The following is a 144,179-nucleotide window of genomic DNA, read 5'->3' as shown; positions in this document are numbered from 1 at the left end:
AATTTGATGTAAAAGGTGATGAAGGCATATTTCTAGGATACTCCTATAGAAGTAAAGCATATAGATGTTTGAATTTGTCTACTCAAAAAATTATAGAAAGTGCACATGTTAGAATTGATGAATTTGTAGAAAAGAGTGAAGAAGAAAGCAACGAGGAACCTGAAGATTACAAAAGATTTATTTACTATGAACTTGATACCATGCAAAATATATTTGAGAGAAAATAAGCTTCCTCTCTTGAGTGCCCTAAATATATACTTGAGCTAGAAGGACTTAAGTCACAATCAGAGGTTGCCAAGCTAGTTCATATTGAGCCTGATGGACCTAAGTCACAAACAAAAGGACTTGAGCTTGGGACTTAAATTTAAGAAGATGGTGGAACTCATTCAAAGACCAAAGAGCCTATGTTAGTAAGTTATGTCAAAAGACATCATGAACATGATTAGATCATTGGAGAAAAATTTGATGGAAAAATATCAAGAAGCAAATTAAAAGGTACATGTTTACTTGTTGAATTCAAACCTAGAAGTGTTACAAATTCTTTGGAAAAGGAAAGTTGGATTGAAGCAATGAATGAAGTAATAGAACAAATAGAAAAGAACAACACTTGGAATCTTGTTCCTAGACCTAAGGATAAAACTGTAATTGGTACAAAGTGGGTATTTAGAAATAAGCTAAATGAAGATGGAAAAGTATCAAGAAATAAAGCAAGATTAGTGTGCAAAGGTTATTCTCAAGATGAAGGTATTTACTATGGTGAGATTTTTGCTCTTGTGGCAAGACTAGAAGGTGTTAGAATTTTACTAGCATATGCAACACATAGAGGATTTAAAGTATATCAAATGGATGCTAAATTTGCATTCTTGAATTGAATTCTTCAGGAAGAAGTCTACATTGAGTAACTAGAAGGTTTTATAGATCCTAGCAAAAGAGACATTGTTTGCAAACTACAAAAAGCATTATATGGTCTTAAAAAAACTCCTAGAGCTTGGTATGAATGACTACATAATTACTTGGTATAGATTGGTTTTTAGAGATGACAACAATAGTCTATATATCAAAGATGGACTAGATAAGAAGATTTTATTGGCAGAAATATTTGTTGATGATACTCTATTTATAGGAAATGATGACTTATGTAAAGCATTTTCAGAAGAAATGACTAAAGAATTTGAAATTTCTATGTTTGGTTAGATAAATTTCTTTGTTGTGTTGTAGATACAATAGAACAAAGATTGTGTCTACATCACTCAATCCAAGTATATCAAGGAGATACTAAAGAAATTTAGAATGGAAGATTCAAAACTTGTTGGAACCCCTATGTCTACTAGACATAAGCTTTCCAAAAATGATGATTCCAAGGTAGTATATTAGACCACATATAGATTAATGATTGGAAAACTATAGTATGTAGTGCATACAAGGCCTAATATTGCATTAGCAATTGGTATGGTGGAAATATTCTCAACAAATCTTAGAGAAAATCACATGATGGCAATCAAGAGAATCAAGAGATATCTAAAAGGTACCAAGGAATATGGGTTATTGTACAAACTTGGAGGCAATTTGGACTTGAAAATGTTTATTGATGGTGTTGGATAGGAAGTATTGATGACAGAAAGAACACTAGTAGTGGAGCATTCTTTCTTGGTAAGAGACTAGTATCTTGGACAAGGAAGAAGAAAAATTGTACATCTCAATCCATAGCAGAGGCAGAATATGTAGCAGTAATAGTCAATTTTTCTAACATTGTTTGGTTCAAACAACTATTGGAAGGAATGAAGGTAGAGATCAAAGATATAGTAGTCATATATTGTGATAACACCAGTGCAATCAACATATCAAAGAATCCAGTAATACATTCCAAAACAAAGCATATTGCTATAAAATATCTTTTCTTAAGAGAATTAGTGCAAAATAAAGAAGTCAAATTAGAATATGTGAATAAAAAAGAATAGATTGTAGACATATTTATCAAGCTATTACCTAAGGATGCATTTCTATATCTAAGAGGTAAGCTAGGGGTCATTGCCCTATCAGAAATTCACTAAATAGTTTAGTGAATGCATCAACCAGAACCTTTTGAAGATCAATAAGTTGGTGCAAAATTGGCAAGGGCATGTTGTAGATGAATTAGTACTTAAGGTACATTGGTATTTATAGAATCATTTTCTTTGGCATATGTTGTCAAAGAGGGAGAAGTTTACTATCATATCTCTCATAAATTTTTGAATCAGAATAAAGTAGAGAACCAAAGACGAAGAAGTTTTTCAAAGTAGAAGTTTTTTCAAAGAGGGAGAAAGTTCTAAATGAACTTGGAAGTAGTTTTTGCATATAGAATCTAGTGAAAGGAAAAGCTTAGAGGGAGTTCTCAAGTCCAAAATTTAAAATTTCATTGTGTTATGACATGTCGTGTTGCCATCAATGCCAAAGAGGGATATTGTTGGATACAATTGATTAATTGTGTGTTTTCTTTGATGTTACACAAATGTCGTATCATTATTAGTTAGTAGATGTTGTTCTCACTCAAGTAATGAATATAGTTCTCAGTATCTATAGAGTGTTCTTTTGTTTGCCTAGTTTAGAAGGCAGTGTCTATCGAGTTCACTCGGGCATCAAACAGAAAGTTGTAGTAAGTGAGTGTTAACTGAGCTCACTCAGTTAATAAAGGAAAGTTGGATGGAACCAATGCTAACCAAGCTCACTCAATTTCCAAAGAATTTTTGTGAGTTTGTAGTGTTAATCAAGCTTCTATTAGTTAACAAAGGAAATCATTTCTAAGTTAGTTTCTACCAAGTTGGGTTGGTTAATGAAGGATTTTATTATTTTGGCATATTAAGCTTAATTGATTTATCTATTGGTTCTAGCCAACTAAGGTGATGTATATTGATTAGTCAAAGTTCTATTTGAGCCAAATTGACAGAATGAAAGATATAAGTATAAGCTCAAGTTTTGATTTCAAAGTGTGGAAGTAATGATGATGTAATTGAAGAACTAGTAATGAGAAGAGGAAGAAAATTTGAAGGATAAGTAGAATATCCTTATGGTGTAGCAAATCTATATTTAGTTAGGAAGGATCAAGTACAAGCTAGAAAAAATATCTGTAATTAGTAATTTAGTTGCATTTAAATTAGGTCATCTCATTTTTATTCTCTAACTATTGTACCCGTGATCTAAATCTCCTCATAAAGTTAGCTTAACAACTATTTGAAAATCCTCTAACAAGGTGGCAGTTCCATTGAATTTTTCTCAAGACCTCTAACAAGGCCACTCCTAATAGTGTGATTAAATCCTTTAATAAGGTCACACCAAAAAATGTATTTTGTAAACTTTAATAGGGTTGGCTCCTAACAAGGCTCACTTCAGAAGAGTGAAAAATTGTAACTAGTTGCAATTGATGATTTTTCCCAAATTGGGTTTCTACATTAAATCCTGGTGTCAAATATGTTCATGCTATTTTCTTTTATGTGTTTTCAACTAAGTTAAAGTAATGGTAATCATAGATAACATATAAAGGTTTATATGTTAATCATTTATCGAGCTAATCTAGTTATTACTGAGTTACAACATTTTCTATGTGTTTACCAAGCTTCAATAGTATTCAGTTATCTATTTACCTTTTGTACTGACATTTAAGGGATCTAGGATTTATTTTAGAAGTAACTAATTCACTCCTCCCCTCTTAGATACTCCTCTTATATTTCCAACACAACTAATGTGCACTTGCCTTCAAATCAATATCTATCTTAGACAACTTGTCTTTTATTTCCTTTGTGAAACATGTAGTGTCACTTAATTTTACAAATAAAGAAACAACACTATTTAAAAACTTTCAAAAGAAACAAGAATAGTGGATAATTCTACTTGATCTGTGGCAATATTTTGTGTCATCTTCTCCAAAACTTTTTTGTCAAATTTTTGTTCTGCCCTCTGTGGTAGTTTTTCTTGCCTACTCAATTCTTCATTAAACTTGTGAACTATGTCAACAAGTTCATCCAAAATAGGTTTCTTTTCATCAACTTCTATACTAAGTGCATCAACATATATACTTTTTATGTCTTCTAGCACTTGATTCTTCTTCTTCCTTTCTTCTCTCAACTTCTACTATTTTTTCTTTTCTTACATAGCTCTCCAAGAGCGTCCATCTAATTAGGAGTAAGATTGCAAAGATCTCAATCTAGAATAACTATATCTTCCTCTAGATTAATCTCATCATTGGATGCTTCTATGTCTTTACCATTTTCTTTTTGAATAGTAGAACGAATAATTTATTTTCCTTTATTGAAATCCTCTATGCTCAATTGAGGTTTAGCCTCAACTATCATTGAACTTATTGTTAAAAAACAAGAAACATAAATAATATTACTAATTGGAGAAACAAAAATAATAAAAGGAGTACTTGTAATAACTTTCTAAGACTCAGTCTAGCCTATTGCTATGAAGAGTGGATCCCATTACTTGGTAGATGAAGTGGTAGTAACAATAGTCATCATTGCACTAAATAGAATAGCTCCAACAATCAATTGAGTGTTTAGTGGAACAATGTTTACCTTAATTATCTATGATCTATTTGCAACCTTCTCTAAGTTAGATGACACTAAGGATTTTCTTGGAGAGTTGGGGAGGGAGGCCATTAGCTCTACCGCAATCTTCTCCAAATTTGAGTCTTGAATATTTTGAATCCCAAGAAGATCCTCACTTGCTATTTCATCCTCCTAGTCCTCTTCGTCATCTTTCTCATCATCAACATCATCTAGTTGTACAACCTCTTCAATTGTCTTTACAATATGCAATCCATAGATATCCTTCCATGTAGTTGCATTAGATTGTATAATAGATTCAATATCTTTTGACAGAATTAGGAGATCATTGAACTTAGGAGTTAGCTTTCATTCAGGTTTGGTCAATGGTTCCTTCACTTCCTTATCATAAAGATTTGGCACAACCTTCTTGAAGGTTTTTTCCCTGATATCCTTGGCACTAATACAACATTATCCCATTGATGTACCACTATCTTGAGTGTGATATCTGGAAATTCACTCTTCAATTCACTCAGAGAGTACTTCCATTTAGCAATTTTTTTCACTAAGGCTTCTTCAATCTATATTGGTCTTCCTTGTTCCTAGTTTCATACTTAAGGGATTTGAAGTATGACACACTTCCACCTTCTATTAGTCTTCTTAACATTTCTTCAAATGTAGGAGAAAACTTCTAGAAAGTTACTTGTTGCTCTTCTTCATCATTTTGATCTTGAAGTCTAAATTTTTTCCTTCACTTAGCAGACCTTTTGGTGAAGAATGTAGGAGAGGACCTTGTAAATTTCTTTTTTATAATTACTTTCCCATTATTCTTTGGAGGTTCCTCATCTTCTTCCTCTTCCTCTCCTTGTTCTCCCCACTCCTCTACATCTTCTTCTTCTTCTTCTTCTTCAATGTCATCTCCCTTTCCTACTATGAGTAGAAGAGGGGAACCATATTTCTTTTCCTTCTAAATCTTTTCAACTTTCTTCATTCTTCTCTTTAGGGCTTGAGGAATCTTTATTTCCAAATAAATCTTGGTATTTGCCTCTTCATATGTACCAAAATATGATTCCTAAGGATCCACAGGCTCATTAACAAGAGCCTCAATGATATCTCTCATGTTATCAATGTTTTCCTCATAACCAAGAGGTTTTACCCATGCCACTCTTGGCGGAATTGCCTGAATGTGTACTTTTTCACAATCCACAAGAAAAACATAGGTCTTGTTCATAGTCGTCAACTAGCTATTTGGGTATTCTTAACCTTCTCTACATTCTCTCATTGAATGTTTCAAAATATGCATCCATGATGCCCTCAAAATTATATGCATCCATGATGCCCCCAAAATTATCTCCCATTTTAGCTATAAATTCATCTATTTGATATACAATAGGTATATCCTTCTTCCATACTATAGTGCCTTTGGAAGGGAAGAAATTATGAGTGTAAAATAATATACATGTCAAAAGTGATCTAGATTGACATAGATTTTTCTTGGGCACTAAGATGATCTCCATATTCTTGCATAGTTGGTTTAGCTATAGGATTGAAAGATAGATTGTTTTTTACCACCTTGAATCATAGGTCAGTAGCTTCACATGAAACACTATTAAGTTGGCTAGAGCTATAGATTTTGTGAACAATCATATGAATCCTAAGCTTAATTTCTATGTTTGTAACTCCATTCAACTTCATTCCTCTATCATCCCACTCAAAAAGACTCTTCTTCATCAGTTCAACCCAACCTAGGGTTTTGGTTGTCTTTTCCTTGCTGGTCATAGGTAACCTTGTAATCCTATGAATCATCCTCTTTGTTATCTAAATAGGCTGATTAAGCCATAATTGTATGTCATAGACTCAACTCAAGATAAATCTAATCCATTTTCCTTGGAAGTCCCTTGGCATGTGCAAAATGTGGGTTAAACTTTTTGCCTCCAAATTCTTGTGCTTAGGTTTCAATTTACCATCCATAGATCACAATGCCTCATATGCTTGATTTAACTCAAAAGTACCAAATTCCTAAATCAAATAGTGAAAAAATTACCTAATGTCATGAATCAAGAGTACCATTGGAGGAATTTGCAAGTGTGCTCTGACTAGGTCTAGTTCCTCTATGATTGCTAGAGAAAGTTTGAACCCCCAAGTTTCACATTCAACACCTTTGATCAACATTTTAGAATATTTATTGATTTTATTGATAGATCAAGATGCCATTTTTATCGATGATGCAAAGATAATTTGTGATAAAATCACTCTAAAGTACTCATGGGCTCAAGATTTCTCTGCTTTATTTTCTTTGAATTTCATGGTGAAAAAAAAACCTCCATTTTCTTCCTTTTAACCAAAATTTGTCTTTAAGTTGCCATTAATGTGTTATATTTTAGATAGCTTGGTGATAGCCTATTCAAATCAAAAGATACCATATGCTCGGTTAGGTCTTTGAACTCGGTACATTCTATCAAAACTTAGTTGGAACTCTAAACTTGCCATCTACACCCAAGATTTGTTAGGTCTAACCTTTCTTGGTAAATTCTTGCAGCCCTACCTTGCTTGGTAAGGCCTTGAAACCCAACCTTTCTCAGTTAAGATCTAAGACATTTCTTCAACTATCATCTTAAATTGGTGATCCCACTACATCTAAAATGCTGATTTGGATCCTCTTGCTTGTTGACTAAAACTAGTATAAGATGTATTTTTTTGAATCATAGTTCCAGTAATCCACATGGATAGCTAGTTTGAAATGGTTGATTCTCCCAACTTATTGACTTGTGTGTCAAATGTTGAAATTTTAGCTTTAGTGGAATAATATTGAGGATATGAATATGTTATCTTTGTCTTGTGTGTGTATGTGTGTGTGTACGTATACATATGATAATATGCATATGTATATATGTACAAATATGTATACATATAGTTTAGATGGATATGATTTAGATCAAGCATATTACTACTATTATTGATTCACATTGGGTTCTATCATTTTGACTCCATTGAAATACTTCTAAAATTGTCCATTATCTCTGATTAGGGATTGGGTCTTACTTGTTTTTCCTTCAATAAGTATTAAGATCATTATCAAACATATCTTCAAGTATTATTAAATCATTTTATATTTATGGTTAACAAAACATTAGTTTATGACCACATAGGGTCATGACCCTATGTGGCCTTTGGCCATGTAGAGTCATGCCCCTACGGGGTCACAAATCTTCACAATTATATATATAATTTTTCTCATCAGTGGACAAGGCAATATGAAAGACATAACAATCTTGTAGTCCCAAAATCACCAAAGCAACATTAAATATTACAAACTTCATTTGTATCATCATTTGACATTCTAGTCACTGCATATCAGAAGTATTCTGAAGGCATCTACCCATTGCATTAAAGTAACCCTAGAGTAAGTAATGTTTGATATAAATCTATTATCATTTCTATTACTGATCCTATAAAATTAATATGGTATCATAGACATGTTGATAAGAAATTTTATTTAGAACACATATATTTAAATTTTAGACTTCACCATTTTTTTTCTTTTCAAAAGAAGAAGAAGAAGAAAAACCATCAATGGGGAGAGCAGAATAACAAGATGTTGATCAAACATATCAAAGAAACAACTAGGTAAAGAAGGTTGGAATACCCATTTTGACTTGTATATGGAGCATCTATGCTGTAGGGAATCATTGCATAGATGACAACACTATAACCTCTAAAGTGGATGTAACCAGAGTAGGAAAACAAAAAAAATGCATACCAATGGATGAGAATAATAATCAGTTTTGAAAATCACTACTACCAAAGAAAACAACACATCCAAACTCAAAGGTGACAAAATTTGACTTGATAGAAATACAAACCAAGGATTAATCATCAAACCATAGAAGAGATAGATGTTATGCAAGAGTGGATAATCAAACAAAAGTGATACATTTATCAATCAGATTATATAGATAGTAGGTGATACAAATGCATAACAAATGAAAGCTAGTCCAAATATGCATATAATAAATTATCATCATAGCTTGACTGAGAGAAGCAATATTATCATTGCTCATGTTCCATAATTCAAGCAAAGAGATAATCAATAAAACATCGCTGAAGTAATAGGATGTTATATGTATTAACAAGTAATAATAAATAAGAATGACCATAATTTAGTGGGATGTGAGCATTGTGAAACAACCTTGTATTGACCATTAGAAATCAAGGTAAATAACTAATGTGGAGATCCATATTATCATGGTGAATGATTTGGAGAGAAAGTTGCACACATTATAAAAAAGGTGGACCTACTACTCCAAAATATAGAAAGAAGAAAAACAAAGTTTAGATGAAAGAGACACTCGAATCATAAAACATTAGCTTCAAAAATCACATTGGGTAGTGAAAAAAGAAATGCTCATCCAATCATCATTCTGTGGTGACGTGCATTATCAAATGAAGGAGGTATAATCGATACTCACCATAAAAAATTGACAAGCATAATGAGAAAGTATTAGAAAACATTGATGAAAGTATTAGAGGCATCAAGGACTAATGTTAAAAAGTGGGTAGTGAGGTGTACATTCATGCTAATACTCATTCCATAGGACATAATAAGTCAAATATATAAGGTATGATATGCTATGAATTAATTTTTTTTTATACTATATATATGATATATTTTATATTATATAAATTCTATTGTCATTACGGTGACTATTATAGTATTTAGTTATGTAAATAACTATGTTTGTAATACTTCCTTATTCAAAGATATAAGAATGTCATACTCATTGTTTAAAATATAGATTAAAATATATATTGGTGTTAGATTGTGGTGACTGATCGGGAAGTATTGTACATACTTCATAAATTCTTTGGGACAAATTTTTTTTGGGGCCCTATTTTATCGAGATTTTGAGCCAACATGTAATTATTAATTATTACCCTAAAGTGATAAAAATACTTGTATAAAAGAGCTTAGGGTTAGGGATTTTTTCATAGTTGTGATGAAAAATTGGTTCTTGCAGTGGTATTGTGTTGTAAGGGATTACAGATTGTAATTAGGTTATAATCATTAGATCATAATAATATCGAACTTGTTGTTTGGTGGATGTAGCCCAGGGATTGGGTGAGCCATGTTAAATCTTAGTGTCTTGTGATCTTTTTTGTGTGATCTATTATTTTTTTTTAGTAGTTATATTTGCATGTAATTGTTATTTCTATCCATGGTTTAATCCTAACAATTGAGGATTGAGTATGTATGTTGAAAAAATGTAAGATATCTTATATAATTAGACAAATCTATTTATTGTCCTTGAGTATTATCCTAGTCTCTCTTTTTTATTTGCATGTATACAACCAAAAGCTATATGCCTTGATCTTTTCCTTTGAGATTGTTACTATAGGAAGAGGGAGATTGAGATTTAAAGGGAGACTGACATTTCAAGAAACCTTGAAAGAGAGGGAGAAAATAGAGGATATGATTCAGCCAATCTTTGGTGATCTCGATCATATTGATTTAGAGTGATGCAGGAGCATCCAGAGTTATATGGACAATCATGTGTCACCCAAAAAAAAAAAGTACTTAGACTTAGTTTCTGTTTCATGTCCTTACATTTTTGGATACCCATTTGGATCAAATAAAGGTTCCAACTCTCACAGTTCAACTATCAGTGTGCTAGAAAATCTCAAAAAAATAGGAGCATGTAATTTGGCCATCGTTTTGGTGACCTAGAAGGTGTAAACTGGCCAGATGAATGTAATTGTGATTTAGAGAATTCCAAAAAAAGAATCAGGTCAAAAGGCCCCATGGTTTGAAAGTTATTGCAGTTTTTTGGGTTTTGGAGACCTCCTAAGAATGCTTTGAAGTTAGGTTAGGGGCATTAAATGACCTTGAAAAGGGTTGAAAAATGGAGGATGAGTGAAGCTTGTCCATAGGGCTATAGAGAAATTCAAGAGCTTTTAAAAAATATAAACGGTTCGTCAATCGGAGCTATGGTTCAAAAGTTATGCCTCCTGGAAGTTCGATTACCATTTTTGGATTCTTCTAGATTTGCACCGACTTCTAATGTAGCTTTTGAAACCTTCTATTTGGTTGGTGGATGCCTACTAGCACTTTCTAGAATGTACCCCTAGTCCTTAACCCTCTGGGGTCTATTTAAGGAGATTTATGTCATTGTAAAAGGCAGTTCGAAGTGGAGTTTGAGAGGAGGTACTAAAAGGAGAAATTTTCTCTAGATTTATGCTATTGTAAGCCCTTAGGGCATGTTTTGAAGTTTATTTTCTCTATACTATTTGTACTAGCTTATTTTCTTAGTTAATACAATTTCTCTTTTCTGTTGTGTCCATTCTGTTCTTGGGTTGTGTCCCCATCAAATGGTATCAGAGCTAGTTTTCTTGAGTGTGTAGACAGAGCGCCGACTGTGAGGTAGTTTGCACCAGGATTGTGTGGTTGTGGGATTGAGTTAGAAGATGCCTCCATGAAGAGAGCATGGCAGAAGGGATAGAGCTATTAATCTTGAGGAGGTTAGAGTCCTCCAAAGGCAGGTACAAGAATTGTAAGAGGAGCTCCGTAGAGGAGCAAATGTTGCCGTAGGTGACAATAGTGAGGATGACAATGAAGAAGAAGTAATGGGACCAAAAGAGGAATTTGACAAGGAAGTTGTAAATCATGCAGAGGAAAAGCTCTTTAGGCCCATTACTAAGTTTGGGAAAAGACCTACAATTGAAGTGGGTGTATTTTCAAGAAATCTGAAACCAGATGAGTTGATCGATTGGATCAATGAACTGGAAGAATACTTTGAGTATGAGGATATCAGGGACCCAGATAGGGTTAAGTTTGCAAAGGACAAAATGAAAGGCCATGCCAAAATCTGGTGGCAAGAGGTCCAATTGGAAAGAAATAGAAGAGGAAAGGAGAAGATCACAAGATGGGATCGCATGGTGGACAAATTCAAGAAGCAGTTCATTCCTGTGGACTACGAGCTTGATTTGTTTAAGAAGATGCATGGGTTAAAGCAAGTAGGAAGATCAGTCCAAGAATATACAGAGGAACTTTCTCGACTCTTGATTAGAGTGGGGCATGCAGAAGAAAATAAGGAGAAGGTTGCTCATTATATCAGTGGGTTGTGACCTAGCATCCAAGAGGAATTAAGTCTGGTAAGAATGACCAGCATTGAAGAGGCATACTAGTTTGCCCTATGAGTTGAAGAGAAGCTAAATAAAAGGTTTGAAGGAAGACAAAGAGGGCATGGTCAAGGAGGAAGGGGAAGCGGTAGGTCATTTGGAGGCCACAATGAAACGCAAAAGAAAAATGAAGATGTGGGTACTAGCAGGAACCAGAGGAATGAGGGTTTCAACCGCTCCCATGATCAAGACTTTGGAAATCAGAGAGGAAGAGGTAGAGGATGTGGACAAGGAAGAGGAGGCTTTCATGGTACCTATTTCCATTGCAATGAAGAAGGTCATCGTGCCTTTGAATGCCCTCAATGAAAAGGAAGGAAAGATAGGAGAGCTGAGGGCCAAGCTAGGGTTTCTCATGTGGATGAGGATGCACAATCATCACATTTAGAGGATGTAGAAAGCAGAGAGACCTTGGTAAATGAAAGATTCCTACTAAGTGGTGAGATTGAACCAGGACAATGGAGGAGTTTTTTTCGTACCAGATGCAAGTGTGAGGATAAATGTTGTGACGTGATCATTAATGGTGGTAGCACTGATAACTTGGTATCAGAAGAGATGGTCTCTAAGCTAAAGCTCAAGAGGGAGAAACATCCCCAGCCCTATCGAATTGCTTGGGTAAAAGATGATCATAAGGTCTTGGTAAGTGAACAATGTTTAGTAAAATTCAAAATTGGGAGTTACCATGATGAGGTTCTCTGTGATGTTATTTCGATGGATGTTTGCCATCTATTGTTGGGTAGACCATGGCAGTTTGATAGACATGCAGTACATGATGGACATGCAAACACATACTCTCTGACAAAGGATGGAGTTCGCCACAAATTGAAGCCCATGAAAAAGGAAGGGGAAAAGGTATGTAGTAGTGCTAGGATTTGTCTTGTTGATGAAAGGAAGTTTTTAGATGGCATTAAACATTAGCATATGTGATATGCTTTGATTCCTAGGAAAGATAAAGAAGGTAGTAGTGAAATACCAATTGAAGTTTCAAATTTACTAGGGGAGTTTGGAGATATTATCTTCGATAATGTTCCAGGTAGATTGCCACCAGTAAGGCAAATTAGTCATCAGATAGATCTGATTCTAGGAGCTAGTTTTCCTAACAAGGCTACTCACAGGATGACTCCTACTGAAACAGAGGAGCTAAATAGATAGGTTCAGGAGTTGTTGAGGAAGAGCTTGATTCGAGAGAGCCTGAGTCCATGTGCAGTACCTGTAGTACTTGCACCAAAGAAGGATGGAGGGTGGAGGATGTGTACAAATTCTCGAGCTATAAATAGGATAACCATCAAGTACCAGTTTCCTTTGCCAAGGATGGACGATCTTATGGACTACTTGAGTGGAGCTCAGTACTTCACAAAGATAGATCTGAAGAGTGGCTATCATCAAATATGGATTCAAGAAGGAGATGAGTGGAAAATAGCCTTCAAGACCAAGGAGGGTCTTTATGAGTGGTTAGTCATGCCCTTTGGATTGACAAACGCCCCAAGCACCTTCATGTAGCTCATGAATGAGGTACTTAAGAAGTTCTTGGGAAAATTTGTTATTGTTTATTTGGATGATATTTTAATTTTCAGCAAGACTTCGGAAGAACATTTATTGCATATTCATAGTGTCCTTGAAAGGCTAAGGGAAGAGAAATTGTTAATTAATCTGAAGAAGTGTAACTTTGCAAAAAGGGAGTTAGTCTATTTGGGGTTTGTTATATCACCTAAAGGTCTCAAAATGGATCCAGAGAAGGTAAAAGCCATCTTGGAATGGCCTACTCCATGGTCTGCCACTGAGGTAAGTTCATTTCATGGTCTAGTTAGTTTTTACAGGAAGTTTATTAGGAATTTCAGTGGCATATGTGCACCCCTAACTGATACAATAAGAGGGGATAGAAAAGAGTTCAAATGGGCAGCAACAGCTGTGAGAAGTTTTGAATTACTAAAGAAGAAGGTAACAGAACAACCTGTGTTGGCACTTCTAGATTTTAGAAAAGTGTTCCAGGTGGATTGTGATGCTAGTGTCAGTGCTATTGGGGTTGTATTAGGACAAGAAGGTAAGCCTATTGCATATTTTAGTAAAAAATTGAATGATACAAAGAAGAAGTATTCTATTTATGATCAAGAGTTCTATGCAATAGTTCAGGCCTTAAAGAAATGGAGGCATTATTTATTGCCAAAGGAATTTGTTTTGTATACTAATCATCAGGCATTACAGTACCTAAATAGCCAAGGTAAATTGAATCAGAGGCATATGAAGTGGGTAGAGTTCTTGCATAGTTATATGTTTGTTGAAGCATAGAAGTGGAAAATCTAACAAGGTTGCAGATGCACTAAGTAGGAGACAGTTGTTGCTTACAGTAATGCAAGTTTAAGTAGTTGGGTTTGATGAACTCAAGAATTTGTACCATGAGGATCCTAATTTTGCTGAAGCATGGAAAGCTTGTAAAGAACCTGTTGTTGTAGATAGAACCAAGTGGTTAGACTATTTGATTCAGGATGGCATGTTGTTCAAAGATAGTCAATTGTGCATTCCAAGGATTTCCATGAGGGAAAATCTGATTAAGGAGAAACACAGTGGGGGGATGGCAGGGCATTTTGGTCGAGATAAGACCATTGCCATTCTTAGAGAACATTATTTTTGGCCTCAAATTTCACAGGATGTGAAGAAGTTTGTACAGAGTTGCCAGGTTTGTCAAGTTGCCAAGGGGTTTAGTCACAATACTGGCCTATATCATCCATTGCCTGTTCCATCAAGGCCATGGGAGGACATAAGTATGGATTTTGTTCTTGGATTGCCAAGGACACAAAGGGGTAATGACTCAGTATTCGTGGTGGTTGATAGGTTCTCCAAAATGGCACATTTTATTCCGTGCCACAAAACTCATGATGCTATCCATATTTCAAACTTGTTTTTCAAAGAGGTGGTAAGACTACATGGTCTTCCAAGGAGCATAGTTTCTAATAGAGACACTAAATTTGTGGGGTATTTCTAGAGGACATTGTGGAAAAAGTTAAGAACCAACTTGAAATTCAGTTCCACGCATCACCCACAAACTGATGGCCAAACAGAAGTCTAGGCAATTTGCTAAGATGTTTAGTTGGGGATAAGCCCAAGGGATGGGATTTGATTCTACCACAGGCAGAGTTTTCTTATAATAACTCTGTAAATAGGAGTACTGGAAAATCACTATTCCAAATTGTATATGGGAATAGCCCAAGGACTGCACCAAAGCTAAAGAAGATAGAACAAGGGGAGAGGACAAGTGCTAAAGCTGAGGAATTTGCTGAACATATCAGGTGTCTACATGAGGAGGTTCAAGCACACATTACCAAGATGAATCAAGAGTATAAAGCTAGGGCTAATCAAAGGAGAAGACATAAGGAATTCCAAGTAGGAGATTTAGTCATGGTGCACTTACAAAAAGAAAGATTTCCAGTTGGTACTTACAACAAGCTGAAAATGAAAAAATTTGGCCCCTGCAAAATTTTGAAGAAACATGACTCAGGAAATGCATATGAAGTGGAGCTACCAGATGGTATTCACATTTCTCCCATTTTCAACATTGCAGATTTAACAGAGTATCATGATGATGGTGTAGATGAGGAGCTGGTGTTAGAGCCATGTCCAATTCCTGCTTCTAAGAAGGAGGAGATAGAAGACATTCTAGATCATCGTGTGGGTAGGAGTACCAGAAACAGGTAGTATGAAGAGTATTTGGTCAAATGGAAAGGATGATCGATCGAGGACTCAACTTGGATTTCAGCAGCTGAGGTTTCCCATTTGGGATTTCCTCTACCATTCATAAAGTGACAGGGTCACTTTTCAATCTACCCTGGGTGTCTGATGTAGGAGCATCCAAAGGTATAAGGACAATCCTGTGTCACCCAAAAAAAAAAAAGTACTTAGACTTAGTTTCTATTTCATGTCTTTACATTTTTTGATACCCATTTGGGTCAAATGAAGGTTCCAACTCTCACAATTCAACTATCAGTGTGCTAGAAAATCCCAAAAAAATAGGAGCATACAATTTGGCCATCATTTTGGTGACCTAGAAGGTATAAACTAGACAAATGAATGTAATTGTGATTTAGAGCATTCCAAAAAAAGAATCAGGTCAAAAGGCCCCACGGTTTGAAAGTTATTACAATTTTTTGAGTTTTGGAGACCTCCTAAGAATGCTTTGAAGTCAGGTTAGGGGCATTAAATGACCTCAAAAAGGGCCAAAAAATGGGGGATGAGTGAAGCTTGTCCATAGGGCTATAGAGCGCTTTGAGAGCTTTCCAAAAATGTAAACAGTTAGTCAATCGGAGCTACGGTTCAAAAGTTATGCCTCTCGACAGTTCGGTTACCATTTTTGGATTCTTCTAGATTTGCACCGACTTCTAACGCAGCTTCTGGAACCTTCTATTTGGTCGGTGGATGCCTACTAGCACTTTCTAGAATGTACTCCTAGTCCTTAACCCTCTGGGGTCTATTTAAGGAGATTTCTGGCATTGTAAAAGGCAGTTCGGAGTGGAGTTTGAGAGGAGGTACTAAAAGGAGAAATTTTCCCTAGATTTATGCTATTGTAAGCCCTTAGGGCATGTTTTGAAGTTTATTTTCTCTGTACTATTTGTACTAGCTTATTTTCTCAGTTAATACAATTTTTCTTTTCTGTCGTGTCCATTCTGTTCTTGGGTTGTGTCCCCATCATAGAGGGAGTAAACTAATGTTGTGATGGAATCATCATTGATTGATAAATTGTAACAGTCAAGAGGGCTAAAATTCATGCAACTATGTGAATGGGCCTACCCCTTGTGTACATCATATGAAAGTGGTGACTTCAATTAAACCATCAATGATTTTATGATAAATGATACTTGATGTATGAGTTGTAGAATCATTCAAGTAGCACAATTATACTCAATCAAAATTTTGGTGTATTGTAAACAAGTTTGTTTTTGCTTCTATTATTAAGCTAAATGAATGTTTTGATTTTCAATGGATAAAAAGGGAAAGTTAGAACTTAGAAAGGAGTTATTATATTTGATATAAAAATAACATAAGAATGAGTGGGAATTTTACATTGTAGTGTAAATTATAGTAAATGTTCCATTCCTACTTGAACTTTCTAGAAGGGTGATGTTAGATTCTCAAATAATCTAAGAAGACAATTTTTGAATCTTCATGTGCAGATAAGTATTCTCATCTTTTACATTTATCTACTCATTTTAGTCTCTCTCTTATTTGTAATTCTATACATATTATAAGGGTTATTTGCCTTGATATTTTCATTTTTCTTAAGGATGTTCTTACAGGAAAATAAGGTTAGTACTTTAGATTTGATATCAAATACTTTTCAGAATCTAGTGATAGTAGTTTCAAAGACCCTGATGATCAAGATGGATAAAGTGAGGCTCTTGAAGAAAACATCTTTTGATGATTGTGATTATGAGATTCCTCTACATTAAGAGGGAGTATGAAACTTCTCCTAAGGAAATGTAGGAGCTTAGATACTAAGAGGGAGTCTAAAAATACATATGCGTGATTGGTTGATGTAATGGGCTTACTTCTATGTATATCATGAGGAAGTGGTGAATTATCACCAAAAAATTAGACAATTGTTTCAAAGTGAGTTCAACGGACTTCCTTGGGTGAAGAGAATTTATGAGGAAGTAACTAGAGGACCCCACTTCCTAGGATAGATGTTCAGAAGGATATTTTGAGATGCAATCCTTTGTGAATGATATCTTCTCTATTAAAAGAAGTTCTAAGTGAAATTCCTTCAAATGCATTCTTCCCTATGTGAGAGAATTAAGGTGAAAGCCTTTTCACCACCCTTTGATTAGGCTCGTGGTGGTTCCTATTTCTCATATGATATGTAATGAAAGGTGACAATTTTTCATTGACATGTTTAAACAAAAGGTAACCATTATAAGATAACAATCTTATAAATGGTAGACTTATTATCATGGTTCTTTGGGCCATATTTTACTAGACACCATGATAATGAATAGAAAAACGGTAATTTTTTAAGGTGAAGATAATACAAATGATAGGCATGTTATTATGATTATCGTCTCAGATATTCTAGAAGTCATGAATAAAAAAATCATTATGATTACTCTAGATATTGTTTTAGAGAATTAGAGATCATGATTTATGTTATGATGGTGTTCATAGCATTGCGATTTATGTTATTTGACAAGTCTCTATTTCTTAGATTGGTTGTGTCAAATAATGTATTATTTATGGATATTCTAATATCTAGATTCTATATTACTTCTCCCTTGCTAAAGAGGGAGTGTTGAAAGTTTAGCTTTAGTTGAATAATATTGAGCATTTGAATATGTTATCTTTGTCTTATATATATATCTATTAATATATATACACATATACATATGATAATATGCATATTTATATATGTACAAATATGCATACATATAAATTTGAAGGATATGGTTCAAATCAAGCATATTAATGCTGTTACCAATTCACATTTAGTTCTATCATTTTGATTGCATTGGATTACTTCCAAAATTATCCATCATCTTTGATCAAGGATTAGGTCTTGTATTTCCTTCAATAAGTATTAAGATCATTATGAAACATATCTTTGGGCATGATTAAATCATTGTATGTTTATGGTTAACAAATAGTAGTTTATGACCACGTAGAGTCATGCCCCTATGGGGTCACAAATATTTACAATTATATATATAATTATTCTGATTGGTAGACAAGGCAATATGATATACATAACATACTTGCAGTCCTAAAATCAACAAAGAAACATTGTAGATTACAAACTACATTCCTCTCAACATTTGACATTCCAGTCACTACATATCAGAAGCATTCCAAAGACATCTACCTATTGCATTCAAGTCATCTAGAGTAAGTAATGTATGATATAAATCTATTATAATTTCTATCAAAGATCTTATAAAATTAATATCAACATTTTAAAGACTTTTATTTGCATTCTTTAGAGATTTATATATCAATTGCTGCTTCATTTGACTTCTGATATTGTCAGCCTTTGCTTTCTTTTCATCTTTGACTTTACCTCAATTCATACAATTTCTAGCTAGATGTCCAAGTTCTATGCATACAAAACATATCTTTGTAGGGTCTCTCTTCCTCTTATGAGTTTTTATGCAATTTTCTCTAATATGTCCATACTCACCACAAAAGTGACATCTGCACCATGTTCTATAATCCCAAGTAAAGATAACTATGACAATTTGTTCTGCTAGACTCTATTTCTTTAGCTTGCATTTTGAGGATTTTTTCCCTTCTTTGTTTCAATTAAAACACTTTCCTTCAAACTTGGTTTTCTCTATGCATTCACTAACTCTATATCCATGTTTGTTCCAACTGTAACATTTTCTACTAAATCTTGATTTACCATTGCTCCAACACTTGTTTGATGTATGTCCTATTTTTCCATAATGATTACATGTAGGCCTTTCATTCTTTTGATCTCTTTGTTGAGATGATTCACCTTTATTTTCTTATCCTAATCCTTCTTTTCCTTTGTGTGTGAATTGAGTTTTCTCATTCAATTGATTCATGCTTTCTTGAGATTTCATCATCCTTTCATTGGTTTTCCTTTCTATGCTAAGATCATTTTGCAATCTTTAATAATCTATCCTCAAGTTGAGAAGTTTTAAATTTGCACAATTAAGTTGACATATCAAATCTTCTTGTTGAAGAGATAGGTGTTGAATTTCATTATCCTTTTCTTCTATCCTATTAGTTAGCAATCTTTTCTCTTCTATTGCTATGCATTTTTTCTCTATGTTTTTATACATTTTGACAGACTGAATTTCTTTCTCTCTTTTTAGTTTTTTGACTTCTTCATGTAGAGTGATATTCTTCTCAAGTAGGTCTTTGATAGTTGCATCAACTTCATCTAAACTCCTATCTTAGAAAATGTCTTCAAATCTTTCTTCATTGTAGAGATTGTCATTCATTTGTACTACTAGTTCTTTTCTTCAATGCATGGAATGAGAGAGTTACTGGTTCATTTTCTTGAATTGATCCATGGCCAATTTTATATCCAACTTTTCATTTTCAATAGCTTTCTCTAGTCTATACACTTCCATTTCCTCTAATATTTTCTCAAGCTATTGAACTTATGATGTGGGAACCAAAGCTCTAGTACCAGTTGTTGGAAGTGTAAGGTAGGCTAGGTGACTTAGAGGGAAGGGGGTGAAATAGGAACCAATATTTAAAAAATAAATAAAAAATCACCAATTAATCCCTCATAAACTATTTTGATCTAATTTCATGCATAAAAGACTAAAAGTAATAAAACATTAATAAAACTTTATACAATAATTGATAATATAGAAACCTTCTTAATAGAAAGTAAAATTGTGTGGGGTTGATACCCAAAATTTTTAGTACTATACTATAAAGTTGGTCTGTTAAGGGTTATAATTGATTACTTCTCATGATCTTCCTTGTTAGGAGCAATAAGGATTGCTATGTCCACCTTATAAAAGGATTTATACAATACCATGAAGTATGCCCTTGGTTAGGAGATTCTGCATAAGATTTTAAAGTCCACCTTGTTAGAGGATTTGACTGATGCAAATATTAGGATGAATCAGTAGTAGATCTTTAATCTGCAATTTAGTTTGTTGAATGGTGTTCCTTTGATGTAAACTAATCACCTTGCTATGATAGATACGACTCTATTTTTCCTTATACTACTTGTAGCCCTTTTCTTCTAATTCACCCTCATACTTGTTATTCATTCTCATTTGGATCACACAAGATATATTACATATATACCAATCCAATTAATTACCTTCTAGAGTTGGCTAGAACACCAAATTCACACAATCTTTACTAATTCGACTTATAGCTGATATTCAAATTCTAAAGACCACTTGGGTCATATTCCTAACACTAAAAAATAATGTCAACTCAACAAGCTCTAGAACTTAGTTGACATAGGTTCTTGCTCCACATTGATCACGCAAGAGTAGGCATGAACTCAGTTAGTACTTGGTGACTCAACAAACACTAGAGAACTTGGTAGATATTGAAGGGCTTGGTTGACACTACAACTTAGTCAACACTACCTTCCTTCATCTTTGTTAGCAGGAATAGCTCAGTAGATACTAATAAGCTTAGTTAACACTACTTCCTACATGGTTTATACTATTAAGATTGGTAGACTCTATTTTTCTTGACTCATACTACTTTTTGCTTGTAGAGCTCAGTAGACTCTGTGAAGCTTGGCTTATACTACTTCTTTCTTGTGGGTCTATTGGAAATATTATGATAGCCTAAGTTACTTAGAGGGGAGTGGTGAATTAGTAACCAATAAAACTTTATCCTTAATTAGCAAATAATCCTTCATTTATATTCTAATCTAAGTTGCATGCATGAGAAACTAAAAACATTAAAGCATACATAACACTTTTGACACACAATTTTGGTGACCTAGAAACCTTCCAAATAGAAAGTAAAATTGGGGCAGGGATGATACTATAGTATAAAGTTTTCCTATTAAGGCTTACAATGATCACTTTTGATGATCTATCCTATTAGGAGCAATAATGTCTGCTAGGTCCACTTTGCAAAATGATTTACAAACACACAATGAAGTATGCACTTGGTAAAAAGATTTACATAAGACTATTAGGTATACCTTATTAAAGGATTTGACTACTCCAATTTTTAGGATGAAGTAGCAATTGATCTTTGATCTGCAACTTGGTTTGCTGAATGAGATTTCTCTGAGTGCACAAATCACCTTGTTGTGATAGATGAATCTTTGTTTCTCCTTATACTACTACAGCCTTTGTAATTTACTCTTCTATTCTTCTCTAATGATTACATGACTTGTCTTTGATGAGTTGGATGTGATACAATACATTACTTATGTACCAATCCAATTAAAAAATTACAAAGTCAACCACAATACAAGTTTACATAAATATTACAAAGTTGACTAAAGTGTAGAAACTCAAGTTTTGAAGACTGACTCAGTGAAGTTCTCATACTCAACATACACTATCAATGCTTGACATCATCATGCACTTGGTAGACATAGAAGCTTAGTCCATACTGATCACTTCCAAGTAGTCTTGAACTTGATTTTAACTAGTGACTCAGTGAATACTGTGAAACTCGATATATAAACTAAATCACTTTATTCACACTACATATCTTAGTAAATTCTATCACTTGGAGCTTGATATAAATTGAGTCACTTGGTTAACGCTAAGTAGCTTAGTTAGCACTAGATTTGCATCACATCAATTGTGAACTTGGTAAGCATTATACAACTCGGTTTGCACTAGAAAAATTGACATACACTAAGATGCTTAGTTTACACTATTGATCATCAACTTTCTAGTAACTGCTCAGTGCAAACTAAAATTTGTCCAAAGGACTCATTAGAAACTATAGAAATTGGTAGCAATTGAAATTCTTGGTTAACACTATTAACTATACAATATGCTTTTTATGAATTTACAATCTGAATAAGTGTATGTCACTGATAAAAAAGATGACTGGAATGTAAATAGGATCTAGGTAGACTCTATGAAGCTTGACTTACATTTAATAGCTTGGTTTACACTATGTAACTCAATTGCAATATAATTAATTAAATGATTAAGTGTTTAGTCAGCAATAGATAAATGATTTGACCATAATGTCAACAAATATCACATTTAATGATCTCATTAATGATTACAACCAAGGAAGAAAACTTTCCATTATACCAAGTACTAAAATAACTTATTGAGTAGGCCTTGAGGCATTCCCAATTTACTATAATAGTAAAGGACCAAGGTAAGATATTACATTACACATTACATTACAATATTACATCTTTTCACAATTTCAAACAATCTATCCACTCACAGCCTTCATAACTTTCCACTCACTAATCATTTTGTTGTGTCTCTTTAACCAAAACATATTAAACATGTATTCAAACTCTATCCAAGTTTTCTTAACCAAATTCTATCATTTTTAGGTGATACAATTAAAATATTAGTACCCACTTTCTAGAAACTCTATCTCAAAGATGCCTTCATCAAATCCATCATAACTCTGTCTAGTCTTCATATTTTATACGTACTTTTAAGTGTATCATCTAGACATCTCTAGAACATTATCTTAAGTGTTCATGATATTATTTCAATAATTGAACTACACCAAGACAAATTCTATGTGTTTTTATATTAATCTTCACTGAATAATCACTATGTTGACATCAATGAGAAACTTTGTCATGAATGAAACACACAACCTGTTGGTGTTTGAAAATGCTAGAGGGTTTTCAATTATCCCCATGAGAATATGGCATATCTAGGGGCAGCTAACTCCCATTCTCAGCATATCATTTCAGACACAAGGCCAACTATAAGGATCGACCCTTCTTCTACTTTAGGCTCTGCTAAACCTAGGCCGGTAGACCTTAGATTTGAATGATACCATACCAATGCAAAAAATATATCCTTGAATCAATTATGCAGATTTTATCCTTATTTCTCCTAATGACTCATGAAATGACATAGATCTACAGTAGCTAAATGTAAAGCTATGAATCTCATAAGCTAAGTGAGGGTTAAACATTTAGGTCCTTCAACATGAAAGGGAAAGAACGTTTGATTAATAATGTTGAATTCAACAAACCTTAGATATGCAACAGTTAGACCTAATGATCCTATAAACTAATCAGTGCCTTAACCATTGGGAAAATCCATGAATCACAAACATACATATGGATATCTAAGACATATGTGTATCTTCAGATATCTGATCTATCTATTTACCTTGTAAATAAACATCTATGCTCAATCCAAACCTCATTCTTACTCAATAAACCTTCAACCCTATTGATTCACTGATGAATTTACATAACCCCTTGAGTTACAAGCAACAATAAGACAACATACAGCCTTAAGGGACTGCAACTACGATCTAGGCTCTTTGTTCAAAGATTGTAAAACATTGAAGCTCACTAAGATAGGAGACATGATTCAAGATGAAACTCAACTTTCTGTTCTTTGTATTAATTTCTTTGAAACAATACAACCATATGCATGAAATGAAAACAAGAAAACACCTAATAGATCTAAACTATCTGTATTAACCTTCCTAATGCTATTCATACAAGAGAGAATATGCTAAAAGAATGGTTTCACAGTAAAACACTCGAACCCTACTCGTATTACCTAGAGAAAACTACCAACCCTTACAATAGAGAAAGAAAAAAAAAATATAGGAGAAGAGTTGATTCTCAAATCTAATCAAAACATGACATGTGTCCACTTGAAATTCAATCTTCTACAACTGAAGAACCTCTCTCCTCTTTCCACACATTGATCTGATTTTGTTTTCATCATTGCTTGTAACCGATTTGAAAATATCTATTTTTGAATGATGAAAACCTCTTGCTTACCAAAATATCTAATTTGCCTTATGAAAAGTTGGTGAAATCCCCATTTAACTGACTTAAACGTGACCCCAACTACCTTTTCACTATATGTTACTAATATTCAAGTCATTTTCATGTTATAAAACAGTTCTGAACTTCATTACTTGAATACAATTGCACAATAGGAATATGGAAGAAAACCTCTTGTAGCATGAACCAATTGCTTCTTGTGCAAAAATTGACCTCAGAATTAGAAAGTTTGGTTTCTCTTAGTTTTGGCAATATATAATATCACATATCTAGCCTTCTGAAAACCCCTTGAAGCTTAGTTTGAAAAAATGTCCCTCTGGTATAGCTTCTTTTTCTGCAACCTTTAAAATTAAAATTTGAAAATTTTAAATTTATCTAAAGTTAAAACTTTAGAATAAATTCTCTTTTGGTTTTAAAGATTGATCATGCATTTTTTGAGAAATAATTAAAAATAATAAACTTTTTATGATTTGAAATTTTCTCTTTTCCTCTGACTTTGGGTCAACCCTCTATTAATCGACTGCCACGTGGCAATTTTTGATTTTCTCATCTCATTGCCACATCATCCATTATACCAGTGCCACTTGGGACCCATGCCACATATCACCATCCCGCAATCCCACATTATTTATCTTGTGAGCACTTTAGAAATGCAAGTTTATGTTGACCACTAGATCGTGACACATGTCACAATCCTGTGCATCATGTTGATCTACTTGTTTGGCACCATCTCATTGTGTGCGGGACCTGCTCTACCACATGGCAGTCACTCACATTCCCACAATTGTTAACCTTCATGCAACTCTATTTTGCGAGCTTGTGCCATGCAAATGATGTGACACATGGAAAAATCTCAATGAATTTTGCCACATCAGTGTGGGTGTACTTTCATTCAAAATTGCATTGATGTTAGGCTAACATCACTTTCGATTTAGTTATAGGTCCCACACAACACAAGATGTCCTTCACAAAAAGAGCCAATCATTGGACACAATGTATGTTGTGAAGAGTTATATTAAAATATTTATAACTCCCAACTTCCTGCCAATGCGGGATAATGGTTTTAAAACCATTCTTGCCCCTGCACTTTAACTGTGGGATGCTTCAATGCTAGCAAAATCTCCCTTCCTGCATGCACGGGCTTCTCTTGGTTTTAAACCTGTTCATACGAGACATGGCATGAGGCACTTTTTTCTAAGCCATGGCCTCCATTCTTCATGTGAGACACCCTTAATTTATGTGTGGAATGCTGCTTGAATGGAATTTTTCCTTAGTGTGAGGTTATCTGTTCATTTTGATTAACTCTGTCTCTTAAAAATGTGCTCAAATTTGATGCTATTACCGCAAGTTCTGACCCCAACCTTTGCAAGCAATGACTCCTTTATTTTACATTGACACTTGCTTTACTGGCTCTTCTAGATTCCCCTATGCTTTGAACTATCACAGCTCTCGTTCTCTTTTTAGCATGGTTCTAAAAAATAAAACTAAGAAAATTATCCATTTTTTAATGCAATTGGAGCTCTCTATTGGCAGCTTGTTGTATGGTGGCTTCATTTTGAATATTGCCCCTATTTTAAACTTCTTCTGCCCTATCAACTTCAAATGTCTTCTCCCCATCGGCGTCCTTCTTATGCCGCCTCCATCTTTGCTTTGGATTGCACTTTGAATTTCCTTTTAAAATGGCATGCGGAGCTATCAACATTCCTGTTGTTCATTCTTGGGCATGCACAGGACTTCTCATTTCTTTAAAATGATTTCCCTCTTTGTTTTAGCCACCCCTTCCATTGCTTTCAAAGCATTGAATTCTTATTTAAAGGAGTGGGATGTTTTTCTTAATTTGATATGCTCTACCTTAGACCCTTTGCGTGAGATTCTCTTGTAGATGTGGATGTTTTGCCTACTACAAGCTTCCTTCTCCATTGATTGCGATGCTCCTATTCTTTGTTTTCAATGCCTTATCTTAGCATGAACTCTTCTAACATTGGCATGGGTTGCTGTACTAAATATTTTCTATGCTGCTAGCTACCTTTTTATCGGCACTGAACTTTTGAAACATTACCTCTACTACTTGCGTTATAGCCGCTTCCTCTGTCTTATATATATGCCTTCAAGCCATGGCATGATCTCTAATGCTGATTGCCCTTACCTATGTGTATGTTGTATTGACTTTCTTTTCAATGTGTGGGCAGAGCTTTTTTAAATGCAGGGAGTTGGGGATTCTAGCCATGAGTCTCTTCCTTTTACATAGCACTGAAAACTTCCTTTTAAAATGATAGGCTCTATTTTTGCTTAGCCATGTGGGCATATTTTATATATACACTATAAATTTGGGATGCCACCTAGGACTTGATATCCTTAATGCCAATGGATTTATACAAGTTAGAACATGTCAACCATTCTCAACTAGCTTATGGCTTTGGGTGAGGTAACTGGAGTCTCCTTGCAATGACACTAAAATTACCAATGTCCCTATCATAATCTCCCTTCAAATCCTCTAGAGATATTACTCTCAAACTATTTTCTCCACAGTATTCTCCTCCCACAATCATGACTATGTATTATGACTATGAAAACTTGTAATGACAGGGTGTGTTATGGCAGACTGATACTACACTTTGTAAGAGTTTTAAAATTATGAACTCCACCATCAGGTTCCACATCTCATATAATCAGATGAAATTAGTCGAGCTCCAAAGTGAGTCTGACTAAAAATTTTTTTGTTACCAAACAACTGAGCTCTCCAATTGACCTACTGAATGTCTAATACTAATTTGGTAGAAAATAATCAATTTGCATCAACTTTTAACATTTTTAAAATTATTTCATCTTTTCATGCAAATTGTCAATTTCATGCAAGGAGGTCATTTGACTGGCCTTAAAAAATGACCCCAACCTCTAACCAGGCTTTGAAATCTAACACACTGAAACTTTGTACTGCATACTAGTATCATATTGAATCTCATCTCATGAAAAATTTAGAGTCAAAAGATATTCGCTATCAAAGTTGACCTTTCAGAATTATCTCCAAACAAACATGTCAGAAAACCATAAATTGGGTTTGGATTTGACTTGGAAAACTAGGCAAATGGACGCTTAGGAAGATGAAAACTAGGGCATTGGTTCCTTGTCATGAGGACATTATTAATCTATGATCTGGGTTCATGATGAATAATAGGACGCAAATGGCAATTAGTCAAAGTGAGCTACTTAGAATTTGTAGATTGGAAACACTATTAGAAAACATTTTTTGCGAATGGAATTGACCTGGAAAAGTGTGTGAATGGATTCGTCATGACTTGGAAATTGGCATACTTAAAGTATTTTTAGAGGAAAAAATAGTGGTGCAATCCATTTAATCTAACCAATCATGGATTAGGAGTTATGACATCACGAACAGTGGTACCAAACAATTCTACAAATGTTGACATCAGTAAAAATTTAAAATTGTGTTTGGAATTGCATTTGAAAACTGGTCAATCAGATTCGTCATAAGCTGAAACTTGAAACACAACAAGTCTTTGACATTTATAAGGCAATGCAAAAGGAAATTCAGTATTTTGGTCAATTGGGTCAAAGTTATAACATGTCAAACAGGGCTTCCAAGAATTTTGAACTAATTGCATCAGCATGAGAAAATTAAAAGACCAACTTTGAGGGATTCAAAACCTAGTCAAACAGAATTGAAATGACTTAAAATGTAAAACATAGGCTCTCAGTTATAGACACTAAATACTTGCAAAGTGGCAAGTCATGAAACATTTTTGGGTGCAAGATATTCAATCGCAAACATAGCCTCCTATCACTGTTTGACACTTAGGTGAAAATGCAGATTTGACCATCACTCAAAATGGGACTTCATGTAATGGCTCAGAATGGCAATTTAACATTGTGGAACAAATAGACACACTAAATAAAAGGTGTTAGAAGCATTGAACACCTCTTGTACCTCAAAAGTACAGCCGGGTGTGACCTCATTAAAAGCATTTATAGGGCTCAATTTCTCAATGGTGCTCAAAATTTGGGAAGGCAATTTTGAGTGCCAACAGTGGCTTTGTCTAGGGATGCATGCCCCTTGCAGGCATGGAAAGATTTTAGATCTCTAGGAGAAGTAGACCACACACCTAAACAACAAAACTTTCTCAAACAACTTTATTGAAAGTAGGGAAACAACTAAAACTACTATATACACATGATGACCCCGAGCCACCAAACTTCAAAAAAATTGTTTACCTCTGTCATATACCTGATTTTCATTCCTTTCCTCATGAGGTAAACTAAAATTACATCTCATATCAATTTCACCACTTGGATACACATCCTGAAACTCCACACTTAGTAAAACTAAATCTTCATTCTTACTTCCATAATGCATATAAAAAATTGCTTCATTCTCAACCATTTGCTCATTATGATAATACTAATTAGCATGCTCAAACATATCAGACTGAAACTGGAACTCTTCTTTATTAGACAAATCATGCATGCCATCATTCTCAAATATGAAGGTTTCATATTCAACATAGGGAAAAGGATCACACACACCTTGAAGTTGTGTTTGCTTATGCATATCTGGATGATACTTAAATGAAAATTCTGAATTGTACTCACACATGTCATTGGCGTCAGAATCTAAAGCTAATCCACAACCTTCAAATGGTTCTTCACAATTAGCAAAAAGATTAGTCTTCACATCAGAGAGTTCTTCATAAAACTCATTGCAAGGTGCATATTGATTTTCAAAAACAACTTCATCAAACACCTTGTCATTTACCTCATCAAATGTAACATAATCATCAGTTTCACTATCATACTTGGAAGAAGAACATTCTGATCTCTCACAGTAGTAGGATAAAGTATCATCATCAAACTCATTCTCAACTAAATCTGAATCCTCCATGTCTTCTTCAAACAAGGGGTTAATAACTCCATGTAGTGATCCTTTTTGAAAATTTGGACAAAAGATGGGTTGATCATCCTCAAGATTTTCATCATATAAAGCATTAGTATATACTTTAAAACCATTACCCATCTTGTCTTCATGGAGACTTTCAGTGTATGAAGAAAAGTTAGAATTATATGAAGACTCACTTGCTATTTCTTCTACGAGACATATAGTTTCAATAATAACATTCTCTTCATTATTTTGTTTAGGATAACCATTACAAAAAAAACCCTAATTCATTCCTAAACCACTTTCTACATGCTCGAATTTGACTGTCTAATGTAAAATCACTTGACAACCCTTTACTGAAGTCTTCAAAATCATTAACATCAATCAGACTCAACATTTCTTTATCTTCATACCTCGAGGACAAATCACTCCTAAATTCTTCATTAGATAACTGATTTGTATGATGTAAAACCTAAGATACACTTTCCTTTTCAGATTCAAAAAAGGAGGTCATACCTTCACCTTCGGATGAATGATCACTACCATCATTTCTTTCTTCTTCCCAAATAGCATCAAACTCATGTGAAGGTGAACATATAGTGTCATTTTCCTAACTGTGATTCGAGTAACCACTCTCATCATCTCCTTCATATGATACTTCTTCATAATACAATGGATCAACAACTTCATTATCACTTGAAAGATGACATTTAGCTTCATCATACTCACATTGATATGATTTTCTTTCAAATTCAGATTTAATAACATTCTCAACATGATGCAGTCTCTCAATAAGATAATTCATTTATTGCCTTTCCTGCTGATCAAGAAAATCCATCTTACTCACTATTGCTGAAACATTATCAACATGTGAGCTTAGGTCTTCTTACTAAGATGAGTGTAACTTACATTCTTCATCCTGTGTTATCTTTCCATGACATATCAGATCAGCAACATCAAACTCATAATCAGAGAGATAATTCTTAGCCTCCTCACTTGCACAAGAATGAGACCTTGGTGCGGCAACTTCAAAATTTGAAACATTAGTAACATCATCATACACATAACTATCATGAGAAGAACTTGCTATTGTAACTAATGGTTGATCCATAAAATCATCATAATGCTGAACCTTATCAGAGTTTTAAATATTATTCACTATTGTAGCATCATGAACATGTGTGTTCCTATTTGCAATTGGAGTAACCTTCCTTATACACATATTCTGATTTAAATTCTCAATATGATTAGAACCTATAGTAGGAGTGTTGACATTCTGATTTGAGACTGAAACATCTACACCACACTCATTCTTTCTTTCAAACACATTATACCAGCAATCATTCATAGAAAAATGACCTCTAGTCAATCCATACTTCAATTTTTTCTCAATATCTCTAGCAGTCATAAAAGCCTGATATAATGTCTATGGTTCTTTATCCCTTAATAGATAATACATTTTCTTGTCAAATGCATCAAAATACACTGCTAAATACATTTGATCATCGGGTCTATAACTCTTAGGGATTTCATTCAGAACTCTTGTGAATTTGATGTTAAATTGAGGGACAAGTTCATTAGTCTGAATATGAATCTTCAAGAACTTGTCATAAGAATTAGATATGCTTACCCACTCTCCAAATTGTAGATTTAACCATCACTCAAAATGGGACTTCATGGAATGGCTCAGAATGGCAATTTAACATCATGGAACCATAGACACACTGAATAAAAGATGTTAGAAGCATTGAACACCTCTTGGGCCTTAAAAGTACAGTCAGGTACGACCTCATCAAAAGCATTATAGGGCTCAATTTCTCAATGGTGCTCAAAATTTGGGAAGACAATTTTGAGCACCAATACAACCTTTGCATCATATCTCCATGATGAAGGATGCTCCCCTTAATACCATAAACCATAACAGAAAACAAAGAAACAACAACAAATGGGAGAATAAAATATGGGCTTCTCATTTGTGCTACAAATGTGGTATTACAAAATTCACAAGTACAATATGCTAAAACACATGGACACCTTCATTATAGTAATCTGTAAGAGAAGTTGCGAACTATCACCAGGAGTTGTCCTAGACAATGTTTGGGTCATTCTTAAATAGGTAATTTTATGCCACTCAAGAAGGTTCTAGATGCTCAAACTTAATACCTAGGGCCAAAAGACCCTAACAATACATATAAAGTCAGCTACATACATCTTCGAGCAATTATTTTAAAAAATTTGGTAAGCCAACTTTAGAAGGCCATAACTCTCAAACCATTTCTCTGATTGGCTATTATAACCACTTTGCAAAAATGCCAACTCCTGATCTATAGACTTAGAACTATGTAAGCGCCCTTTGGTCAAGCCTTTGAACCTCATCTAGGCACTCTAAGGCCTCTAATAGTGAACTTGAAGATTTTTCTACAATTGTTTCCACCAAAATTCTACAATAACTTCTTTGATACTTAAGTTGGAGCAATGAGATTTTTATGGTAGGCTTATAATCCCAAAATGAGCCTTCTTGTAGAAAATAAGAGCATTCTGAGCTTGTATGAAAAACTTACTAAAAATAGAAAACTCCTAGAAATAGTAACTTCCCCTATCAACTAGTCCTTATTAAAATAGAAAAAATTGAAAATAAAATATTTTTGGGTCATGAAAGATTTCTCTTACACCAAGCATGCTCCTACATCAGACACCCACAGTAAATTAAGAAGTGACTCCAACAGGACTAAGGTATTTAGAGGAAAACCAAGGGAGTTAACCTCCTCCCATGCTAGCCATGATAGATCCTCTATTGGCCCCCCTTTCCATTTGACTAGGTTTTCCTCATAAGTTTTGTTCATTGTACTTGTGCCAATACTATTGTCCATTATCTCCTCAATCTCCTTTATAGCTGAACTAGCTGCTAGAATACTCCACTACTCTTATGTGACTTCATCTCCATCACCTCCTTCACAATACTCTATCAAATCTAAAATGTTAAATACTAGTGAAATATTCAACTTAGTAGGCCACTTTACTTCATAAGCATTTCCAAAATAATGCCTTTTCATGATCTTGCATGGTCCAAACTTCTTCATCATCAACTTACTATATGTACCCACTTGAAAATACTCCTTTCTCAAATGAACCATGATTTCATCTCCAACCTAAAATCCCTTATACCTCCTTTTCACATCTACCTTAATCTTGTACTATGGATTCATCTTTATGATGTTTTTCCACACCTCCTCATGGATGCTCTTTAAATGCTCAACAAATTCTTCTACTTCAACACTACTTATCTCACCTTTATGCAATTGCCTCAATTCAAAAGAATTTTTAGGACTACTCTCGTATACAATCTAGAATGGTGATTTACCAATACTCCTATTGAAAAAATTATTATATAAAAATTCTACTTGTGTTAAAATTATATCCCATCCTTTTAGCTTGTTTCCAACCAAACATCCAAGAAAGTTTCCCAAACTGTGATTCACAAATTTTGTCTATCCATCAATCTGTAGATGATGTGATGAACTAAAACTCAAATCCATCTTCAAATTTTTCCACAATATACACCAAAAATACCCAACAAATTTGGTATCTTTATTTGAAACGATAGTCTTTGACAGACCATGTAGTCTCACCACTTCTCTAAAAAATAACTCTACCACATTAACATCGTCACTAGTCTTCTTGCAACAAATAAAATGTGCCATCTTTGAAAACCTGCCAACTACCAAAAAAATAGAATCATACTTGCACTGTGTCCTTGATATTCTAAGAATAAAATCTATGCTGACATCCTCCCATGGCTTCTTCAGCTTAGGTAATGGCTAATACAATCCTGTATTCTACTTCAATCATTTCACCATCTGACATACTCTGTGACTTTGTACAAAATTCTTCACATCTTGCTACAATTGTGGCTAGTAATAATTCTTAGAAACCAAAGCTATGGTTTTATCTATGCCAAAATGTCCAGCCAACCCTTGGCTATGCTTCTCTTTAATGAGATTCTTTTTCACTGAACTTTTGGGAATGCACAACTAGTTTCCTTTGAACAACATACTATCATAGATCATAAAATCCAACCACTTTGTTCATGTAAGGTCTCATCCAAGTAAGGACTAGAATGATTGTTAACTTGTCTACAATATAATTTGATTAGTTATAGATATTAATTTTTCATTAGAAGAACATTATATGACTTATGCAATAACATGATTAGGGAGAATCCTTATGTGACTTGCTATGATTGGTATTGTTTAAATAAGATTGACTTATCATTTGTAACCATCTGAATATTAGATGCAACTGTGTATGTGATACTTTGAATAGTAGAATTCTACTTATTTAATTAATGTGCAAAGTTAGACTCAACTTATGATCAATTATGGATTTTGTTCATACAATTGACAATAATTACAAATAGAAATGGTTGGACCTCTTTACATATGATATGATAGTTTAGATAGTTTATGAGACTGGTAGCATTACAACTAATTCACACTATGATGGATTGTGTAATTTATCTTAACATCTTGATTAGCTAATGTGAGTTACCTTATGGATAAATACCTTATATTATTCATCTTATCTCATCATGATAATTAGATAGTTTTAGTAATTGAAATTATGGCCAATTGAATTGAATAGATATTGTGTTGTGGTAAATACATTCTACATAAGGTGACTATGAAAATGGAAATCAAGTTTGGATTATGTGATTATTGTTTTGAATTAAGTTATGTATCATTTAATTCAAAATAAAGAAGTATGAAAATGAATAGAATATAGATAACACAATGAATACTAGTGATACTCGTTATGTTTTTCTAAGAGATGTTATGATTTGAATCCTATAATTCGTGAGAGTAAGTACTTATGCTTGATGAATTTGATTAATGTATGTGTAAGGTGTAAGGTGTTTTGATACATATGCTATGAATTATTAATGTGGTTATTATTCTTGAAAAGTTTTTAATTAGAGCAATTAAAGTAGAAAGAATGATACTTATTTGTAAATAAATTTCATATACAAATGATTCTAAAGAAATGATGCTAGAATATGATATTGATCTAATGGGTTGATCTATGGTTAATTCAGGGATATGTATTAATGTTTACAATCTTATATTTATATGTTTGAGTTACTGATATTAAATTTGAATTTGTGTAGTGGATGATTATGAAGACCTTCGAGAAAACTATGCCAAGTCTTGTACAACAATCAAAGTCGACCTTAATGCAAACTTTTTGTAAAATAATATATGAACTAAAGTTGGACTTTAGAGGGGTTAAAATGGATCCTAGAGTGCATTCTGGGTTAAAATAACCTAACCCACTTATACTACTTAAGGTTGGGGGATAGTTGAGGATAAAATCATGGTTAAAACTTACATTATGACACCACAATAGGGCCCCACTTCAAATGTGATGAAAATGAATAGTGGGAAACAAAGGGTTATGACACATTGATAAGAGAGTCATGTGCCTTCATTAAAAAGGGAGGAAGACTTTGAAGGAGGGACTTTTTGATGCAGGAGCATCCAAAGGTATAAGGGAAATCCTGTGTCACCCAAAAAAAATGTACTTATACTTAGTTTCTATTTCACATGTTTTCATTTTTGGATACCCATTTGGGTCAAATAAAGGTTCCAATTCTCACAGTTCCACTATCAGTGTTCTAGGTTAGAGTATTTGAGCACCTCAAGATACGTGTATATGCTAAAAAAATGACTATGTAATTGAGCCATACTTATGGTGGATTAGAAGGTGTAAATTAGAGGGAGGATTAAAATTTTAATTTAGAATATTCCAAAAAAGGAATCAGGTCAAAGGATTGCACAGTTTGAAAGTTATCATAGTTTTTCAATTTCTAGAGACCTAGGAATGCTTTAAAGTCAGATTTAGGGCATTAAATGGCCTCATACAAGGCCAAAAAATGGGGGACAAGAAAAGATATCCATAAGGCTATAGAGAACTTTGAGAGGTTTGCAAAAATGTGAACAGTTCATCAATCGGAGCTATGATTCAAAAGTTATGCCTCCTAGAAGTTTAGTTACCATTTCTGGATTCTTTTAATTTTGCACCGACTTCTAACACGACTTTTGGAGCCTTCTATTTGGTCGATGGATGGCAACTAGCACTTTCAAGAATGTATCCCTAAATTATTAACCCTTTGGGGTCTATTTAAGGACATTTTTGGCATTGTAAAAGGCAGTTCAGAGTGGAGTTTGAGAGAAGGCATTGGGAGAAGAAATTATCTCTAGATTTATATTATTATAAGCCCATAGGACATGTTTTGGAGTCTATTTCTCTGCACTAAGTGTACTAGCATATTTTCATAGTTAATAAAATTTTCCCTTTCCTATTGTGTCCATTCTATGCTTGGGTTATGCCCCCATCAAGTGGTATCAGAGTGGGTTTCCTGAGTGTGTAGACAAAGTGCCGACTATGAGGCAGTTTGCATTAGGACTGTGTGGTTGTGGGTTTGAATTAAGAATATTCCTCCACAAGGAGAGCATGGTGTAAGGGCCAAAGATATTAATCTTGAGGAGGTTAGAGCCCTCCAAAGGTAGGTTCAAGCATTGCAAGAGGAGCTCTGTAGAGAAACAAATGTTACTGTAGGTGATGAAAGTGAGGACGAAAATGAAGAAGAAGAAATTGGACTAGAAGGGGAAGTTGAAGGGGAATTTTTGAATCAGGTAGAAGAGAGGCATTTTAGGGCCATTACTAAGTTTGGGAAAAGACCTAAAATTAATGTGGGTGTATTTTCAAGAAATCTAAAACTAGATGAGTTGATCAATTGGATTAATGAAATAGAAGAGTAGTTTGAGTATGAGGATATCAAGGATCCAGATAGGGTTAAGTTTTCAAGGGACAAAATAAAAGGCCATGCCAAAATTTGGTGGCAAGAGGTTCAATTGAAGAGAAATAAAAGAGGAAAGGAGAAGATCACAAGGTGGGATCGCATGGTGGACAAACTAAAGAAGCAGTTCATTCCTATTGACTACGAGCTTGATTTGTTTAAGAAGATGCATGGGTCAAAGCAAGCAAGAAAATCAGTCCAGGAATATATGGAGGTATTTTATCGACTTATGATTAGAGTAGGGCATGCAGAAGAAAATAAGGAGAAGGTTGCTTGTTATATGAATGGGTTACGACCTAGCATCTAGGAGGAATTAAGTCTAGTAAGAATGACCAACACTGAAGAGGCATACCAGTTTGCCCTATGAGTTGAAGAGAAGCTAAATAAAAAGTTTGAAGGGAGACAAAGAGGGCTTGGTCAAGGAGGAAGGGGCAGTGGTAGGTCATTTGGAGGTCGAAATGAGACCCAAAGGAAAAATGAAGATGTGGGTACTAGTAGGAATCAAAGGAATGAGGATTTCAACTGCTCTCATGATCAAAACTTTGGAGATCAAAGAGGAAGAGGTAGAGGATGTGGACAAGGTTCAAGAAGAGGAGGTTTTTGTGGTACCTGTTTCCATTGCAATGAACAAGGCGATCATGCCTTTGAATGCCCTCAACGACAAGGAAGAACAAATAGGAGAGCTTAGGGCCAAGCTAGGGTTGCTCATGTGGATGAGGATGCATAATCATCACATTCAGAGGATGCAAAAAGAGGAGAGACTTTAGTAAATGAAAGGGTTCTACTAAGTGGGGAGATTTAACCAAGACAAAGGAGGAGTCTATTTCATACCAGGTGCAAATGTAAGAATAAATGTTGTGATGTGATCATTGATGGTGGTAGAACTAACAACTTGATGTCAAAAGAGATGGTCTCTAAGCTAAAGCTCAAGAGGGAGAAACACCCCCAGCCCTATCAGATCGCTTGGGTGAAGGATGATCATAAGGTCCTGGTAAGTGAACAATGTTTAGTGAAGTTCAAAATTGGGAGTTACCATGATGAAGTTCTCTGTGATATTATTTCAATGGATGTCTACCATGGTAGTTTGATAGGCATGTAGTACATGATGGTCATGCAAACACATACTCTCTAACAAAGGATGGAGTTTGCCACAAACTAAAGCCCATGGTAAAGGAAGGTGAAAAGGTATACAACAGTGCTAGGATCTATCTTGTTGATGGAAGAAAATTTTTAGATGGCATGAAAAATCAGCGTATGTGCTATGCTTTGATTCCTAGAAAAGATAAGGAAGGTAGTAGTGAAATACCACTTGAAGTTTTAGATTTATTAAGTGAGTTTGGAGATATCATTTCTGATAGTGTTCCAGAAGGACTGCCACCAGTAAGGTAAATTAGTCATTAGATAGATTTAATCCATGGAGCTAGTTTGCCTAATAAGGCAGCTCATAGGATGACTCCTACTAAAATTAAGGAGCTAAATAGACAGGTTCAGGAGCTATTGAGGAAGGGTTTGATTCAAGAGAGCCTAAGTCCATGTGCAGTACCTACAGTACTAGCACCAAAGAAGGATGGAGAGTGGAGAATGTGTATGGACTCTCAAGCTATAAATAGGATAACCATCAAGTATTAGTTTCCTTTCCCAAGAATGGATGATCTTATGGACTGCTTGAGTGGAGCTCAGTACTTCACAAAGATAGATCTCAAGAGTGGCTATCACTAGATATGAATTTGAGAAAGAGATGAGTGGAAAACTACCTTCAAGACCAAGGAGGGTCTTTATGAGTGGCTAGTCATTTCCTTTGGATTGACAAACACCCCAAGCACCTTCATGCAGCTTACGAATGAGGGACTTAAGAAGTTCTTGGGAAAATTTGTTATTTTTCTATTTGGATGATATTTTAATTTTCAGAAAGACTTTGGAAGAACATTTATTTCATATTCTTAGTGTTCTTGAAAGGTTAAGGGAAGAGAAACTGTTAATTAATTTGAAGAAGTGTAGCTTTGCTAAAAATGAGTTAGTCTACCTAGGGTTTTTTGTATCACCTGAAGGTCTCAAAATGGATCCAAAGAAGGTAAAAGCCATCTTGGAATGGCCTACTCCAAGGTTTGCTACTAAGGTGAGATTATTTCATGGTCTGGTTAGTTTTTACAAGAAGATTCATTAAGAATTTCAGTGGCATATGTGCACCCCTAACTAACACAATAAGAGGGGATAGAAAAGAGTTCAAATGGATTGTGATAGCTGCAAGAAGTTTTGAATTGCTGAAGAAGAAGGTGATAGAACAACCTATGTTGGCACTTCCTAATTTTAGGAAGGTGTTCTAGGTGGATTGTGATGCTAGTGGCAGTGCTATTAGGGCTGTATTAAGCCAAGAAGGCAAGCCTATTGCATATTTTAGTGAAAATTGAATGATGCAAAAAATAATTATTCTGTTTATGATCAAGAGTTCTATGGAATAGTTCAAGCCTTAAAGAAATGGAGTCATTATTTATTGCCAAAGGAATTTTTTTATATACTAATCACTAGACATTGCAGTATCTAAATAGCCAAGGTAAATTGAATCAAAGGCATATGAAGTGGGTAGAGTTCTTGTAGAGCTACACATTTGTGTTGAAGCATAGAAGTGGAAAATCTAATAGGGTTGTAGATGCATTAAGTAGGACACAGATGTTGCTTGCAGTTCGAAGTAGTTGGGTTTACTGAACTCAAGAATCTATACCCTAAGGACCCTGATTTTTTTGAAGCATGGAAAGCTTGTAAAGAATCTATTGCTATAGATAGAACTAAGTGGTTAGATTATCTGATTCAGGATGGTATGTTGTTCAAGGGCTGTCAATCGTGTATTCCAAGGAGTTCCATGAGGGAAAATTTGATTAAGGAGAAACACAATGGAGGGATGGCAAGACATTTTGGTCAAGATAAGACCATTTCCATTCTTAGAGAACATTATTTTTGGCCTCAGATTTCACAAGATGTGAAGAAGTTTGTACAAAGTTGTTAGATTTGTCATGTGGCCAAAGGATTTAGTCACAATACTGGACTTTATCAGCCATTTCCTGTTCCATCAAAGCCACAGGAGGACATAAGTATGGATTTTGTTCTTGGATTGCCAAGGACACAAAGGGGTAATGAATCAATATTTGTGGTGGTTGATAGGTTCTCTAAAATGGCACCTTTCATTCCATGCCATAAAACTCATGATGTTGTCCATATTGAAAACTTGTTTTTCAAAGAGGTGGTAAGACTACATGGCCTCCCAAAGAGTATAGTTTTTGATAGAGACACTAAATTTGTGGGATATTTCTGAAGAAAATTGTGGAAGAAGTTGAGAACAGACTTGAAATTTAGTTCCACACATCATCTAAAGACTGACAGCTAGACAAAAGTGGTAAATAGAAGTCTAGGCATTTTTTTGAGATGGTTGGTTGGTGACAAGCCCGAAGGATGGGATTTGATTCTACCACAAGCAGAATTTTCTTACAATAACTCTATTAATAGGAATATTGGTAAATCACCAGTCCAAATTGTATATGGAAGTCGCCCAAGGACTACACTAGAATTAAGGAAGATGGAGCAAGGGGAGAGGAAAAGTGCTAAAGCAGAAGAGTTTGTTGAACATATCAAGCGCCAACATGAGGAGGTCTAGGCACACATTATCAAGATGAGTCAATAGTATAAAGCTAGGGCTGATCAAAGGAGAAGACATAAGGAGTTCCAAGTAGGGGATCTAGTCATGGTTCACTTAAGAAAGGAGAGATTTCCAATAGGTACTTACAACAAGCTAAAGATGAAGAAATTTGGCCCATACAAAATTCTAAAGAAATGTGACTCAGGAAATGCATATGAGGTGGAGTTGCTAGATGGAATTCAAATTTCTCCTATCTTCAACATTGTAGACTTAATAGAGTATCATGATGATGGTGCAGATGAGCAGTTGATGTTAGAGCCATGTCCAATTCCCACTTCTAAGAAGGAGGAGATAGAAAACATTCTGGATCATCGTGTGTGCAGGAGTACTAGAAATAGGCAATATGAAGAGTATCTAGTTAAGTGGAAAGGCTGATTGATTGAGGACTCAACTTGGATATCATCAGCTGAGGTTTCCCATTTGGGATTTCCTCTACCATCCATAAAGTGACAGGGTCACTTTTCAATCTACCCTGGGTGTCTGATGCAGGAGCATCTAGAGGTATAAGGGAAATCCTATGTCACCCAAGAAAATGTACTTAGACTTAGTTTCTATTTCATGTGTTTTCATTTTTGGATACCTATTTAGGTCAAATAAACGTTCCAACTCTCATAGTTCCAATATTAGTGTTCTAGGTTAGAGTATTTGAGCACCTCAAGATATGTGTAAATGCCAAAAAATAGGACTATGTAACTGAGCCATAATTATGGTGGATTAGGTGGTGTAAATTGGAGGGAGGATTAAAATTCTAATTTAGAATTTTCTAGAAAAGGAATTAGGTCAAAGGGTTGCACAGTTTGAAAGTTATCGCAGTTTTTCAATTTCTAGAGATCTCCTAAGAATGCTTCAAAGTCAGGTTTAGGGCATTAAATGACCTTTTACAAGGCCAAAAATGGGAGATGAGCAAAACTCCTCAATAGGGCTATAGAGTGCTTTGAGAGCTTCCCAAAAATGTGAATGGTTTGTCAATCGGAGCTATGGTTCAAAAGTTATGACTCTCAAAATTTTGGTTACCATTTCTGGATTCTTCTAATTTTGCATCGACTTCTAACGCAACTTATGGAGCCTTCTATTTGGTCAATGGAAGCCAACTAGCACTTTATAGAATGTATTCCTAAATCCTTAACCCTTTAGGGTCTATTTAAGGACATTTTTGGAATTGTAAAAGGTAGTTCAGAGTGGAGTTTGAGAGAAGGCACTGGGAGAAGAAATTATCTCCAGATTTATGCTATTTTAAGCCCATAGGGCATGTTTTGGAGTCTTTTTCTCTGCAGCAAGTGTACTAGCATATTTTCATAGTTAATAAAATTTTCCCTTTCCTGTTGTGTCCATTCTATGCTTGGGTTGTGCCCCCATCACTTTTTCACCATTGTTGGAGATGAAAAGGGGAAGATATATGTAGAATAGGAGAGAAGAAGAGGAGGGGAGAATGAAAGAAATATGAAGAGGAAGAAGGAGATAGAGGGAGAGGAGGAATGATTCTTGGTTAAAGATGAAGATTTATCTAAAGTGAGAGCTCTTGAAAAGATAAATAACTTATATGCATTTAGAGTAGTTCTTACTTATTGAGAGAACTCTTAGAATTGCATCCATGATCTCTTGGTTGAAATGAGTTCTCTTGCCCAGGGGTATGGCTAGGGCACAAGTAGCCTCATGATTCCATTATGGTAGGGTGGAAAAGGGCACTTGTGTGAATGGTTTTGATAATTATTGTTGTAACCTTGCAAATGAATATGAATGAAAATTTAGATCTTAAGTTTTTGATAATATATTTAAACTTGTGTATGAGAGAAGAAGTTGTGATAAAGATTATAGAAATCATGCAATTGTTATTTGAGATATTGTAAATCCGTTCTAAAAGCTATTGTTATTTATGATATTGTTAGTTAAGAGAAATTATTTTGGATGTTAAATTTGTGAGTTATTTCATTAGAAACAAGTGGCTAATGCTCAAGATCATGTTATCAAAATGCCTATTGTGGGTCTAAATATTGAATCTAAATCTTGATAGTTATTTGATAAATTTAAATACGTTTTCAGTAGAAAAAAAAATGGGCATGACAGTTCTGTCAAGAATAATAGGTTCTATATAAGCCTTCCATGCTTCACCAGAATCAAGATCATCTAGATATAAAGTACTTAGTTCCTTGAACCCAATCACCTCTATTTGCATTTCTCTTAGTAAATGTTGGCTTCTACTAAGAGAATCTACAACTCTATTAGACTTCCCACTCCTATGTTTCAAAATATATGTATAACTCTGTGAGAACCCAACCCTCTTCAAATTCCTTTGGTTCAATTTTCCTTGACTATTCAAATATTGCAAAGCTTGATGATTAGTGTAAAAAAGAAACTCCTTAGGAAGAGGATAGTGTCTCCACTTTTTGAATGCTTGAACTATAGCATAAAATACCTTATCATAAATGTTGGTCTTTTTCAACTACTGAACAACAAAATCTCAATACCAAGATAATAATACTCACAAATCTAGGGATCAACTACTTTCCACTAACAATTATTTATGCATATTATTTGGATCCAACTTCAAAAAAACCAAGATTGGTTTTCTACTCTTTAGGCTTTACAGAACCAAGGTGGGTATACTTGAGGGATGGTTCAAATGAGTGTTACTATATGAGAATCTTTTTAGTTTCATTCTAATTATCTTCTCCTAGCTTTGACATATACATAGTTTGTTCATTCCTTGATATTTTAAAATGATATGCATCCCTTATAAGTAGATTTGGTTACAATTCTCCTCAGGTTTACAAATATTTCTGGCAATAGTAGCTATCTAAGTTTCAAAAATTAGATGCAAATGAGTGTTGACTAGCATTGATAATCTTTGATAGTAAAATAAAATGAATTTTGAAATTAAGTTTGATGGTTCTTCATGATCTTTCTTTCTGTAGACCAAATAATTAGATCATTGCCTAATCTATTGGGATCTAGAGTCTATTCAATTCTTAGATCTTACTGATTGCTTTACAATCAATATTATTAGCAATTTTGACTGAAACTCATTCTTACAGACATCCCTTCTATTATCATGGTAATCCTATCAATTTCTCTAAAGCATTTACTTAATTCTATTAATTAAAAGCAACAGTAAATTGACATACAATCTAAGTTAATTGTATTCAATTGAATAAGACTTGCTCATACTAAGAAATAACACAAATGGAGACAAGACTTGGCCAAAAAAATTATGATGATAGTTCAACTTTGCATTGATTTCATTTGAAATTTTTTCATACAATTGAATAAAACTTAGAATAACTCTAGACCAAACATTTTGATCTTGTCACACTAATACAAATCTCATAAATTTTTAGAGTAAAATTTCACAAAGTATATCTATTTTTAAAAATGGACTAAAAAAATCTAGTTAAGACTTAGAAAGAAAATATTTTAGACTGCTTCTCTAGCCCTGGAATCTCACTAATAAAGGGTGAGATGTGACAAGCTTTAGGCTAAGAAAAAAAAAGTTTCTCCCTCAAGAAAAAAGATATTTACATTCTCCTTTCAAAAAGATAAAATTTTGTGTAACAAAAAACTTATACATCATAGTATTCTTTTGGTAGGTCCCATTTTTGTTACACCTCCAATTGCTATTGATTCCTTGATTGGCTCCTATCTTATTCTGATTTCTTAGAATATGTAGCTATCAAAATGGCTAATGTTTTGTCCTATTGTAATATTTGCAAATCAACCTCAACTCTAGGATTTTTGTTGGCTTCATCACAAACTGATAAAACTACCTTTATTCTTTTGTCTTCCTCTACCATGTTATTATTTTGGGCCTCTAAACCTGCAACTCAAATTGGTTGCTCACTTTATCCCTCTTCTTTCCTCTAATCTTATGTGAGTGTGTCAATGATTTGTACTTTGTCTTTATGTATCTCATCATCATCACTCTTAGCTTCTTCCAACTATTCATTAGAAGCATTATCTACCATCCACTTGTCAAAAAGTGTGTCATTTGGCCAGTTAAAATGTAGAATATCATGTTGCTTCTTGATCACATATTCAACCTCCTTATCAATGCTAACAAAATTTTGTTTTAAGGAATCAAATAATAATTAGACTTTCACCATTTCTTCTATTGTGGTGGCCCCCCATGCATGCCCTTTTTTATTAATGACTTTATTCATTCTTAAACAAAACAAGTCATCTAATTCCTTGGCCCATTCATCTTTACTCTTTAGTTTATTTTTCCTATCCAAGGCTAATGAGAATAAGTAAATTTTTCACTTTTATACTTATTCAAATAACTAACAATTCTCCTCTAAAATCCAACTCTTCAATCATCAAACTTTGATAGATCATGAGCAGCATCATAAGTTTTTTCAATATGGTCATGTGAAGACCTTATGATAGAGTAACATAAGAATGTAATTTCTTTTCTCCTCTTATCCCACTTATTGACAATGGCTTTCAAAGTCTCTTAATTTTCCTTTATCTCTTCCCATATATTTATTACATTGGCTAATTTATCATATAAAAATGGCCATTCAATTTTGTCAACCAGATACATAAGAGCTTTCCTCAAATTTTCTTCATATTGCACATTTAACTCTACATGTAGTGCCCACAGCTTTCTTTTCTTTTCTGCAAAATCTTTAGCTATGTAATATTGTGGGCTTTGTGGAGTATTAGTAACTTAAATGAGAGGGGTAGATTTAAAAGGCTCCACTGGTGGGCAAGGGTATGTGATCATGGGCTTGGAAGAATTTCCCATCACTTTATTTTCAAGTTCAATCCTTTTCTAAGCTTCTTTATTGTAAGCCTCCAAAAATATCTCATATTTGGCCTACAATTCTAACCTTTCCTTCTCATCTCTCTCTACAATAGCCAAAGCTAGGTTGGATGTATCAACATTCAAATGTGCAGCCTCCACATTGGTTGTATCTGCTACCCTTTTCACAATTATGTTGCCCATCAATCTAGTATCATCTGACTACAAGGGAATAGTCTTGGATCCCTTTCTTAATGACTAAAAGACTAAAGTAGCTTGGTCTATACTAAAAGTGGATCCCTTCATTTCTTTCTTATTCAAACTCTAGATATCTAACTTATTAGAAACATAATTAAAATTAGGGCATCTGCTATATCTAGATTGGGTAGCAGTAGAACACCAAATGCTCTTACCATATGTCTTCCCTCTTTAGGAGTCAAGCCTTTAAATTATTATGTCATTTCATCTTTTATTTGGTTTTGAATGGCTGTCTCCTCCATTTCTTGATGTTCAGTTCTCAACTTATTGCACCTTTCTTCACATTTTCCAATATTTTCTCTCCATGCAAACTAGTAAAATGCTCTTGTCTTTACAAAGTTATCATCTAACAAAAATTCATGGCTAGCTTGTTCTATCACTGGGTCCAATTTCCTACCTCTATAGTCTACCACTATCAAATGAAGGCTTGGCATTGGAGGCTCTTGAAGGTTTCCTTTATTTAGCTTTGCCTGAGTAATGAATACTCCTCCTTGGGACACCTGCTATTCAACTTACTCTCTAGTAAGCTACTCCTCTCCAATTTGCAAAGGGGATTGAGTTGGTGAATATTCCTCAATGTGAGGACCCTATTCTTTCATTATTTTTTGCCTCTTAAGAGAGGACTCATCAGGTCTTTCTTCAAAGGTAGCACTAATGGATCCTATTATTTTTTTTACTTTATCCACAGTGGTCTTCTTATTTTGGATTATATTATAGCCTGGTCTTTTTTGGACAATTGATTGCCTAGCTCCAACATTGGGAGTGAATGCCAACCTTTTCATAGCCTTTTTGGCTTTATTAGGATAGGCATTAATGAAGAATTTCTTCTTCTCATTCATTGTCTCCATTATCTCAATAAAAGTTTTCATTAGTTTGCTTATTCTATTTGCCTCTATTTTTGCAATTTTGAGAGGTTGATAATCCTTATCAAAACAATCTATAAATTCCAAAACTCTTGAAAAAACTTTGCACTTCTCCTTTTTGGTCTCTTGCTCCTATAAAAAGAACTCATTCCTTATTATGTCCCTAGGGTAATAAGGCTCATGTTTTATTTTACCAAGCTTAGCTTTGAATCTAAAAGCCAACTCATAGAATCCCTCAGTATCACAAAAATGGGGATGGGATATAGCCATCTTATACTGGTCAAGTAATTTATATAAGAATAACCAACCACCTTTTGTAATTAGAAAATGGTGGGCTACAATACAAGTTGGGGAAATTGAACCTCTTTGTCTTTTTACCAAATATTTTTCTTCTAATCCTTCCACTTGCCATAATACCTTATCTATCCCTACTTTTAGAGGCACCTGGTAGGGAAATACATGAGGAGTCCCTTGGAAACCATAGAGTCTAATAACAATTGAAACATGGTATGGTATAGTATCTCCCTAATTGTGTAATACTTTCAAACCAGATGGGTTATCCATGTGTCTAATAAAATTTACTAGTTCCTTAGGGACTCTAGGATTGTCACTTAATAAGAGACACCTTAACTTTGAGGAAAAATACCTATCAAACCTAACAAAACTAGCATTTGCTACATCCCAAGTCATATCCCCTATTCTCTGTTCAAAGCCATTTCTTTTCCAAAATATGTCACACCTTTAAACAAAAACATATGCACCAATAGAGAATAATGATCAAAAGTTTTCTTCACTTTTCCCTTGGCAATTCCAATTAGACTAGTATGAATTTCTTCTATTAAATAGGAGGTGAAATCAAAAAGAATGTCAACACCATAAGAAGAAATCTGAGCCATCATATATATGAAATTTATGGGCATAACCTTCTTCTTATCCTCACCAAAAACCCCACACAAAGTCATGTATATCTCCACAACCTAAAAACTGAAATATTCCTTTTTGAAAGGCTCTTGAGTAGATGTTGTAATTACTAGCAAGTTTCCAATTGTGCCTATGTGTGCCCTTAGTACACATTGTCTTATTGTATCCTTCTTGGATAGGTATTCTCTTTCTAGATCTAGTAAGTCAATAGGTACATGATAGTTTGATAGTGGCTCTAGAGAAAAAACTTCCCAAATTTCTTTAGGGCTTATTATGATTAGACATTGACCATCCAACCTTCTTACTACTCTAATTGTTGGGTTATAACTTTTTGTAATAGCCATTAATAGATTAGAATCCATGAAGACACTAGAGACTACTAGTTTTCCCAAGTCAAAGTTCCGGATGTTCCCATGAGGGGCAAATAGTTTCCTCTCTAAGAACCACTTATTGAGGAGAAAAAGCCCTATTTTGGAACTATTGGCATCCCTAACCCAGTTCCCCTTGTCATACAATCCATCAATAATTTTAAGTCTAGGGTTTAGAGAAATTAATTTCTTAACTTCAATAGTATCGTTTGTAGACTTAGGCAACAACTTGAGGAGATCATCATGAATATTTTTTGCTAAGTAATCTTCTTGACTAGAGAAAACCTTCTTTGGAGGCATGGTGAATACAATTAACAAAAAACTAGAGTACTTAGATATATATAGTGAGAACATGGACTTACTTGATTCTTTGCTACTCTTCTCTATAATTCTGCAATACTCTTCGAACAAGTGAAAATTCTTTAACGTCCCGATCACACGCAAAAAAAAAATTTAATAGCTTTGAATTCCTTTGGAAGCCTAAAGATTTTTTCACATATGAAAAAGATAGCAAGATTTTTGGAATATATTCTGTTATTAGTTCACAGGAGGAGCCTTCATTCTTCAAAAATAAACTATAAGGCAAACAGGGTGGCACCATATTTAGATTTTAAAAATACACCATTGATCTAATAAATCTAATTTTGATCTAGGAATAAAACTATGGATGACTCATTTTCCACTTGCCAAGTTGGAAGTCAATCCAGTAAGCTTTCTCCACATAGGCTTTTCTTTGACTGTTGGTGGCTTGGACTAGACCCACTAGCACTTGAGGACATGTGTCACCAAGTTGCTACATCGCCATGCATAAAAAGTGAGCATTTTGTCTGTGACATAGAAACAGTTGTCAATTCTATTTCAATATAAAAATGTGTATTTGATCAGCATTTTAATATGACTATGGTGGGTTCCTTCTTTTCTTCCTTTGGTCACTATGTTGCTACCCTTAAAAAATGAGCAACTTCTCATAGCAATGCAACACCCACCATTGATGTAAACTTGATTTGATGATGAGGAATTCACATTTATTTTACTTCAATTGTAGTGGGTCCATGTGTTCTTTCCCTTAGTCACCATGTCACATTAAATAAATAGTGTGCAACTCTTGATAGTGACTTGGTGACAATTGTTGATTTAACTTTAATCCAACAATCATGATTCTTCATTTGCCCTTTGCTTTCAGTGTGGTTCTATGTTACGTGTGACTTGGAAATATTTTGACAAGCTAGCAATTTAATTAATATTTTAATCCTTTCTATAACACCATAAAATTGGGCCCTGTCGTATTTCATCTTTTTCGATAAGGTGATATGCTGCTACTGACAGAAAACAAGGACTTTCCAATCACAACATAGTGACCTCATATATTTCTTACAAACTCTGGCACTTAAAAAAACATGTGCTTAAATGATGCCAACATGTCAAGGTAATTACATGGCTTATTTATAATGAAGGAAATATGTGGGACCTACCTTTGGAATTGTTACTGCATTCCCCTTTTCCATCAAAGCACTATGTCGCTACCAGTGGGATTCCTTCATTTCTTGATTACAACATAGTGACCTCCTTAAAGCTTTTAAAATTCTAGTATTGAGAAATCTCCATGCTTTTTCTAGGATTACTACAATCAATGCTTCTGGCAAAGAATTGAAGTCATACAACCACATTAACAATAAGGAATTTTATAGTGCCCATCCATTTCATAATCTCCCACCTTTCTTAATTTTCAGCAAGGTGCTATATCACTATTGACAGGGCTCTTGTATTTTCTAGTCATGACATAACAAACTACTGGAAAATGTGAAAACCTAGTGACACAAATTATAACAAACTCTAGCTGGTCCCTTCTTTGGTACTAATAGTTTTGACATCAGTCACATTGACAAAAATTTTAGAGTGATTAAAAACTCTTGCACCCACTTTACACTTTACAACACTATCCTTTTATTTTGCAATAGTCACTATGTTGCATAGGCTAAGATCCTCACATTTTCTTTATGTGACATAATGACCACCATAGATCTTGTAAAGATCTAATGGTGTAAATAAATTTGGGAACAAGAAGCAGAAAAATGGAAATTTAAATAGATTTGAGGGAATATTCCAAATTCAAAATAACTACCCACCCAATAAACATTTAAAATACACAAGACTTAACACATTTATTTGGGACACAAAACTTACTTTAGTAGGGTTTCACATAGGGTTAAAGTTTTTGTAAAACCAAAAAACCAAACCCCAATAAGCCAGACATAGAACTTATCTAATTTTTTACACCTAATTCTTAAGAAGATTTTACCTTGTGAAAAATCAAAACAAAAATAAACATAATATTTTCTTTTTGCATCATTCAATTTCTCATTGAAATAAGCAATAGGTCTACCTTGTTGGCTCAAAATAGCTCCTATTGCAATACTACTATCATCATAGACTACATGAAACACCTTGTTAAAATCTAGAAGTGCTAAAATAGGCTACTCAATAACTTTCTATTTTCAATAGATTAAAAGTCTTATCTTCTCCTATAGTACACTTATATTCCTTTCTATCCCCTCTCATTTTTTCAGTCAGGGGTCCATAGATACTACTAAAACCTCTTAAGAACATTCTATAAAAACTATCTAGTCCATGAAAAGATCTTACCTTAATTGCACTCTTTGGAGTAGGCCATTCAAGGATAGCCTTCAATTTCTTTGGATCCATTTTTAGACCGTTTGCTAAGAATACGAATCCCAGGTACACTAACTCCTTTACAAAACTACACTTCTCCAGCTTTATCAACAACTTTTCTTCTCTCCACTTATCAAACACCTCGCAAATATGAATCAAATTCTCCTCCAATGTCTTACTAAAGATCAATATATCATCTAGGTAAATAATGAAAAACTCACCCAAAAACTCTTTCAGTACCTCATTCATGAGCTTGATGAAAGTGCTTGGTGCATTGGTTAGCCCAAAAGGCATGACTAACCACTCATATAGTCCTTCCTTTGTCTTGAAAGTTGTCTTCCACTCATCACCTTCTCTGATATGAATTTGATGGTACCCACTATTCAAATCTATCTTTATGAAATACTCAACTCCACTCAAATAGTCCATAATATCATCCATCCTCGATAAAGGAAATCTATACTTGATTGTGATCTTGTTGATAGCACAAGAATTTGTGTACGTCCTCCATTCTCCATCCTTGGTTAGGGGATAGGTATTTGCTTGCCCATCATGTTCAACATTCCTATCAAATTGCCATAGCCTATGTAACAACATATGACATATGTCCATAGGTATGATATCACATAGTACCTCATCCTGATAGCTCCCAATCTTGAACTTCATCGAGCACTACTCATTGACCATAACCTTGTGGTCATCTTGCACCCAAGCAATACAATATGGATGTGGGTGTTTCTATCTCTTTATCTTTAACTTGGAAACCATCATTTCTAACACCATTTTGTTAGTGCTGAAAGCATCAATGATCACATCAAAACACTTATCTTCACATCTGCACCTTGTGCAAAACAAACTTCTTCTTTGATCATGTTCATTCTCACCACTTAGCAAGACTCTTCTATCAACTAGGACTTCTCCTCTTTCAACATCTTTAGAATGTGAGGATCCAACATCTTTATCAACATTTGCAACTCTGGCCTAGCCTTCTATTCTTCAATCTATCCTTCCTTGGCATTGGGTACATTCAAATGCTCTATGTCCTTCTTGTCTATAGTGAAAACATTTCCCACAGAAGCCTCCTTTTCCAGATCCTTGTCTTGTAACTCTTCCTCTCTGATCTCTATTGTTTTGATCATAAAAATGATTGGATTTATTACCCCTTTGGTTCTAACTACTACTCCTAGCCTCATGCTTGTTCTTTTGATCATTATTATAGCCTCCATAAGATTGTCTAGTAGATCTTCCACCATGAACTCTTTTGCTATTCTTGTTGTCAAACTTCTTGCTCATTTTTTTCTCAACTCTTAGGGGAAACTGGTATGCCTCCTCAATACTATTCATTCAAACTAGACTCAACTTGTCTTGAATACTTGGCCTTAACCCATTAAGATAATGGGCTACTTTCTCCTTATCACTTTCTACATGGATAGTTCTAATGAGAACTCAGTAGAATTCTTTTATATACTCTTGAATAGATTTTCTCACTTGCTTTAACCTTTACATTTTCAAGTTCATTCTCACCACTCAATAGGACTCTTCTATTAACTAGGACTACTCCTCTTTCAACATCTTCATCAACATGTGCAACTCTAGCCTAGCTTTCTATTGTTTGATCTATCCTTCCTTCATGCTAGGAACATTCAAATGCTCTATTCCCTTCTTTTCCACAATGAAAACATTTCCCATGGAAGCCTCATCTTCTAGATCCATGTCCTTTGCCTCTTCCTCTCTGATCTCTATTGTTATGATCATGAAAATAGTTGGAATTGTTTCCCTTCTAGTTTTGATTGCTACTTCTAGCCTCATCCTTGTTCTTTTAATTATCATTATGACTTCCATAAGATCACCCAATAGATCTTCCACCACAACCTCTTCCTCTATTCTTGTTGTCCACCATCTTGCTCATCTTTTCCTCACATCTTATGGAAAATTGGTATTCCTCCTCAATACTATTCATTTTAACTAAACTCAACTCATTTTGGATACTTGGCCTTAACCCATTAAGATAATGGGCCACTTTCTCCTTATCAGCTTCTATATGGTTGGTTCTAATGAGAACTCAATATAATTCTTTGGTATACTCCTGAATAGATTTTCTCACTTGCTTCAACCTTTGCATTTTCTTCAATATATCAAGTTCATGATTCAGAGGAATGAATTATCACTTCAGTTTACCTATCATCTGATCCCATATGGTGATTTTTTCCTTTCCCTTTATATTTTTCTCAAATTGAACCTCCTATGACCAGATCTTTGCATGTCCCTTTAGTTTTGCCTTTGCAAACTTTACCCTATCAGGATCATCAATATCTTCATACTCAAAGTACTCCTCTAGTTCATTGATCCACTTGATCAATTCCTCTAGGTTAAGATTTCCCAAAAATGAAAGAACCTCAAACTTATGTCTTTTTCCAATCTTGGAGATGGCCCTAAAAAGCTTCTCTTCTTTTAGAATTAGAACTGCCTCTACTTCAGTATTTTCTTATATGTTGTCCTCATCCTCACTTTCATCTCTTACAATAAGATTCATTCCTCTACACATTTTTCTTCCAATGTTTGCATTTGTCTTTGGAGGGCTCAAAAATCCTTAGGTGTAACACCTATAGCTCTTCTACCATGCTCTCTTCATGGAGTCATTTTTGCATTTCCATTGAAACCCTAGTGCAATCTGCCTCACATCAATGATCTATCTACAAACTTAGCCCAAACCATGGTCTTGGTGCAAGCTACCTCACTATCAACAATTTATCTAGACATTCAAGAACTCTAGCTCTGATACCACTTGATGAAGGGTACTCTACTTAATACCATAAACCAGAACAAAAAATAAAGAAACAACAACAAATGTGAGAGAAAAATTTGAACTTCTTATTTCTACCACAAATGTAGTATTACAAAATTTACAAGTACAATATGCTAACCCACATGGTTGCCTTCATTATAGTATTTTGCAAGACAAGCTACAAACTATCACCTAGAGATGTCATAGACAATGTGTGGGCCTTTCTTAAATAGGCAATTTTGTCTTGCCTTGGAAGGTTCTACATTCTCAAACTTAATAACTAGGGCCGACAGACCCTAATAATACATAGAGTCAGCTAAATACACCTTTGATAAATTATTTTAGAAATTTCTATAGCACAACTTTGGAAGGCCATAACTCTCAAACTATTGCTCCAATTGACTATTATAACCACTTTTAAGAAATACTAGCTCCTGATCTATAGACTTAGTATTGCACAAGTGCCCTTTCGCTAAGTTTTTAGACCTCATCCAGGCACTCTAAGGCCTCCAATGGTGGGTGTGAAGATTTTTTTGCAAATGTTTCCACCAAAAATATGCAATAACTTCTTTGATACTTAAGCTAGAGCAATGAGATTTTTATGGTAGGCTTATAATTCCAAAATGAACCTTCCTATAGAAAATGTGAACATTTTAAGCTTGTATGAAAAATGTACTAAAAATAGCAAGCTCCTAGAAATAACAACCCCCTATCAACTAGTCTTTATTAAAATAGAAAAGAATGAGAAGAAAATATTTTTGGGTGATGCAAGATTTCTCTTACACCTAGGATGCTCTTGCATCACTCTAGCATTGCTAGGATACTCTCCTATAGGAATACCATTAGAATTCATGCTAACAATACCTAGAGCTAGTTTTCCTAATAAATAAAAACATAGGCTAATACTAGCCAAAAATAAATAATTGAATAGACAATTAAAATAATTGCATGATAAGGTTTTGATCAAAGAAATTTTGAGTACTTGTGTTGTACTTGTGTTGTACTTGTTGTGTTTATACCTAAAAAGAATGGAGAATGTAGGATTTACATTGACTCTAGAGCTATAAATAAGATAATGGATTATTTGATGGAGAGAGATATCTCACAAAAATTTATTTGAAAAGTGGGTATTGTAACTGGGAAATGTGGCCTCAGACTTCACACACACACTCTTCAACATGGTCCTTGTATGTGGATTCATCTTGGAATGAACATGAGATTGTTCACCCAAGAGGAGTCTTGTAAGACAACCTGTTGCCTTCTATCTAGAAGAATTTTTTCCTATTTATGCTCTTAGAGTTGAGATGCAGGCAACTAGACCATTCTAGAATGAAGGGTTTAAATGCAATTAAGTCTATATGAGTGTGCAAGTAATCTAAATGAGATATGCAATTATTCTAAGAATGTATAAAATAAAATTAACTAGATGTATGCATATTAAATCTAAATGACATTTAATCTAGGAAAGTGAAATCTTATGAAAATAATGAGCTTAGATGAGTACACAATTCAATAGAGATTCAATAGCAATTCAAATTCAACCTCTATAATGAGGAATTATGAACCCCTTAAGTAGAATCTAGAAATGAATCAACAGTTTGGATCAACCTTGATGAATGGTTAGGATTAGATAGAAGATTCATTTAAGATGGAAACTTCCTTGTGCAGATGAAGTTAACTATTCTAGATCTGAGTGTGATAAGTAGTGAACTAGACTTGTCATAAGTGTGAGAACAAGTTAACTAGATTGATTCCATTTTTGAGAAGTAGTTCACTTTGAGTTTCTATTTAGAACTGAAGAGAGAATTTTGAAGATATTATTTAATTTAATGGGTGAAATATGATGTAACAAATTCCTTTTCCATTTAATTGAATATTCTAATTCAAGTAATTAAAGTAAGCATAATTATTAAACTAAATATTTTTAATCCCTTAGTATGTTAGCCTTAGGATATGATTTAATTTAATTAAAGTGTAAACACTTCAAATTAAATCAAATATTAATTAGATAGGTTTAATGCGACTAATACAAGTAAATACTTTAGGAATTAAATAAATAGTATGATTGATGTAGATTAGGGTTTTTCTACATTTGACAATTAAGTCAAGTAGCGAATACTAGAATAAGATTTTCCTAGTGGTATAGGACTTCAACATTGATTATGTTGGTGTAAATAAGGATTTACTTATTACACTTACTTAAGTTTACTTAGGTTAATGCACTATTTAATTATTTTGTATTTATTTAGGTGAGACACTTAGGATTTTGTGTACTCTCGTTGAGTTACACAACTCTAATTATGCACATGGTGTCTACAACACATGAGTTCACATCATTCACTGAGTTTTCATGTTGACAACACAATTATTCACACTCCTTATTTAGCACATGTTTTCTACACCACTAATTTGTGTGCTACACCATTGTAGGCTTATCCTCACATCCTCACACTTAATTCTGTGCTTAATGGAGGATAACCCATATCTGGTGGACATGTGCATGGTTGTATGACTTATCATGATGTTGACTTGTATGCATCCTAGAAGCTCTCCTGATGCCTTTATATACAAGCACTCTTAGTGTACTCTCATGCTGGCATATTGAATGAATATTATCATTCTAATCATACTCTATCTATTTTTGTCTACTGTGTGCTTGTGTTGTGTTCTTTAGTTCTTGGGTGAATTTTGGCATAAGCTAAATTCTTACATGGTATCAGAGCTTGGGGAGATTCTCTACACATAGCCATTCAAGACTATACATGCTTCAGTACCTCAACCTAAATCTGGAGGATTTGTAGAAATTGAGAGCATCTAGAGCATGATCTAACCTCACCATTGCATTCAAAGTGTCGATTCGGTGAAGATGACTATAAATTTTCCTATGTTGGGTGAAAGTTGATTGTGAGGCAAATTTTTTTAGCAAATTGGAACCTAGAGGCCCCTATTTGCAGTTTGGGTATGGTCATTTATTTGATCTGATTATTAATTTTCAGATCTGAATCTCTGAAACTTTTTGTAATTTTCAAAATTATTTTTCAAAATTTAATTCCAGGCAGAGAAATATTTTTTTGTCAAACCAAACAATGACACCCCGGCTTGGCTCTGTATTTTGGTCGAGGAATATTTTGTTATTTTTGTAGGGTTTATTTAATTTAATTTTTGGGCATCAATTAAATCCATCAATAGTATAGTTCTAATTTTGTAGATAGTCCGTACTACACAATTTTTATGGGCATATCAAATTTTTGATGGCAAAGTCAACTAGGACCTTGGTGTGGCAGAGCCCCTCCAATCCCACTGACGAACAACTTTAGGCCAAGCGCTTTGACATCTAGAGTGTAAATTGGTGCTTATAAATAAATCACAAGTTTTTTCCACACCCAATGTTGGATAAAACCCACACAAATCTAGCGATGACTATTTAAATTTTGGTAGCACATTTTTCAACTCTGGTGATTGCAGTCTATTTTCCCATGATGCAAAAAGGAAATCTGGCATCATTAAAAGACTACTGACAACATGAAATAAATATCTTCATGGCAGTGTTAAATACTTCCATAGCTTGCAGTCTTCCTGGTAGTTGTAAATAAATCATGGCAACCACTATTTTTTAAACTCCAACAAACACTCAGTAGTCACCTATCCACATGTCTGGATCATGATCCTCCACATGGCATTTGTGGATAGTCTGCAATGGTGCCATGACGTACCTACTAAATCCTAGTCAGCCAACCATATGCCTATGCTAGTAGCACACTTTTTCTATATGATTCGGTATCGTTTAGTACATACAAATTATTCGCTGATATCACCATCTATATTACTGATATCACCGTAGGCCACAGGTCTACTAATGTCATCGCATTCATTGTATTAAATTTGACACCTGTATGGACATCAAAATAGGAAAAATTGCAACTAATGCAATGATCGTATGACTATCAAATTTAATCCTGTCATTTGCTAATGCAATGCCTCTCCAGATTGATTTTAAATTTTGTAATCTCACTTTGGGAGGCCATAACACAGACATTTAGACTCCAAATTAGGTGCAATTTTTTTGAAATTGGGTAGAATATTTTAAATTTTTCAATGATGTAGCTTTTTTTGGTTTTGGTGCACAGATTGTTTAGAAATTATATTTTTTGGCAATTGTACCTATAGAATCTTGCACTTTGCAATTTTAAACACTCCGTATGGGCACATCTAAAGTCAAAAATAGGTTCTATTTTTTGAAAGTATGTTTTTTTTGTCTACTATCCAGATCTGTAGTCAAATTGTAGTCTTGTGTGGACAAAAGTGTCACTTTCAGCAATAGGGTCTTTCTTTGCTTTGTAATGCTTTAGAATTGTAGCACATTGTAAAGTTCTCGATTTGTACTCCATTAAGAGGTTGTAACGAGCAAAATCAAAGGTCTACAAAGGCCAAAATTGGCAAGTGGCCCATTGGAATCACACTATTGATAAAGTGCCCAAAGCAACTATTTTGTGGGGTTTCTTGATTTAGTGAAAAGGGGGGGTGTTCTTGGTGTTGCATTCTCTCTTTTTTGCACTTTTCTTTCATTTTTTGCATTATGAAAACCTTTAAGTTTCATAAATTAACACCTCATAACTATGCTACGTGGTCAATAAAAATGTGGTATCACTTAATGCAGAATGGAGTTTCACAATATGTAGATGTTACTCTTCCTAAACTAATAAATGATAAAGTTTCAGCAAGTGAAATTTTAGATTAGGTAGCAATGGATAGGAAAGCCCTAGGTGATATATGTTTGGGGGTAGATGATAAGATTATGTATCAAATCAAGAAGTGTACTACATCCAAGGAAGCTTGGGATACTCTTGAAAACCTTTATCATAAAGTGTCTAAAGAGGATGTTTTCAAAATTTAAGATGAGCTTGTTTCCTTAGATCTTAAGTCATATGACTCCATACATGATTTCATCATCAAGGTTAATGAAATAATGACAAAGCTTACTAGTTGTTGGAGTTCTATCAAATATGATAGATTGATCTATCTTATACATAACAAGCTGCCATCAAAGTATTCCACATTTGTATCTTCTTTTAATAGCTCAAAGACTACCTTAGGGTCTGCCTACAAGAAATTCACTTTGATGAATATGCTAAACTATTGGATGATGAAGAAAAGAAGTTGAAGTCAATGGAGATTCTCAAATCACCTTAGTCTAAAGCATTGGTGGCCAACAATGAGGGTTCTCAACATTCAACTGGACAATCTTCAACTAAAGGAAAGGGTAAGAAAAAATGGAAGAACAAATTAGAGGATGTAGAAAAGACAACACCACAATCCAATCTATAAGGAAAGTCCTAAAATTCCAACAAGAAGGGGGACAAAATAAGGAGAAGAAGAAGTGTGCTCATTGCAAAAAATTGGGTCATGAAGGACATGAGTGTTATTTCAAGAAGATTAATGAGTTGACAAACATCGTGAAGAAACATAATGTTCCATTGCCTAATGCTTATAAGGACAGAGGGTCTTCTTTAGATTCAAAGGTTTAAGGTCAAGCATTCATGGAAAATTCACACTCTTCAAAGGAATGGATATTTGACTCTAGTGCCTCATATCATATGGGTTCTTCAAAGGAGGATTTTTCTTTAATGAAGCAGTCCAAGGTACCACACATCTTCATGGGAAATGATAGAAAAATGGAAGTTGAAGGGAAAGGAAATGTGGAAATGGAAAATGGAGAATTTCAAGATGTTCTTTGTTTTCCAAACCTAAGTTCAAATTGCGTATCAATCTACCAAATTACTCACTTTGGAGATGGACATAGAGTTAAGTTCCTAAAAAACTAGGTACAAGTGCATAGTCTTAAAGATGATTCTTTGGTTGTAGTGGGGAAAGTGAATCATAACAAATGGTTATACTCTTTCTCTCATTTTGTGCCCAATTCTCCTTCAAAGGCCTTGTTATCTCAATCAAATTCAAACATGCAATTATGGCATGAGTAGTATGGTCATCTTGACTTTTTCTATCTTTAGTAACTTTGCACAAATAAAATGGTCAAAGTTCTACCTCAAATCAACTTTTTTGAGGGTAAATGTTCAATAGATTTAGTGGATATGCATCCAAAGGGGAAGTTATAGAGAGGGTAGTCTTCAAGAGTGCCAAGTGTTCTATAGATGGTTCACATGGTATTAGCAGGTCCTTTTGCATTCAGCCAAGGTCACTACATACTTGCCTTTGTCAATGACTTTTCAAGGTTCACTTGGGTCTACTTTCTTGATAACAAGAATGAAGTGTTGGACAAATTTCTAGACTTCAAGACTCACGTAGAATGAAAATTGAGAAAGGCCATCAAAGTACTCCAAATGGATAATGGAAGTATGTATGTGAATTGAAGACTTATGGACTTTTGTAGACATGAGGGAATTGATCTTCAGACTCTAGTAGCATTCAGTCTGCATAAGATAGATGTTGCAGCATTGAGTATCCACACTCTTAAGTATATGGAAAGTTGAATGATACAAGCCAAGTCTCTAGATCTATCATTAGAAGTCAAAGAAATCTCATGTGCCACTCAAATTCTTAATCATTCTCCTCATCCAACCTTAGATGGAAAAACTCCTTTTGAGGCATGGTATGATAGAAAACTTATTGTGACACACTTTAGACTCTTTGGTTGTCTTGCATGGGAAAAGATATCTTCCAAGGGATGCAAGGCACAATCAAATTGGCCTTGTACTTTCATTGGTTATGAAGATAGTGTGAAGGCATACAGACTTCTAGATCTTGAGACACATCATATTTTTGTGGAGAAGGATGTATACTTTGAGGAAAGTTCTCCCAGCTTGTCCTCTCATCCTCTCTACACATCATACAGTGTGGAAACTCATAGTGACACTAGCGATAGTGCTTCAATAGAATCAGACACATGGGGTTCTATCGAAAGTTGCAGTGAGAGGTCACTACATCAGTTTAGTCCATATACATACATCACCATAGTGATAGGTCTAGAATAGTAGGGTACATCTAGTCTTCCAGATACAAGTTCAGTGATAGATTTGGGGGATAGTATTGATGATCTACCTCTTCTTCATGACTCAAAATTACCTTATTTAGTAGTTACAAGGGCTCCATCTGACTCTCTTGTTCATTCTCTACATGATCAATCCTCACAAGTTGAAGTGATTATGGATACTTAAGATTAGTAGTTGCAGAAGGGTTCTTCATTAGTTGTAGAGATAGATAGTTCTTTGGGACAGGTTCTTCAGTCATTTGAGTAGGTTTCATAGACATCATTTATCCATGGAATTCTTTCCATGCACAGTGAAAGCATCTCATTTATACCTTTGGCATTGTTTCTTCCTAAGGGAAGGAACACCATCATGCAGTCTTGGATCAGCTTCTTCATAAGAGTAGTCACTATTCAACATTATTCTTTAGGGGGGGGGAGCCTATCCTATCTCTCTTCCTCTTATCATCATTCTCTTATATATATACTAGATGTCTCTCATAATTACAGGGTCTTGATTACTCCATCCATCCATACATTGTTTCATCTCTCTTTTTGGGGGAGGGTTTTTCCCATGAGGTTTTCCTTCTTTCTCTGCTTTATGAGAGATTACATATCATTGTGTACATGGGTACCTAACATGGCCTAGTAGCTAGGACCCATTTTGCATTGCATCCTAGATTTTGTAAGCTTAACGGCATTCCCCTAAGATGCACTTAAGGGAGGGTGTTGGTGTAAATAAGTATTTACTTATTACACTTACTTAAGTTTACTTAGGTTAATGCACTTTTTAATTATTTTGCATTTATTTAGGTGAGACACTTAGGAGTTTGTGTACTCTCATTGAGTTATGCAACTTTAATTATGCACATGGTGTCTACAACACATGCGCTCACATCATTCACTAAGTTGTCATGTTGACAACACAGTTGTCTACACTCCTTATTTAGCACATTTTGTCTACACCACTGATTTGCATGCTACACCATTGTAGGCTTATCCTCACATTAATTATGTGCTTAATGGAGGATAACCCATATCTGGTGGACATGTGCCTGGTTGTATGACTTGTCATGATGTTAACTTCTATGCATTCTAGAAGCTCTCTTGAGGCCTTTATATACAAGCACTCCTATTATACTCTCAAGTTGACATATTGAATGAATATCATCATTCTAATCATACTCTATCTATTTTGGTCTACGGTGTGCTTTTGTTGAGTTCTTTAGTTCTTAGGTGAATTCTAGCCTAAGCCAAATTCCTAGATGGTATAAGAGTTTGGGAGATTCTCTACACATAGCCATTTGAGACCATTTATGCTTCAGCACCTCAACCTTAATCTTTAAGACAACATGATCAAATTATGAGTCATAGAATCATCCATAAAAGGAGGCTTGATCCTTAGGAGTCAAGGTTTAGATTGTCTTGATACCTTTCCATAGGACTCTTTATAAGATGCAATGGATGAAAAAATCAAATAAATGACAAAGATTGTAAGGAAACTTGGCAATAAACAATATAACCATTTCCACATAACCCATAATAGATCTGAAATAAACACGAAATTAAAATCCACATGCAAGAGAATAGACAACGTACCCACAAAATGTGACACAAGATATACCTTGGGAAACCCTCATTGAGGGAAAAAACCCAGCCTCCAAAAGCATCCATCACCATGTATTATTCAACAAAAATACCATTGCCATACAACCATGGAAGCCTTCATGGCCATAGCCACAACCGAGAAAACTATGTGAACAAGCATGAATCCACACATCTCATGCCATGCTTCCAACCTTCACAAATGCTCCCTTGGCTAACCTGTCAAGCCTTGTCCCGCTCGACTCTTGCCTTTTGTCTTCTCCTTGTCACTCTCTCTCTCTATATAAAAACTACCCTTGTGGTTGCTTATATAGTAGCAAGTCCCACAAAACCACCAAGTGGTATTACATAAACCATGTGCTAAAACCATGTGCTACCTAACCCACTGACCCCACATTTAATATTGGGCATTTAATTCTTTTCCCCAATATTAAATAATTACATGAAATATTTTCACAATGTTACAATACAACTCATCAAGAATATTCCATGGGAATCTTTACATGTTGCACGTTCATCTAGGTACAAAATTACATAATAAAATAAAATAATAAAATAACAATATTATGCAATGTGTGCAACACCCATTATCTCAACAATCTCCCACTTGTTGTATACATTGCATAGGGTCAATCTGTAGCTACATAAATGAACAAGGGAACAATCCCTCCCAGCACATCCACCATCATGGATCAAAATACACCAAGTGCTCTATCCTGGTACCCATGACAAAATCAAAATATCTAGCATCTCAAACATGGATGATCTCACCTCCTATTATGCCACTCCCACTGGACATACATAGAAGCCATCCAAAGAGAAAGCCACCCAACCTGTCACATTAGAAGATCATAAAATCCTGTACCAACTAAAATTCCAAGCACAAAATCTTGATCCAAAGGTAATCACATGTATCCGTAGTTGTCAAAATATCCATAGCTGAAATAGCACCCACAACAAAGTGCCAAACCCATCCAACTATCCATATCTCAAAGGTATAACAAGTGAATCTCATATCAATGACATATCCAATCTATAACCTGAAATCACAAGCCTCAAGAGCAATACCTGCCACATATATACCAAGAAGCTCCCACTGCAAAAGATAATGTCAAATCTATAACCAATCCACTCACAACATCTCAAAGAAGTGAATCCATGTAGTATCAAGGACATCCATAATACATAATCCAATATCCTACAAGAATAACTCTCATAACAAGTCTCCAATAGTCTCTCAAATTCTCCACAACCAACAAAGGAAAGAGATAAAGGAATAACCATGTCATCTCTCACATGGCATACATGAGCACAAACTAGTGATCACAATCTCCAACCAATCTCAAATCCAATGTAGGCAAAACTGAACATCCAGGAAGATAACCAAGACCAGAGAAACCATGCAAATCATAACCTGTATCATGTCCTTCTACACACACCTCTAGATGTAAACTGTGCAAGTATGATCTCCTCCATTAAACCCCAACAAGAAGTCTCAACAACACCCAAACCATACCATATAACTAATCATGGATGTAAGCCTCTCACAAGAAGATCAAACTCAATAAAACCATTCCTAAACCAAGGAATAACCATTCCTAATCCAAGGAAAATGCCCAATATAAAACCATCTCCTAAACTCAACCAGCATAACAACATATGCACATGGAGATAACCAATGCTAAACCATCTCTTAAATGAACCCTCTAGAACTAACTCATGTACCATAGCTCAAGATCCATATCCATGAAAGACAAGCATAAATATAATGCAACTGAAAGAAACAATGGGCTATACCTCTCAAGTAGAAAATTGTCGAGTAGACCAAGAGTGGGGAATGAGAATGCTCATCAAGATACCCAAGTCTCCAACCAAGACTCATCTAAGAACAATCTCCTCTCAAGTCCATATCAGGTGACAGCCCCTCGGACTTCCTGTTGAAACCATCAACCGTCCCAACAAATACTTCTCTAATCCAAGAGAAATCAGCATCACCACCATCTCTAAGTATCCATGAGCACCTGTAACCAATCAATCCATGCCAACTCCAAATGCAACATAGCAATATCATGAAGTATCCAGCTTATGATCAGTGTACTCAATACCAAGAAACTAAACCAAGATCAATGTCAAAGTTCCAACCATGGCCTCAGGAACATAAATATGACAACATGATCTTACCATCTCAACTAAAGAGATAACATGCTCCATATGAACACACCATAACATGTCACAACTCTAAACATGTATCAAGAGTATACCATGATATAATAATGAAACCATCCTCATACCAAGGATAGCATGCCAAATAAAAATATAAACCACACCTTTGCCAAGAACCCTATGAGTCCTCAAGATGCAACCATCTCCACACACCATGAAGAAAACCATCTCCACATACTAGGAAGAACCATCTCCACATACCATGAAGATAACCAAGAACTCCATGAGTCCTCAAGATCTAACCATCTTCAAACACCATGAAGATAACAAGTGCACCATGCAAATGTCAAAGACGCTTCTGCAGCAATAGGATCTAAGACAAACCTCCAACATCTACAAACACTCAATAAATATATCAATGCCAACAACTCCCACTCAATCATGGTACCAAGTCACCTATGACATCATAAAATCCATCCTCTCCAAACCAAGAAGATATAAACCAAACAAGGAACTAATCCTACACTGTCACCCCATCACTATCACAAGCTCCCACTAAACCATGTATCCAAGCTATCCACGACATAATGATGAAAAAAAAAATCCATCTTCTAACCATGAGAATCAACCAAGGCATCAAACCACCAAAGAACTCAAAGTGCACATCATGAGCTCCTCAAAAGAAACCAAATAACCATGATCCTCAACCAAGAAGATATACCACCATAACCAAATAAGAAAATCCAAGCTAATGAACATCAAGGATGTACCTGTATAACCAATCATGTCATGCCAAAATCTATGACACCATGATCACATCCATGAACTGAGCATCTGGCTCTCAATATGTCCAACCTGTCAGCATAGTCAACCACAATCCTCCACCATGACTGTACCTGGTAACAACATCTCATCCCTTCTACATGAAGATAAAATCATGTGACTTAGGGCATAGACAACCCAAATCCAAGCCACCAATTTGAATATGCATCAATAATGAAAGATCAATGGGCAAAGACAACCCATAACCAAGCTATAAATGCAACCTTTAAGTATAGACTGCTTACAACACTGCACAACTTGTAGATCCAACAAGTCATCATGCATATCCAAATCCAAACACTGATAACCATATCATCATGAGACCAATCTGAAATATGAACTGAGTATACAATGACATCAAATCTTAAATTTCCAATGCCATAAACTCACAATGTTACCATAGTCAAAATATACCTATAAACTATTCAGATCAATATATCACCAAATAAATCATGCCAAACCTACACCAAATCTGAACCAATGTGTAGAGCTCTCCAAGAGCTTTCTGTTGACTACTCAAAGTCCAAAATCTAACTCTGTATGCCCAAGTTATGCCCTAATCTGAGCTCAAAATAAATAACATCTGACTTTAGGGCTCTGAAAACCTGACAAAATTTTAAAATCATAGAACCAAACCTACACCATCTTCTAGTGCTCTGAATTAGCTTTCCAACGGCTATAAGAACTCTAAAATCTGATATTCTGATAGAAAGTTATGGCCATTTTACTAAGACAGTCTTTTTAACATTTTCAGTACGATTTTTCATATTTTTTTTTTTCAATGACGAAAAATTCGACGGGATTAAATTTGACGGCCATCATGGGCTGAAACCAAAAAACTCTTTCATTTCCTCCAAACATGGACAAACTAAGGCATATTATATATCAAAATTTGTGGAAATGTCGATCCAGATCCAATGGTGAGGTCTATTTTTACCCAGGAGGTCATTTTTGCAAGCTATCCCCCAAAACCCTCATTTAAATGAAACATCCAAAAAAATCTTTTTGTCCAAAAAATTTCACATGCCCAAATATTTTAACATCTCATCATAACAACAAACCCAAAGTCGTCAGATCTGCAATAAATCATTCATATATCTTGCCCTTTCTTTTATCCTCTCATGCATTCCCATGGATTCAATCTAGGGTTACAATAATAAAACCATAGCTCTGATACCACTTGTAAGGAAACTTGGCAATAAAGAATATAACCATTTCCACATAACCCATAATAGATCTGAAATAAACACGGAATTAAAATCCACATGCAAGAGAATAGACAACGTACCCACAAAATGTGACACAAGATATACCCTGGGAAACCCTCATTGAGGGAAAAAACCCAGCCTCCAAAAGCATCAATCACCATGTATTATTCAACAAAAATACCATTGCCATACAATCATGGAAGCCTTCATGGCCATAGCCACAACCGAGCAAACTATGTGAACAAGCATGAATCCACACATCCCATGCCATGCTTCCAACCTTCACAAATGCTCCCTTGGCTAACCTGTCAAGCCTTGTCCCACTTGACTCTTGCCTTTTGTCTTCTCCTTGTCACTCTCTCTCTCTATACAACAACTGCCCTTGTGGTTGCTTATATAGTAGCAATTCCCACAAAACCACCAAGTGGTATTACATAAACCATGTGCTAAAACCATGTGCTACCTTACCCACTGACCCCACATTTAATATTGGGCATTTAATTCTTTTCCCCAATATTAAATAATTACATGAAATATTTTCACAATGTTACAATACAACTCATCAAGAATATTCCATGGGAATCTTTACATGTTGCACGTCCATCCAGGTACAAAATTACATAATAAAATAAAATAATAAAATAACAATAGTATGCAATGTGTGCAACACCCATTATCTCAACAAAGATGTCAAACAAAAAGGAACAAGATGCCCATAGCAATAAGATGGCTCAAGTGATGAGGACATAAGATAGAAATAGGATGCCCTAAGCAATGAAGATTCAGATTGATTTGAATTTTAAGTTCAATGATGTAATCATCCTACCCCCTTAGGAGCAAAATTGAAAGATGACACACCAAAAATATGATGTAAAGAAACATGTTGAGAGACATAAAAGAAATACAAGATGTAGTAGAATGTAGAAGAGGTCAAAATGATCAATAGAAGATTCAGAGTTGATTCATCATGATTTCAAGATCTAGAAGACCAAGTTTGACCAAAAGTTGACTAGAATTACCATAGTTGACTTTTTCCAAAATAAAATTTGAAAACATGAAGAATTTTGAGTTGAAAAGATTCTAAGAATCACAAAGTATCAGAAAAATTTGGACTACACAAGCATCCGATTGCGTCAATCCCAAAATTTTAAAATGCATTTTTGAGCTACTTAAGTATGTTAGATTTCAAATTTGATCCTAAAAATGGATTCAGAATGGTCAAATTAGCCAAGGGGTGATTTTCGTACAAATTGGAGCACTTTAAAAAATTAGGTCAAACCCTATATAAGGGCCCAAGGGGTCATTTTCAAATCATTTGAACCTTTTTTCTTTAATGAATAGGAGCTCTAAGAGGAAGATGGTAGTCAATGTGAGATATCACTGTTTCAAGCACTCCTGATGACACAGTCAGCCAGTGGGCTATAGACCATCGGTGAGTGGTTGATAACGTTACTTTATATTTTCATTTTCATGTATTTCAAGCTCATTTATTGCATGTTTTAGCATGTTTTAGGAGGTCAACAATTGGCTTTTGCACAAGACTATCCTTTCTTGTGTGAAGCCAATCTCTTCTTATGTGAAGATTCACCAACTCGGTGTTTCTTTACATGTGTTAGTGGGAATTCTCACATGAGAGATACCCACTTCTTGAGTGAGAAGTGTGGGAATTTGGGTGAACTTCATCTAGGTTGTCATCACCTTTCACACAAGAGAGTCTTTCCTCATATGAGGACTTGATTTCATGCATGAAGATGCACAATCTCATGTGAAGAAATGAATTCTTGTATGAAGATGTACAATCTCACTTAAAGAAATGAATCTTCACACCAAAATTTGGTACAATGTGTAATTCAAAACTTGTATTTTCAATGTTTTAAGTTCAATTTTTTTGTTTATTTTGTCATCATTGTGACTTTTTTGAGTGAGTACTAAATTTTTTCACATTGTTTTTGTTCATGTATGTAGGAGGTATTTGGTGATGTTACATTTGGATCACATTATCCACCATATGGAGCTCTATTGTGGAGCGTCAATGTGGCAGACATGGCCCACATTGATAGATTGGGTCTCTCTTCTCTATGCTAGATCCCAATAGTGCTATTGAATCATAGCTTGTTGATATATTTGGTGGAGCATTTCCATTTAGAAACAAACACCTTCCACCTACCCTAGGGAGAGATGAACATCACCCCTAAGGAAATCTATAGGATTTTATAGATCTCCTTCCATGAGTTGAGAGTGGTCTATGACATAGTGCCCCAGGCAGGTACAGAGGCATTATGTGCCATCTTCTAGAGATAGCTAGTGATTGGATGATCCATCACCTACGATGAGCTCATCCATACATAAGACCAGTCATAGGTTGGCTTCCATTTTGGCAATATTTATTAGCTATTTCTTAGTACCAGATAGAGGATAGCATGGGTTAGAGTGTAGATGGGGGGTCATGCTATAGTGTACGCTTGATTCTCTTGAGCAGTTTGGGTGGGGCCAGTGCATGTTGGCACATATGTTCTATGAGATGGATGAGATCATGTATCATAAGTGAAAGAGCATGGCCACTAGAGTTTATGTTCTACAAATTTGGGCATGGGAGCACTTGCCTATCACATGACCCATTTTTGAGGATGCCTGCAAGCCTCTATACATATACTGATATAAAGGGTAGATTATCTAGGTAGGCCTGGGTAAGATGGATCACTAGAGGACCTATCTCGATGACCTAGTCTCCATCATATGGCAGCCTAGGCAAGAGATGGAGGATTTTGATGACACTCCCAAGGAGCTAGGTTGGATGTTCTACTCATGGCCGTTTGTGGGTAGGACCACATAGATCATTGAGTGGTTTTCTATAACACAAGTGTGGAGGCAGTATGGGAGGCTACATGATATCTCCTAGGAGTATTGCACTTATGTACAGGTAGCTTGAGACCTGATGCGAGGATGGCCAGCGAGATTGGATGCTGGGAGATCAATGATTGATGTGTGCAACCTAGTTGTGGCATAGTGGGACTACCTTCTAGAGGTAGTAGATGCAAGGTTGATGCTAGCATATTAGGTGTATCTTATTAGTCACCTCTTCCCATAGTTCATAGATCCCCTAGAGGGAGCAGTACAGGGTCCCCAACAGTCACCAGTACAGGGACCTATACAACAACAATAGCCACTAGAGTAGCTACATCCATAGGGTCCACCACCATAGGTGAGACCCCACCACGTTAAATGGGGTCAGATCCAGGTGCATGAGGTAGTGGTAAAGAGTAGGGTTGGTGCCAAAGGATGAGGGTCAAGGAGTAGGCATCCATAGAGAAGGCACCTAAAATGCTTGATGAGGAGATGTAGGAGTAGCTTGTGACAAGAGCTTAGGATGCATTGTAGTGATAGAGAAAGTAGATCTGCCAAGCCTCTCTATAGATTGGAAAGCTATAGATACATTTAGTAGTTAGGGATGTAGGGATCATAGAGAGAGATTAGGAGATTCAAAGATTATGTGATTGAGTGTAGGTTGTCGAGTAGAGGGCAGAGGTGTTGTAGGATGAGCTCTGATTACAGATGGCTCGAGCAACCTACTATTTTGTAGCATACTCAATAGTGGTACCTGATGAGGCTTAGTAGGTGCCTCAATTCTCACAATATGCCCAAGATTCTGGGGGTGCATGTCCTCCTACCAGACCAGATATGCCACCTCCTCCTCCTCCTCTTGCTAGAGGTGATGGTGCGTGCTACAACTAGCCACATGATATGCTTAGCACTAGTTTTGATCCTAGCTATGTATCGATTGGTGTGCTAGCACCATTTTTTTATTATTTTTGATTGATAGTGCTCATTTTTGTACTGATATACTTTTTTGAGATATATATATGAGATTTTGAGCCAAGTAGCATTGTGTTCACATCATTTTCATTGTCATTTTTTGTCTTTGTGTTTACTTTGATGCACATGAGATGTTTATATGATGATTATGAGATGTGAAATGCAATGTAATGGATGCATATTTGATGTGATGTGAGTTGATTATGTAATGTAAATGACATGAGTGTATGAATGTACTGAATAAGGAAATGAATTGACACCTCATGAAGTGTTGTATGTTTTTGCCTAGAAGTGATAGGTATCCCTTCAAGGAGTGCATGAATACGAACCAAAGAACCAAATGCTTGTGCAGCCATGGAGATTCTTGATGCATTTGAAGAGATCCACAATCCCTCATCACAAAGGATGGAAACAGAGTTGTAATTGAATCACGTGCTTATGTAAGTAAAGTATGCAATGCAAGACTATGTTAAATGCAACCTTAGGTCTGGTTACCAAGCCTTGACAATTTATCATCACTGAGCATAGAAAAAAATCCTATATGTCCTACAACCCCCACTAATAGTGCAATCATGGGAATATGAATAGGACATAGGTTATATTTTTGTCGGGATTAAATGTAAGCATTTGAGGCACAAAAAGATAGAATGACTAGAACATTTGTCCCTTTTATTGTAGCAAGTTAACATAAGCATCAAAACATAAATGTTAGGATGAACAGAATGTTGCTTGCATTGCAGACACACCAAACACACAAGAGGTGCATCTTATGCTATGTATTCAGTAAGTATTATGTCCATAACAAGCCTTGTGTTCGTAACCTGAGACAAAAATGTGCTAGGTATACTCATAGTGACCCATATGTTCACTTAAGAGGACAAGTATAAGTGTATACTATAGCATGAAGAGTTCACTCCAATAGACAAGGAGAAGAGCCAACATTATTGATGTATTCATATAAAAGGAGTTGAGGTACACCTGGCCATCCAATATGAGATGGAGGCTCTTACAGTGGACACCCCTTTTATAGGAATAGGTCAACTAATTGAACCAAACTATAGAAAAAAAGAAAAAGAAAGATCATGCCCCAAGTCATTACTTTTTTAGTTAGAAATGACATCATTGAGTTTCTTGAGGAGACATGATAAAGTGAAAATAAAACAAATAAAGAAAATGCTCAACATATCTAAACAAGTATGGTGTTTTGAGTTCAATGGTTGTCATGGTCAAGTGTCAATGTCTAGAACATGGATGAAAGAAAAATATCTTTAGTATGGTAACAACAGTAGGCAAACATAGTTAGAATGATTGGTGACTAAGGTCAAAGAGGAATCTTTGAGGTGAAGAACCCAAGAGAACTGGGTGATAGTAGATAGACACGGCCAGGATGATTATTGACTAATGCCAGAGAGATCTTCCATAAAAGGAATCTTGAAATGTGACCTGAGCAACATTAGGTAGACATGACTGAAAAAACTAGTGACAATTGCGAAAGAGATTCTATGAGGAGAATCTTGACAAAGAATGACATTCACAATAGTAGGAAGATGCAGCCAAAATGACTAGTGACTATCACAAAAAAATTCTATGAGGAGAATCTTGAAAAGAGGGTCACTGGCAATAGTAGGCAAATATAGTGAGGACCACTAGTGATTTTTGCAAAAGAGATTCTATGAGGAGAATCTCAAAAAGAGGGTCATTGGCAATAGTAGGGAAATGTAGTGAGGATCGCTAGTGACTATCATGAAAGAGATTTTGTGACATTAAAGGGGAATGGCCCCAAGTTGTGACAAGACTCAATCCATGGATACATGAGAAAAAAGTAGAAAATGTAGTAAAGCAACTATACAGAAAGCTAGAAGATGTGTTGTGAGATGGAGCATTAGGAACAAGAGGCTCCTATTTACCAAGTTTTCACCTTCTTGGCAAAATTTCTCTTTTTTTGCTACAATGATTCTTGTTTCCAAGTTTTCACCAATGGCACTTTTCTTATTTTTAATTTTTTTTTTTTTTTTCTCTTTTTGAATTTTTTTTGTATTTTTTGGATTTTTTTCAATTTTTTTGGTGTTACCAAGGCATCTATTTGCTAGGTTTTCACTAGGGTAACAATTTTTTTTAGGACCTTTTTTTATTTTTAGGATTTTTTTAGGACATATAGATATTTACAAAGAGCTACTGGGATTAGATCAATTATAAAATTGCTTCAGGTGGAGAGTGTTGATAGGTTCCTTGAGCACTTCTCCCTTGGTTGTGGAAAGTTGGTAAGCTCTGGATCTATACGCTATAATAATAATGTAAGGACCAAGCTAGTTTGGTTCAAACTTCCCTTTCTAGTCTCACTGGTGTTGGTTCTTAGGGTTCTCTTAGGATGAGATCACCCTACTGGAAGTCACATGGCCTAACTTTCTAATTGTAGCTTCTTGACATTCATTGTTGATAAGCTTATAGATGATCACATGCCACTTGTCAACGTTCATCTAGTAATAATAGCACTTGAAGCTAAGCTATCCTGTAATCTTCATCAATAATAAGGCCTTTCATAGAGACTCTCAAGGTAGAAATATCAACCTCTATTAGAAGCATGACATCCACTCCATAAACCAAAGCAAAGGGCATCATACCAACTGGAGTCCTATTTCTTGTCCTATACACCCACAAGGATGGATTAATCTAGAGGTGCTAGTCTCTCCCAAATTTAATAGTTGTATGATGAAGGATTTTGAGGATCGCCTTATTGGATGCCTTAGCCTGGCCATTACCTTAGGGGTAATAGATAGAAGACCAATGTTGTGTCGTTTTGAATCATTTTCATAGTTCCTTGAGGTCTTTATTTTTTAACTCTCTTCCATTATTAGTAATGATTGAGGATGGTACACCATACCTACAGATGATGTAGTTTATAATAAAAAGAGCTACCATTTTTCCATTGGTGACTATGAGAGGTACTACCTCTACTCACTTTGTGAAGTAGTCTGTAGCTATGATAATAAACTTATGTCCATTAGAAGAGGTTGGGTGAATTTGACCCACCAAGTTGAAGGCCTATGGTTGAAATGGCCATGCTGTAGTAGAGGGAATGAGGTCCCTAGCTAGAGTGTGGATCAAATTCCCATGGAGCTGACACTACTTGCAAGACCTAGCATACTTGATAGCTTCTTGCTCCATTTTAGGCCAATAGTAACTAGCTCTAATGAGTTTGTGAGCTAGCATCAAGCCATTTGAGTGAGATCCACAAATGTCCTTGTGAACATCAATTAATGTGCATTTAGACTCTTCGAGTTCTAAACACCTAAGGAGTGCTCTATCGAGACCTCTCCTATACAAATCATCGACAATAATGACATACCATGAAGCATTATGGATAAGGTAACATTTCTCATTCTGGGTCAGACCTTCTAGAATGGTTTGATTATGGAGATAAGAGTAGATGTGATGGTAGTGGGATGAGTCTTGTCCTACAATAGAATATATCATCCTCAAATCAACAGTGTCATAGGTTGGGTAGTGTAACGCTTCCACCAAGAACTCATGTTGGAGATCATTTTCAAGCATCTATAACAAGGAAGCCAAAGTAGCCATAGCATCAACCACTTTATTATCTACTTGAGAAATTTGCTGGAAAGTGATGTGTGCAAAATATTTCTTCAAGTCATCAACTGTGCATTTGTAAGGAACTAATTTCTCATCCTTTTTTTGATACACATCATTAACCTGGTTGATTACAAGTTGAGAGTCTCCAAAGATCTCTAATTGATCCAGTCTCCATTCAACTGTAATTTTCATGCCATTGATCAAAGCCTTGTATTTAGCAATGTTATTTGTACAAGAGAACAAGATCTTGTATGCTTTGGGCAATGAATATCTCTGTGGTGCTATGAAGAGTAACCCAACCCCATATCCCTATTATGTGAAGGACCCATCTAAGAACATGACCCATGTTTGGTGTGTGAATGTCAAAATTTACTCATTAGGGAATTCAATGTTCATTGGTAGGAGACTCTACATAGGTGCATGTGCTATTTGATTTGCAATTTCCTATCCTTTGATAGCTTTTTGTTTGACATATTGAATGCCAAACTTGATAAGTATCATAACCCACTTAGCCAATCTTCCTATGAGAGCTACCTTACTGAGCAAGTACTTTAGTGGGTCTATTTTAGCCATGAGCCACATAGTGTGGGAAAGTATGTAGTGTCTCAACTTCTAGGAAGCAAAGACAACTGCCAAGCAAGCCTTCTTAATGATGTTGTAGTTTCTCTCATAAGAGATCAGTGTGTGACTCAAGTAGTAAATGGCCCTCTCTTTGTTGTTGTTGTCTTCTTGAGCTAATAGGATTCCCAGAGATGTTTTCATTTTTGAAATGTACAAAATTAAAGGCTTCCCATAGATAGGAGACATCAAGATTGGTGGATTGGCAAGATATGGTTTATCTATGTTAAGCTTTGCTCACAATCTTGACTCTAGGTGAATTTCACACCCTTATGTAAAGTATTTATGAAGGGTTATGATCTATCTGCCAATTGTGAGATGAACTTGTGAATAGATTGGAGTCTTCCTTGTAAACCTCTCATTTGGTTGATGTTTTGAGGTGGAGGCATATCCATAATTGCTTGAAATTTCTCTAGATCCACCTCAATTCCTTTTGCATGCATGATGTATCCCAACAACTTTCCTAATGTGACACCAAATGCACATTTCTTAGGATCGAGTCAAAGACTAAATTTTTCCATGTGATCTAGGATGGGTCCCAAATCTTGAAGATGAGTATTGCATTTTACAATTTTGACCAAGGTACCATCCATGTAGCCCTCCATTGTCATATGCATCATGTCATGGAAAATTGTAGTTAGTACTCTTTGATAGGTCACACTAGCATTTTTCAAACCAAATGGCATTACATTCCAACAAAAGGTTCCCCATACACATGTAAAAGAAGTCTTCTCCTAATATTTTGGCACAATTTTTATTTTATTGTAACCAAAAAAGCCATCCATTAGCAAGTACATCTCATAACCTATCGTCATGTACACTATCATATCAATGTTGGAAAGTGGAAAATCACACTTTGGACATGATAAATTGAGATCATGAAAGTCAGTACAAACTCTAATAGATTTATCATGCTTGGAGACTGGGACAATATTGGATATACATTCATCATAATCAATTTTGTGGATGAAACCAACTTTTAGAAGCTTCTCTAGTTCTACTTTGATAAGTAATGCAATGTGAGGATGTATTTTCTAAAGTTTCTATTTAACTAGTTTGATGTCTAATGCAATGGACAAGTGATGCATGATAAGATTAGGATCCAGCCCTGGCATGTCAAAATAAATCCAAGCAAAATTTATCTTCTTCTCTTGAAAGAAGGAAATGAAATCTTCCTTTTCTTCAAGAGATAGTGACTATGCTAGATGTATCATATGAGGATGTTCTTTTGTACCTAGGTTGATTGGCTGTGTTGGCTCTATCAATACTGATTATCTCTCTTGAAAGTGACTTGGAAGTGCATCAAATATTTCATCTATGGGAACCTTCGAGAGGTTTTCACCCTTGGATACATCTTTTATTTTTACTTTTTTGGGTTTCGACACTACCACAATGTGGTTTTCACCATCAAACCTTTTGCATTTTTTCTATTTAATTGTATGACTGAGATATTTGATGTTAGCTTCAATCATGTTGATACTCTATTCATTGGTGGAAGATGTTATGAGTTTGAAAATGTTTAGGTAGCAAGAAAGAGCATAGTCATTCTGGAGTATGGGGATTTCACTAGATGCATTAGGCTTCCAATCTATAAGCTTAGGATGTGTGAGTGAAAGAGTAGTGACTGGTTTGATTGTATTCATGGTATAGTCATTAAGTTCTTAGACCAGCAATTCGAGACTAATGGCAACTTCATCCACAAGTGTGTTCGAATACCTTTGAGTACTGATGTCAAAAATTGATGACTCTAGGACACTAGTTGGATTATACCCATTTGACCTAACCCTAGACATTACACCCACTTCAATTTGGTTTTCATAGACATGAACTTGGTCAATGTCTTTATTAGTAGTCACTTCTAAAAGAGAGTCAAATTCATATTCCTTAGAATTAGTGCTACCTAGCGAGAGACTGTAGAACTCCCCAATAATGATAGGGAAATACTCGCCATAATCATCTTGATTCTTACATAGTTACTTAATACATAATGACTAACTAGACTCTCCCTTTTCTGAATGAGCTTTTGGTTGATCAATATTATCCTTAGAAGAATGACTAGTATCATCCACTGTACTGACACATGGTACAAAGTCATCTAGCTTAGAAAAGAATTTAGCAAGATCATGAGGGATAGGATAAGGATAGGGATCCTCATTGTCATATTATTCCTCTTGAGTATTTGACTGGGCTTGTAACTCATTTCTAGATGAATTCTCAAGTTCTGGTATAAATTTTTTAGCCCCCAAATGGAAGGGAACCTTCTTAAAGCCTAAACTAGTTGTATCATTGTTTCTTTGAGCTATTGCCTTGATAGGATCAATTAGGCCATTTTTATTATACCCAATAGGGCTAGTTCCTTTTTAGCCAAAATATTTCATAAGCCTAAGACTAGGCCCATATTTCTCAGGAGTGATCTCTTGAGATTGCTTTGTTAAGTCTACTGGAGTCTCTTCTCTGTTAACCCATGTACCAATGGTTTTGTTTTCACTTTTATCATCTAGGGGAATGATAGCCTTCACAAAAGTGTCATTATACTTGGTTTGAGGTGTTAGCTCAAATGACCTCTTTGCTTTTGAGGGTCTACCATAATGATGAGGAGACTCTAGAAGAGATGTCAATGATAACACTAGTTCAATATGGTACTCTCCCCATGCCAATTTATTTTAATTTGAATGACTACTCAATTTGTTTCAACTTGTTGTCATGATAATAAATGGATTCCATGTTAGTGGGGATGAAATTTTTAGGAGCTTTGTGCATATTGCAGGTATAACTAGTAGTGGCAGGAATAGTGACTTCAAAGCCATGAAATGAAAATTTGACACATTGGTGGTATGTGGATGGCACAACATGCATCTCATGTATCCATGGCCATCCTAGTAGAATGTTATAAGCCAAGGGAATGTCGAGAACTTGATAGGTTACATCCCTTTCTACTGGACCAACATGAATGGGTAAGACCACAAGACCTAGAGAATTTTGTTCAACTTCATCATATACTTTGATAGTGATCTTGCATCAAGGATCAATAGAGTCCTCAGAATAATTCAATTATCTAAGGAAAGTAGTAGAGACAATGTTTAAGCCAGTGCCATTATCGATGAGTACCCAATGAAAATGTGTCTGATGTATCATGACCTCAATGTGTAGAGGTTGATTGTGTGGGTGACTTAGTGAGTTATCATCCTCCTCAAAGAAGGACATAAAATAAGGTGAGGTCAGGTGACCTACCATGGATTGAAATTGCTCAAGATCAAGATCTTGAGGAACGTTTGCCTCATTGAGGGCTTTGTCTATAATTTTCCTATGAGTAGGTGAGATTTTAAGCAGCCCAAAGATGGATATTTGAGCATTAGTTTGTTTCAGTTGGTCAAGAACACTATAACTAGTTGCTATTGAGTTCATTGTGAGTTTTGCACCTTTTCCAGATGGACTAGCAAGGGCTTTGTCTTTATGCTATTCAGTATTAGGAGTAGAAGGTGTAGGGCCTTTAAGCACCAGCTTGGTGTGAGAACATGTGATAGCATTAGCATAGTGTTGCAAAGGTGTGTTGTCTATTGTATTTGAAGCAGGACCTCTCAAGACAAATATTGTCTTAGGTTTATCATTACCATGTTTTTCCTTAATGGTAATGATGTCGTAGTATTTAGAATCCATAGGTTCAACCATGTTGATCACATTGTCATCATTAGAGTATGCATAATAGACCTTGTTGTTGGGTTTTGGTTTTGAACCCTCTCCTTTTTCATAAGTTGGGAAAGGTTCTTTGAAGGCCTTGTGATCCAAGTTCTTGTTATGTCCATCTACCACAAGTTGACCAGCATCAATCATGTCCTAAACTTTATGGCACAAGTTTATGTAGTTGCTAGTTTTGTGCCCCTTATTTTGGTGATAATCATAGAATGAAGTTTCATTCCACCATGGTGGGCATGGTTGTAGATCATAGGGGTGAGGTTTGTCTAGCAGTGAAATAAGCTTGTGTTGTAACAATGTTTTGTAAACCACATCCAAAAGTTCTCCAAGGGGTGTATACTCTTGCTTAGGTCATGTGGCCCATGAGTTTTTGAATTTTTTCTCAAATGTCTTGGTGTCAAGAGGAGGCTTCTCAACATTTTTTGCCACATTAAGACCATCTATGAGATTAAATGTCACCTTAGAAAGTTTGGGAGTGACATTTTCAACAACCCCATCATGTACAATTTCTCAATTCTTGTTGACATATATGGTTTTATCCTTGCTGGAGGTGGAATTTTGTTTTGTGTCCTTCTAAAGAGTGAGTTCACCCTTCTTGACCATAAATTCCTCTATGTGGATAGCTTGTGTGATCATGTCTTCGAAAGTACATGGAACTTGAAGTTGGACTCTATACCTAAAATTAGGTAGGAGATTATTAGTGAAGATGTAAAGCTTTTCCATTTCTAGAATTTTGTGTGAATACTTAGTGTAAAGTTGTCTCCACCATTGGAGGAATGTGAGGAAGGGCTCCCAAACTTTTTTCTTAAGGTTACATAGATCTCAAATATTAATAGGGTGTTGAATTTTATGAGAATACTACTGGACAAACAAGTTGGCAATTTCATCAAACATCTTGATACCGAGAGGCAAGTGTGAGAACCACTCCAAAGCCTGACCACCTAGACTTCTGGGGAATAAATGCATCAGATACATCTAGTTATGCATAAATTCCATAGATAATGCACCAAATTCCCACAAGTGATCTTGGGGATCAGTGGTCCCAAAGTATTTTTCATACTTAGGTAGTTCTACTCCTCTTGGGAAAGGAGGCATGTCTATGCTCTTGTCAAATGGAAATGGACAAAGAGCATCTAAGGTGTATGTTTTAGCGAGTTTGTCTTTCTCTTCCATCATCTAATCTAGTTGGTCTTACATAATTTTTTGTTGTTTTTGGAGTTTGGAGGTCTTATTTTCCTCTTCAAGCATGATGATGGTTTCCACATTGAAATGAGAAGGTAACTTAGCTCCCTCTTGAGCAAGTTTGAGAAAGTACTTTTCTTTCTCTTTGTTGAGTAAGATTTCCATGAACTTTTGAAAGTTTTTGTCTCTTCAGCATTTTGCTATGTGTTTAGGAAGTATTTCCACCTCTTCTTGTTCATCATCTAGGTCATGGTCTTTCTCTTTGTCATTCCTAAGTGGTTCTTGATGTCTTCTATGACTACCATGTTCAAGTTCGCGATCAACCATTGTAGGAATGTGTTTAGTTTTAGTATGTTGTGATTCAGAAGGTCCTTTGAAAATGAAGTTAGACATTTTGTTTGGGGATATGTGACCTTTTCTAGTCTTAGGATCCTCTTGATATAAAGGTTTTTAGGTTTGCCACAAGCTTATAGAGAATGTTCGTTGGACTCGAGGTGATCTGACAAGTGAGGGAGATTGTGAAGATTCCTCACTAGATGAACTAGATGTAGACTATGTAATGAAAGGAAGGTGACCTCTGCAATGATTATGACCCATAGCATGACCTTGCCTATGTCTAAGAGGATAAAAGATGTTGCCACTCCTTGTTGTGATAGTCATAGATAAGGAAAAGAAGCAAGAACCTGGACAATGACCACACTAGAACTTAGTCTCAATAGGACAAGATAAGAGTGTTGTATACTAACACACAAATAGTTTGATATGAAGGTTAGAATAGCCAAAGATTGTGACTATCATAACATGGAGTATGAAAACTAGTAAAGAATGAGGATCAAGATAACTCGAAGATGAGACTAGTCATAATATGAATTAAAAATCTTTAGCTAAGCTAGACGTCGCTATTTGGGGGCTATTTAAAGATAGAGAAGGGACAACTTGGTGCAGAAAGAAGATAGGGTATAGAGTGTAGATAGCTCTAATAGACCAAAATGATAGTTTAGACTCAAGGTCTTGCACTAGAATCCTCTAGGGGCCACATGAGAAAGTTTATAGGACCATACAAAAACTTTGAATAGCAAGAAAATTTCACATGAGGATGTGCTCTAGGCTATGCAAGAAAGTGCATAGATTAGACAGTATAGTTTCAAGATCTCACATGGAGGCTTGCAATTGTTTGCATGAGAACCTATATAGAGCCACATGAGAAAATTAAAACACAAAATGATTTTGCATGATGAATTGCACAACTATGTGAAAAAATTAGGACCAAATTGACAACAATGTTGAATTTCGAAGAGATTTCTTGATTGTTTAGACAGTTTGGACAGACAGCAAGGTTAACTCTAAAAATTGTTTGGATAGTGTTTAAGTCTCGATCAAGGAAAATAATTTTTAAACAAGACATTGGAAAGCAATCAATAGTAAAAAAAAATCCAATTGAGGACAAAGCAACTCAAAGAGATAGGGGAGTCTTGACCTTTTGTTTGTTTTAGAGAGGTTTGGACTGTTTGTGGCTCGATAAAAAACATGCTTTATCCCTAGAAATAGAAAATGGTAAAGAAGGAAAAACCTTTGTCCCACATCTTATGTGCATGTGTGTACCTCACACACTCATGTCACCCCCTATAGGGCACCCATTTTTTTGGTATATTCAAAAGACTCAATAGTATACACTAAATAAGCATCCTTGTGGTAGGGGACAAGTACATATACCACCTTCCAACATCCAGTAGCATGCCTATGGTAAGTTCTATAGGACAGATTCTTCCCCATCCTTAGACAAAGATTATGTCTCCTTTCAAAGGTGAATTAGGTAGCTTCTAACTAAGAGGTTTTTTACTTGGCTTCCATTCAAATTAATCCTCAGTGGCTCCACAAGCGAAGTTGAGACCAGTAGCCCACAACAGCATCTAAGAGTGCACACACTTGCTTAGCAAGACTGGGGCTAGTGTTGGCTAGTGCAATAGAAAAAGCTTCCCCTTGATAAGAAATATCAAGAATAAATGGAAATAAATTAATCCAGCCTTGGAGTCTTTGGCTCTATAAAGCATCTTTATTATAGTGAGTTGGAATCTTCGGTGAAAGGAGTGTGCTCAGTTGGGTCATTCCCAAAGGTTGGATCACTTTGGTAGGCCCTCTAAAGGATTGACTCAAATTTCTGGTTTGATCATAAGGGTCAAAGTTTCTAATTTCTCTCAAGGGGAAAGAGCATTCTCCTCTACCTTACTTTCTCACCCTAGGAAGTTCACAAGTGCTAATTAGACTATCTTTAGAAAGTAGGAAAGAAGACACATTATTTTGTGGGTTTTTAGATTTGATCTTCAACAAAAATATCTTCAAAAATTATCTTGGAAACAAATAGTCAATTCATGTTTGAATGGTTTATGTAAAGGAGTCTTCGTCAACTATCCTACAAACAATCGTTAAGCTACAAAAAACTAGAAAAATAGAACAATAATGCTTTAGAGGAAAACACATTAGTAAAAGCTAACAAACAACATGCTGAAAATAACAAAATGAACCTTGCTATTTCCAAATTTCATGCAAAATCTTGCACAAGATCACGTGAGATATTTCATCGACCTGCACGATAAAATGAGGTGTCGTGCGAAGAGTTGTGTAATGGGGTATTTTTGTGCAAGAAAGTGTATAGATTTGGGTGAGACCCTTCAAATCTTCATGCAAAAATGATTTTTTTTTGTGCAAAAATTTAGAGAATTATACAAAACAATATGGATAGAGTGACAGAAAATGATAGAAATTAATGCAGATGAGGCCAAAAAACTATTTTTTGAGCCTCACGGTGGGCTCCAAAAATGTATATGCAGAATGTGGCCTTAGAATTCACACACACACACACACACACACACACACACACACACACACACACACACACTTCAACATGGTTCTTGTATGAAAATTTATCTTAGAATGAACATTAGATTGTTCACCCAAGAGAAGTCCTGCAAGACGACCTATTGCCTTCTATCTAGAAGAATTTTTGTCAATTTATGCTCTTAGAGTTGAGATGTAGGCAACCAGACTATTCTAGAATGAAGGGTTTAAATGAAATTAAGTCTATATGAATGTGCAAGTAATCTAAATGAGATATGCAATTATTCTAAGAATGTATAAAATAAAATTAACTAGATGTATGCATATTAAATCTAAATGACATTTAATCTAGGAAAGTGAAAGCTTATGAAAATAATGAGCTCAGATGAGTACAAAATTTAATAGAGATTCGATAGCAATTGAAATTCAACCTCTATAATGAGGAATTATGAGCCCCTTAAATAGAATCTAGAAATGAATCAACGGTCAGGATCAACCTTGATGAACAGTTAGGAAAAGATAGAAGATTTAGTTAAGATGGAAACTTCCTTGTGTAGATGAAGTTAACTGTTCTAGATCTGAGTGTGATAAGTAGTTAACTGAACCTATCATAAGTGTGAGAACAAGTTAACTAGATTGATTTCATTTTTGAGAAGTAGTTCACTCAGAGTTTCCATTTAGAACTGAAGAGAGAATTTTGAAGATATTATTTAATTTAATGGGTCAGATATGACCTCACAAATAACTTTTTCATTTAATTGAATATTCTAATTCAATTAATTAAAGTAGGCATAATTATTAAATTAAATATTTTTAATCCCTTAGTACATTAGCCTTAGGATATGATTTGATTTAATTAAAGTGTAAACACTTCAAACTAAATCAAATATTAATCAGATAAATTTAATGTGACTAATACAAGTCAATACTTTAGCAATTAAATAAATAGCATGATTGATGCAAATTAGGATTTTTCTGCATTTGACAATTAAGTCAAGTAGCAAATACTAGAATAAGAATTGCTTAGTGGAATAGGACTTCAACATTGATTAGAATAGACCAGAATTGGTGATCATGGCAATGAGCCAATTTTGGGTTATTACAGGTTTCGTCATATTAGAATTGGAGAAGAAGATTAATGGAAAAGTGCTTTGAAGACAAATGAAGGTTTGTATTAACATTTGGTTATGCCTTTTGGTTTGACTAATTCTCCTAGTACTTTCATGAGGCTAATGAATGATATTTTGAAGAAATATATGGGTAAGTTTATGATTGTATATGTTGATGAAACTTTTATATTTAGCAAGACTAATGAAGAAAACATTTAACTTATCATGAAAGTGTTACATGTTAGAATTCTTTAGAATAACTGAGAGGGGGGGGGGGGGTGGGGGGTGAATCAGTTATTCAAGGTCCAAATGCCTTATTAATACTTTTAATAGTGAATCCATACTCTTTTCATCTGTTCAAACTTAAATCAGTCATATAAGAAAATTACTGTAAATCAACATGCAAAGATAAAACATTCAAGATCAACACATGACAAAATGATTTACGTGGAAACCCAATTTGGGAAAAAACCACTAGTAACATGCTACTTGATTATCACTCTTCTAAAGTGATGCCCTGTTAAAAGCCTACCCTGTTAAAGGCTTACAACACACTGTTAAATGTGACCTTGTTAGAGGATTTCACCAAATTGTTAGGAATGGGCCTGGTTAAAGGTCTTTAGAACATTCACTTGGAATGCCACCCTATTAAAGGATTTATCTAATGGTTTTTAAACCAACCTAAGTCCATAGGATTTATCTTACTATTACAATTTCTAGAAAGTAATGATAATGGTCTTTTGACATGATATAACTTACAACATACTTTGCAAATTTCAGATCACTCTTTCAGTTCAATCCTCATGCTTGGCTTCAATCACTTCCGCTCTAACTGCTTGTTTCCTTCTCAAGCTTCATCTCCTTGAGTCTTCTTACTCATTCTTCCAATGCAATCATCCTTGTGGTCATCTATTTAAATAGAGTTCCTATGCTTTCTTCTCCTTAGCACATTCTTCAGCACTTCATGCTTTTATGCTTGACTACGGCTTTCTCTCACACTATCCCCTCTATTCCACTCTATTTCTTTATTAACTTATGTCTTCTTATACACAAGTCTGATTTTCCTTTGCCACTCAATTCTCCCTCTTCAATTTTAGGGTTTCAAAATGGATTAGGTAGGATACAATGTATCTACCCCATATCTTGTTCTTTTCTTGAAACTTCGCCAGTTGTATCTTAAAAATGTTCTACATGGTGTTCTGTGCCACCAATTCATCATTCTTATCTTCCTTTTAATTCACAAATTTCTAGATAACAACTTTGTCGGCTTAGATCTGACGAATCTTTAATTTCCAAAATAATGCAGCAACTCGGCATTATTGAGTTACTGGTGCTCGGCAGCTCTGTGTTATTCGGCACTTGATTCTGCTCAGCACTTGATTTTGCTCGGCACTTGAACTTACTCGGCACTTGAACTTACTCAACACTTGAACTTGCTCGGCACTTGCTAGATTGCTCGGCTCTTACTAGCTTTCTCGGCTCTTGAACTTAGTTTGAGCTTTAGAAAAGACTTAGCTAAAACCTTAGATCTTTAATATGGTTCAGTGTGCTCATTCTTTGTATCTTTTAGTATGTCATCCAATACACTATTTCATCAATGGCTTAACTGATCCTTGTACTTCATTACAACATCATAACTTCAACCTTTCTCTAGGTGTTCTAGTTACATCTTATTGATTGCCTCCACCTTGACAATCAACTAATTGCTAGTATCTGGATCACTAAAGCAATTGTCATCCCTACAAGTAGCAAGTTTGACATCAATGACAAAACAATGATTGAGGACATTCTTTACCAATTCCATATATTATTCCAACAATTGTTCTTCTAATCATTTCAATCATTTCCAACAATCTCCCTCTTTGGCATTGATGGCAAACCAAACTGATCAAGTAATCAATTCAGTTACCATCAAGATTGTATATGTTAGCTTGCTGCATTTTCACTACTGATCTCATATATCTCCCTCTTTCATATATATCTGCCTCTTTCTTTGCATTGATCAAATTTCTGCATATTTCTCCCTCTTTGACATAAATGTCAAAGATGTGGCATCTTTATCATGCAAAATATAAGCTTTGGCTTCTTGTTATCTTTCTCCCTCTATCACCATGCTTGTGACTGATTTGGAGTTTCTATTCCTGCTGTCATCTTTTGCATCAATCTGTTAATATTTCAATGATTTATTCTTGTTGATGCAAGGCATCTTCCTTGTTGCCTTAAACTGCTTGACTTAGGGGTATGACCCCCAGCTTGCCTCTATGATATTCATAGGCATCCTTGGGCAATGGTTTGGTGAAGATATCTTTAGTTTGTTCCTTTGTGTGAATGTATTCCAACTTCACTTGTTTGTCTTCTACCAATTCTCTAACATAATGATACTTGATTGTAATATGCTTAATTTTTGCATGCATCACTAGATTTTTGGATATGTTTATAGCACTTGTATTATCACAATACAATATCACCGGTTTTGTTACTTCTTCTTTCATTCCATTCAATAGATGTGTGAGCCATACAATGTTTGTACAATTGACTGCAACTGCCACATATTTTGATTCTGCAGTGGACTGGGATATACATGTTTGTTTCTTGCTAGTCCAGGTAACCAGCCTTTTGCCTAAAAATAATGCACCTCCACTTGTGCTTTTTCTGTCATCAATGTTTCCTAACCAGTCTGCATCTGTATATGTGTTGAGTTCAAATTTTCCATTCTTTTTGTAGTATAGACCAAAGTCATCAGTCCCTTTGAGATATCTCATTATTCTTTTTACTGCTATGAGATGATTTTCTTTAGGATTAGCACATAACCTAGCCACTATTCCAACTGCTAATGCTATGCCTGGTCTATTATGTACAACATATTGTAGTTTTCCAATCATGGATTTGTACATTGTTTGATTGACTTCAGCTGACTCATCATTTTTGGATAGCTTATTTCTTGTGGCCATTGATTTGCTGACTAGTTTGGATTTCTCCAATCCAAATGTTTTAAGAATTTATTTGATTTATTTTGATTGTGTAATAAATATTCCATGTTTGAGTTGATGTACTTGCAATCCAACAAAATATTTGATTTCTCCAAACATAGACATCTCAAATTCATGTTTCATTTTGTCAGCAAAGCCTTTGCAAAGTACTTCCTTACCACCAAATACTATGTCATCCACAAAAATTTTAGATACAATAATGTCTTTACCTTCTTCAGCTTTGATGTACATGTTGATGTTATCATCAGTTCTTTCAAATCCAATTTGCTCTAGATACTTGTGAAGTCTCTCATACCATGCTCTAGGTGCTTGTTTCAAACCATAGAGTGCTTTATGTAACTTACACACCATATCCCTATTGTTTTCATCAACAAATCCTTCTGGTTGTTCAATGTAGACTTCTTCTTCTAGTATACCATTTAAGAAGTCAGATTTTACATCCATCTGATAGACTTTGAAATATTTGTAGGCAGCATATGCAAGTAAAGTTCTTACTCCTTCCATTCTAGCAACAGGAGCGAATGTTTCTCCATAGTCTATTCCTTCATAAGAATATACAAAGGTTCTGTATTCTTCCATTTTCTTTGGTATTTCAGCTTGGACTTCTATGTGCTCATCAAAATTTACATTTGCACTCTCCACAATTTTGTTAGTGCTAATATTCAAACACTTATATGCCTTACTTCTAGTGGAGTAACCAAGAAATATACCTTCATCACTTTTTGCATCAAATTTCCCATTTCTAACATCTTTAAGGATAAAACATTTGCAACCAAACACTTTGAAATGTTTTACATTTGGTGAGTAACCATGCCATAATTCAAAAGGTGTTGTATTTGTACCTTTCTTGACTTGTACTCAGTTTAGTGTATGAACAGCTACACTTACAGCTTCTCTCCACTATTGTAGAGAAACATTCTTTTCCATCATTAATGTTTTGGCATAGTCAATTACAAATATGTTTCTTCTTTTAGAAATTCCATTCTGTGGGGGAGTTCTAGGAGCTGACGTTTGTCTTTTGATTCCATTGTCATTGCAGAATATCTTGAATTCATTTGATGTAAATTCACCACCTCTATCTGATCTTAGACATTTCAAGCTTTTTCTAGTTTCCTTTTCAACTCTAGCCACATACCACTTAAACATTTGAAAAGCATCAGATTTTTGTATCCTGGAATAGTCATCAACAAATAACATTATGTATTTATCTCCTCTATAGCTTTGTATTTCCATTGGAGCACATAAGTCAGTGTGAACTAATTCAAGTATCTCTTTAGATGTATAGTTTTTGCTTTTGAAACTTGACTTTCTCATCTTTTCTAGTTGACATTGTTTACACATGATATTATTAGGCTTCTTCAATTTTGGTAGACCTCTGACTTTCTTCATTTTACTGATTTTGACTAGATTGTCAAAGTTGACATGACATAATCTTCTATGCCATAACCATTCATCATCAAATTTTGCAAGTAGACAAGAAATATCATCCATATCAAGGTAAAACAAATTACTCTTTGTTTGATCTCCTTTTCCTATCAGTTTACCATCATTGTCATAGATTTTTGCAGTTTTGTTTTCAAATTCCACTTTGCAACCTATATTGCCTAATTGTGAGACACTCAGTAAATTGTAGTTTAATCCTTCAACATAGTATGCATTGTCACATGAAATTTGGTCTGTGAGCTTAATGAAACCTTTTCCTTTGATTTGACATGGAGCATCATTACCAAATCTAACATTATTTCTATCATACTGAGTAAAGTTAACAAACTTACTTTTGTCTCCTGCCATGTGATGTGAGCATCCACTATCTATGATCCATCTGTCATTCTTGTTTATACATGTCACCAATGTTGTGGCTTCTTCTTCATTAGATTGGTCCTTCATGGCTACATAAACAACTTCATCATCATTGTCATCAAAATTTTCTTCAACAATATAACACTTCTTACCTTTTTCTTTGTAATCTCTCTTGTCATCATCTCTTCTATTCTTGTATTTGTTGCCTTCCTTGGAATCCTTTTTCTGTAAACATCTTGCAGCAATATGACCTACTTCATTGCAATTGAAACAAATGATAGGCATCTTACCTTTGAATTTTCCTTTACCCCTGTGAAATCTTCTAGCAAGCAATGCTTCCAATTGTTCCACATCTTCCTCATCAGTGCTACTATCACTAGATACATACTTCATTTTTCTTCCTTTCCTTGATTTAACCTGTTCAACATCTTTTAGTGATAACTTGGCCTTAAAAGAAGATTCAACATTTTCAGGTTTGCAGTTGTCAAAGTTAGATAACTCAAATGCAATGAGTCTACCTATAATACCTTCAAAGCTTAGATTATTTCCTGGTATACATCTTAGCTCTTGTATTGCTAATACTCTAATAGCATAGATAGGGAGCAAGGTCTTTAAGAACTTACTATTAACAGTGTCTTTATCCAGTTGACCATTCAAGCATCTTATTGCACTTACCACTTCCTTTATTCTTGCACCGTACTGAGCAGAATTCTCATTTTCTTGAATTTTCATGTCATCAAATTTTCCTTTGAGACTTTATCTTTTTTCTCTTTGTACATTCTGATCTCCTCCATAGATGTCTGATAGGGCTTTCCACATTTTGAATGCAGTGTCACATCTTTTAATATCATCAAATTCAGCATAGCTGAGTGCAGAGGCAATTTCCAGCATTGTCTGGTTGTGTTCTTACTTGTTTTTCATGTCTTCGGTAGTAGGAGCACCTGTTGGATCTACATGTTTAGTGATAATTGAATTTTGGGCATAATCTCCTATGGATCCAAGATTTAGCTTCATCAAACTTTGCCATGCAACAAAGTTGTCTTTGTTGAGCTTGGGAACTTCTCTCTTTGGCATTTTGATCTTTTTTGCTAGTAGTCCCTTTAAAATGAATTAGCAGTCAGGCTCTGATACCAATTGTTAGAATTATTTACAATAACTAAGAGGGCGGGGTGGGGGTGAATTATTTATTCAAGGTCCAAATGCCCTATTAATACTTTTAATAGTGAATCCATACTCTTTTCATCTGTTCAAACTTAAATCAGTCATATAAGCAAATTATTGTAAATCAACATGCAAAGATAAAACATTCAAGATCAACACGTGACAGAATGATTTACGTGGAAACCTAATTTGGGAAAAACCACCAGTAACATGCTACTTGATTCTCACTCTTTTGAAGTGATTCCCTATTAAAAGCCTGCCCTGTTAAAGGCTTACAACACACTGTTAAATGTGACCTTGTTAGAGGATTTCACCAAACTGTTAGGAATGGGCCTGGTTAAAGGTATTTAGAACATTCACTTGGAATGCCACCCTGTTAAAGGATTTATCTAATGGTTGTTAAACCAACCTAAGTCCATAGGATTTATCTTACTGTTACAATTGCTAGAAAGTAATGATAATGGTCTTTTGATCTAATATAACTTACAACATACTTTGCAAATTTCAGATCACTCTTTCAGTTCAATCCCCATGCTTGGCTTCAATCACTTCAGCTCTGACTGCTTGTTTCCTTCTCAAGCTTCATCTCCTTGAGTCTTCTTACTCATTCTGCTAATGCAATCATCCTTGTGGTCATCTATTTAAATAGATTTCCTGTGCTTTCTTCTCCTTAGCACATTCTTCAACACTTCATGCTTTTATGCTTGACTATGGCTTTCTCTCACACTATCCCCTCTATTCCACTCTATTTCTTTATTAACTTATGTCTTCTTATATACAAGTCTAATTTACCTTTTTCGGTCAACTCTCCCTATCCAATTTTAGGGTTTCAAAATGGATTAGGTAGGATACAATTTATCTACCCCATATCTTGTTCTTTTCTTGAAACTTTGCCAGTTGTATCTTAAAAATGTTCTACATGGTGTTCTGTGCCACCAACTCATCATTCTTATGTTCCTTTTAATTCAAAAATTTCTAGATAACAACTTTGTTAGCTTAGATCTGACGAATCTTTGATTTCCAAAATAATGCAGCAACTCGGCATTATTGAGTTACTGGTGCTCGACACCTCTGTGTTACTCGACACTTGATTCTGCTTGGCACTTGATTCTACTCGACACTTGATTCTTCTTGGCACTTGAACTTACTCGACACTTGAACTTGCTCGAAACTTGAACTTACTCAGCACTTGAACTTGCTTGGCACTTGCTAGCTTGCTCAGCTCTTACTAGCTTGCTCGACTCTTGAACTTAGTTTGAGCTTTACAAAAGACTTAGCTAAAACCTTAGATCTTTGATATGTTTCAGTGTGCTCATTCTTTGTATCTTTTAGTATGTCATCCAATACACTATTTCATCAATGGCTTAACTGATCCTTGTACTTCATTACAACATCATAACTTCAACCTTTCTCTAGGTGTTCTAGTTACATCTTATTGATTGCCTCCACCTTGACAATCAACTAATTGATAGTATTTGGATCACTAAAGCAATTGTCATCCCTGCAAGTAGCAAGTTTGACATCAATGATAAAACAATGATTCAGGACATTCTTTACCAGTTCCATATATTATTCCAACAATTGTTCTTCTAATCATTTCAATCATTTCCAACATTACATAAATTAAAGGCAAAAAAATTGTTGACTAATCTAAATAAATGTTCATCATGAAGAAAGTGATGTATATATTGGTTTTGAAATTATTTTTAATGGTTCAAAGGTAGACCTTAACAAATTTAAGGTTATCATCGATTGGCCTACACCTAAGAATATTGGGGAAGTTAGATCATTTCATGGGTTAGAAAGTTTCTATAATAACTTTGTTAGAAATTTTAGTTTAGGATGTAATATAATGACACAGACTATGAGAGAGGATAAAAAGGATTTTGAATGGACAAATGGAGCACATAAGAGCTCTGAAACATTGAACAGAAGATAATAGAGTTACCTATACTTTCTTTTCCTAATTTTACTAAAGTTTTATAGGTTAATTATTATGCTAGTGGAAGTGTCATTGGAGCTCTTCTAAGACAAGAAAGAAGACCTATAGCTTTCTAGAGTGAGAATTTGAATGATTATAAGAAGAATTATTTAGTTTATGTTGAGGAATTCTATACTATTATTCAATCTTTGAAGAAATGGAGACATTATTTGATGCCTAAAGATTTTGTGCTGTACACAAACCATACATACCTACAATATTTAGTAAGCTAAAAAAAGTTGAATTAGAGATACATGAAGTGGGTAGAGTATTTGTAGAATGTTTTCTTTGTGTTGAAACATTAGAGTGGATAGCCTAACATATTTGTTGATTCTTTGAGTAGAAGAAGGAATTTTCTAATAAATATGAGAGTTGAGGTTTCTAGTTTTGATGATTTGAAACATTTGTATGAAACTGGTCTTGATTTTGTAGAACCTTGGAAGTCTTGTAAGAAGCACATAATGAGTGAACAAGATAAATGGACTCATTATTTTATTCAAGAACTTTAAAGGAAATCAATTATGCATACCTAGAGGACCTTTGAGGGATAATATCTATTAGTATAAATGTTTATGGTGTTCCTATGGGGGAGTATGCATAAATGATAGAGACATGATTAAATGGTTGTGCTTTGCATTCATGATAGTATTTTTCATTGATGTCATAATACTTGTTATGCTATGAAAACTGACATAGTTATACAAGAAGAAGTGTTTAGTGTAGTTGGAGGATTAAAGATAATATTATGTGAAGTTGAGGTTATGTTAAAGAGTATGTCTAGATACTACAACTATGAACACATACAAAAATATGAAGACTAGTTCAAGTTATGACAAATTTATTGAAGGCATTTTTCAAACATCATTTATGGAAAGTAGGTATTATTTCTTTTAACTTATCTCTTCATAGTGATATAATAGGATTAATAAGACTCAAACAAAAGTCGAAGAAATTTAAAAGATACATTGGGTAAGAATGCATAATCAAAAGATCATCACATGAAAAGTTATGAAGACTATGAGATGAGAGTTTTCTTGTAACCTTAAGAAGATATAAAATTATAATGTAACATGTATTGCAATAACTTAAGATTGCCTAGTATTATTATTAGAAATTAAGAAATCCTCAAGGCTTACTCAATACTTATTTTTTAGGATTTGGTAGACATGAATGGTTGTTGATTGATTGTAATCATTAGTGAGATAATTTTTTTGTTATGTGAACTTGAAAGTGAGATCTAGTGCAGATAGTTATTGTATAGTTGAACTTGAATATAAATAAATTTTATTGGAAAAGGAGCTTCTAGTTAGTCAGTTGATAAATCTTGGATATGCTTATCTAAAAGATTATCTAGTGAAGAATATTTTTGAGGGTGTTTGGATGGTGGGTTCAAATTTTCTCTTTTCAACCCCTAACAGGGTTGGCACATCTTCTAATGTGGCTAGAATATCCAAACAGTGATTCAAAGTATCCTAAGAGGGACTCATACATACTAATTATATTTCATTGACTCCTAATATGGTATCCTTTCACAAGAAACTTTTACATTAGTACATCATCTTATGGACATTATCCCCATCTATTTTTTCCATTGGATCAAGGGTTTCCCTAATTAACATATCTGGTCTTGTTGTACATGATTATCTTTCTATGGTTGTTGTGTATACTATTTACATATTTTAGAATTATTAAATGATATTGAGACTTGTTTTAAATACATAATTGATTCACCTCCCTCACCCCTCAATTATCTTGGCAGACTTTACTTTCTAACAATTGGTATCACAACATTAGGTCCTTGAACAAAAATCCTAATAGCTTAAGGAGATCCATGACACATTTGAGGAAAGAAAGTCCAATTTTTTATGGATTTAATTATTATAGCTGAAAATGAATAGATGAAAACTCACTTAATATGCATGGGTCCAATATACTAGCTAGTTACATAGAATGAAAAATAAGTGATAAAATAAGATAATCTTTCTATGTATGACATATTAGAATGATTTAGAATAACTAAAGTGTGGGGTGAATTTTTTATCCTCAAGTCTAGAACTACCAATTTAACTTTTAACAACTTCAAACAACTTAATCAATCTCACAAAATAATAGGGTCCATATAGCACATCATCAACAATTTAATATATTTTAACTCATTGTTCTATCTATGTGCTTGCAACTACTAATAAAATTAACAATTGTAAACATAATATGCATAAAGAAGTATCCACACATGTAAATAACACTTTGACACTAGGATTTGACATGGAAACCCAATTTGGGAAAACCCAATAATTAACATGCTACCAAATTTTCTCTCTTTTGAAATGAGCTCAATTAAGAGCCAATTTTATTAAAGTTAATACAAAATAATTTTAAATGTGACCCTATTAAAGGATTCAATCACCTTGTTAGGAGTGCCTTATTAGATGACTCTGGATCATTTTATTAGAATGTCACCTTGATTAAAAGATTTACAAAATGACTATTAGGTCAACCTTAATTATAGGATTTTGATTGTCAAAATGTTTAGAATGTAACAACAAGTTTGATCTGTGAAACATACAACTCACTTTGAACATTTAGATCTCCATTTCCTTAGCTACTTGTTCATTGACTAGCCTCCATGATCATATACATCATGAATATGCTTGGTATTCCTTCAAGCAATCATACTTCACCAAAATCCTCACACTTCATTGTTAGTATCTATAACCATTATTGTCTATTAGTGTCTATCACTTAGTCATTTACAAGGAAAATTTAGATGGTCATCATTGTTGTTGAGCTTCTCTATATAGGTCAAGTCATTGATACAGAAGCATCATTAGTGTGAGAGTAATCTTGCATCATGCAAAAATATTTTCTCTTTAGTCTTTTCTATTTTAATAAGGACTAGTAGATAGGGTGGTTACTATTTATGGGGACATAATATTTTTAGTAAGTTTGTCATATGAGCTCAAATTATTCTTATTTTTTATAGGAAAGTTCAATTTAGGGTTATAAGCCTACCATAAAAATTGCATTGCTCTAGCTTAAGTATCAAAGAAGTTGTTGCAGATTTTTACAAAAAAAAAATTGTAGAAAAATCTTTAGGCTCACTTTGGACCCCTTAGAGTGTCTAGATGATGTCTGAAAACTTGATGAAAGGGTGCTTGCACCATTTTGAGCATGTAGATCAGGAGCTGGCATTTTTGAAAAGTCGTTATAATAGCCAATCAGAGCAACAGTTTGAGAGTTATGGCCTTCCAAAGTTGGGATACCAAAAATATCTAAAATAATTGTCAAAGATGTATTTGGCTGACTCTATATGTAGTGTTATGGTCTATCAGCCCTAGGTTTTAACTTTCATTGTCTAGAACCTTCCTAGGTGGCATAAAATTACCTATTTAAAAGAAAGGCTTGAACATTGTCTAGGACAACTCTAGGTAGTAGTTCGTAGCTCAGTCAAGAAGATTATTGTAATGAAGGAACCCATGTGAATTAGCTTATTGTACTTGTGAATTTTGTAATTCTACATTTATAGTGCAAATAAGAAGTCCATATTTTGTTGTCACATTTGTGTTGTTTCTTTGTTTTTTTTATGAGTTTATGGTATTAAGGGGAGAACCCCTCATCAAGTGGTATTAGAGCTAGAGTTCTTAAGTGTGTGGAGAGATTGCCAACTATGAGGTAGTTCACACCAGAATTGTGGTTAGGGCTAAGTGTATAGACAAATTACCAATTATGAGGCAATTTGCACTAGAGTTTTAGTGAAAGCATGAAAATTCCTCCACAAAGAGAGCATGGTAGAAGAGCTATAGGTGTTACACTTGAGGGCTTTTGAGCCCTCTGAAGAAAAATGCAAGAATTGGAAGAACAAATGTGCAGAGGAATAAATCTTCCTATAAGAGATGAAAGAGAGGATGAGGATGAAGTAGATGAAAATGCCAAAGCAGAGGAAGTTCTAAACCTAGAGAAAGAAAGGTTTTTTAGGCCAATCTCTAGGATTGAAAAAGACATAAGTTTGAAGTTCCCGCATTTTTAGGAAATCTTAACCTAGAGGAGATGATCAATTAGATCAATGAACTAGAGGAGTACTTTGAATATGAAGATATTGATTATCTTGATAGAGTCAAGTTTTTTAAGGTAAAACTAAAGGGCCATGCAAAGATTTGGTGGTAGGAAGTTTAGTTGGAGTGAAATAGAAAGGGAAAGGACAAAATCACTAGATGTGATCAGATGATAGCTAAACTAAAGAGACAATTCATTCATGTAGATTATGAGCTTGATCTATTGAAGAAAATGCAAGGGTTGAAGAAATTGAGAAAATCTATTCAAGTGTTGAGGAAAAAATGAGCAAGAATTTTGACAACAAGAATAGTGGAAGAGGTCACGGTGGAAGATTTGGTGGGTGATCTTATGGAAGTTGTAATGATGATTAGAAGAACAAGGATGAGGCTAGAAGTAGCAGTTAGAACTAGAGGGGAAAAAATTCCAATTGTTTTGATGATTAGAACAATAGAGATCAGAGAGGAAGAGGTATATTTGAAGGATCTAGAAGAGGAGGCTTCCATGGGAAATGTTTTCACTGCAGAGAAGAAGGGCATAGAGCATTTGAATATTCCTAGCATGAAGGAAGGATAGATCAAAGAATAGAAGGCCAAGCTAGAGTTGTACATATTGATGAAGATGCTGAAGGAGGAGAAGTCCTAGTTAATAAAAGAGTCCTACTGAGTGGTGATAATGAACCTAATCAAATAAGGAGCTTGTTTCACACAAGGTGCAGATGTGAAGATAAGTGTTGTGATGTGATCATTGATGGTGGAAGTACTAACAATATAGTGTCATAAATGATGGTCACAAAATTAAAGCTAAAGAGACATAAAAACCTGCATCCATACCATATTTCTTGGGTGCAAGATAACAAAAAGGTCATGGTCAATGAGAAGTTCTTAGTGAAGTTCAAGATTGGAAGCTACTAGGATGATGTACGTTGTGATATCATAACAATGGACATATGTTATATGTTGCTGGGTAGGTTGTGGTAGTTTGATAGGCATGTTGTACATGATGGGTGAGCAAATACCTACACTCTTACCAAGGAAAATAGGTTTGTATTGCTCCCAGAATATGTTTTATTGACGGAAAAGAGTTTCTTCAAGGTATGGAGCATGACCATGTGTGTTTTTCTATAATTCAAAAAGGTAGTAAAGAAGAAATAGAGGAAGCACCTAAAAAAGTTGTAGATATTTTGTGAGAGTTTTTTGATATTGTATCAAATAATGTAGATGGATTTGGTTCAAAGAGCCAATTTGCCAAACAAGCACACAAAATAACACCAACAGAAAGTGAAGAGTTGAACAAAAAAGTTCATGAGTTGTTACAGAAGGGTTTAATTCAAGAGAGTCTGAGTCCATGTGCTATACTAGTAGTATTAGCACCAAAGAAGAATGGGGAATGGAATATGTACACTAATTCTCATGCTATCAACAAGATCACTATCAAGTATAGATTTCCATTGCCAAGGATGGATGATATTATGGACTGTTTGAGTGAAGTTGAATATTTCACAAAGATAGATCTAAAGAGTGGGTACCATTAGATTCATATCAAAGAAAGTGATGAGTGGAAGACTACTTTCAAGACCAAATAAGGATTGTATGATTGGTTGCTCATTCCCTTTGGGCTAATCAATGCACTGAAAACTTTCATGTGGCTCATGAATGAGGTACTGAAGGAGTTTCTAGGTAAGTTTTTTATTATTTACCTAGATGATATTTTGATCTTTAGTAAGACATTTCAGGAGCATTTGATCATATTCACAAGGTGTTTGATAAGTTAAGGCTATCCTAGAATGGCCTACTCAAAGGAGTGCAATAGAGGTAAGATCTTTTGATGGATTGGCTAGTTTTTATAGAAAGTTCATAAGAGATTTTAGCAGTATTTGTGGACCCTTGACTAAAATAATGAGAGGGGATAGGAAAGAATTTAAATGGACTATAGGAGCAGATAAGAGTTTAAATCTATTGAAACAAAAAGTTATTGAGCAACCTATTTTAGCACTTCCTGATTTTAACAAGGTGTTTCAAGTAGACTATGATGCTAGTGCTCCAACAAAAGGAGTTGTTATGAGTTTATTTTGTATACTAATCATCAAGCCTTGAAATTTTTGAATAGTCAAGGAAAATTTAACCAAAGGAATTTGAAGTGGGTTGAGTTTTTGTAGAGTTATACATTTGTTTTGAAGCACAGGAGTGAGAAGTCTAACAAAGTTGTAGATGCTCTTAGAGGAAGACAACTTTTTCTAACAGAAATGTAGATAGAGGTGGTTGAGTTCAAAGAACTAAATAATTTGTATCTAGATAATCTTGGTTTTGGTGAACTGTGGAGGGCTTATATAGAACCTATTACACTTGATAGGACAAAGTAGTTGGATTTCATGATCTAGGATGGTATGTTGTTCAAAGGAAGACAGTTGGGCATTCCAAAAAATTCAACAAGAGAGAATCTCATCAAGGAGAAGCATAATAGATGACTAGCTAGATATTTTTCTAGAGATAAGACCATTTCTTTGCTTGCTAAGAATTATTACTAGCCACAATTGCAACAAGATGTGAAGAAGTTTGTACAGAGTTGTAGAGTATGTCAGATGGAAAAAGGAGTGAAGAAGAATATAGGGTTGTATTAGCTATTATGTGTACCATAGAAGATGTGGGAGGATGTTAGCATGGATTTTATTCTTAGATTATCGAGAACTCAGTGAGGGCATGATTCTATTTTTGTGGTGGTTGATATGTTTTCAAAGATGACACATTTTATTCCTTGTGAGAAGAATAGTGATGTTCTTCATGTGATAGAGTTATTTTTTAGAGAAGTGGTGAGACTACATGGTTAGCCGAAGAGTATGGTTTTAGATCAAAATACCAAATCTATTGGGTATTTCTATTGTACATTATGGATGAAGTTGAAGATAGATTTAAAGTTTAGTTCATCACATCATCCACAGACTAATGGATAGACATGAGTTGTGAATTGTAGTTTGGGAAACTTGTTGAGATGCTTATTTGGAGATAAAACAAAATGATGGGATATGATTTTATCACAGGTGGAATTTTCATATAATAATTCTATCAACAAGAGTACTAGTAGATCACCATTCCAAATTGTATATGGAAGTAGTCCCATAAATGCTTTTGAATTGAGGTAGTTGGATAAAGGAGATATAAGTAGTGCTGAAGCATAAGAATTTGCTAAATGTTTGAAGAACATCCATGAGGAGGTGAGGAAGCAAATCATCAATATGAATACATAGTATAAGGCTAAGGAAGATGTAAAAATGAGGTATAAGAAATTTTAGATTGGAGATGAAGTCATAGTTCATTTGAGAATGGAGCATTTTCTAGTGGGTACATATAATAAGATAAAGATGATGAAGTTTGGACCATGCATGATTCTAAAAATGCTTATGAAGTGGGGTTGTCTATTGAATTGAATATTTCACCAATATTTAAAATTTCAAATTTGATAGAGTATTATGAAGGAGGTGATGGGGATGAAGTTACAGAAGTGTAGTGGAGTATTCCATTAGCTAGCTTGTCTACAAAAGAGATTGAGGAGATATTAGACATTTGTGTTGGAAAAATTATCAAGAACAAAACTTATGAGGAATATCTAGTCAAATAGAAATGGAGGCTAGTTGAGGATTCAGCATGGCTAGCAAAGGAGGAGTTTAATCATCTTGGTTTTCCTCTGAACACCTGAGACATGACGATGTCACTTCACAAATTATCTCAAGTGTCTAATGCAAGAGTATCTAGGGTGTAAGAGCAATCTTGCATCACCCAAAAATATTTTCTATTTTAATAAGGACTAGTAGACAGGGTGGGTAATATTTATGGAAACTTACTATTTTTAGTAAGTTTTTCATATGAGCTCCATATGTTCTTATTTTCTATAGGAAGGTTCATCTTATAGATATAAGCCTACCATAAAAATCTCATTTCTCCATCTTAAGGATCAAAGACGTTATTATGAATTTTTGGTGAAATTTTTTGTAGAAAAACCTTTAGGCTCACCCATTGGAGGCCTTAGAGTGCCTAGATGAGGTCCAAAAACTCTACAAAAAGGAACTTGCCCCATTCTAAGTCTGTAGATGAGGAGTTGATGTTTCCAAAAAGTGGTTATGATAGCCAATCAAAGTAGTGGTTTGAGAGTTAAGGCCTTTTAAAGTTTTGCTACCCAAAATATCTAAAATAATTGTCAAAGATGTATCTGGTTGACTCTATATGTATTTTTAAGGTCTATTAGCCATAGGTTTTATGTTTCATTGTCTAGAACCTTCTCAGGTAGCATAAAATTGCCTATTTAAGAAAGCCCCAAATATTTTCCAGGATATCTCTTGGTAGTAGTTCAAAACTTTTTCTCACAGATTACTATAATGAAGGCACCCATGTGGGTTAGCATATTGTACTTTTGAATTATGTAATTTTGCATTTGTGGCACAAATAAGAAATCCATTTTTTGTTTCCACATTTGTTGTTTTTTCTTTGTTTCTATTATGAGTTTATGTTATTAAGGAGAGCACTCCTCATTAGTCATGTACATAAGTAATTATCTACCTAGCTTTATAGGAGTTGAGTAAGTTTGTGGGTCATAGAGTATTTATGTATACAAGCTAAGCAAGTCATCACTGATTAAGCAAGTTCTTGAGAATAAAAGTGTCAAGTTACTTAGTGTGTATCAAGCACAATGAAGGGTAAGCAACAACAATATGAAATATTAGGAAAAAATGCCCATATATATAGAGTTTTAGGGAAAAAAATTATCAAGCCAACTTGGAAGGGATATTTAATTTTTGAAAAGGATGTTATAGAACATTTAATACTTTAAGAGGTTGTTACAAAATATTTATAGTTTATGGATCACATATCCCTATTTTGTGTGTTTGACAATCAAGATGAAGAGGGAAAACATGGAATCATTTAGAAAAATCTTCATGAAACTCTTTATATAATGATGATCTTAACCTAGATCATATTCCTGCAAAGAAGGAGATGAAAAGGGTTTATGTGTGAACATGAAGCTATTGACAAAAAATTATTGAGATTAGATTGGAAGTCATTAGAGGGATCTATTGTCATCTAGCAGATCAAGTAACCTAGTCATTGCAGTGAAGTGAAAGGGAAAGAAAAGCATATCATATAAGGGTAGATGATCATTTAGGAAGGAGAATACTGAAAATTAGCTTACAAAGAAAACCAAGAGTTAGGTACTAAATCAATTTTAATAGACTTGAATAAGGGTAAATCTCTTAACATAGTAGTCTTAATAGATCTTTTTAAATATCTTAATAGATTTCTTACTTCTTTGTAAGTGATAAATCCTCTAACAAGGTGAGACTTGGCAGCCTCTTAATCTTTTGATAGGGTAGAACCCTCACAAGGTAGATCATATTTTGTGATCAAGCATTGTAACCTTAACTGGCTAACTTTATTACTATAGTAATGAAGATTTGTGGGTGTCATTCCCACCCTAGTTTTACCTTCACCTTGGAGGGTTTCTAATTAAAAAATACTATATTATGTGTTTTACTTGAATGCATGTGATTGATCAAATTCAAATGTTACAGTAGATTTACAGTACTAGTTTTACATGCACAAGTTATTGATAGATGTGGATGAATTTTTGAAAAGTGAAAAGTATTTTAGATTTTGATTCACCTCCTCTCAATATCTAGTTTATCATGTTTATTCCTCCATCAATCAATAATTAGTATGAGAGTACTAGTTCTCCAAAACAAGCTTAAAGGCTTGGAGATTAGATCTTGGTGATAGAGGCTTTCAAACTAGACAATACTGTTCAAAACCAAGGGATTGACATTCAACTTATAGTGTAGAAACTTGACAAGTGAAGACAAGACCTGAAAGATTACCTAAAAAGGAGAAAGGAAACCAGTCTCCAAATAAAGCAATACTCCTATGAAGAATTTGAAACTAAAAGACTATTTGAACCAATCAATCCAAATGAAAAAGAATATTTTGATCTACTTGATAGGAATAAAATCCTAAATGAAGAAATAAGAGGGCTAAAAAGAGACCATGAAATCCAACTAGTAAGACTATGTGAGGTGACTGACAAAAAAAAAAAAAAAAAAGCTGAAGAAGACAAGACTATGGATGAAGAAGACAAAAGAGTAATAGCCAAAAGACTTGAAGAAAGGATATCAAATATAAAAAAGCTCACAAAGACTCAACTCAACATGATGAATCAACACATGCTTTCAAATTAGGAATTAAATCACAAGGATGTGAAAATTGAAAATCTAAAAGAAAAAAATGACATAATAAAGAATGAATTGAGAAATGAGAAGGATTCCATAGAGAGATTCAACAAACCAAAAGAAGCAATGAAGTACTTTGAAGAACTAATAAAATCATCAAGTTGTGATAATGGGTCAGGATGTTCTTGCACTTTGAAAGGAGAAATGAGAAATACAAAGCCAAAGGACAAGCCGACATTCTGTCACTTTGGAAAAACTGGTCATACTACAAATATCTGTAGAAGAAAACATGGTATGCAAAATTCTAGACCTAAGTTTACTAGTTACTATTTATACAGCAAGAAACTAGGGCATCATATACAAGAGTGTAGGCCAAGACTAAGGAACACACCTACTACACCTAGATTTTAAGGTTACTACTATAACTATAAAAAATATTGGCATAAAGCATTTGAATACAGATCATAAACAAAATACTATTAGCCAAATTAGAGGAAGAATAATTATGCACCTAACAATACATATTCCAAGTGTCACAAGTTTGGACATCAAATCAAGAATTGTAATACTCAAGTACATTAAAAAAATTATACAAAGGACAAAGGGAAAGGCATAGTGGACATTGAGCAAGTGATAATTGAAATGAAATAGAAATTGAAAAAGAAAGTAGATGGAAATGTTGATCTTAGATTGGTTTATCAATTAAGTGTCAACACACTTAAGATATTTACTAAGTTGATGCTAAGATAGTAATGTATGCCAAGTATAATATGTAAATATACAGATGCCAAGTTGTAGTAACTGCCAAGTCATTCAAATTTTGAGAATGTAGTTGATACCAAGAAATTTAGGTACCAAGCCAAAAACAAAACTATAGTATGTGCCAAGCATTAGTATTATTAAGTGCCAAGTAACACAGATTAGACCTAGTTATTTGTGATGGCACAAACAACTATGCAAACCATTTTCATGCCAGCTTATGGATAGATATTGAAGCTTTAAAGATAAGGATGTATCTATTTGGGTTCCCTATGAAATCAACAAACAACCAATCATAAAATTGGAAAGGTTAAGTAGAAAACGAATGAATCTCAAGTGTAGATTCATACCTAACCCTAAGCCACCAAAGTCTTTATACAAAAAGTGAAGCACCATAATTTATAATACATGTCAAGAAGAGTAGAAAGAAGAAAAGGGGTGAATTGATTAGAAAACATTCAAGGTGACTTAGAAGAGTGAAATAATTGTAGAATCAATTAGCAGGATAGAGGATCAAGGATACAACATTTACATATCAGATCATAAAGGATTAGGAAGCTTAGAATTGAGATCTAAAATCAGAAATAAAAATTTGGTGGGACTTAACATTCTCTTGTAATCCTTCAATAGGGTAGGCCTTTCACAGGGAAAATCATGTTTCATTGTCAACACTTTGTAACCTTAACAGGTGACACTTTATTGCTGTAGTAGTGAAGAATTGTGGGTATCATCCCCACCCCAATTTTACCTTCTCATTGGAAGGTTTTTGGGTAATTGTATCTGGTGTCAAGTGTGTATGCTTATATGTTTTGATGCATTTACTTTACATTTCATTTCAGTTTATTACATGCATCTAATGAATGGTAAAAATATTTTTAGGTGCTAAAGTTTGAACTTCTAATTCAGCCCCCCTCAAAAATATATGTTTCCATTTGTAATTCCAACAATTGGTATTGGAGCCTAGTTCTCATCAGAAGAAGCCTTACAACTTAGTGAATAGATTTTGAGATGGATGTCTACAAACTAGGAAAGATTATTGAGAACCAAGGAATTGAGATCTAGCTCATTCTACATTCATTAAATGAAGCTAGAGAGGAATTGAGGAAATCCTTAAAGGAAAGAGATAACCATTATAGAGAATGACACAAAATATAAAGAGATTGACACCACTAAGTTATTTGCAAATGTAGACTCAAGTGAGTTTGATGCAGCAATTGTAGATTTGATGGAAAAGAATAGAGTACAAGTTGGAGCAAGAATCACAAGCTATACTGCTATGTGAGGTGACTGAACAAAAGAAGAAATCTAAAGGAGACAAGGCCATGATTGAAGAAGACAAGAGGATCTTGAAAAGCATATTGGAAGAAAAGTCAATTGAGCTTGCTAGAATCTCCAATATGCAATTGGATACCCTGAGTTAGATGATGAATGCTCATCATGAGTTGAATGTAAAAGACATTGAAATTACCACAATGAAGATGTAGAATGAATAACTGCAAAATGATCTTAGAAGAGAAAGATAGATACTTGAAAGCATCAACAAGCCAAATGAAGCCATCAAATATTTTGAGAAATTACTAAAATCTCCTAGAACCAACAATGATACATCTGGACTAGGCTACACAAGCATTGAAAAAGGAGAGTTGTCAAAAACTATTGAAAAAAGAAATGACAAAGGTAAGAAATCCAAACCCACTTTTCATTATGGTGGTAAGAAAAGACATACAACTAATGTTTGTAGGAGCAAGAATACAAATTAGAATACTAAGCCAAAGAACATCTCTCATTATCACAAATGCAACAAGCAAGGTCTTCAGGCACATGAATGCAAAACCAAAACCATGCATGCACCAAAATTTGAAGGTTACTACTACAACTATCAGAAGTATGGGCATAGAGCCTTTGAGTGTAGATCCAAATCCATGTGGGCACCAAACAAGTTAGCAAAAGGAAGAAGTCATGGACACTCCTATAACTGGGATTACAATACAAGGCAAAGCTATCACTACTATCATGAATATGGACACATCCTTAGAAATTGCATTAGAACACACTTTAGTGGTAACTACAACAGATGGTTGAGTTAAATCACATGTTTTGGTTGTCACAAGACTAGTCACATTAGCGAGCATTGTCCAACTAGGTCCAAGGCATGAGATTGTGAATTTGATAAAAGTAAAGGAAAGGTAGATGTTGACCACATTAGGAATGAAATGAACATGACAAGGAAGAAGAAAGATATTTTCAAAGCATCAGATGAGGTAGGGGTCACTTCATCTAATAGGTCAAGTGGTCACACCTCATCAAACTAAGCAAAAGGAGGTATGTGGGATTGATATTTAAAATATTTTATCATACATCAATTCTAAGAAATATTAGTACTAAAAAGGATGGATTAGCATGAATAAAGATGCAAGATAATGATAAAAGTCCAAGGTCAAATGTTCAAGTTCTCACATTACTACCAAGTATGAAAATTCCACTTTAGATGTTGAGTAAAATACTAGTTAGTGCCAAGTTGTGAGCCAAAGTTAGTTGGATCTAAGTCAACAGTAGCTACCAAGTGAGGGAAATCTCTATAGGTGCCAAGTAAAGGTAATTCCAAAAGCTTTCGAGTGGTGGAAAAATCAACGGATGCTAAGTGAAATAGAAATCATGTTGAAGCTGAGTTTACAACTGTACATGTACCATGCAATAAATGTTATGTTTTGAAGGGTATATGGTCAATTTTCACCCATTTTTTGCCATTAAAAATTCAAAGAAAGAGTGAGTAGAAAAAGGAAGGGACTTATGAACTAGTTGAAAGCATTTTTAGGGATCATAGTAAAGATCAAGCAATAGTTCATTGATTTTAAAGGTATTCTTCATTTGTCGAGCTATGCAGTTTTATACTTGTTAAACCTTAGTTTTATTGTATGGTGTCTAGTTCAAAAAGTGTGAAGGAGAAAGAAACTTTTGAAGTTCAATTAGTTAGAAATGAGGTTAAATAACTCAATTTTAAGGCTATATTAGATATTTCCTACAGCTAAAACCTATCGGGTGCATTATCTATGATCCTTCTTAAGGTTATAATGATACAAGATGTAAGAAAGTGCTATAACTACAAAGTAGGAGGCATTGGAGACATGGAGATAAGACAAGCATATGACAGATTGTGTGATAATGATATATTAAAGGAGGAATTTAAGATCATGGAGAGGAAGGGTTTAACCCATGCGTTAGAATTCTTAACAGTATTTAAAATAGTGTGGATTAATATAGTTCTAAGCAAAATACATGATGGATATTTATGGTTAGAGGGTGGAACCATTAAAATTTCAAAGAGAATTATCCATAGGGTTACTGGTTATCCAACCCTAGATTGTCCAAGGAAATTGAGAAGTGATTCCAAAGCATTCATTGAGAAAAATATAGGTGCTAAGTGGAACAAGTGTGGAATGACCATTGACAATGTTACAGATTCACTTCTTGATTTTGCAATAAGGGTCATATCACATAAATTTTATCAATCAAGTAGATTAAATAGTGTTCCCTGCATAGCTATTGATGTAGCTCATAAAATTGTGAAGAAGGATTATACTTATGATCTAGTAGAACTCCTAATGCAACAAATAATGGAGAATCTTGGAGCTATTAGAAAGTCAAAGAGTGCTCAATTCAAGTTTGGATCAATACTTGTATATATGTTTTTCTATGTACAAAATGAGTTCCCATATTTTGGTAAAGTAGGATGGAAGACAAATAGGTCTTTTGGTATTCGGATTAATGAATATATTGAGCAAATGGGAGAGAATTTTGAATCAATAATGACAAGCTATTTTGAAGACTTTAAGAAGTCTATGAAGTAGAGGTTAAGGATTCTTATTTCCCTAGTTCAACAATACTACAATGACATTTTTTTCCTTGTAGATATTGATTATACTTACATCTAGGCTACTATACCTAGGGTTAGATGGCTAAGGCCCCTAGGCTATGAAATAAATGTAGATGAAGCCTCAGCTGCCATTATTGCACTCCTTATTGGAGAAATTGATAAAAGTGCCATGATATTTGGCAATTATGATGTTGTGAAGTCAAAGGTTGAGATGGAACTGAAGATAGCCTCTACTATGAAAAAGAAGAACAAAATGGTAATGAAACTAAACTCTGAGTTTGGGGAAGGTGTAGGTAATGACGAAGAAGAAGATGATGGAGAAGATGAAGAGGAAGAAGAGGTGCAAGGTTAAGAATCTTTAGCTTTAACCCAAGGTGTGGGTGAATACCAAGAAGAAGAAGGTATAGAGGAAGAAGAAGCCAAGGAAGCACCAAAAAGCCAAAACCTAAAAAGAGGAAGGGTAAGGCACAACTTGTAGCTAAATCAAAAGCAAAGAGGGCTACCAAGCCAAGCACAAAAGAACCAACTACTCCAACAACAAGGGATAGTACAAGAGACCACTACTCAAAAGGCCAAAGAGTAGGTGAAGGAGAAAACAAAAGCAACTGAACAAAAGGGCCTAGTGTAAAAGAAACAAAGGAGAAAGTATATTGCATAGCCTAAAATAGATGATGAAAAGATAGAGTAAAAAGATACAAGTCAATTTAGGGTGGTAAGTCATGCACCTAAATTTGATCTTGAGAATATCTATGATAATGTTAAAGATAATGTAGATATGATAGGATTAAAGAACATTGATTTTGGAAAACTTTCTAGAGAAGAGAAAAACAAGTTAGAAGAGTCAATATATGCCATGATTTCTAATTTCAAGAATACTCCACTTGAATTAGACAATACAATGCCCAAGGAGCTATACACCATTATAGAAAATAAGTAGAATTATTGCTTAAACCTACAAAATAAAATAAGCGAATCAAACCTAGCCCAAGTGATGCCTAAACTAACAAAGGGAAAAATTATCATGGAAAATAAGAAGTATGGTAATAGATTTGCACCAAAATATAGGACATTCAACATACTCCAAAATAACATTGACGATTTTGTAAAGAAATCCACTCAAATGTGGAAATTGATATATGGGTTGACAACTATCAGAGTAGGAAAAGAGGATCCCTTTAAGGGAAGAAATTATGGAGAAGAGGAGGAAGAAAAGGAAGAGGAGATACAAAAAGCAAAAGAAGTCACTACTATGGAGGAGACATAAAAGAAGATAGAGGAAATGGCCACAACTAAAAAGCAACAAGAAGAATAGAGGGTGCAAGACACACAAATGCCAACAATGAGCCCTCCACATGATACAAGCACACCTACAAAAATAATAATAGTAAAGGATGTTCCTGATAGATCACCTTAGAACATCAACCCATTAACTGTAGAGGACCTAAAAATCCTTGACCAATCCACACTAAAAGCTAGATTGTGTGAGAATCCTATATTGGTCAGTGTTGAAGAGCTTCAAAAAGTAGTAGCTAATATAACAAGGGACAAGGTGAATACACAAGAACCACCTTCTACCATCCCTTTAGCTACTAGTGCTCAATCTCTAGTGAAAACATCTGATGATACATCTGCAAAGGTTGAGACTATTATAAAAGTTGACATGGTCAAAAAAAAAACTCTGACTACTCAAGAAGAGAAGGCTACAAAAGCACAAGTAGGATAGACAAATGTATCTATACCTGTACAAAAACACAAGGAGCAAGTCTGATAATAGTAATTGATCAAGGTAGAACTAAAGACAAGGAAATACCAAAGGAGAAGGAGCAAGAAGCCATACAAACATTGATAAATCTACCAACATCTAGCTCCCTTACAAAATCCCTTCAAAGATTGAGAACTAATGCAATACCACTGAAGATTTCAGCACTAGGCTCTAGCTCATCCAAGGTTGCCAAGGTATTTCACTATGGAAATTAAATTTTAGATGAAGAAATAGTGATACCTAAATATGAGTATGCAACCATGACACTAGAGAAAATAGGCATAATGAAAGAAGCCTTAGAAAAGAAGAAACAATAAGAAATAGTCAAAAAGGAGTATAAAAAAAGGCAAGCATTACAAGATATTAAAGATATCTTTTTAGATTCTTTTATCTTGCAAACACCTGATGAATCTAATCCAATACTAGAACAATTATTAGAAATTGTGGAATAGGTGAATAATGAAGACTAGGAAGCCAATGTCAAACTTATGGAATGGTCTAAAAGAAAATTCCAAGGGAAAGTCAATGAGAAAATATTAGGTGATATAGCACTCTCACAAGTTGAATTGGCCACAAAAATTGAGAAAGTAAAGAAGGTACTTGAGAACATATTCTTATTTTACACAAAATTGTGTGATCCCACACTCTTCACATAGGAAACAAGCCATAAAATTTTGAGCTTAGAGAATAATTTGAAACTATCAAGTATGCAATTACCTAAGAACCCAACTCAAAGTGAGAAGCATTTCTATTCATTGCTTCGAATGTAAAGTCAACTAGTTGTGTTAACAATAGAAGAGGCTAATATAAGAGCCAAGTTGAGTAACATTCAGGCCTCCCTTACCCCTCACATGGAGATACTCCACAAGGAACTAGGATATGTAGAGACATTTATGAGGAAGGATCCAAATCTTTCAACATTAGATGGACTAGTTCACGTTGTAGTAGAGATAGCCATCCAAACAAAATCATTAGATGTTGCATTAGATGACTGGGATGCTGCTTTGAAGATTATAATGGATGTCCACAAGAAATTTTTGGACAAATAAACAATTAGTGTATAGACCCTTTGACATAAGTGACAAAAAGGGGGAAGATAAAGAGTAAGGGGGAGATACATATGCAAGAGGGAGATACGAGATAAAGAGTAAGTGGGATTTAACCCAAAGGCGGAGAGCACACAAAAAGGGGGAGAAAATAACAAAAAGAACATAAACAAAATATATATATCAGATAAAGAGTACTAGTTTTTTGAATCCAAAGAGTATCAACAAAAGAAAAATCCATGGAGAATAGATTTTTGATACAGAATAGGCACATTAACTCAAAGGAGTTACAAAATTTTAAGGTATATAAGTCTATTACAAAATTTTGAAATTTTTTTGAAGTTTTGTATATATGCTAAGTTGTGAATGCATTATACTCAAGGAGATTATATTTTTTATATACAATTAAGTGTTTTTGACACTAATGTCAAAGGGGCAGATTGTTGATCTTAGATTGATTTTGATAATTGAGTGTCAACACACTTAAGATATTTACTAAGTTCATGTTGAGCTAGTAATGTATGCCAAGTATAATATGTAAATATATAGATGCCAAGTTGTAGTAAGTGCCAAGTCATTCAAGTGTCAAGCATGTAGTTGATTTTGAGCAATTTAGGTGCCGAGCTAGAAATATAACTATAGTATGTGCCAAGTATCAGTATTGTCAAGTCCCAAGTAACACATATTAGACCTAATTATTTGTGATGGCACAAAAAACTATGTAAACCATTTTTATGTCATCTTATGGATAGATATTGAATCTTGAAAGATAAGGATGAATCTATTTGGGTTCCTTATGAAATCAACATGCAACCAATCATAAAATTGGAAAGGTTAAGCAGCAAAACAAATGAATCTTAGCTATTGATTCATACCTAACCCTAAGCTACCAAAGTCTTTATAAGGAAGATGAAGTACCATAATTTATAATATATGCAAGTGAAGAGTATATGGAATAAAAGGGGTGAATTGACCATAAAGCATTCAAGGTGGCTTAGAAGAGTGATAAAATTGTAGAATTAGTAAGCAAAATAGAGAATCAAGGATACAACATTTACATATCAGATTAGAAAGGATTAGGAAGGTTGGAATTGAGATCTAAAATCAGCAATACAAAGTTGGTGGGACTTAACAGTCTCTTGTAAGCCTTTAATAGGGTAGGCCTTTTATAGGGTAGATCATGTTTCATTTTCAACACTTTGTAACCTTAACAGGTGATACTTTATTGTTGCAGTAGTGAAGAATTGTGTGTGTCATCCCCACCCCAATTTTACCTTCTCATTGGAGGGTTTTTGGGTAATAATATCTAGTGTCAAGTGTGTATGCTTATATGTTTTGATGCATTTACTTTACATTTCATTTAAATTTATTACATGCATCTAATGAATGGTAAAAAGTTTTTTAGGTGCTAAAGTTTGAACTTTTGATTCACCCCCCCTCTCAAAAGTGTATGTTTCCTATTTGCAATTCCAATAGGAAATAATGGAGCTATCGAATCCAATGGAGAAGGTGATCATATCATCTCAAACTTAGCAAGAGAGGTATGTATGGAACTTTATACTCAATTGATATATCATACATTAGTTCCTTATATGATAATTTTCCAAAAGTTCATATTTACATATACAAGATGCATAAGAACAAATTTGTGAAAGGTTACTAAGTGTAAGAAATGTGTCTATGTTGACTGAGCCTTGCAACATGGACCAAACATTTCAAGAATCATAGGGACCGAGTGACATGGAAGGGACCAAGCTATAGACCTAGTTGAAAGGCATAAATATTGATCAAGACAGATGGCTTCCACTCATCTAATTACGCAACATTAATGGAGACTCTAATTGATTAGGAAGATGGTATATAATGAATTTTGAAGACATTATTTCATACCTTACATTTCAATTTTTGATAGCATAGAATAGTTGAGTAATTTAACAAATTGACAAATATTTCAAGAATAATTTGATCAAAATACTTGAATGAGTAAAGAGCATGAATGAATAAGTAAAGGGGTTAGTAAAATTCAACTGGTGAAGAGTGACACCTATCCTCCACCTAAGTTTCATGCTATTCCAGAGATGGATATGAAAGGAGACTCTATGGGTGCACTATCTTTGATACCACCTAAGGTCATTATGATCCATGATGTTAGAAGCTATTATATGTGCAAAATTGGAGAAGTAGGAGATTATAAAATTAGATAAGCCTATTAGAAGTTGTGTAATGAAGGAATATTGAAGGAAAAAATTTATATTATTGAAAGGAAAGGTTTAACCTATGTCCTAAAAATCTTGAAAGATTTCAAAGTCAAATAGATAAAAGTTTTTTTGAGCACAATTCATGACATAAAAATATTGGTTACAAAATGGACTAGTGGAAATCATGAAGAAAATGATACATAGGGTTATGGGTTATCTAACTCTAGATAAGAAGAAGACCATGTGATGTTTTAGCTATGAAGAGATTGAGGCTAACACTGTAGTTGAGTGGAATGGACATGGTGTGTCCATTGAAAAAATTTCTAATCCTTTGATTGAATTTTTTAGTGAGACTCATTGCTCACAAATTCTATCAATCAAGTAGGTTGAATAATGTACATTTTATGGGTGTGGATCAAGTGTGGAAGATTATGATGAAAGATCATGAGTATGATCTTGTTGAGCTAAAAAAGTTAAAACTCTTAGAAAATATGGCATCAATAAGAAAAAAAAAGAATTCAATGTGTAAGTTTTCATCCCTCATTATTTGTATTTTCTTTTATATCTAGAAGTATTTTCTAGGCTTGGAAATGTTGTATGGGAGAAAGACAAACTGGTGATGAGACAAATCAATGAGCATATTACTCAATTGGGAGGCAACTTTGAAAATTTAATGAATTCTTATTTTGATAAATTTAATAAAATAATGAAAAGGAGAATAATAATTCCAAAACAATTGGTCACAAAGTATTACAGTGAAATATGTTTTCTTATTGACATGAACAATACTTTTATTCAAGCAGTTAAGTAGAGGAAGGTATGGTTATAAAGCTTTGAATATGAAATAGAAAGTGATGTTGTAAGTGCAAAGATTGATACACTACTTAAAGAAGAGGTAGATGTTGAGGCTAAACCTTTTGTTAGAAATGAGGAAGCCAAAGCAAGGATAACTATGAACATCAAAATATCTTCCAAGGAAAAGAAAATTAAGAAAATGACTGAAGACCTAGAAGCTAAGTTGGGCACCCTAGGAAAGGGAAAAGAAACACTAAAATTGACAAAAAGTCTTTATGAAGATGAAGAAAAAGATAGTGGTGATGAGGAAGATGAAGTAGAGGAAGGCAACAAGGGTAAAGTCCTAGTTGTCTTCATGAAACTGAGCAAGAAAACTCAAGGAACAAAGAATAAGTTGCCATTAACACTTCCACCACTTAATAAGCCAAGGACTAGGGTAGTTGTTAAGGCTAAGCAAACTGCAAAGTAGAGAGTAATAGAGTTTACTAGGCCTAGTGCCCTAAAAACTAGAAGAAGGAGATTGGTAGAGGACTATCTTAGAGGAGACAAAAGTCTATTGATGAGGTATATTCAGGCATAAAGAGTTCCCCAAGATTATCTAGTTTTAAATTTGTGAAATATGATACATTAGATAATAATGACAAGAATAAAATTGAGGAGGCTATGATAGAAATGATTTCAAATTTCAAGGTAGTTCCTAGTGAAATAGAGAGACATATACCATATATCTATCTTGTATGAGAAACTAAAAGAAAGATGGCAATATGTAGAGCATGTATAGAAAATGATAAGGTCTAACACATTAGTTAGAATTATGCCTGATTTGTCACAAGATCAAAAAGACACATTTTTGGAGCCACATAATAACAAATTTATTCCAAACTATTTAACATTTTTTATATTAATAAATAAGGAGTAAGCTATATGATAGCAAAATGAATTGCTATGGAAGAGCATTTTTGGACTAACTACAAAGAAGATAGAGAATGTAAACATTGATGATGAGTATGATAGTGGAGAAAGCTTAGGTGTGTTGAGTCCACAATGCAAGATGTCTACTATACATGCCAACACCTCTGACACTCTAGAAGATGAGAAGTCAAGTATCACAAATGAAGATGAAGATGGTGAAGACACATAAACAAATGAAAATGATTAGATTTTTTCAACACCTCATACTAAGGAAGACAAAGAATTAAATAAATATTAATAGAGTGCAACTATTGCTATCTTGAGTACAAATGCACAAACAAGATTAAGTGGTGAAACCCCATCACTAACTCACATGGTAATGTTGAGCAACAATAGTCCCTCACCTAGCAAAAAGAGGAAAACAATAAAAGATGTTTCACTAGTTATTGAGGTTAGTCCAAATGAAATTATTGAGATGCCACAGTTGCATTTAGAAAATCTCATTGGAAAAAAATATTTTGCTGCAAGAAATTTTGGCAAAGAAGAAGAGACAAGAAGAGCTCAGGAGGGAGCACAAACAAAAACATGTATTATATGATGTAAAAATTATTTTTGTTGATGCTTTTGAGATTCAAAATTTTGAAGAAGGTACACCAATCATAAATCAACTTGTAAATATTATTGATCAAGTGAATGTTGGAAATATGGAATCAAATGTAAATTTAATGGATTGGTCAGAAAGAAGATTTGAAACAAAGGTTGTTGAAAAAGTTTCCATAACTATTGTCAAATAGAAAGTGTAATTGCAGGAGGAAGCACATATTTTGATTGAGTTAATACACAAGGTACAATATTTGTACATAATTTTGTTAGACATTCCTATATTTCCCTATACTATTCAGGCACAAATAAATAAGACTTAGGCTAAGATGAAGGCATCTAGCAGTATTATTTTGAAGATAGCAAGATCAAGCATTGATCATTATAATAATCTACTAAATAATTAAGGTACATTGTCCAAGCTTCAGGTAGCTAACAACAACATGAGATCCAAATTGATCTCTATTTAGGCACCGTTGAAACCTCATTTATAGGTCATGCAAAGAGAACTAAAATCAACATAGGATCTTATCATAGAAGATCATAATATTTCAGTGGGTAATATTTTAATTGATTTAGCTACAAGATTATAGTTGTAGAACCATGTTTTAGAGGCAAAAAGAATCACATGGGATCATTCATTGTCCATGATTACAACAATTTAAATGGAATTCATTGAAACATATGAATTATTTCAACCCATTCAACCCTAGCAAGAGGGACATATAGTGTTCAAAAACAAGGGGAAAAGAGACGTGTAGAAATAAAGAGATGTAAAGATGGGAAAAGAGAACTGAAGGGAGACAAAGTAATGCTATGTGAACAAGATGCAAGAGAAAGGTAAAAGAAGAACTAAAATGTATAGTGTATAGATTTGAATAAGGATGTAATGGTTTTTTTATTCATTTTTGTATTATTTTTTCATTGTTCATAAGTCATAAGACTTAGGGGGAGAGCTTGTTATCCAATTTTTTTATAATGATCTAAATATGACAATGAGTTTTTTCACTAATATTAAAGAGGGAGATTGTTGGTATCTCTAACCATTATTGTTAATTAGTATCAATGACTTAGTCATTTACAAGGTAGAATTAGATGGTCATCAATGTGAATGAGATACTCTATATAGGCTAAATCTTTTACATAAGTAAGCATGTACCTAGATCTATAGGATCCAAGTAAGTTTTTGGGTCACATAGTATTTTTGTGTACAAGCTAAGTAAGTCAACAATGACTGAGAAAGCTTTTGATAATATAAGTATTGAGTTAGTGTGTATTGAGTACAATGAAGGTTGAGCAATAACAATGGCAAGCATTAGGAGATAGTAAAGGTTGAGCAACACAAAGTTGACATGAAAGTTAGGAATGGAACATAGTTTTAGGAAAAAAAATTATCAGGTTGACTTGGAATGGATATTTAATTTTTGAAGAGGTTGTTATAGAATATTTAATACTTTTAGAGGTTGTTAGAGAACATTTACATGTTGTAGATAACAAAACCCTATGTTGTGTGTTTGGCAATCAGGATGAAGAGGAAAAAAATGGAATCATCTAGAAAACTCTTCTCGAAACTCTTTATATAGAGATGATCTTAACCTAGGTCATATGCTAGTAGAGAAGAATATGAAAAGAGTTTATGTGTGAACATGAAGCTATTGACAAAAAAGGATTGAGATCATATTAGAAGTTATAAGAGGACTCTGTTGTTGTTTAATAGACCAAGTGACCTAGTCATTATAGTGAAGTGAAAGGGAAAGACAAGCATATTAGATTATAGGAGAGGATTAGTTAGTAAGGAGGAGACTTGATATTGACTTATAGAGAAAATTGAGAGTTAGGTATTAAATTAGATTTAATAGAATTGAATCTGGGTATATCTCTTAGAAGAGTGATCTTAATAGATCTTTTTAAATCTCCTAATAGAATCCTTACTTTGTTGTAGGTGTTGAATCACATTAGTAGTCTTTTAAGATTTTAACAGGACATACCCCTCATAGAGTAGATTATATTTTATGATCAAGCATTGTAACGTTAACTAGTTAACTTTATTACTGTAGTAGTGAATATTTTGGGTGTCATCCCCACCCTAGTTTTACCTTCATCTTGTAGGATTTTTGGATAACAAATACTATGCTATGTGTTTTACTTGAATCCATGTGATTGATCAAATTCATATGTTATATTAGACTTACATTACTATTTTTACATGCACAAGTTATTGATATAGGTGGATGAATCTGTGACAAGTAAAAAGTGTTTTAGATTTTGATTCATCCTCCCTCTCCATTTCTAGTTCATCTTGTTTATTCCTCCATTAATCAATATTAGCCTCTATTTCTCTACTCCTCATAGCCTCTCAATTTTTCTAATCAACAATGAACCAACCTTAGAAAACATCTCCTATGACTAATTAAATAGGTAATTTGAATCTTTTTCCTCTTAAACATCATATCTTAGGGTCAGATGAGATTCATCAAATCTTTCAATCATTTTTTCTCCTTTCTTCTCTCTTGATAATTATAGAAACTTATGATCAAATCCTTTCCTTTGATCATCTAATAAACTTTCTTTTTTTGCATTAAATACTCTAGCTCATCAATCCTTTTCTTCCATGCACTTTGACTGATCAAAAACTTCAATTATGTTGGCCTCAAAATCAATTCTTTCAAAAAATATAACTTTTTATATTACCTATAAATCACTAGGATCTTCTACTCAATCATCACTATGCTCATTCACTACTAACCTTACTTCATCAACTCACTCAACAATAACTACCACTTATCTTCTATGTAAATTCCTTAATCTTATTTTCTATCTCCTTCATTAACTAACCAACACTGATACTCAATCATGCTTAGAGTCAAACTTAATTCTTATCCTTTTACTTATACATCTATCTCTATTACCTTTGTCTCTTCATCTTTTAATTAAACAACAAATTATCTTGTCAAATACTAACATATCAAGTGCCCATTGTAATTCCATGATACTTAACTACTTTCTTCTCAACAACACTTTTCAAATCCTCTGCATCAATTAAAAAAAATGGAACTCTACACTATTAGTGAATGTCTCTCCAATAGGTTTGACACTTTGTCTTACTAGTAGGTTTGATAGCAATGATAATATAACAATAATTCCAACTGCAATTTTCAATAATATTCCTCTTTAGCATTGATGACAACACCTCTAGTTACCCTGCAATCCAAAAGTATTGAATATGTATGCTTCATGTCTTTGTTAACTCTTTCTTAGTTTCATTTATATTCTCATCCACTGCAATCTCTAAATGCTCCCTCTATCATTTTAGCATATACTCTATCTTTTTCATATCTCTAGATGGTAATACCTCAACTCATGCTCTTGATTTGAATACTCTCTCCCTCTTTGACAAAAATGCTAAAGACATCAACCATTCACATGCATCTCATCTCTTTTCTTTAGCATACATAACATCTTCATGTCACTATTTTGACTAAAATAGAAGTGTCACTTGAACATTAACTCCTTGTAGCTTCATCTGCTTATAGTTCAGTGTCTTTCTTTTCACACCTTTAAGCATCTCATAGAGTCTAGCCTCTAACATAAATCTCTAAGATATTCTAATAATAACAATTTATGAAATGCAATATATCTATTCAATTTTATTTAGGTAGGGGGATGACCCCTAACTTACCTCTTAGATTCTCTATTAGTGAAAAAATATGTGCTTTAGAATGAAATGTAAATAATGACTCAATATGCCTGAAAAGAAGAATAAGACATACTAATAGTTGGACAAGTTATCGTGGATTTAAAAATCTCTTATGAGTTGAGAGGTACAACTCCCTCTTAAAAACATTTACAATGAATTAAATGACTAGTTATGTCTTTTACCTAAAGATGGGAAGGTTTTCTACCATTCACCCATCAACATGGAAAGAATGTAATCATCAGATTAATTAATAGAATACAAAGAGAAAGAGTAGATAATAGCCATATGACCTGTTGGGACGAAAAATTGCATGCTTCATTTTCTTAGTCCCATTTAAAATTTTGAGTCAAATCATGCCCATAAATGCCTATGTACTCGGTTGTACCTATGAGTCCCCTAAGGTGTTTAATGTTTCTGACACCCTCCATTTAGCTATTCCACATGTTCCATGATGATAAATCAGGATTTTGAGTCATTTGACGAAGTCCTATTTTGATCTAGTTCCAAATTTGCATTTTCACCTTAGTGTCAAACAGCGACAAGAGGCTATTTTTGCATTTGAATATCTTTAACCCAGAATTGTGTCATGACCTATCACTTTGAGATTGTCTAGTTTACATATCTAAAAACCTATGTTTTAGATTTTGAGTCATTTCGAGTCTGTTTGACTAGGTTTTGAATCCCTCAAAATTGATCTTTTAAATTTGACATGCTGATGCACATTGCATATAATTTTGGGAAGCCCTATTTGACATGTTGTAACTTTTGACCAGTGGACCTAAATGCTAAAATTCCTTTTGCATTGCATTTTGGACATCAGAGATTTATTAAGTTTCGAGTTTCAAATCATGACGAATCCATTTGATCAGTTTTCAAACGTGATTCCAAATGCAATTTATAACTTTTAACTGGTGTCATCATTTGCAGATTTGTCAGAACCCCTGTTCATGATGTCATAACTCCTAACGTATGATTGGTAAGATTGAATAGATTGTACCACTATGTTTTCCTCTAAAAATACTCCCAGTGTGTCAATTTTTAAGTCACAAGAAATCCGTTTGCACACTTTTCCAGGTCAATTCCATTCGCAAAAAATGCTTTCTATCAACATTTCCAGTCTACAAAATTCTAAGTAGCCCACTTTGATTGATCGCTATTTGTATCCTATTATTTTTCATGAGCCCAAATTGCAGATCTATAATGTCCTCATGACAAAGAACCAACGTCCCAAGTTTTGTCTCCCCAAGTGCTTGTTTGCCCAGTTTCCCAAGCCAATTCTGAACCTCATTTGTTGTTTTCTGACTTGTTTGCTTGTAGATAATTCTGGGAAGGCAGCTTTGACAGTCAATATTTTTTGACTGGGAATTTGTCATGAGACAAGATCTGGCAGGGTGCAAGAATGTGGAGTAGATATTTAGTGTCTTCAATTTCAGGGCATGATCAAGTGTTTATGTCAGTTTTTAAAGTCGGGCAACAGGCCTCCTAACAAAGATTTCACAGTGGTGCGAAAATAATTGAAATAAGTTTTTAATGGTAAATCAGTGGTCAAAATGAATTCCAGTCAATTTGAGATAATCAATGGACCAGTCTGCCATATCAGTTGTTTGAAAATGAATTTTTTTTTTTTAGTTAGGCACACCTTGGGGCCCGAGTGATTACATTATATCAATGGTGGATTGAATGTGTTCAAATTTCAAATCATTCACATACAGGGTCCTCATATTTTCATTCATAAGCTGATGCTCAAGGTAATTGAGGGGTCATATGAGATGTTATTCATTAAGATGTTCAAGAAGTGTATTGTTGGTTATATCAAATGAACTCGAGCGTCTTTAGAGCCTTGACATATGTGTTGATGAAGGTATGGGAAGATAGTAAAAAATAAAGTTAATATCAATTGAATACCTAATATCAAATTGACTACATTAACTGTTGAACAAAGATAGAAACCATATCAAGGATTGGATACATTTTACATGGACAAAAGGTGAATACACAGTGGCAGGTCTACGAATAACAAAAGAAAAAATCACCAATCACCCAATTGTCCACAACGTAGGAAGACCATAAATATCATAGAGGACTTAAGACCAATCAATAAGAAATGAAAATGAACCAGAGTTCACACACATAAAAGATAATTAAAAAGGAGCATCACGCTTGAGATAATGAAGAGGCACACCATCAAGCAAGTCCACTGTCAGCAGGAAGAAATGGTGATTGCCCCACATAGAGAATGAAAAGATCAAAAGAAAAACCAAAAGTTCCATGCTCTCTCACAGTGGGTGCAGCCGAACTTAATGATAGGGAACAAATTTAAAGGCAGCAAACCATTCATGCTGGCCATTAAAGCATGGCATCAAGAGGGAAATGTCATATGTGATAGTAGGAATAGAGCTCATGGCTTTCAAGAGAAGATGATGCAAGCCACCTACATAAAGAAGATGCCACACCAGTTGAGAGAGAACTCACAATAAAAAAGACATTGGTGTAGGAATAAAAGTAGAGCTCACGCACATCAATGAAAGGCCACCAGCAACTATGTTTGAAGATTGCTTCATGTAGAATAGAGAAATCAAAATAAAAGAGTTGGTTTCTTGTGCTAATGGAAAAGCTACCAAGGTTAATGAAAAAAGAACGCAAGCAACAATCACATGCAAGGAGATTCATGCTAGTCTGTAAGGGGTAATCTCTATTAACTAGATGGCCATCAAAATAGGGAGCACGCCAAGAACAATGACCCGCATCAAAAGAGTAGCAATGCTTCATGTAGCCAGTTAGATAGATGAAGCTGCAGGGAAAAGGGTTTAATCCCATATTGATTGTGTGGGAATATTTTGGAATCTTTAAATGCAACAAGACATGAATGTCATGGTGTCTTTGAGACAGAGCTTTTTGAAGGCAGCGCTTGGCCAAGTGGAGGGGCCTGCAGGTCCAAAGTAATATATTTTGGCACCCTATGCGTATGATCCCAATCTAAGCGTATGATCGAAAGGAGATTTGAAAAGCTTTATGATCTCACACCCAGTAAGATCAGGAAACAAAAATGAAAACTCTATGGTCTTATGCGCCTAGCATAAGATTGAAAGTGAGAAGTGCCAAGTTCTACGGTGCTCCAAAGTTGATCATTCCCGTATGAGAAGAAGAGGTAATATAAAGGATTTTTTATCATATGCTAAGCATAAATCAAATCTTGAAGAGGTCTATGGATACACTAGGGTTGTAAAGGTGTAAAGGGAGCCTCACTGTATGAATGTAAAGGCCTAGCTCGTGAGAACGTGAAAGAATTTCTCAAGGGGTCCTGAGGATATGAGAAAGGCTTCACCATGAGGGTGTAAGACATAAAATAAAGGCTTCTGATGCTATGTTGATGCCCGTATAGGCATAAAGGAATGAAGGAAACTTGCCCCCGTATGCACGTAAAGAAAATTTCAAAAGGCTCTGAGGCTACGGGAAAGAAATTAAGAGAATTAATTAATATTTAAATATTAATTAATTTAAAATATCTCAAATCTTGCTCAGTCAATCAAAGTTTGACATGTGGCAATAGCAAATTGGGGGATAAGGATATTGAAAGTAAAATGAAATTTCAAAGAGGATCAATGCATCAAATGAAAAATTTCAAATATTTTAAATTTTATTTAGTCCAAACTATATAATTTTTAAAAAAATTCATTTTAATGTTCTGATTTAGTCATGGAGGCCTGTTTTTCAAATGGCCATATCAAGGGCATTTTTTGTCCAAAATAGGCAGTGCAATATACTGTCAGAACTGGGAAGAGCCAAATTTTTTGATTCTAGAGTCAAATTTTACACAGGTAGCAATGTGTTTGAGCTATACCAAGTTTTTTCCTAGGTTCCTAGATTGTAACTTTATTCAGGTAATCAAAGATCAAAACTAATTTCTAACATGGTAATGACCTGAATATGGTTAAAAGGCAGTGAGAATTTAGTTTGGGTCAAAATTTGTTTAGATTCATTTAGTAAAAACTAAAATTTCACCAACATTTCAATAGGAAAATCAGATATTTTGGATGCAAAAGGAGTTTTCATCATTAAACAGAGGATATTTTCAAGTTTGTTACAAGAAATGATGAAAACAAAATTAGATCAAATGAAATCAAAGAGGTAGAAAGATGAAAGAAGAGATTCAGTTGCAAGAGATGGAATTCTAAGTGGACACTTGTCATCTTCATAAAAGATCTAAGAATTCCTCCCTGCTATATCTATCTTTTTCTTTCTTTTTGTAATGGTTCCAATTTTTGTTACTGAGAAACCAATAGGTTAGCAGTTTTCTCTAGGTAATACTAGTAGGGTTCCATTGATTTACTATGAAACCACATTTCTTTCAGCATATTCTCTCTTGTATGAATAGCAATAGGAAGATTAATATAGGTAGTTTAGATCTATTAGGTTGATTCATTTTTTTCATTTCATGCATATGATTGTATAGTTTCAAGGAAATAATACAAAGAGTAGTAGATGATTGAGTTTCAGTTGAATCCTATGTCCCTTATCAGCTAATTTTCAATGTTTTACAATCTTTGACATAGAGCTTAGGTTGTAATTCTAGTCCCTTAAGGTTGTATGTTATTCATTGTTGCTTATGACCCAAGAGGTTGTGTAAATGCTTCAGGGAATCAACAGGGTTGCAAGTTTACTAATGGGGATATCATGTAAGAATGGGATTTAATTTGAGCATTGATGTCTATTTACAAGTTAAATAGATAGATCAGATGTCTGAATATACAAACAAGTATCAAATATCCATATGTATGCATTTGATTCATGGAATTGCCTAATGGTTAAGGCACTGATTAACTGCAGGATCATTAAGTCTTATTGTTTCATATTTGAGGTTTTTATGAAATCAACATTATTAATCAAACGTTCTTTTCACCTTTCATGTTGAAGGACCTAAATAGAATTCCCTCACTTAGCTTGTGAATATTCTAGATTTGCATTTAGCTACTGCAAATCTGTGTCATTTCATGAGTTACTAGGAGAAATAAGGGCTTGTATCTGCTTAATAGATTTAGTGATATGTCTCTTGCACTGGTATGGTATGAATTGAATCTCAGGTTTACCTGCCTAGGTTTACCAGAGCCTGAAGTAGAAGAAGGGTCATGCCTTATAGTTGGCCCTGTGTCTAAAATGATATGTTGATAATGGGAGTTAGCTGCCCCTAGATGTGTCATATTCTCATGGGGATAAATTGAAAACCCTCCAGCATTTTCAAACACTAACATGACCAATCAATACCCTCAACATTATAGAAAAGGGAGAAAAACATTATATTGTTATGCAACTAAGAATAATCAAAGGATTGAATTCAAAATATGAAAGTAGTGACCATATGATCATCAATGGATTCAAGAATTACGTTTTCAAACCACAAGATTTGATAAACATAATCTATCTTTATTATGAATCCATACTAGGAATCATATGATTAACCCATCCACTTGCAGTTATAATGAAATAAAAAATAACAAAGTAATTTCTCTATCCCCTATTACAATCCACACACCATTCTTCTCCCAAGCAACCTCATGACTTGTGGGATTGAAAAAGAAGAACCCCTAGCACCTTAAACTTTTCCCTATTTAACTTTGGGAAATCCCATAATATTTTGGTTACATAACTAAATATTTAGAAAGATTTATAACTAATATTTCTCCATCCATCTTCTGATCAATTAATATCTCTTGAAATATTTATAATGTTATTATAAAAACAATATTATAATATAATCAATATTATGGTAATTTAATGAGTTAATGCCATAACCCATCTGCTTGAATTACTTTCTCATTTTTTATACCTTATAGAAACAGAGATATGTTTCCATAATTGCCTATAAAAAAGCTTAGTTAGATACACCATTATTATGCACTGTGAAAGCCAAGAATGTTATGGAACTTGATATTGATTTCAACACAATAACCTCACCATTGTACCTCATTATGAATAATAACATATTCTAAATGAATTGTTGTGATATAATTTTTCAAGCTTGGGTTCATGCTCTATAGCTCCTAGGGTTTTATTACTTAGGAATCAATAACAATGTTTCCTTAGCTGAGTACACCACATGTTATTTTATGAATTTTGACCATTGAGGGATGAGTCACTTCTATGTGCACCTATTTTGAAGGTCAATATTTATTTTAATATTTTTCCATGGTCTCCATGTTTCTCTCAATGTATCAATGGAGAAATATGGGTCAACATCAATGATTTGCATGGAAAATAACTTCATCATGTCTCAATCCACTCTGATGGTTATTAATATCCCATAAATAGTGTTGGAATTAACACTAGGAAAGTAAACTCTAAGAGGAGGAGGGGGGTGAATCAGCACTTCAAAAATTTAACCATAAAAACATTCACCACACATCCATCTCACAATTTATCATGTAAATCAAAATAACTAGCTATACATGTTCATCCATAACATGAAATAAATAACACATGACACAATAACTTTTTTACTCTGCCTCTAAACTTCTCTCTATAAATTAGGTACAACTTCCTTACATCTTTGACATAAGCTTTGTGCACCTAACCACATCATTAGGAAACTATGCCAGACATATTTGTAAGTACACATTACCAAACAATCAAACCATTGTTTGTACCATTAAGATATCTATCTATTACTCAACTAGTATTAATGGAAACTATGTTATGTTGACATCAATTGAAAAAAATAGTCATGAATACAACATGTCAATACCCTCCAATGCTTAGAATACTCCCCCAATGTAGTATCATTAGCATTCATGCTAACAATCTCCCCCTTTGGCATTAATGGTAACATAGATGAAAAAAAGCATCTAAGTTCCAAGAATACCAAATAGTGTTTTGTAGTTGTTTTTGACTAGCATTAGTTGTCCATACACTAATAAAAATCTCAAAACAACATGTGCATACACCTTCTTCTTAGACTTCAATTGTTTACTTCACACTAAAGAATTCACAATACATTAGATGCATATTCCTACTTCCTTATATGAATCTTTTTAAATCTCTCTAAATAGATATCTCTCCCCCATACCTTAGGGGATCTATTTTTTCATGCATATTCTCCCCCATTGACATAAATGGCAAGGACCTCAATCTCAACATTACTACATACCAATTGATATATACTATTAGCCATATTTTCCCTCCCACCAAAATTTGAGTTTGCCTGTCAAACATGTCTGGCAGTCATACCTTTTCAAATATTCATACGATCAAATTTTATATAAGGATCTATTTAAAACTTTGGTCATATATTTTTACCCTAGATCTTGTGGCCTTATTTTCATGTTATTCTTTTGAAACATTTTAAGTTGTGACTGTATGATCACCCTTTAGTTTGCACAACCACATTAGGTTAAGCATTAACTGAAGTTCAAGTGGAAAAGGCTTGATGGTATTGTGTTTGCATCATCATAGAGTTAGTTGACTCAACCAAGGTTAGGGTCTCAACAAGGTGACTATATTATTTTTGCTTAGTCACAAGGTTAATTTGACAAACCATGGTTTAAGTTGTGATAATGTGATAAGAGAAAAACCTTTAGTGCTTTAGAGATACATTTCACACCATTAGATATTTTAGATCTATGGCTAGCATACTATAACAATGTGTTAAGAGGGAAGTATGGGTAGAGTTGTGATCAAGAAATTTCCTTTATTATACTTGATTGTAAGGTTAAGAGGTGAGCCTTAGGTCAAAGCAGCAATGATGTGAGTGCAGTTAGGATCTCAATTTCATGAGGTCATGACAGTTAGTAGGAAATGTTGAAAAACAAGCTAGAAAGTTCTGATAGACAATTGATCATGGTTTCACAAGTAATAACTATTAATGAAGAAATGTGGTAGCAAAGGTATGATCATGGGTAGTCAAACATGAAACATAAATTTGAATGCTGATAGAGTGGCATAATTGTTGGTGTAAATAAGTATTTACTATTTACACTTAATTAAGTTTACTTAGGTTAATGCATTATTTTATTATTTATTTTGATGAGACACTTAAGAGTTTTTGTACTCTCATGAGTTGTCATGTTGACAACACAAAAGTGTGTAGCTCTAATTTAGCACATGTTGTCTATAACATTGATTTGCATGTTACACCATTGTAGGCTTATCCTCTCATCATCACACTTACTTTTGTGCTTAATGGAGGATAACCCATATCTGGTAGACATGTGCCTGGTTGTATGACTTATCATGTTTTTGACTTCTATGCATTCTAGAAGCTCTCTAAAGGCCTTTATATACAAGCACTCCTAGTGTACTTTCATATGGTATATTGAATGAATATATCATCATTGTAATCATACTCTCTCTTTGGTCTATTATTGTGCTTGTGTTTGAGTTCCTTGGTCTTGGGTGAATTCTTCCCTAAGGAAAATTCTTACATGGTATCAAAGCTTGGGAGATTCTCTACACATAGTCATTCGAGACCGTTCATGCTTTAGAACCTCAACCTAAATCCAGAGAACCTACAAAAATTGGGAGTGTCTAGAGCCAGATCTAACCTCGCCATTGCATTCTAAATGTCATTTCAGTGAAGATCGACTATAAATTTGCCTATGCTAGGCTAAAGTTGATTGTAAGGCAAAAAATTTTTGCAAACCAACACCTGAAGGCATCGATTTGCAAATCGAGTATGATCTAATCAATCTGATTATTTATTATTTACATCTATTTTTTAATTTAATTCTCTGCATTATTATTTCAAATTTCTATTTTCAAAATTTTTCCAACTAGCTGGCCAGTGATAGAATTTTTTGTTGCAAACCTAGGTTGTCACACCCCAGCCTTTCAATTTCGAAGGGAACATTCTTAATTTATCTATAGGTATAATATTCCTGATTAAGATTGGGCACCGATCTAAATCTAGGTGAGACTTCATATTTTTTGGGTATCAATCAAATATTGGCATCAACACAAGAAATCTGACCCTGCACAACACCAACCAAGCAACCAAGCCAATTGGTAGCATTTGTTTTATTTACAATACCCACAACCTTTCTTTTTTAAATACATCGAAGGGCAATCCCACCACAAATGTGGGATAAAAATAAAAAAATTGACGCATGCTAAATAGCTTCCAACCCTTGTGAAAGCATTTTCTAACACAAAAAAAACCTCCATCGACGATATCCACTGTTAAAACTCCAATGCCTGAAAATAAGAAATCTGGTAGTGATTTACAGTGATAGTACTAAAGCTGGCTTGCTATGTCTAGGAAATGTACCGGCCATGTGGCATCTCCATGGCACCCCAGTTCTCCACATGGAATATTCTAAGCCTAACACATGGAAAAATCTCCCACCTACTGACTTAGCCAATCATAACACATCAACACCTATGTAATTGCTAGCATGGAGTCCACAAAAGTAGCTACAACACATGGACCCAGCCTGTGTCACATAGTGTTAGTAGTACATCATCCTACTCAGCATCTAACTCAACATCTATGTTAGTGTAAAAAAAATTTCCACCCACATCCATACAATCTGTACATGCTGATGTCATCATGACATCATGCTTGTTCCATCATAGGCTTGAAGGTCACTGATGTCATCATTTTAAGTGCTCAAATTTGATGGCCATCTAACTGTCATTCTAGGGAAAATTTAAATTGTTGTGGCAACCATATGACCATCAAATTTAACAATATCCTTTGCTGATGCAAGCCCTCTCCAGATTGATTTTTGATTTTGTAGTCTGACTTTGGGAAGCCATATCTCAATCATTTAGACTACAAATTAGGTGCAATTTTTTTTGAAATTGGGTAGAATTTTCTAAAATTTTTACTATAGCTCTTTTTTGGTTTTGGTGCACAAGTTTGCAAAAATAGCATCTTTTGGTGACTGTACTTGTCTAATCTTGCATTTTGCAACTTCAAATGCTCTGTACGGGCTTATCTAGACCTATAAATAGGTTCCTTTTTTTGAAAGTGCATTATTTTTCATCTACTTTCCAAATTTTTAATCAAATTATAGGGTTGTGTGGACAAAAGTGTCACTTTTAGAAATAGGGCCTTTCTTTACTTTATATTACTTCAAAATTGTTGTACATCATAAAGTTCCAGATTTCTAATGTTTTAAGAGGTTGTAACAAACAAAATCAAAAGTCCATGAAGGCCAAAATTGGCAAGTGGCCATTGTAATCATACTACTTATAAAGTGCCAAAAGAATCTATTTTGGGGGGGTTTCTTGATTTAGTGAAAAGGGGGGGTGTTTTTGGTGTTGTGTTCCTTTTTTTTTGCAATTTTCTTTCATTTTCTGCATTATGGGAAATTTTTTGTTTCCAAAATTAACTCCACATAACTATGCTACATGGTCCATCAAAATGTGGTATCATTTAATGCACAATGGAGTTTCTCAATATGTAGATGGTACCCTTCCTAAACTAGCAGGTGATAATGTATTAGTAAGTGATATTTAAGCATGGGTGGTAATGTATAGGAAAGCCCTAGGTGATATATGTTTGGGGATTGATGACAAGATTATGTATCAAATTAAGAAGTCTTCTACATCTGAGGAAGCTTGGGATACCCTTGAAAACCTATATAGTAAAGTGTCTAAAGAGGATGTTTTCAAAATTTAAGATGAGCTTATTTTCTTAGATCCTAAGTCATTTGATTCTATACAGGATTTCATCATTAAGGTCAATGAACTAAGGAAAAGTCTTACTGATTGTGGGAGTCCTATCAAAGATGACAGATTGATCTATCTTATTCATAATAAGCTACTATTGGAGTATTCCACATTTGTTTCTTCTTATAACACCTCAAAGACTACATTAGGGTCTACTTATAAGAGTGTCTCTTTTGATGAATGTGCTGATCTATTGGATACAGAAGAAAAGAAGTTGATATCAATGGGGATTCCTAATTCACCTATGTCAAAAGCATTGGTTGCCAATAATGAGGGTTCTCAAAATTTAGCTGGATAGTCTTCAAATAAAGGAAAGGGTAAGTATAAGAAGTGGAAGGAAAAATTAGAGGATGCAGAAAAAGGAACACTAGAATCCAATCAATAAGGCAAGTTTTCCCCAAATTCCAACAAGAAAGGGGACAACAATAAGGACAAGAAAAAGTGTGCTTATTGCAAGAAAATTGGTCATGAAGAACATGAGTGTTATCATAAGACAATTGATGAGTTGACCAACATCATGATGAAACATAATGTTCCAATGCTTAATGATTATAAGGAGAAATGATCTTCTTCAAATTTAAAGGGCAAAGGGAAAGAACTCATGGAAAATTCAAACTTTTCAAAAGAATGAATACTTGACTCAAGTGCCTTCTATAACATGGGTTCTTCAAAGGAGGATTTTTCTTCAATGAAGTAGTCAAAGGTACTACACATCTTTGTGGGAGATGATACCACAATGGAAGTTGAAGGGAAAGGAAATGTGGAAATGGAAAATGGAGAGTTTCAAGATGTTCTCTATGTTCCAAACCTAAGTTCAAATTTTCTATCAATCTACCAAATCACTCACCTCGAAGATGGTCATAGAGCTGAGTTCCTTCCAAACTTAGTATAGGTACATAGTCTAAAAGATGACTCCTTAGTTGTTGTGGGGAAAGTGAATCATGAAAAAAGGTGGTACTCTTTTTGCCATTTTGTGCCCAAGTCTCCTTCATAGGCCTTGCTAACACAATCTAATTCTCAAATGCAATTTTGGCATGAGTTGGTATGGACATCTTTCCTTTCACTGTCTTCAAAAAGTTTACACAAACAAAATGGTCATAGGCCTACCCCAAATAAACTTTTCCATATGTGAATGTTCAATAGATTTAGTGGATATGCATCCAGAAGGGGAAGTTATAGAAAGGGAAGTCTTCAAGAGCACCAATTGTTCTACAGATGGTTCACATGGTATTATCAGGATCTTTTGCAGTGACATCAATCAATTAGGATTGCTATATACTTACTTTTGTTGATGACTTTTCAATATACACTTGGGTCTACTTTCTTCATCATAAGAATGAAGTGTTGGACAAGTTTCTAGCCTTCGAGACTCATGTTGAATAGAAATAAAGGAAAGCCATCAAATTTCTAAGAATGGACAATGAAAGTAGATATGTGAATAGAAGACTAAAAGGCTTATACAAACTTGAGGGAATTGATCTTCAAAATCTACCAATATTTAGTCCACATAAGACAGATGTCGTAGCATTGAGGATCCAAACTCTTAAGTCTATGGCAAGTTGCATGATACAAGCCAAGTCTCTAGATCCATCACTTGAAGTTGAAGCAATTAGTAGTGCCACTCACATTCTTAATAGGTCTCCTCATCAAGCCTTAGATGGCAAGACTCTTTTTGAGGCATGGTATAGTAGAAAACCTATTGTGACACACTTCAGAGTGTTTGGTTTTCCTACATAGGCAAACACATCTTCTAAGGGATGCAAGGGACAGTCACCTCGGCCTTGTACTTTCATTGGTTATGAACATGGTATGAATGCATATAGACTCATGGATATAGAGACACATCAAATTTTTATGGAGAAGGATGTACACTTTAAGGAAAGTTCCCCCAGCTTGTCCTCTAATCCTCTCCACATAGCATATTATGTGGAAACTAATAGTGACACTAGTGATAGTGCTTCAATAGATTCAGACACATGGGGTTCTATCGATAGTTACAACAAGAGGTCACAATATCAGTCTAGTCCACATGCATATATTGCCATAGTGATAGTTCTAGCACAACAAGGTACATCTAGTCTTCTAGGTCCAGCATCAGTGATAGATTTGGGGCATAGTATTGATGATCTGCCTCTTCTTCTTGATGCAGCAATGCCATCTTCAATTGTCACAAGGGCTCCATCTGTCCCTCTTATTCATTCTCTACATGATTGAAATCATCATAGGTTGAAGTGATTATGGATACTTATGATCAATAGTTGCAAAGGGGTTCTTCATTAGTTGAGGAGACAAATTTTTCTTTGAGATAGGTTCTTAAGCTAGTTGAGTAGTTTTCAGAGACATCACTTACCCATGTGATTCTTTCCACACATAGTGAAAGCATCTCATTTGTACTCTTGGCCTTGTTTCTTCCTAAGGGGAGTAACACCATTCTGCCATCTTGGATCAAATTCTTCATCAGAGCAGTCAGTAGAAAGCATTCTTCTTTTGGGGGAGCCTATCTTATCTCTCTTCCTCTTTTCCTCATTCTCTTATGTATATACTAGATGCATGTCATAATGGGGGGGTCTTGATTACTCCATTCATCCATACATTGTATGTGTTTTTCATCTTTTTTTTGGGTGAGGGTTTTTCCCATGAGGATTTCCCTATTTCTCTATCTTATGAGAGATTTTATTTTCATTATGTACATGGGTACCTAACATGGCCTAGTAGTTGGGACCCATATTTCATTTCATCCTCGTTTTTGTAAGCTTAAGGGCATTCCCCTAAGTTGCACTTAAGGGGGGGTTTTGGTGTAAATAAGTATTTACTATTTACACTTACTTAAGTTTACTTAGGTTAATGCATTATTTTATTATATTGTATTATTTTATTATTTGTTTAGGTGAGACACTTAGGAGTTTTTGTACTCTCATGAGTTGTCATGTCGAAAACATAGAAGTATGAAACTCTAATTTAACACATGTTTTCTACAACACTGATTTGTGTGTTACACCATTGTAGGCTTATCCTCTCATCATCATACTTACTTTCGTGCTTAATGGAGGATAACCCATATCTAGTGAACATGTGCCTAGTTGTATGACTTATCATGTTGCTAACTTCTATGCATTCCAAAAGCTCTCTAGAGGCCTTTATATACATGTACTCCTAGTGTACTTTCATATGGCATATTGAATGAATATATCATCATTCTGATCATACTATCTCTTTGGTGTACTATTGTGCTTGTATTTGAGTTCCTTGGTTCTAGGTGAATTGTACCCTAAGACAAATTCTAACAATAATGATAAAGGATAATTGGTCCACATGGAAATGCCTAAAGGTTGACTCCAAGTTGACTGATGATACAACTTATTCGATGAACTAATGACAAAGGAAGTAGCTCTTTGATGGTAGATCCAATCTTCTTAATCTCTTGCAACCACTTCCATTGTTCCCCATGTTTGATAAATGAAGAGAGACATGCCATCACTACCTATTGGTCCATCTAATTAGTTATAATGGTTAATGGTTGTCATTTCTATCTACTCAAGGCTTTATTTGGTGAATAAGTGATTTTCCTACATCTTGATGTGTGTCATGACTAGATCTTTCCTAGATTTGCAGTGATTGCTTTCTACCATCTTGAATATGGTTGTTGAGTTTTGCATTAGGGTAGAGGCCATTTGAGTTATGCTTAAGCTATAAAATCATATTTTGTAATCTTTTGAAGGGTTGATTCTTCTGTAGTTTCCTTGGCATGTTTTGGCATGTACATTGTAAATTTCCTTTTTCTATGAACTATTCATGACATTCTATCTTATCTCTTTTAGCTAGTGATGTACTATGCAAGATTTGTTTGTCTTTCTTCAATATTTTGTGGCTATCTACAATTTGCATGATTGTATCTCTTTTGAATTTTTAATGATATATAAGTGAACTCTCTTCTTCCTTGTGTTATTCATGTTGGTTGTCTGATCCACATGTGATTGTTGAATTTAAACAAGTCTAGATCGATATATCTTTGATGTCATAATAGTTCAAGTGTGCATATTTGGGTAAAGATAGGATTGAACACACTATTTTGGTGCATTGCCTCCTTAGAATAGATTAAGTAGTTACTTTCATGTATTACTTCACCCTTTTCCTCTCAAAGTGTAGTTTAGGTGCATTTCACTAGCAAAGGAAGTTAGCCTTCCTTGGAGACTCAATCTCATAGTTCAAGTCCCATAGCTTGGAGGTTTTTATATGTTTTACAAGGTTGTTGTTAGGTAAAAAAATTTAAAAAGGGTGTAATCTTTTGTGACAATGAATACCAATTGGTAATATACCACTCCAAGTCTTTAACTAGCTTGAGTGTCCAAAGACACTATTCACTACCAAAAACCAAGATTTCTCAGTGACTCAAATCATCACAGATACTCCCTCATATGGGAAGCATCAACATTCAATCCAAGCAAACAATAGTGCTCTATACTACTAGGCTAATGCACTCTTTTCATCATCTACTGAGAAGTAGGTAGGGGCATAACCCCAAGCATATCACTCAAGTACTCAAATTTATCTTTAGGCAAAGGCTTCTAAATATATCTACAATCTAATCATTAGTACTCACATACTCCAATATAATATCCTTTTTTTTTCTGTTTTCTCTCTTAGAACATGCTACTTAATAGATATATTCTTAGTCTTATAATGCAATAATTTTTGTTTAGACATAATCATTGTACTTGTGTTATTGCAATAGATGATAATAGGTTCTTCAAACTCAATTCTGATATCGTTCAACATCTACTTCATCTACATAACTTGATTACAATTTTTTGCTACTATAATATACTCTACCTCAATGATACTTTGAAAAATACAATCTTTCTTCTTCCTTAACCAAGAAACCAATCATCCTCCAAGAAAAAATGCTCCACCACTGGTTCTTCTTCTATCATCCATACCGCCTTACCAATCTACATTAGTATATGGATATAGAGTGAAATCATTCGATCTGTCATACCAAATTCCACAGTCAGATGTCCCTTTAGAATATCTAAATATTCTCTTAACTACTACAAAATGATATTACTTAAAATCATTTTTAAATATAGCTACAATCACAACTACATTTTTTGAATTTGGTCTAATGTGAGTTAGATACTACAAACATCCAATCATGGATCTATAGTTCTTTTTCTCTACTATAGGTATCTCATCTTTGTTGGATAACTTATGAATAGTTATCATAGGTCTACCACCATGTTTCCAACCTTCCAAACTAAACCTTTTTAACAAGTCTTTCAAGTACTTATCTTGTGAAATGAAAATACTGTCAATTTTTTGTATAATCTGCAATCCTTGAAAAAACTTCATTCCTTCTATAATGCTCATTTCAAACTAATTCTTTATTTATTTAGAAAAATAATCACTTGCTACATCATTACCTCCAAAAATTATGTCATTAAACAATCTTACAATATTCAATAAACCATTTTCAACTTCTTTCAAATACAAGTTGCTATTTGCCATACCTTTAGAAAATCCAACCTTTGCCAAATAATTGTCCAACCTTGCATACTAGGTTCTAGGTTCTTTCTTTAGATCATATAAATCTTTCTTTAGTCTACATACCATGTCTTTGTCTTCTGATAAAGGAAAACCTTTAGGCTACTCAATATATACCTCTTCTTCAATTTTTCTATTCCAAAAGGTTGATTTAACATCCATCTAATAAACATTGAACTTCTTATTTTCTATATAAGTCAAGAACTACCTTACTTCTTCCATTCTAGCTATAGGTGCATATGTCTTCTCATAGTCTATGCCTTCTTACCATGAATATCCCTTTCATAGAAGTCTATCCTTATTCCTCATAACTTCCCCTTGCTCATTCATCTTGTTTTTGAATACACATTTGGTTCCTATCACATTCTTGTCTTTAGGTATAGGAAATAATTTCCATGTATCATTCTTCACAATCTGATATAATTCTTCCTTCATTACTTGAATCTAATGATAATCTTTACATGCTTCATCTAAGCTCTAAGGTTTAGCTTGTCACTCTATTTCTTTCATTACACCTTTGTCTTTACTTCCAATTATCTTCTTAGGAGGATAATTCTTTGTCAAATTTCTACTAGAGCTAGGAGTTGACATCTCAACTCTTATCTCTTCTCTAGGTCGAGATCTTTGCCATTGACAATGAAAAGTTGGATTTGTAAATGGCCATTTCCCAACTCAAGAAAGATAAGGAGTAACTTTCCCAATCCCTAAAAAGAACAAAGAAACTTGCAAATCAAATGAATGTTCATCTCTACATTGAAGAAATAATTGAATACTTTCACCCTTCAAGTAGCTCAAATGAAGCAAATGATGCAATAAAAGAACTTCTAGAGAAGAACTATTCCCTACAAGAAGAAGTGAGCAAATTAAGAAGAGAGCAAGAGATTCAATTAGTAAGGTTATGTGAAGTCTTGGAATAGAGAAACAAGATAAAAAATAAGATTGATGGAAGGAACTATGAAATCCAGAACCAATCCCTTTAGCAAGTAGACCTTATTTTATAGTTCTCCAATGCAAATGAGGAAATCATGAGCCTAAGATTTGAAAATGAAAGTATAACGAATGATCTAAATTCTGAAAGGAAAATCAATGAAAGAATGAAAAATGATCTGAAATCTAAAAGACAAATCATTGAAAGATTGATGAATGATCTAAACTCTGAAAAGAAAATTAATGAGAGAATGATGAAATCTCAAGCAGGCATGAATCAATTGAATGAGAAAAACCTCTATAGGAAAAAAGGAAAAGTAGAAATTGGATATAAAGAAGAAGGTGAATCCTCCAAACAAGGTGCTCAAAAGAATCAACTACCTACTTACAATCACTATGGTAAGATAGGTTATACATCAAACAAATGTTGGAGCAATGGAAAAGAAAAATTCAATGAAAAATGCTATAATTTCAATCAACATATAGGGCTAATGAATGCAAAGAGAAACCAATATTTAAAGGCAATTTTCATAAATGTAAGAAACATGGACACAACGCATCAAAATTCAATACCAAGACATTGAATCCTATAGAGAAAATTGTGAAAGCAATATTTGGTTGGGACTACAATACCTAGTGTAGATGTCATTACTGTGGAGAATTTGGACATATTGGTATGAATTGTGTTAAACATCATATAAGAAAAAGAGATACCGCCAAAAGATGTTTCATTTATATTGAACTTGGCCATCTTGTCAAGAACTATATGAATACTAATAGTATTGAAGATAAAAAGAAGGTTAAGGCTTTTAGCATCCGAAAGAAAATGACATAGCAATGGATTCCTAAGTCTACCAAGGGTATTGGTCTAAGCAATGATGGTCAAGTTACTCAAGAATTGGGTGACTCTACAATTTCTAATTAAGTTCTCAAGGAATAAATGGAACTAGGCTATGAAAGAAGACATCCAAACTAGTTCTAGTTGAAAGGTGACAAAGATCCAAATCTATATACAAGATACAAAGGGATCACTAAGCAAGATAGGTATCAGTTATTATCGAGTTACCTTCTCTATCGAATAATATTGAGTCATATACTCTACCGAGCAAGGTTAGAGTAACAAAGACACCTATGCTTACCAAGTCATAAAGATGTCACCATGGATGATAATCTATCAACATATCTATCTTCATATTGAGCATTAATGGTGAAATTTTATCAAAAGGCATGAAATTGAATTCATTTCTTACCATGAATTTTTAAGTGCTATTGCAAAGAGAAATTTTTAGTGCGATCAAAGCAATTTGAGTGAGTTTCCAGTGAAATTTTTTTGAAGTTCTCTCAATCTACAAATCAAAAATGGCATCTAGCAATAGCAAGGTTAATCAAGGATCTAACATGTTGATTTGTGGAGTTAAATGGAAGGCGCCAGATTTCAAACTCACTCTTGTGATTGCTAAAACCCTAGATCCAAGTAGAGCTCAATCTCAAATTCCTCTTAAGGTACTTTTTCTCAATGACATTTGTACTCATTTGAAATGTTCTTTTCAAGAAATTGGTACTCTAGAAATGGATGATGCCCTAGGTAAGCTATGTGTAAATGGAACCTTAAAACCCAAGCATCAAAATCTGGAAACCAAAGGGTTGACACATATCCCTTAGATGCCCTGAGAATTTCAAATCAAATGGATTAGATTTATCCTTAGCTAGGTGCATAATGGGTAGTTGTGGTTAGAACAACCAATTCTAATAACAAAGAAGATGATTCATCAAATCACTATTCTCCCTATTCTAGTCAAAGCCAAAACAACAAAAACCCTAGGTTGGGCAAAGTTGGAAAATAAAAATCTAGTTGAATAGGATGGTAGAGGAATGAAAATCAGCAATGTCTCTGATGTAGAATTAAAATTTGGAATTCATGTTATTGCATACAAGATATATAGTTCAAGCTGACTAAATAGTGTGTCATGTGAAGCTATGGATTTTGCATACAAGGTGTTCAAAAATAGCTTGTCATATGACCTTGCCAACCTATTGTTGAGACAGTTCAACAAAAACATGGAAAGCATAGGAACATCAAAAAACAACCCTTGCTAGTTTAGTTCATTGTTAACTTGCATATTTGTTTATGTACAAAACTTCTTCCCTTCTAAAGGAAATGTAGTTTGGAGAAAAGATATGCCTATGCTCTACCAAATAAATGAGTATACTGTCGAGATGGGCGAAGACTACAACAACATCATGGAAAACTATTTCAATGTATTCAAGGAGAAAATGAACAATAGATTCAAGATTCCAAAGAAGTTAGTTGAAGACTATAAGGATGAAGTATGCTTAATGTTTTATAGTAACAAGGTGTATATCTAGGAAGTAAAGCCTAGAGTTGCATGGGTAAAACCTCTTGGTTATGAGGTTAACATTGATGAAACAAAGGACATCATTGAAGCCCTTGTCAATGAACTAGTTGATCCTAAGGCCTCTTACATTGGAATGTATGATGAAGCTAAGGCTAGGATTGAACTATAAATAAAGCTCCTATAGGTAGTCAACAAAGGAAAGAGAAGGATAGAAAATTTGAAATCAAGTGCACCTCTCTTGTTAACCAAGGGAAAAGGTGAGGATGTGGAGGAAGTAAAGGATGAGGAAGAATCTAAGAAAGAAGAACCTTTGAAGAAAAGGGGCAAGGTGATCACCACCAATCCAAAAAAGTCATGCATTATAGTCTTCACAAGGAGGTGACATTATATTCAGTAGACCTCCACCCACCTTCTAGGATAGGCTAAAGGAATTGAAAGATGGAGTCAGTATAAAAAACTTCAAGGTATTAAAATATGATACTAGGATTGAGGCTAAGCAGAGACAAGTAGAAGATTTAATCATGGAAAAAATGGTAAAATGGAAGTACTCCCCTGACCAGCTAGCTTCTCAGATTCCCAATGTATTAATGGACAAAATCAAGCCAAGATGGGAACATGCCATGGAAATAGTCAAAGGCATATATGAAAAAACCTTGAGGTAGCTATTACTGAGCATATTGGATGCAGAGGTAAAAGAGTCATTGAAGAAAAATGAAGATAAGATGACTTTCAAATTCAATACATGCTTGATTTTAATGAAAGATATGGAGTATGTTGTGAAGCATGCAACAAATACTTGGAAAAATGTCTATCCTCTTCACAAACCAAGTGAAATTCTAGTTGAAGTAAAGGATGATGATGATGATGATGATGATGAAGACAAGGATGAAGAGGATGATGAAGGATCAACTCATTTTTTTATAGTTTATTATGAAGAATACAAGGAGCAAGAGGTTGCTAAGGAAGAAAAACAAGGTGATGAGGAAATTGACTCGATCAAAATATCTACAATAATGATTTCCTCTCTTCCTCACTCCATGAGAAAATCATTGACTACATCAAGTATGGAGAAAACTTTAGCAAGTTTGATTGTTACTACTAGTTATACATCAAATGTCCAATCACTCTTTTCCCCTACTCAACTAAGAACATCATTAATAGAAGTAACTTCTACTTCATCTACCATGCTATAGACTCCTTCATCAATTGAGTTGGCATCATCAACAATGGATACATTGGCTACTTCAATTTTGAGTACATCAGTGATAGGAACACCATCTTTGACTAGTTTAGTTTTGGGCACTACAATTTTGACTTCATCAATTTTGGATTCTTCAAGTATTTTTGTAAGTATTCCCTCAGTTAGTATAGTATTATTTTTTACTACAAGCTCAAGTACATCTACTATTGTTTTCATTTCAGATACAAAAGAAATAAGTGCAAGGATAGTTGAGCCCAAGGTTCAATCGAGCACAAAATTTTTGGGGAAAGGGAAGGAGATAGAGGAAGACATTGATTTATATGAGGAAATAGTAATCCCTAATTGGGATATTTACAAGCTTACTCTAGACCAAATGTAGACTTTTTGTGAACTCCTCCAGAAAAAGGCTAAATAACAAAGACTAAGAGAGGAGAGAGATAAAGAGTAGAAGACAATTAAGGATGCCGAGAACATTTTGATAAAAGTAAAAGGAATTGAGATTGATTCTTCTCAACCTATTTTGTATCAGCTAGTAGAAGTAGTCCAAAAATTTAATGAGGACATAGATGGACAAGATAAGCTAGTCGAAAAGGTTGAAAAGAAATTTAATAACAAAGTGCTAGAGCACATTGCTTAGCAAATAACCATTCAACTATGTGATTTTTGAGTCAAACTCATTGAACCATGTTTCATGAGTAGTGATTCAACATGAATCCATCTCTCATGAGAATAAATGGAACACTTAGCACTCATTGGATCTAGGTGATGCTCACAGGGGTGAAGCACTGGGACTTCTCGGGAGGTCACCCATCCCAGTACTACTCCAGCCTGAGCGCGCTTAACTACAGAGTTTCCTCCATAGTTAAACCCAAAGCTTGCAACCCCATTTGCAATATTGAAGCTTTCTACAATTTTGGTCAATATTGAAGCATCCTATTCAAATTTGTCATTACCTTTTGGGAAATTATGTGATGTCTCTGAGTTTACAAAGAAAATAAAGGATAAATTGTCCAAAATAGATATAGACCTAAAGGCTAGTCCTCAACAACTACAACTTGACCCTAGTTGAAGCTCTACACATTTCAAGAAAATTAGATTTTTTTTCAACATGCAAGTTGAATTGCTAAGAGAAGAAGAAAGGATCATATCAACATTAATTGACATACAAAATATGATCCTTCCAAACATGGATGCAATGTAAAAACATATTGTATATTCAAAAACTTTGATCCATGATAATAACTTCTCTATTGCAGGCCATATGAGTGAACAGGTACAAATTGCACTTCATACATTCAAGGTCCTACAAGAAAGTTGGGATAAAACCTTGGCAATCATTCTCAAGGTACATTTTGAATTCTTATCCCATTTTGTTGTTTCTATGTAAATAATTTAGACTAAATCTTTGGCATTACTATCAAAAAGGGGGAGAGACACATAAGATGAGGAGAAATATACTATGGGGGAGAAATTGTAACAAGTGTGAAATGATCAGTAGGACATGTTTTATATAGAAAAAGTTGTATAGTGTGCATATACCTTACAAAATAAATTTTTAAAAACATAGTATACTCTACCTAGCCAGTAACACATGGTGATGAAAGGTATTTAGTTTTCGCTAATAAGTTTTTTTCTCACTAATGAAAAAGGGGGAGATTGTTGACATATCTATCAAGTTTGTTATTAGTGAGAAATATTTATTCAGATTGTATATAACTACCAAGCTCATTGTTTAGTTCTCAGTGTTTTCCATGTAATTTACTTGTCACCGAGTTCTACAGTTGCTACCGAGCCCTTTGGACAAGTCCCAATGGTTACCGAGCAAATTTAGTGAGTGTAAAGTCCAATAGTTTAAATCATGAATTTCAGTATATATTAAGTTTATCAGTGGTTACCAAGCATTACAATACTTAACCAAGTTCACAGTTCATATGATGTGAAGCTAGTATTAACCGAGATACTTTGTGCTAACCAAGTGATTTAGTGTTTGTCAAGTTGCACAATATCTACCAAGTCACCAATGCAAACCAAGGTTAAGACTACTTAAAAGTGATTAGTATGGACCAAGCTTCTACATCTATTGAGTGTATGATGATGCCAAGTATTAGAATCTCACTGAGTCAATCTTCAAAACTTGAGTGTCTTCATGTGGGCCGACTTTGTAATATTTGAGTTAATTTGTATCATGGCTGACTTTGTAATCATGAAATTTGGATTGGTATATATATGTAATTTATTGTATCATATCAATGTAATGTGAATGTGTATGCAAAAGTTCAAGTTATGAATGCAACAAAAAATGAGTGAATTGTAAAGGCCATAATAGCATAAGAAGCAGTAGAGACATATCTATCATAGAAAGGTGATTAGTACATAAGGGATCTCTTTTAGCGAACTTAGTTGCAAATCAAAGATCTACTACTGCTTCATTCTAAAAGGTGAACTAGACAAAATCCTTTAACAAGGTAGACTGAACTATCTCTCATAAATCTCTTTACTGAGTGCATACTTCATTTTATGTTTGTAAATCCTCTCACAAGGTGGACCTAGCAATCCTAATTGTGTCTAATGGAGAAGATCATCAGAAGTGATCAATGTAAGCTTTAATAGGCCAACTTTATGCCACAGTACTAAAGTTTGTGGGTATCATCCCACCCTAGTTTTACTTTTTATTTGGAAGGTTTCTAGGTCACCAAATCTTTGTGTCAAAGTATTATGGATGCTTTCATGCAATTAGATTAGATGCGATGAATTAAGTTCTTATTGAATTATTGTATTAAGAATTGAAACTGTTAAAAGTTTTAGAAGTTACTATTTCACCCCTCCCCTCTTAGTAACTTAGTATAGTCTTGAATATTTCCAATGAAGGTGTTATCCCAATTATCTTGCAAAATCTTACATGTGTAAAGTGCAATTTGGACTTCTATTGATAGTTCTATCATGTGATTTGCAATGGAGTAATTATTATCATGGATGAGAGCTTTTGAATGTACAATATGTTTCTAAAATGCATCCATGATGGGAAGAATTATATTTTTAATATCAATCAATGTGGATCTTATTCTTGCTTCTTGTCTAAGCAGTTCTACTTGTATATCTGACAAAAATCTTATTCTTTGAAATTGTGTAGAGTTTGAACTAGGGTCGAGTTGCAGCTACTAAGCACTAGCTTTCAAATCTTCATCTATTTTGGATAATTTATCCTTTATTTCTTTAGTGAATTCAAAAACATCACAAAGCTTTCCAAAAATTGATGACACATTTGTACATGATGCTTCTAAACTGTCCAAAATTGTAGAAAGTTCTACTTGGTAATGGCTATCTGCTAAGCAATGTGATCCAACACTTTATTATCAAATTTCTTCTCTATTTTTTGTACTATCTTTTCTTGTCCCTTGGTATCTTCATTAAATTTGTTTACTACCTCTACTAACTAATACAAATTTGGCTGAGAAGAGTCAACCTCAATACCTATGGCCTCCACCAAAACATTCTTTGCACCTTCGATTATCTTAAATTCCTTATCTCTCTCCTCTCTTAGTTTTTGTTGTTTGGCCTTTTTCTAGATAAGTTCACCAAATAAATGCATTTAGTCTGAGGTAAGCTTTGAAATTTCCTAATTAGGTATAACAATTTCCTCATATAGATCAATCTCTTCCTCTAGCTCTTTACCTTTACTCAAAAATTTTATGCTCAGTTGAACCTTGGGCTCAACTATCCATACACTTATTACTTTTGCACCTAGAATAGAAACAATTGTAGATATGCTAGGACTAGCTGTGAAAACTAATACTATGCTTATTGAAGGAATATTTATAGAAATTCATGAAGAGTCCAAAATTGGTGTGCTCAAAACTAAAGTGCTCAAAATTGAAGTACTCAACTTTGTAGATGAAGGATGAATTTGTAGCTTGGTAGATGAAGTGGAGGTCACCTGTGTCAGTGATGTGTTGAGCTAAGTAGGAGCAAAGAGTTATTGGATGATTGGATTGGCACCAGTGGTCACAATCAAACTTGTTGAGGCTATCTCTATGATTGATGTGGTTACTAGTTTTCTTGGAGAGAGTAGAAGTGAGGTAATGACTACTACAGATATCTTGATTGGATTAGTCTCCTCATCATCTAGCTCTAATTCCTCAGTAGCCTCTTTTCCTTGATCCTCTTCATCTTCTTTATTGTCAAAATGAGTTACTTCTTCAACATTCTCTTCTTTATCTTTTTCCTTATCCTCTTCATCATCATCATCATCTTTGACATTGACTAAAAAATTACTTAGTTTATGTAACAATTAAATATTCTTCCAAGTGTTTTTTGTGTTCCTAACAACATGCTCAAAGTCCTTGATCAAAACTAGACAAGTATTAAACTTTAGAGTCAAATTTTATTCATTTTTCTTGAATGACTCTTTTACCTCAACATCTAATATGTTTTGTAATAGCTACCTCAAGGTTTTCCCATATATGTCCTTGATAGTTTGCATGGAAAAATGGCATCTTGGATTTATCTTTTCCAATAACTCATTAGGAATTTGAGAGGAAAGCTGATGTTGTGATTATTTTCACTTACCCATTTTATTCATCACCAGGTCTTCAATCTACTTCTATTCTTCTACTATCCTTTTCTCATATTTTAATGATTTGAAATTTTTTATTCCTGCTCCAACATCTAGAATTTTTAATCAATCTTGGAAGGTGGGTGTAGGTTTTCTGAATATAATATCTTCTCCTTCCTTGTTAGACTTCTTCCCTAAGGATCTCCTTGTGAAATCTGCAGTGGATGGCTTGATTGGCTTAGTTGTAATCACTTTATCTTTCTTCTTTAATGGCTCTTCTTCTTTAGATTCTACCTCCTCTACTTCCACATCCTCTACTTCCTCATCTTCTCCTTTATCTTTAGTTAACAAAAGGGTTGAACTAGATTTTAGTTTTTTAATTCTTTTCTTCCCTTTTTTTACCACCTGAGGAAGTCTTATCGTAATTTCAATCCTAGCTTTTGCTTCATCATATCTTCTAAAATATGCATCCTTAGGATCAATTAGCTCATTGATGAGGGCTTGAATTATATCTTTGGTTTCATCAGTATTGTGCCACACAATTCTAGACTTAACTACCTGAATGTAAACTTTATCACAATCCACCATAAAACATACATCATCCTTATAGTATTTAACTAGTTTCTTGGAGATTTGAAACCTATTGTTCATTTTTCTTTTGAATACATCAAAATAATTTTCCATGGTACTATTATAATTTTCACCCATCTTTGCAATATAATCATTTATCTGATAAAGCACAAGTATATATTTTCTCCACACTATAGTGCATTTAGAAGGGAAAATTTTTTGAGCATAAAAGAATAGACAAGTCACAAGGAACTAAACTTACATGGGTTATTCTTTGAAGTTCTTATGCTTTCCATGTTCTTGTTGAACTATCTTTGCAATAGCTTGGCAAGGTCAAATGACAAATTGTTCTTTACCACCTTGTATGCCAAGTCTACAGCTTCACATGACACATTTTTAAACCTACAAGAGCTATAAATCTAATGTGCAATGATCTGAATACCAAACTTCAATTCCATTTTAGAAACATTGCTGATTTTCATTCCTCTTCCATCGCATTCTACGAGGGTTTTCTTTTCCAACTCTGCCCAACCTATGGTTTTTGTCATTTTGACCTTGGCAAGCATTGGGAGACTAGTGATTTAGTGAATCATCTTGTTTGTTACCAACACTGGTTGCTCCAACCACAACTGACCATTATTCACCTAGCTAATAATAAACCTAATCCATTTGATTTGAAATTTGTGGGGCATGTGAGGGATATGAGTTAACTCTTTGGTTTCCAAATATTGGTGCTCAGGTTTCAAAACTCCATTAACACATAGTTGACCTAGGGCATCATCCATTTCCAATGTACCAATTTCTTGAATAACACATTTGAAGTGAGTGTGGATATCATTAACCTAAAGTACCTTTAGAGGGATTTGAGATTGTGCTCCATTCAAATCTAGGGTTTTAGTGATTGCAAGAGTGAGCTTGAACTTAGGTTTCTTTCATTCCACTCCATGAACCAACATGCACATCCTCACTTGACCTTGTTCCTACTGGATGCCATCTTCACTCAGTAGGGTTTGAAGGAATTTGAATTTTTTTGTTGAAAATTCACTCAAATCACTTGGAAGCTCTGAAGATCACTCTTTTGCAGTAACACTCAAAATTTCATGGTAGGAAATGACTTCAACTTCATGCCTTTTGTTAAAAATTTTCCATAAATGCTCAATAAAAAGGTAGATCAATTGACATCATATTGATAGGCTATCATCCACTACACTTGCATTTAACACTCGATGAAGTCTTCATGACTCGGTAACCATGAACATCTTTATCACTCCCAACCTTGCTCGATAGAGTCTATGACCCAACCTCACTTAGTAGAAAAGATAAATTAGTAGACACTTTTACTTAGTGATCCCTTTGTATCTTGATACTGATTTGGATCATTTTGCTCTTTCAATCTGGAACTATTTTGGATGTCTTCTTTAGTAGCATAGTTCTAGTTTCTCCTTTGAGAACTTAAGTAGAAATGATAAAGTCACCTAATTCTTGAGTGACTTGATCATTTCTTGTACTTGTATTGTTGGTAGACTTAGGAACCCATTTTTGTCTGATCTACTTTTGGATGTTATTAGCTTTTACCATTTTCTCATCTCCAATTCTACTAGTATTCATGCAGCTCTTGGCAAGATGACCAAGTTCTGTACAAATGAAACATCTTTTAGTAGTGTATGTTTTCCTCAAATGATGCTTTACACAATTTATTCCAATGTGTCCAAATTCTCCACAATAGTGACATCTACACCAGGTGTTGTAGTCCCAACCAAATATTGCTTTCACAATTTTCTTTGTTGGATTCAATACCTTGGTTTTGCATTATGATGACTTGTGTCCATGTTTCTTGCATTTGTCACATTTTCCTTCAAATCTTGGTTTCTCTTTGCATTCATTAGCCTTATGACCATGTTGGTTGCAATTGTAGCACTTTTTATTGAATTTTTCTTTTCCATTGCTCCAATATTTGTTTGATGTATGACCTATCTTACCATAGTGATTACAAGTAGGTCTTTGGTTCTTTTGAGCTCCTTGCTTAGATGATTCTCCTTTTTCTATATATCTAATTCCTAGTTTTCATTTTTGCCTATAGATTTTTTGCTCATTCAATTGATTCATGTCTACTTGAGATTTCATCATTCTTTCATTGACTTTCTTTTTAGAGTTTAGATCATTCTATAATCTTTCATTGATTTTTCTTTTAGATTTTAGATCATTCCTCATTCTTTCATTTAAAAATCTTAGGCTCGTGATTTCCTCATTTACATTGGAAAGCTAATCATAAGGTCTACTTGTTGAAGGGATTGATTCTAGATTTCATTGTTCCTTTCATCTATTTCTTCTTTTATCTTGTTTCTCTATTCCATGACTTCACATAACCTTATTGACTAAATTTCTTGTTCTCTTTTTAGCTTTCCTACTTCTTCTTGCTAGGAACCATTCTTTTCTAGGAGTTTTTTGATTGGTTCATTAGCTTCATCTAAATTTCTTGAATGAAGATCTTCAATTCTTTCTTCGACATAGGGAAGATCATTCATTTGAATTGCAAGTTCTTTTCTTCTTTTCAACTATTGAGAGAGTTGCTCCTTTGCTTTCTTGAGTTGAGAAATGACCATTTCTAAGTCTACCTTCTCATTATCAATAGCTTTGTCAAGTTTGAATATCTCCATAGCATTGATCTTTGCTCAAGCTGTTAAGCTTTCTCTTGAGAACCACAAAGATTTGATACCAATTGTTAGAAATGTTCAAGACTAAGCTAAGTTACTGAGAGGAGAGGGG

The sequence above is a fragment of the Cupressus sempervirens genome, chromosome 3, assembly GCF_028749045.1.
Source record: "Cupressus sempervirens isolate cs-2001-9-10 chromosome 3, ASM2874904v1, whole genome shotgun sequence".
Lineage (NCBI taxonomy): Eukaryota > Viridiplantae > Streptophyta > Pinopsida > Cupressales > Cupressaceae > Cupressus > Cupressus sempervirens.
This window is presented reverse-complemented; position numbering follows the sequence as displayed.